This window comes from Oryx dammah, unplaced genomic scaffold (assembly GCF_014754425.2).
Source record: "Oryx dammah isolate SB20612 unplaced genomic scaffold, SCBI_Odam_1.1 HiC_scaffold_2, whole genome shotgun sequence".
Lineage (NCBI taxonomy): Eukaryota > Metazoa > Chordata > Mammalia > Artiodactyla > Bovidae > Oryx > Oryx dammah.
The window spans coordinates 190,520,443-190,650,640 of NW_024070186.1; the positions used below are offsets into that span (position 1 = coordinate 190,520,443).

At 46.3% G+C, this 130,198-nt stretch overlaps 4 protein-coding genes, 1 long non-coding RNA gene and 1 pseudogene across 6 annotated transcripts in view; 2 read left to right on the forward strand and 4 right to left on the reverse strand.

Moving 5' to 3' along the window:
- Positions 1-679: 679 nt before the first annotated feature.
- BCL7B (BAF chromatin remodeling complex subunit BCL7B) lies at positions 680-18,882 on the forward strand. 2 transcript variants are annotated; one of them, XM_040261142.1, is made up of 6 exons: positions 680-927; positions 4,038-4,113; positions 14,295-14,391; positions 16,550-16,720; positions 17,493-17,572; positions 17,819-18,882. In XM_040261142.1, the coding sequence occupies exons 1-6, from the start codon at positions 836-838 to the stop codon at positions 17,909-17,911; spliced, it is 609 nt and encodes a 202-aa protein (XP_040117076.1). In that variant the 5' UTR covers positions 680-835; the 3' UTR covers positions 17,912-18,882. The 2 variants fall into 2 exon arrangements, 1 of the variants encoding a protein (XP_040117076.1); XR_005724569.1 differs by lacking the exon at positions 680-927 and adding an exon at positions 1,190-1,373.
- A 251-nt stretch (positions 18,883-19,133) lies between these two features.
- On the reverse strand, positions 19,134-22,855 carry LOC120878540. Its single transcript, XR_005724571.1, has 3 exons — positions 22,739-22,855; positions 21,407-21,471; positions 19,134-20,572 (listed from the first exon to the last, which is right to left on the reverse strand). It is a non-coding gene; the product is annotated as an uncharacterized LOC120878540 (long non-coding RNA).
- A 132-nt stretch (positions 22,856-22,987) lies between these two features.
- On the forward strand, positions 22,988-76,630 carry BAZ1B (bromodomain adjacent to zinc finger domain 1B). The gene is made up of 19 exons (XM_040261164.1): positions 22,988-23,480; positions 32,627-32,743; positions 35,093-35,237; positions 38,427-38,628; positions 41,874-41,995; positions 43,988-44,185; positions 51,311-53,012; positions 54,874-55,012; positions 55,788-55,921; positions 57,506-57,611; positions 58,312-58,410; positions 59,374-59,551; positions 61,426-61,608; positions 67,392-67,539; positions 68,569-68,716; positions 70,514-70,626; positions 72,868-73,013; positions 74,137-74,240; positions 74,495-76,630. The coding sequence occupies exons 1-19, from the start codon at positions 23,374-23,376 to the stop codon at positions 74,850-74,852; spliced, it is 4,449 nt and encodes a 1,482-aa protein (XP_040117098.1). The 5' UTR covers positions 22,988-23,373; the 3' UTR covers positions 74,853-76,630.
- On the reverse strand, positions 47,102-47,462 carry LOC120859293 (annotated as a pseudogene).
- Positions 76,631-79,984: 3,354 nt separating the features above from the next.
- FZD9 (frizzled class receptor 9) lies at positions 79,985-82,271 on the reverse strand. The gene has a single exon (XM_040261175.1). It carries the CDS (start codon positions 82,092-82,094, stop codon positions 80,325-80,327), a length of 1,770 nt encoding a protein of 589 aa, XP_040117109.1. The 5' UTR covers positions 82,095-82,271; the 3' UTR covers positions 79,985-80,324.
- A 42,461-nt stretch (positions 82,272-124,732) lies between these two features.
- The window catches only part of FKBP6 (FKBP prolyl isomerase family member 6 (inactive)), a 23,083-nt gene continuing 17,617 nt past the window's right edge, over positions 124,733-130,198 (reverse strand). The window contains exon 9 of the mRNA XM_040261185.1: positions 124,733-125,144. The gene's annotated coding sequence lies outside the window, so the exon portion shown is untranslated. The remainder of the gene's footprint in view (positions 125,145-130,198) is intronic.

Consider the following 130,198-nt stretch of genomic DNA (forward strand, 5'->3'; position numbering starts at 1 on the left):
ATAAAATGGCATTTGAAATGCTTGTTTTCTGGTCTGCTCAACTGGAAGCTCTTTGAAAGCAAAACCCAATTTTGTCCTCAGCACTTCGCATGCCAACTTGCACAGTGCAGGCATCATTTAATCTATGATTGCTGAATTAAATGAGACATTGATGTAGAGTGTCAAGTATGGACAAAGTGGCACCTCAGGATCTCAGGGTGGAAGTCTTCTTGGAATTCTTAACTGAATGTTGGAAGAGTAAGTGGTTATCAAGAAGAGATAAGAGAATTCCAGGTTAAGAACAGAGGTGTGCAAACGTTGGAAGGCATACTGAAGGTGTGAAATTCTCCATAGTTGGAGCACATTGGTGTATCTGGGGAGCGAGGGGCCCAAACAGGAGAGATAGCAGTACAGGATAATGTAGAATCTCAGTAACACTGGTGTCAAGTCCATAAAATATAGATTATGGTTGCAGCCTGGCCAGAGAATTAAGATATTGCTCTGGGAAAGAGTCAGAGACCCCACTGGCAGCGCCTCGCACCTCACCCCGCAAACACGTGCTGCCAGCTGGCCCGCAGACCCTGGCCCGCTGGGGAGCCCAGTGGACTCTGAGATCCCCAGGGTGGGGCCTGTTGGGTGGGACGCCCTGGGTGGGGCACCTGGGGCGGAGCGCGCAGGCGCGCTGATGCCTCGGGCCCCAAGGGGAGGGCGGGTGCGCGCACTTCTCGCGCACGCGCGCACGGAGGGGGCGACGGCTGCGGTGACGCTGCTGCGCCGGGCGGCGGCGGCGCGTGAGGCGCGCGATTCTCGGTGTCTTGGGATCACTGCCCCGGCCCTCGCCGTTCCCGCCGCCGCCATGTCGGGTCGGTCGGTCCGGGCCGAGACCCGCAGCCGGGCCAAGGATGACATCAAGAAGGTGATGGCGGCCATCGAGAAAGTGCGGAAATGGTGAGGGGCCAGGCCCAAGGGTGCTGGTGGGGCAGGCCGCCGGCCCAGGTCCAGAGCAGCGGCGAACTGGCGGGCAGGGTGGGAGCCGACCGGCAGGCGCTTGGGGGGAGGGGGGAGCGGAGAAGGCGGGAGGAGGGAGCCGCTCGCGTCGGCGTGAGGTCAGAGGGCGCGCCGGCCGCGACCAATCAAAGGGTTTCCCGGCCCGCGGGCACGCCCACTTGCTCCCCCTGCCCCCGGCGGCGCGGCGCGGGCGGGGAGCTGTCGGCTTCCGGCGACTCCGGGTCTGAGGGGTTTGTTTAGCTGCGGCTCCGCGCGGGCGTAGTCTCCGCGCCGGCCTGCCTGAGGAACCTTTTGCGTTCTGAACTGTCTCGTATACTAACTAACAATCTCTAAGGGGTTCCCGTTGGCCAGACTGAGCACTTTGTATATTAAGGCGTCTGGGTTAGGTGAGAACTTTAAGGCAAGCCACCTGCCTCGGGGCCAGGGAGTTATTAGAATAAAAATTCCTGTCTTTCTCCTAATAGGGCGCACGCGCGCGAGCTGGATAACCATTTTCTCTTGGTGACCTGGGAGCTATTGGTAGAAGAGTCAGGATCTCCTCCTTGTTTGGAAACGGCTTCTGTCATGTTCATTGCAGGCGCTGGTTGACCGCCTGTTTTGTACCAGGAGTTCCAGTGCGTTATCACCCTAAGTTTTTACAGCCAGGTGTTTGCACCAACTTCTTGAGTACTTTTCTCTAGCTGATTGCTACCGATGACTTTTACTTTACTAATAACTTTAAAGCCGGGTAGGTGTTAGCTCCCTCCAGGAAGCTTCTCCAAGACTGCCTGCCCTTCACCCTCCACTCCCTATAGGGTCATTGTTACTGTTTAGTCGCTAAGTAATGTCCTACTCTTTGCGACCCCAAGTAGCCCGCCAGCCTCCTCTGTCCATGGGTTTTTCCAGGCAAGAATATTGGAGTGGGTTGCCATTTCCTTATCCAGGGTATCTTCCCAACCCAGGGATCGAACCCGCGTCTCCTGCTTTGGCAGGTGGGTTCTTTACCACTGCGCCACCTGGAAAACTGAGGGTCATCATTACCTTGGACTTTATTTGCATGTTTATTTGTCCATTTTGCTACAGGACCAAGTTCCTCATCTCTAAGGACTTACAAATACTAGTTCAATAGTTAATGATTTTCCTTCTCCGAATGTAATGCTTTAGGTTTTGTGAAACCTAGGACTGGGCATCCCTTCCTCTTCTGTCCATCTCTCTCCTCACCTGCAGCCAAGGGCAGTTGAGCATCTTCTGTCACCTGGAACTCTACCCGGCTCCCTGTGATCTGTCTGCCTGCTTCAGGACTGGCTCAGTTCCCTGGTCCTTTCATTACTTTGTATTTTTCTCAAGTGTGAATTTTTTAGCACTCTTTTGCTTAGGAAATAATGCTTCATTGATCTCTTCTTGTCCTTAAGATAAAGACCAAAAATGATCCTTCATACCTCACTAGACTGGCTCAAACTGCCCTCTTTCGCAAGATGCTGGCCATCTTTCAGTTGGAGCCACACTACCTTTCCTTCTGCCTGGCAACTCTCCTCTACCCACTCCTTCCACTTGCCTAGTTACTGCCTGGCTCTGCTCTGCAGTTGCTTCCTCACTGAAACCTTTCAAGAGCCCCAGTCTAAATCGGGTCCTCTCCTATTTGGAACTTTCCACAGTGGCATTAGGTTGAACCATAAGACGTCTATATTTGCCTTTTTTATCTGCAGAAATGGCAGTTTGATGTGGTTGAATCTAATGATCAGGTTTCTAACTGAAATGAGTTGTGTGGTGTCTGTTTACAGTTGGACTTCAGGATCGGGAGAGTCAGGACTGTGCATCTTCTTCCCTGTGTGCCCAGGACCTAGCAGAGGGTCGTAGATTAAATACTTGTTGAATAAATGAGTGGCTTGTCCAGGAATTAATTCCAGTTTCTAAGTCTTTAGTTCATTCTTCTTTCTGTTACATCACAGTCTCTATATTTTTGTGATGTCATTTGCTGAATCAAATCAATAACAGCAGTTACTTTTTTTGCTTTTTTGTGCTCATATTGGGACTCGAAACTTTCAGAAGTCACACTTCAGGCTCCCCAACTCTGGCCATCTGTAATCTGCACCCTTATTCAAGAATGTTACTTGCCTTTCCCTCCCCAGGTATGTGTGGGGAGGGGAGAACAGCTACTCGTTTTTTTTTAAGGCCTATCTCAAAAGTACCCTCTTCTGTAAAACGAAATCTTAAAGTCATCTTTCCATGGTGCTTGGCCTTCACCTCTTCCAAAAGCCAGTGTGAGGCTCAGTTCTGTTAGCTGAAAGCATCATGTCCTGCTCCTTGGTTATTGGAATTGTGTTTCAACCCAGAGTTTCCCTGGTGGCTCAGATGATAAAGAGTCTGCCTGCAATGCGGGAGACACGGGTTTGATCCCTGGGTCGGGAAGATTCCCCTGGAGAAGGAAATGGCAACCCATTCCAGTATTCTTGCCTGGAGAATCCCATGGGGGGAGGAACCTGGTGGGCTACAGTCCATGGGGGTCACAAAGAGTCGGACACAACTGAGCGACTAAGGCACCCAGAGTTTCACAGGAGTTTTGCCTTCCATCCTGATCTTTCAGTCTTTTTTCTTGCTGCCTTCACATATTACAATGATTTCTTTACTTATCTTTCATTGCTATGAGTTCCCAAGATAGGGACGCTATCTTACATATCCTTTATCACCTGTAAGGCTTTGTATAATAGGACTTTATAAAATATCAGTGGGATTAAATTAATTTTGGGGAGATGAAGAAGTTATGCAAGATGGATACCTGAGTTTGCAAATGTGCTCATACTCCATACTACTGTAGTCTGTGAGGAAAAAAAATGGTTTTGGTACACCATGTGAGCAGAGGTGACAGGCGGAAGGTTCGGGGCTAAAGGAATTCGATAGTGAAGTATTTCTGGAAAGGGTGATTTTGCCTTGAAAAGTTAAAGTATGATTTGACAGAAAGTTTATGAAGCATTTAAGGTTGACAACATGATCTGGTGAGAAGTAGAAAAACACAAGTTCTGATCAGAAAATCTGTTTTATTTTATCGGTTCTGAGAAGTGTCTTTGTTTTAGGGAGAAGAAGTGGGTGACTGTGGGTGACACGTCCCTTAGGATATTTAAGTGGGTTCCTGTGACAGACAGCAAGGAGGTAAGTGTGGAAGAAAATCAAAACGACAAAAAGGTAACGTCTTCTTTCTTTCTTGCTTTGATTGCCTCTTAGCTGTTACGGGATTTATTTCCCCAGAATTGAGTTGAAAATACTTCAGGGACTCACCTGTCATTGGTCCATGCAAAGCCTCTCATTTTATCAGATTCCCCCTTCTCCCCGTTATTCCCTTTTCTTAACCCATTCCTCTTTTCCAAGGCTTGGCCAACTGCAGCCCAGGCCTGCTCCCTGTGATTCCATATAGTTTCATTTGAACACACCTGTGCCCTCTGGTTTCCTCATTTGTAGTGGCTTTTGAGTTGTAATGGTAGAGTTGAGTAGGCCATAACATCTAATGTCCTGCAAAGCCCAAGATATTTATTATTGACCTCATAAGAAAGAGTTTGTGGACTCCTGCTGCCCACTGTAGCATATTAGATGTATTTTGTATGTATATATGCCTTTCTGATTCCCCTTCCATGATTTTATTTGTACATCTGTATATTCTTGAAAAATACATAGCTTTGTTTCATATTTGTATTTTCAAAACTTTGTATCTATATATAACATTGTGCTGTAAACCTCTTTTCTCTTTTTGTTTGAAAACTCAAACATGTTTCTATAATTGTAAATAAAATTATCTTTACTCTTGCATTATATTCTCTTATGTACAGTAACCACATTTATCTATACATTCCCTGAGTGATAAACTCCCAGATTTCTCCCCCTCTTTTTATTCTAATTGTTTTTTAAAAGATCTGAACTCTAAAATGCATACAAAAGTATCTAAAACATAATGTACTATACAGGGAAAAATGAAGCTAATACCCTTGTAAAAACCACCTATGTCAAAAGATAGACGTTGCTAACTCCCCCCAGCAGCCTCTGAAACTTCCCATCATCCCTCTTTCTCCCCTCCAGGGGAGATCAGTCTCCTTCTTTTGCTTTTCTTACTACTTCTTTAGTCATGTGTAAACATTTCTTTATATGAACAGCATCACAAAGTATCTATTTTTGTGGGTCTGACGTTTGTAGAGTCATCCATGTTGTCTTTGGAGCTGTTTGTTCCTTTTCCTTGATGTATGGAGTTCTGTTACAGGACTGTACCATAACTTATTAATATCTTATCCGTTTTCCTGTAGATGGATATTTGGATTGTCTCCAGTTTGGGATAATAGGAACAAAGCTCCTGTGAACGTTATTTTGTATACAGGTCAACAAGTGTGTGAGTTTTCCTAGAATATATTCCTAGGAGTAGAATTGCCAAGTCTTAGGATATGTGTATCTTGACCTGTACCAGGAATGCCAAAGTGATTGTGCCATTGTATCTTCCCACCAGACATACCAGAGTTCTCACGGCTCCAAACCCTCATCAACAGTTGGTGTTGTTGGAACTCATGTATTAAGATACCTCGTTTTGGTTTTGATATGGTGATTAAGGGTGTTATTACTAATGAGATGGAGAACTTTTTCAGCATCCTTTGGGATTTCCTCTTTTAGGCAGTGCCAGTTTAAGTTTGTTTGGCTATGGTCTTTTTCTTGCAGCTTGTAGGGATTCTTTGTGTTGTGGACACATATTCTTTATTGACTGAATACTGTCTGTACCTCATTCCATTCCATGGCTGGTCTTCACCCTCTGTTTTATGCAGGCTTGAGTAGCAGAAGTTTTGTAATTTTAATGTAGATAAAATAAAATCCTTTTCTTTATAGTGCTTTTAAATGTCTTAAATCTTCCTTTTTTGAGGTTACAAAGATATTTTTCCATATAATCTACAAGCTTGTTATTCTGTTCCCATTTATAATACACTTGGAATTGATTTTTGTGTATTTTGAAGTAGGGGCCCAATTTCATATTTTTCCATGTGGATATGCATTTGTGCCACCACTTGAAGAGACTGTTCTTTTCTTCTTGCTCTGTAGAACCACCTTTGCCGTGTTCAAGTATAGATATGGGTCTGTTTGCGTGTTTTGCTGCCAGCTTTTTTGAGTAGCCTGGTTGACTGTGGTGAACATCCTTCATCCATTCTCCTTGAGAACTTGTGAGAGGCTTTCTCTGATTAGATGCCCAGGAGTGAGATTGCTCTGTTGTTGGCTGTCCATATATGATAGATTTTTAAAAATATTTAGTTAGTTAGTTAGTTATTTGGTTATGCTGGGTCTTAGTTGCAGCAGGCAGGATCGAGTTCCTGGATCATGGATTGAAACCAGGGCCCCCTGCATTAGGAGTGTGGATTCTAAGCCACAGGACCACCAGGGAAGTCCCATACATGATTGTTTTTACTCGATGTGGCCAGATCTCTCTCCTGAATGGCTGCCCTAGATAGTTACCTCCAGTTTCCCACATCCTCACCAACATTTGGTATCATCTAACACCTAATTTTTTGGGTTCCAAAATCATTGCAGCCATGAAATTAAAAGACTCTTACTCCTTGGAAGGAAAGTTATGACCAACCTAGACAGCATATTCAAAAGCAGAGACATTACTTTGTCGACTAAGGTCCATCTAGTCAAGGCTATGGTTTTTCCAGTGGTCATGTATGGATGTGAGAGTTGGATTGTGAAGAAAGCTGAGCGCCGAAGAATTGATGCTTTTGAACTGTGGTGTTGGAGAAGACTCTTGAGAGTCCCTTGGACTGCAAGGAGATCCAACCAGTCCATTCTGAAGGAGATCAGCCCTGGGATTTCTTTGGAAGGAATGATGCTAAAGCTGAAACTCCAGTACTTTGGCCACCTCATGCGAAGAGTTGACTCATTGGAAAAGACTGTGATGCTGGGAGGGATTGGGGGCAGGAGGAGAAGGGAACGACCGAGGATGAGATGGCTGGATGGCATCACCGACTCTATGGACATGAGTTTGGGTGAACTCCGGGAGTTGGTGATGGACAGGGAGGCCTGGCATGCTGCAATTCATGGGGTCGCAAAGAGTTGGACACGACTGAGCGACTGAACTGAACACCTAATTCCTAAATCCTGTTAGTCTGGTAGATGTAAAGTGGTGTCTCTTTGTTTATTCTACATTTCTGTGAACACTAAGGGGGGTTGATAATTTTATCTCTTCAGATTTCCTTTTTATACATTTAGATTTCCTCTTCTCTGATGTCTTCTTTCTTTCTTTTTTTTTTTTGGCTGTGTGGCTTTGCGGGATCTTAGTTCCCCAACCAGGGATTAAACTCAGGTCCTCAGCAGTGAAAGCGTGGAGTCCTACTAACCACTGGACCACCAGGGAATTCCCCTCTGATTTCTTAAATTTTCTTTATTCTTATATTGGACTTCCTGTCTTTACTTTTGTGATTTGCATTGATTCTTTTATGTTATAGATACAGAAAACTCGAATTAGTTTTGTACATGGCAGCTGTCTTTATCTAACAAGTCACATATGGTAACTTTGTCAGTGAAAGAAAGTGAAAGTGAAAGTGAAGTTGCTCAGTCTTTGCGACCCCATGGACTGTAGCCCACCAGGCTCCTCAGTCCATGGAATTTTCCAGGCGAGATTACTGGAGTGAGTTGCCATTTCCTTCTCCAGCAGATTTAATTTTTTTCTGTCAAGTTACCTTTTTCCTTCTGATTTTTACTTCCAGGGTGATGTTTCAAAATTATTCTCCATTTCCTGGTTATAGAGGACTTATGTATCTTCTGCTAGCTTTTTAATTTTAACTTTCATTTTTAGACCTTTAATCCATGTAGGTTTTTTAGTTTTTTTTTTAAATGGTGAAGATAAGAATCTAATTTTAATTTCCTTCATATCATGAGCCACTACCCCTAATACTGGTCACTCCATAATCTGTCCTTCACTGGTATGTGATGTCATCCCTTTTGTAGACTGTATTCACATGGTTTTGTTTTTGAGCTTTCCATTTTTTTGTTGTTATTTTATCTGTTTCTGTGCTAGATTTATTTACTATGTTTTTAGAGTGTTTTCATGTTAAGTAGGGTGAGTTTTCTCTCTTGTAGGTTTTTGAAAGATAGTCTACCAGAATGAAAAATTCCCTTCTCTTTTTACTTTTTTAAGGCTTATTAAAAATTATGAATAGATAATTTGGACTTGATCCAGCTGCTTTTTCTGCGTTTACTTAAATGTTCATGGGACATTCATCCTTTAATCTATTAAAATAATGAATTTCTGATGTTTGAACCATTGCATTCTTAAGACAAATTCTACTTGGACATGCCTTTCTTCTTTTTTTTCTCATAATGTTACATTCAGTTCACAGATAATTGAGGTATTTGCATCTGGTTTGTAAATTGGTCTGTAATTTTCTTTTCTTATGCTATCTTTACCTTGTTTACACCAGTATCCTAAAACAAATTGGGCAGTTTCCCCTCTTTTGATTTCTAGAACAACTTGCATAAAATGAAGGCCCTACCTTTAGTACTTTCTGGGTCTTTCTGGGTCTTTGGTGGCAGGAGAGGTGTTGATTATCATTACAGTGGCTCTCATGGTGATAGACGTATTTAGGTTTTCCTTTTTTCTGTACTTACTTTGCTGTTTTGTGTCTTTTCCAAAAAACGTTTCCATTTCAAGTAGGGGATTATTTCTCTAATGGGGGACAGTGCTGAGTCTTCACTCTTACCCACTTCCCCAAGAGTGTTTAGAAATGAGGCAAGGCACTGTTTGGTTGGCCAGCCATGCTAAGCTTTTGGCAACACATGAGTCAGTCCTGTGCAGTGAAGAATTAATCAGCCTGTCCAGAAGGCCAGCAGTACCCCTGCTGACGAACACTGATCAGTTTTCATGTATACTGCTGTGTAGTCATTTATACTATCCTTTTGTACTTTAAAGTCTCTGTTGGTAATTATTTTGTCTTTTTCACATTTGTTATTTTTTCTCCATGTAACATAGTCCTAAAATCTTTATTAAAAGAATCACCGTGTAATTTTTGTTCATTTTTCTTTCATTTTTCTTTTTCTCTATTTGATTAATTTTTGCCCTGGTTATTTTCCTTTTTTTGTTTTATTCTGTTTTTTTCCACTTCTTGTGTTGAACACTTCGCACTTTTTTTCTAGTTTTTCTTTGCTTTTTTTTTTTTTTTTTTTGCAGTCCATTTCACTTCTGTAGTTATCTCCCACAGATTTGCACATACATGAGTGTCACGATATCATGATGGTGTCATTTAGCTGTAAGATTTTCATTGGTTTCTCTTTGGTTTCCCCTTTAACCCAAAGGTTATTTAATAGAATATTTAGTTTTTAGATATGTGAGGTTTTTGAAGGCTGTCCTTTTAAAATTGGTGCTCTGATTCTATGGAATTGGTAGGGTATTTGTTCTTTGGGATTACTGGGACTTTTTTTGTGATCTGATCTGTAATTGAATTGTGGACAGTTCACTTATAATTAAAACAGATATATACTCTCGATATGAAATTAAACAATTGAAGGATTTTTATGTTATCCAAATCTTCTGTATCTTTGCTCATCTTTGTATAGTTTGCTCTATATGTTTCTGAAAAGAGTGTGTGAAATTGTTGGTTTGTTTGCTTCTTCATGGTCTCAGTTCAGTTCAGTCGCTCAGTCATGTCCGACTCTTTGTGACCTCATGAACCACTGCACGCCAGGCCTCCCTGTCCATCACCAACCCCCGGAGTCCACCCAAACCCATGTCCATCGAGTCATTGATGCCATCCAACCATCTCATCCTCTGTCGTCCCCTTCTCCTGCCCTCAATCTTTCCCAGCATCAGGGTCTTTTCAAATGAGTCAGCTCTTTGTATCCTTCATGGTCTATGAGTCACTTATCCTTTGTACTTTGAAGCTCTATTTTTGATCCATGAATGTTTATGATTCTTAGCTCATCTTGACCTGTTCCTCCTTTTACCAGTAGGTAATGTCCTTCTTTGTCCCTTTCTCACCTCAAATTCTGTTTTATCTGATACTACACTTTATATCCCATGTTCTTTTGATTTATATTTGCGTGGTATGTCTTGTAATACTGTTTTTCCCCATTTTACATTTTTCTGCTTATTGGGCATATTAGGATTAGGTTTAGCTGTGGGTGACAGAAAACTCAAAATAGCAGTGGTTTAAAGCAGTTATTTTGTTCTTAGAGAAACAGAAGTATGCAGTCCAGGACTGGTGTGGTAATTTTGTTCTAAGAGTCCCCAGGGACCCAGGTTTCTGGCAGCCTCTCTATGCGTTTCGTTTTTAAATTTGCTTTTAAGGGAGTAATGGTTTCATTCATTTCACGTTGTTTCTGTTGTGGGAATATACACATATCATGAAGTTTACCGTCTTAACCTCTTGAGCGTGTACAGTTCAGTAGTGTTGAGTGCATTCACCTTGTATAACCCGTCTCTGAAACTCTTCGTCTTGCAGAGGTAGAAATCTCTGTACCCATTAAATAATGCCCCATTCCTCTGTTCGTGTTTGACCTTATATTCCTCCAAGTTCGAGCTCCAGTCATCATTCAGCATATTCAAGTTCAAGGAAGTTAAGAGAGTGGAAGGGTTGAAAATAGTGTTTTCATGAATTTAAGGAGTTTCCCAGAAGTCTCCTTAAGATGTATATACTAAGTGTTCATAATAGCTGTGGCATGTCTAGGCGCCAGAAAGGCTGGGAAAGTGTGACCACCTAAAAATTCTATTTTTATGGACAAGGATTTCAGTCATAATACACTTTCCTTTTATTTTTTTCCTCTTCACCTCATGGTGACTAGACAGATTTTCTTCTGCTGATCTGGAAGTTCTACATTCTATTTTTAATCTTCTTATTGGCAACTTCCAACCTAATAAGACTTACACTAATTTTCCATATCAATGTATAAAGCTTACCAAATTCTGTATTTTTCCTCTGAGCCTCTGGTCTCCATCGCCTCCCTCCCCCAACCCTTTCATCCCTACCCTGTCCTTTGTTTTGAATAGAATTTCATCTTTTTTTGGCCACACTGTGTGGCTTGTGGGATCTTAGTTCCCTGGCCAGGGACTGAACCCTGGTCAAAGCACTGGGCGCCTGGAATACTAACCACTGGGCCACCAGGGAAATCCCTAAATGGAACATCCTGTAATGTTGACATCTAGCTTCATTTCTTAACTTTTAGTTTGTTTCATCTCTTTATCCTTTCTTTGTATATTCTGACTTTTTCATCTAGTTTTTGCCCATTAATCTTTTCTTCAGCTCTTATTTATTTCTGCTAATAAACTCATTCACCTAATTTTTACTTGAACAATTTCATTGCTCATACCAAATGTCCTTGGCGGTGGTTCAGAGTGACTTTCCCGTGTCGTCCTTGTCTTTCTAGGAGACTTGCCGTATTTTACTTATCTTCTGTCCTGTCAGTGCACTTTTCCTGGGACAGCTTGCTCTATTAATTGTCTTTCATGGGGCCTGTTTTCCTCCAGTGTTTGGTTAGTTTTCCCTGTGCACTCATCTTTTCCTTTCGACTTTGAGCTGTGTTGGCTAGAAAGAAACGTAACCGAAGGGAGAACGTGAGCCTAAGCTCCATGCTTTCTCCTCTAAATAGCTGAGGGGATGAGATTAGCCTCGGGCTTCAGCCTTTCATTTTCCCCCCTTCTCATCTTCTGCTGTCTCCCAGGGAGCTCTCTAGTACCAGTCTCCACATGCTGCCTTTATCTTCGAGCAGCCATTCTCGCCGAGTCTGTGGAGCCGGTGGGTGAAAGTTAGAGGGGCTCTGGGGCCACCCTTTGTTTTTCATCTACCCTTGGCTCTAGTGATGCCAATACCATACAGGCCACAGGTCAGGCTGCTCAATCTCGTGTTGGGAGGACACTGCCGACGCCCCCTTCCCCATTGCTCACACGGAAGCCCCAGCCCTTTCCTATTTCTTTTTTTTTCCGCTTGTGCCATGCAGCATATGGGATCTCACTTCCTCAACCAGGGATCAGATTTGCTCCTCCTGCATAGGAAGTGCAGAATCTTAACCACTGGACCTGGGGGACATCCCCCTTTGCTATTTCAGGTTCTGCTTGTCCAGGACTCAGCTCCCTTTGTCTCTCCGAAGGACTTCTCACAGTGTTCGTATTGGTTTCTGGGCTGGACCCTGAGGTCCATTGGTTTATCTACCTTCCAGTGGTTTGTGGTAGTGTGCCAGCTTCAAAGGTACTAGCATAGACCTGTTAGGTTAGGAAAAATCGAAAATGATCAAATTGGTAAAGAATACGTGAAGGATGTAAGGGAGTGGGACACTGCTGATGGGAGAATAAACTGGGACAAACTTTCTACAGGTTGATCATATATGTATACTTAAAAGCTTAATTAGCCAGATGTTGGGAATCCTTTCACAGTATATACACATATCAAATTACCCCAGGATATACTTTAAATATTGTACAGTTTTATTTGTCAGTTATACCTCAGTAAAGCTGAGAGTGTATGTGTGGGGGAGCCTTCAAAATATTTATGCCTTTGATCTAGAAGTTTTACCTCTAGACATTTATCCTCCGGATGTAATCGTGATGTGTACAAGGTACATCTGCACTGTTGAGTATTCTAGTATTGTTCGTGGTTTTTAAAAATTGCAAGCAAAATGAAGATCTTAGCTGTAAAGAATTAAGTTATTGTGCACCTGTATATTGTACAGCTTTTTTACCCCTGTAAAAGATGGTCTAAAAAACTACTTAATGGCATAGAAAAACGTTTTTAATGTGATGAGTTGGGGTGGGGCGCAAGTTATACTGAATCACGGTCCATTTTGTACAGTTACGTGTTTCGGGTATCTCTGGTTGTGCAGGTGATTTTCATCTCTTTTCCTGTATTTTTAGAATTTCTTATAGTGAATGCATGTTTTACGTGAGCACAGAATCATTGAACTAAGGAGAGATCAGGGAAAAATAACAGTAACACCAAAAGTTGGCATGGGTGCTGTGACGCTCATACTCCAAATGTATTGCCAGCCTTCTGGTAGAGAGTAGGGAGGTACAGGGTATTTTAAGAGAAATATGTTTATACTTTCTGATCTAGAAGATTTTTTTTTTGGTGTGAATTTAGCCAGATAATCCAGGAAAAATAAAAGGTAAGCGTTGTAGATTTATTTCTACTAGTACTAAACAAACACAGTCCTAAATAAGCTAAATGTCTACTAGTTGAGTAGTGATTGAGTGAGTATGATACCTGGAATATTATGCAGCCAGTAAATCATGTTTAGGTAGCCTCTGTAGTTAAGTGGTAAAGTGTAATTGCACTAAAATTATGTCTGCATATAAAACACGAAGGGAAGGACTACATACATATATATGTACAGGTGGCTCAGACGGTAAGGCGTCTGCCTGCAGTGCGGGAGACCCAGGTTCGATCTCTGGGTTGGGAGGATCCCCTGGAGAAGGCAATGGCAACCCACTCCAGTACTCTTGCCTGGAAAATTCCATGGACTGAGGAGCCTGGTAGGCTACAGTCCATAGGGTCGCAAAGAGTCGGACACGACTGAGAGACTTCACTTCAAACTTATTGCTGAGTTACAATTGAGAGTATTCACACAAACTAAGCTGTGTTACCAGTACAGTGCGTTACGATAAAGTGACAAGTATGTGAAGTATGGATTAGTAAGTTTGGGATTGTCCAGATTTGAAATTCCAGCTGTGAGGATGCTCTCATTTGCAAATGCTTGGGCTGGTGATTGCCTTTCCTGTGGGCTGGTGTGTTGCAAGCTAGTGCTTACCTTCCACTGTGGTTCCCCACCCATGTGACTTGCATCCCGCCTGAAGGCAGAGGTGGACATGGGAAGTCACTGTGAGTGGAGGGGGTGGATTGGTCAGGAGGAGAGCTTGTAGGGGCTCCTTGTCCTGTCCCTGCTCACATTACATATAAAGTGACTCCTTCCTTTGTCTAGTCAAAGGGCCTTTCTTCTTTCACTTTTTACCCCTAGCTGTGCTCCTGAACAGGATCTTTCTCAAATGAGTATTTTGTAATTCTCACCCATCCATGTAGGGAAGGATCAAGCAGAGCATTCTGATCAGGGCAGAAAGCAGGAGGGTCCCACAGAGAACTCCAGTGGAAGCAGATGTATATAGCTGCCTCTCTCTTGTGAGTCATGAGATTAGCACTGGAAAGGTCCATTTTACTGAAAGAGCCACTGAGGCGCGGGGACACCTTGTCCAGGATCCTGTTATTCCTCGGGTCTTAAAACCACCGTTGTTCCTCATGTTCCTAATCCAGACCTCTGTGGTGTCTCAGCATCTTCTCTCTCTTGGTGAGTCTTCTGCTTGGCTCTGTCATATTCCTCTTTTTTTCCTTTTCTAGAAAGAAAAGTCAAAATCGAACAGTTCCGCAGCCCGGGAACCTAATGGCTTTCCCTCTGATGCCTCAGCCAATTCCTCTCTCCTTCTTGAATTCCAGGGTGAGTTGCATCCTCATGTCTTCCTTGCAGGAAAATGTACATTTAGATGACCCATCAATAATCCAAAGACTAGTCTGTGTGTCATTTCAATGCCCACAGTTTTGCTGGTATCTTGCTGGGCACCTGACAGAAGTCTTTGCATTTCAACTTCACAGTAACCCTGCGGGACAGATGAGTCTCCTCACTTTCCAGTTAAGGAAACTGAGGCTCAGGGAGGCGAGGTTCCATGTCTGAAGTTAGTCACTCGTAAGTGAGGACCCGTGGTAGGTCCTGGTTTTCTGGATCAGAAGCTCTGTTCTTTAGACTGTGCATTTGATGAGAGCACTTCAGAGGAGCGCCTCCCCGACTCCACCCCCAGGCTGGGGCGTCTGTCTGTCTACACTTAGGCCAAGCTCTGCCTCCTAAACCAGTCTTCGGTAGACGTCCGGCCTGAGTCAGCACTGCACTGAGAACTCTACCTATTACACCTTGTGGCAGTTACTGCTTATGAAGCACTATCACTTCAGTGTCTCCTTTTTACACTTGCATCAGCCTGGGATATAAACCAGGCAGTTACCATCATCCCGATTTAAGGAAACTGATATTTGGAGAAGAAAAGTATCTACCTAAGCTGAAGAGTGACAGAACTTTATTATTTTGTATAATAGAATGCTACTTCTGTTTTAGTGTAGAAGATAGTGGTCATTGCAAGATGAAGACTAGAAAAGGCTTACGATTTTCTCTTTGGAGCTAGACTGGGAACAACCAGGTATCCCCTCCTTCCCTCTCCCCTAACCGCCCCCACCCCAAGGTTCGAGTGGTACAGAAGAGACTACAGGGGGACAGTTCTCCAGCTGCGCGTGAGCTGTCCCCACAGCATAAAGCTCCGGGAGACACGGGAGGCTCACTTCTTCAGCCTGGCCACCTTCTCAGCCTTTTCACGCAGTGAACGTGTAATGCGCTCCTGCCGGGTGCCGGGTCCTGTGTACTGTGCTGGAGACTCAAGGACCCGTGAGCCACAGAGCCTGCCTGCACCGGGGGTAACGGAGGGAGACCAGTGTGTAACACAGTAAATGCAGGTGTGCACAGGAAGAGCATGAGAGGGGGCAGTCGTGCCCACCCAAGGGCGCTTGGGACCCAGGGCTCTGCAGAGGAGAGGAGGCCTGAGCTGCCGGTTGGCAGACGTCGGGGCTTTGCAGGAAGATGGGAAGGAGCACGTCATACCAGGCACGGTGCTGGTAGCTGCTCTTAGGTTTGGGTCCGACCTGGCTGCAGCCAAGGGTACGCGGGAAGAACGGCAGGCAGTGAGCCTGGAGATTCGAGAGCAGTGTGTAGGATGTGATAGGGCCCTCTAATGGGCAGCAGGGAACCACAGAAGGGTTTAGAAAGTTCACTCTGGCAGTGGTGTGAGGTCCGAGGCGGGGAGGCTGAGACCCAGGGAAGGGCAGCTGGATGGCTGTTGCCAGAGCCCAGGCCTGAGCTGAGGCAGTGGAGGAGGGAGGAGTGGACACACCTGGCATCAGAGCAGTAGGACGGGTCCGATTTGGTGACTGGCTGCCCAGCTGGGGGAGGGGAAGGAATTGTTGACTTAGGTGGTGACTTTAAGCCTTCAACAGCGCTTCCCAGGTGGGATCCAGTGGTCCATGAGGCAGTGAGGCAGAGCCTGGCCAGGTGCAAGGCCTGAGCTGACCACCTCCAGACCCTGTCGCCCTCCTTCAGATAGTTGAGAATGCCAGACAGATTGTCATTTTCTATACCTCTCGTGAGAAAGGTTGAGAGGCAGAGCCATGTCCCTCCATTCACTGGATTGTGAGAAAATACCAGATTCCAGCTATAATTAGTGGATACTAAAGAAGGGACTCATATGCTTATATTAACCTTCCTGACATATAAATGTTGCATAAACTTAAAGATTCTGGCTGCATCTGGTGGTGCTTAGAATATATGTCATAAAATAACATGTGCTTAAATTCGTCAATTTAGATTCTGTTGGTAATTTGCGGTGTGCAGAAGCCCTGGGAATGTCTGCGCTTGGTTCAGGGGCTGTTTGCAGCTGTGATTGGTATGTGCCCAGCTGTGTCCACGCTGTCTGCAGAGACCCCAGGCCCTTGGCTCTGTACTGGGTCCCCCTTGAGTGTGACCGGCCTCAGCCATTGCCTTTGTTGTGTTTGATTTTCAGATGAAAACAGCAACCAGAGTTCCGTGTCTGATGTCTATCAGCTCAAGGTGGACAGCAGCACCAACTCGAGCCCCAGCCCCCAGCAGAGTGAGTCCCTGAGCCCTGCACACACCTCCGACTTCCGCACAGATGACTCCCAGCCCCCCACGCTGGGCCAAGAGATCCTTGAGGGTGAGTCTTCCTTGGCCCAGGACGTGTGTCTTGGAGGGGCCGTGCTCTTGCTTTTGATCTTTTGAAGAGTCACAGGTTAGAGACAGTGCCTCAGAGCTGGCAGCTTCAAGCCGTTTGTCCGTTGTTTGAGGCTCTTTTGGGGAATGGTTGTATTTTCCCCTTTCACAGAATGATGGAAAGAAACAGCAACACAATTGAGTGCTAGGCTCTCCGCAAGGAAGGCACTTTTCATATTTGAGGCCTGGTATGAGTCTTGGGTTTCCCTGGTGGCTCAGCAGTAAAGAATCTGCCTGCAGTGCAAGAGATGCAGGTTTGATCCCTAGGTTGGGAAGATCCCCTAAAGAAGAAAATGGCAACCCACTCCAGTATTCTTGCTGGGAAATCCCACGGAGGAGCCTGGCAGGCGGCAGTCCATGGGGCCATAAAAGAGTTGGACACAACTTAGTGACTAAAACAGCAAACAGGATTCTCCTTCAAAGCCTGTGGAATAGTGACTGTTGCCTCCATGTTATCGATGAGGAAGCTGTCTTAAAAAGTTCAGTTACTTGGCCACGATCCCACAGCTGGTAGAACTGCCTGATTTGTTTCATTCCTTCTAACTTCGGAGTCAGTGCCCTTTGTACTGGATTCTGCAAATTTCTTCTTAGAACGTATGTTGATTCTATAACCAGTGGATACCCCTTCACCAAGGCGCCTCTCAGGAACACTCCCCCAGCCTGGGGGGTCTCCCGTCCCAGCAGGCCCTGCAGTTACACTGACCTTGCTTTTTTAGAGCCCTCCCTGCCTGCCTCGGAAGTTGCTGATGAACCTCCAACCCTCACAAAGGAAGAACCAGTTCCTCTAGAGACACAGGTAAGGGAGGTGCTTTGGGTTTCCTAGTTTCTAAGGAAAATGTCAGGGCTCTATTGATGTGCACTGGTTCTCTAGTATGGGAGGGATGTAGTGGGGGTGGGGAGGCAGCAAGGGATGCTGGTTAGAAGGTTAGGAGGTAGGGAAGAGGTCCTGTGATTTGTGAGACAGTTGGGGTTGTGATTAGGGTGGAAGGGGAGGTCTGCTTCAGAGGGATGCCCTGTCATTCCATGCTCTGGCTGCGTCTAGATTGCTGAGGAAGAGGAAGACTCAAGTGCCCCTCCCTTGAAACGCTTCTGTATGGACCAGCCTGCAGTGCCACAGACAGCTTCGGAAAGCTAGCACCACCCTGGCGCCCTTCACCTCCAGGCCCCATGCCTCTATTTATTGCATTCTGGTTCTGGCTGTGCTGTGTTGCTGGGGTAAGGGCGAGCACCGCGGTCCAGAGCCTGCACCTCAGAGCCTTCTGGGCTGGAATGCGGACGCGGGACCTGGGGTCGTAGCATCATCTTCCCGTCCCTGGCACCTGTGTCTGCCTGATCCTGAGAAGAGGAGCACTCCTGTCCTCTTTGCACTCCAAGGAGGCTGGCGCCTCAGCCGCTCCAGGATCATCTGTCACCTCCAGTAGCAGTCTCTGCTCCACAGCCTCTGGACTGAGCTGCTGGTGCTTCTGCAAGAGGAAAGAGAGGGGGAAGGCACCCTCCAGAGAAGAGCGTGCCGAGAGCTAACTTGAACTTGAGTGGAGACTGTAGATTCATGGACTTGCCCATAGGGCTAAGGACCCTGTAGGCTGCTGTTGGAGAATGCCTGAGTAGACTCTGGAGGGAAGGGAAGGGCTTAACTCCACACAACGGCAGAAAAGTCCCACCTAGACTTCATGCTGTCCTGGCACTTGTACCCATTCCTGAGGCCATCCTGCCTCTCGTGGGCTCTCTGGCTGCTGACAGTCCTTTGTCCCCCACTGTAACCACCCCCTTCCCCCAACACACATACACGCACATACTCGCAGCTGTTTCCACCTGGACATTTCATTCCAGTATCCTCCTGCCTCCTGCCATGGTCCCCAGCTCTCCTGCCGCAGACTCTGCCCCAGTGAGAATTTGAGGTTCTGACAGTACTCATCCCCACAGTATTCCTTCAGCCCAGACTTTCTAGAAAGTTCCCTTTTCTTTGAAATCTGCATGTTTCATCGAACCTTGTGATTTTATTTTTTGTTTCAAAAAAGTTTAAGAAAATGGAAACGGACAACGGTGAGTGAAGACATATTTTAGCACTGAATAGAATATTTTTAAAATTAAACTATTTGAAATATGTCTGGTTGGCAGCTGAGTGCGTCATTCTTGAGGGTTGTGGGGGCAGGGGCTGGTGGTGATGGTGGCTGAGTGCTTGTGAAGTCACTGCGGGCTGGGCCCTGCCAGTTGTCTTGACTCCCACAGAGTGACTTCAATGAAAATGATTTGGAGACTGTTTGAGGTTGTCATGTCCTTTGAGTTATACTTCTGCCCCTGTGTGCCTGGGACGTGTTTCCCACAGCTCCAGATCCTTAGGTGGCTGACTCTTTAAGTTTTTCCTTTAACTTTTTATTGTGGTAAAAGACACCACCATAGAATTTGCCATTTTAACCATTTTAAAGGACACAGTTCAGTGGCACCAAGTGCATTCACAGCAACGCACAGTCATTACCACTCTACAGCTCCAGATATTTTCACTGCCTCAAGCAGAAACCTGCACCCTTTAAACCCTCACTTCCCACTTGCCCCTCCCCCAAGGCGATGGAGGGAAGGGAAATAATAAAAGACAGTGGATTTGGGATGTTCTGAGGTTGAGGAACCAACAGGACAGGCTGAAAAAGACCAGCCAGAAGCTGAAACTGTAGGGACTTCCCTTGCCATCCAGTTGTTAGGATTCCAGACTTCTGCTTCAGGGGACATAGGTTTGATCCCAGGTCAGGGAACTATATCCACAAGGAAAAAAAGTGACAGAGGTTCAAACTGCCTAATCAAGGGTTTAGGTCTGTATCAGTGAAAGATGAGTGTTAAACTGGAGCCATAGAAATGGAGGACAACTGCCAAGCAACAGTCACATTAAAGCTTGTTATTTTTTCTATTTTAAAATGAAAATATCACTATAGAAAAACATACTGGAAAAATACATGAAAATATAATGAAAGAAAAAAAAAAAACAACCACCCATAACTCCTGTCTCTCCAAGGTAAGCACTGTTTTTTTATTTGGAGAGCCACTTCTCAGCTCCTTTTTGTGGAGCTACAGCTGATATTCTCTATTCATAAAGCCCCACCTCTAGTTTCTACTTCCGGCAGGATTTCCAGCTGTTCTTGATGGTTCTCCAGGGTACCTCCAGTTCTTAGGGCTGAGCCCGACGAGCCCATCCCTGAGTCTCCCATTTTAGATCTCTGCTTTACCAACACCAGGGCTGGGTTCCGGTCCACAGCGGCCACAAGCACTGGAATGACTGGTGCCCATCCTGATATGCAACTGGGTGCATTTTTGGAAATACCAAAAATGGGCCCCCATTTTCCCCCCCCGATGCTTTTGGAGTTTTCACTCTGCGTGTAGTCTGCCATTAGGTGTCTAGTCCTGCAAGCATCCATGCCCTTAGTCATCTTGTCTGTGCCTCTCAAGTCCAGCCACTTGTCTTCACCGAACTTGCTGACCATTTGCCCCATCACTGCTCCTGCCATTCCCTTCCACGTGGTCAGTCCCATTCAACCCTCATATGCTGTGGCAGAATGAGAACTTTCCTTTGCCATTCTCCTCTCTTGATAATTTCTGCCTGGCGATCCCTATGTTTAGGCCCTGAATTTATCATGTCTGCTCTGCTGCTCCTCCTGCCTAGGATGTCCAACCCATCTTTTCTGCCTAGCGAGTTGCAACTTCATCTCTTCACAATCAGCTCAAATGCCACGGCCTCTGAGGTTTCTCCTAATCCTCTTAGAAGAAATGGCTACTGAAGGGAGATAAGCTCTCTTCACTGCTAGATGGCCTGAAAGAAAGAAAGAAAGTGAAGTCGCTCAGTCGCTTTGTGACCCCACGGACTGTAGCCTACCATGCTCCTCAGTCCATGGAATTTTCCAGGCAAGAGTACTGGAGTGGGTTGCCATTTCCTTCTCCAGGGGATCTTCCCAAACCAGGGATCGAACCCAGGTCTCCCGCACTGCAGGCAGACGCTTTACCGTCTGAGCCACCAGAATTGCCTCGATGGCCTGAAGGGGCTTCAAAGAGCTGATGTCTGACCTAGATCAAGGAGGGGTGGTGGAAATGCTGCCTGCCACATCAGTAAACAAAGATGTTGCAGGCATCAAGCCATCACCTTACAGCGGCCAAAGGAAGGAATTTAGGATAGAAACAGGATGCCTTCCATCTAGGTCCACCCTCCCCACCCCTCCCCAGGAAACTCAGGATGAAAAAGCAGAGGATACTGGCCCCAGATAGCTGAGGTGCATATCAAAGGAAAGATTTCAGTGAGCCGGAACTTTTGCATCTTCCCATCCATAGGAAAGCACTAAATTCCTCAACTTGAGATACTTGGTTTTCTTTTAATTAACAGTAATCTCTCTTGACTTCCCTGGTGGTCCAATGGCTAAGACTCTTTGCTCCCAAAGCAGGGGGCCTGGGTTTGATCCCTGATCAGGGAACTAGATTCCACGTTTCAACTAAGAATTTGCAGGCAACAACTAAAGAGCATGCATGTGGCATCTAAGACCTAGCACATCCAAATAAATATTTAAAAAAACAAACAAAAATCCCAGTAATCTTTCCGTGTTCTGTACCTGGCTTTGGTTACAAAAACTCCTATGTATCCTGGCTCCTCCCTTACCTCTTCTGAGCAGTCTCTCAGACTGTCTGAGATGCTGTTGCCCGGGCTTAAGTCCTTGGTTTTGTCTGCCAAATAAAACATAATTTACAACTTTTAGGTTGTGCATTTTTCAGTGGAAAAGTGAGAATTTACCTTTTACTGGCAATGATCCTTCTCACTTTAAGGTGAGAAGAAAAGAGAAAAAGGTCTGGCATTGGCATGTTGCCATTCAGGGACACCTAGCAGTCTAGACTTGTCTAGGCTGGAAAGATATGTTCTTGGGCCACTGCAGATTTTTGAACCAAGGTAGTAAACAAGAAGATTCGAGTCCCTTGGACTGCAAGATCAAACCAGATTTCAATCCTGAATATTCATTGGGAGGACTAATGCTGAAGCGCCAATACTTTGGCCCTCTGATGGGAAGAGCTAATTCATTGGAAAAGACCCTAATGCTGGGAAAGATTAAGGGCAGGAGGAGAAGGGGGTGACAGAGGATGAGATGATTAGGTAGCATCACTGATTCAATAGACATGAATCTGAGCAAACTCTGGAAGATAGTGAAGGACAGGGGAACCTGGTGTGCTGCAGTCCAGGGGGTCACAAAGAGTCTGATACAACTTAGCGACTGAACAACAACAAACAAAAAACAATTTAATAGGGATGAATGATTAATAAGTGTGTTTCTGACTGTACTGGATGGGCAAACAGATTTTGAGTGACTGTAGTCTACTTAGAGAAGTAGCTCAAACGTTCTCACTCTCCAGGCACGGTTAGTTTTTCTACAGCACCCTATGTATAGCGTTCATCACATAGAACGGTGATTATCTCTTATTTTTTTCAGAGCAGTAGGCTCTGTCTTATTTTCTTCCCCTGTTGCACCCCCCGTAGGGCCCTGAACATTTTAGGTGCTAAAAAAGACCATGAGTGAATGAATTTATCTTTAATAGACATGCCCTTTAATGTATTTTTCCAACGAAGCTTCTGTATTACCCTTTCCAGCAAACTCCTAGAAGCAAGCATTATACTAATACCCCACTCTCGTCTAGAAGTTAACTTTAGGGGGACCCAACCTGAACGTCAAGTTACCTCAACAGAACCTATGCCGATAAAGTCTCCGGGTTACTTCCCGCCAACCCCTCCTTCCGTGAGCCCCACCCGCGCATCTCCGGGCGTGGCCGAGCGCGGTGCCTTTAAGAAGGAGGCGGAGCCCGAGTGGAAAGACAAAGCCCCTGGCCGCGCGCTCCCCCTCCCCCCTCCGGCGCACCACACGGACAGTGGTGCCCGGATGTCGGTGTCGCCTTCAGTGACAGATGGCGCAGATCAGTACATGTTAGAGGGCTTTTCTGGCCTGACCTCTCTGAATTCCTGGCCTTTCGGTCCCTCATTTTTCCCCATTTTAAACTCCGCTGCCGGAGGCCCGCGCGTCTGTCACTGGCGCTTACATAACGTGACCTTTCACCTCTTCATACTGCCCTCTAGTGAGCTGCAACCCAACTAGGCGGCCCGGGAAGGGGGCGGGACCCAGCCGCAGAGCGGCAGCTCCTCTGAGCCAATAGATTCTGGGTGCTGACCAGTTCTCCGCCTATTGGAGAATTCGCCACCGGCGCCACAGGGGAGCAAGTTAGTGTGCGCGCTGGCCGGGCGGGGGGGTGGAGGGGAATCTCCCGCCATTTTTCAATAATTTCCTCCGGTGCAGCTGAGGAGGAGTCGTGACTGCCGAACGCGGGGACCCGTAGCGAAGGTTGGCCGGAGGCTTCGGGACGGCGCGGAAGTGTGTGAGGGAGTTCTGTGCCCGTGGGTCCCGTTCCATGGCTCTAGCGCGGCGGCGCCAGCAGTGAGGGAGCCGAGTTCGCGCCGCCCTCTCACCCCTCCCCTCCCCCACCCCACCCCCGGGAGCCAGGCGCTCGCTCCGGGCCGCGGGGCCTAGTGTTGCGCCGCGGGTCCACCGAGGAGCCTCCGCCTTCCCCGCTGCCGCCGCCGCCGCCGCGATGGCGCCGCTCCTGGGCCGCAAGCCCTTCCCCCTGGTGAAGCCGCTTCCCGGCGAAGAGCCGCTCTTCACGATCGCGCACACTCAGGAGGCCTTCCGCACCCGGGAGTATCCTTTTCCAGCAGCGCCGGCCAGGCCGCCCGCGGGGTGGGGTGGGGCGAGGTGGGCCGCGCAGCCCCGCGCCGGTGGCAGCTGTCAGCCAGCCCGGCGCCGGCGGGCCTGCACCCGGAGCCCGAGCCCCGGGCCCGCCGATCCGGGAGTGGGGGGTGGGGGGGGGGGGTGCGCGGTCTGGCCGGCCAGCCTGCCGGGCTCAGGCCACCTCCGAGCCTTGAGCCCTCCATCCTTCCCCTGGCTCCGCACTTTGTCCCCGGGCCTCGTTATGGAGGAGCGACCCTCCATCCCACTCCCAGCGGGGGTTGGCGTTAGGCCCTAAGTACCGGGGATGAATGGGGTTTCCTTTGCTGCTGCTTTTTTCTTTTAAAATTAAACCTTCCACTTAAGTTTTGGAAATCGTACTTGCGCGGCCTCGTGATCCGGGTTGTACAAGGCGCGATTGCGTTCCCCGGCCCCCCCTCCCCCCCCCCCCCACCCCCCCCGATCTCTTCGGGAGCATTTGTGTTTTGCTCCTTCCGAGTGCACTGGAGGCTGATGAACTGACGGGATCAAAATCAAGAATGAATTTCCAGACTTAGAGGAAAGACAGTAAAAAAGTTACCTTGGAGGAGCCGATGCCTTATATCCCTGGACTTGCACAGATTTGGAATTCTGACGGTGTACAATATCGGTATTTATCTTTAAACAGCGTTTTTCAAAGACACGCTTACAGTTTTAATGTTGTATTGTAGGAACACGAGGCTGATGTTTTAAATGAGAGGCATCCTAATCATTGCTTAAGGTTTCTTGCTGTCAAGCTTACTGTCAACTCTCTTAGCTAAACTTGTACCACTCTTACTTTTTTTATGGATGCCAGATGCATCTTTTTTGAATCTTAACCGTAAAAAAGGTTTTTTGAATCTAGCATTCTTTAGTGTACAGAAAGCTTCAAGAGTGAAGGCTACTGTGTTAGCTTTATCACCGCTTTCCCTTTGAAAGGACTTGATTTCTCAGCAGTGTCTCTTTGCTCCCGTGTAGAAGGAAGTGAGCCATATCATTTGATTATATTTCTCTTTGATCCTCCCTTTAATGTAGTGCTTTATGGGATTGTTTCAGTGCAGTTTGAGGATATTAGGTGTTCACGCAGGAAGGGACTTGGAAAATGAGTCCATGCTGTAGGAAGACTATGGAAGAAATGCAACCAGAGTATCTCAGAGCGGAACTAGATCCTGGAGATGGTGGGGTTCCCCTGCCTGGGTATGCCTGGTAGGCCCAGACAGTTGAGATCACAGGCTTGTAAATGGTAAGAGTCAGGAGAATCCAGTGCTCTTGGTACCTCATGCCTGAAAGTAGATCACAAAAGGAACATGGAATGCAATTCCTTCGCTTTTAATAATGTGAATCCACTGTTTGTTCCAGCTGGTAGCACAAGATGTTTATGTGTGTGCACTCAGTGGCTCAGTCATGTCTGACTCTTTGCGACCCCATGGGCTGTAGCCTCCCTGGCTCCTCTGTCCGTGGGATTTCCCGAGCCAGAATACTGGAGTGGGTTGCCATTTCCTTCGTCAGGGGATCTTCCCCACCCAGGGTCCGAACTCCCTTCTCTTGGTGTCTTCTGTATTGGTGCGTGTGCTCTTTACCACTGAGCCACCTGGGAAGCCTTTGGTGTAAGTTGCGGTATGCTTAAGGGAGAGGTTGGAGGGGTAATCTGGTTCTTGTGCTATTAGGGCTTTGGGAGGATTGTTTTGGAGAAATGCTCCAGCTCTCCCAAACACAGCGTTATTCTAAAAGTGCCCTGTTTTTTTTTAAAATAACATTCCAATACATCAGTGAAGTAAAAAATTACTTGTGGAAATATACTGTATCCTTTTCACATGTCTTTTGAGCAGTTGATGGTTATTCACACGAATATTACTGGATGTTGATTTTCACGTCTGGTTCTAGTGAAGTATAAGAAACTGCAATAGGGAGGAGACACATTCTGAGTCTCTAACAGGAACTGAGCTCTGTTTTTAAAAAAATGGCTGTAGATAGCTAACTTAGAACTGGCAGCCTGGGTTTTTTTGTATCATTTACTGAAATTGTTGAAATATAATGGTATATATGAAGCGTTTCTTTTAATGATGACAGTTGAACACTGATACGTGTAACTTTTAAAGTGTTGTGTATTTAATAAAAATTCTTCATCTTTAAAATCTCCCCTACCAGTTTTTAGAACTCTTAACAAAGGAGTTCTTAAATTGTGTTAACCTTTTGGGGAGAAATTGCTCCCTTGGGAATTTCTACAAGTGGAAGCACTTTGAGGATGGTTTTTAAACTGTTGTACTGTGTGGTTGGCAGGTTGGCATATTTTTTTATTAGGCTATTAGTATAGAGGAGAACGAGTATGTGGTTGGGTAACTGCTGCATTTGAAGTGTTGGTTTTTTCACTTTTAAGTTCACAGTTACAATTATGTTTTTAATAGGATTTCATACTTTAATTTTCTCCTGATTCCTCCCTTTGGATTGCATGTATATTCTGTAGCAAATTTGTGTGGTATTTTATTGTCTTAAAGCTATGAGCATTGTGTTATTGAAGGCATTGTTGTATGTCTTCATTAAACTTACAGTGATAGTCGTGAATGATGCACACACATTTAATGACTGGGTTGTATATCCATGATTATTGTACTGTACCTTTAAATCCATGGCACATTGCTTCCCAGGATAGTACTGCTACAGGCAAGGGCCTGGATCTTACCTGGAAAAGTTAACTTTATCAGAATGGCTTCTTGATCTGATTGTTTGACAGCAGAAGTCTGCACTGACTGTGTTTAAGTCAAGATGGATTTTAGGAAGGAACTGAACCTGAAGGCAGCCTGTGTACTGCTTTGACTACCCTAGTTTCTAAAGCCTAGAAATGAATTCGTAACCTTAGTAGCATCAGTATGAGAAGTTTTAGATGGTATAATAAGGAGAAGCTGTTAGAATATACAGTTATTCTGGCTCTAGGTAAGAATAACTTTATTTGCCAAGAAAAACATGACAAGCATTCTAAGAGCTGGGGTTAAATAGTAGTTTCAAGACAGGATTTTATTGGACAGTTGGAATACTGAGCTCGTATGCTGATTTTCATAATTTAATTTCTTTAAAGTAACAAGTCATTACCAGATTAGAGTTATTTTTAACTTAATGACAGGCTGGTCCAAAGAGAGAAAACAGGCTAAAAAGCAAACCTTGCGTTGCTGCTCTGTCTTCTCACTTAGAACTCCCAGGGTTATAGTTACACTTACTTAACCTCCATACTTTTCCGGGCCGCTTCCTTTCAGGCTATCAAGTACTTTATTGAAAGAAACCATACTTAAAAGGCTAAAGAGAACATAGAAGCAGCATATGGTGGTAAGGAGGTACCTCTTAAACTCTTGAAAAGGGAGATACATGAGTTAGTCTAGGATTTGAAAATATCTTATCATTTATAGCGTACACAACCTTTGGAGAATTGCTTTGACATTTTGTCTGCAATTATAAGTACAGCAGTCGCTGGAACATAAAAACTTCAATTGGCATTTGCCCTGAGGGGTTATTTGAGAGTGAGTGACTTATTTTGGTAACCTAAAATCTGAAATAGGATTCAGAGGCAGCTGACTCAATATCCTTCTGATAGGCTTCCCCCCCCCTTTTTTTTTTAAACATCAAGTCAAATGAATAACCAGAAAAGAGTTATATAAACTTAAAAGTACCTCATGATAGGGGTTGTTGTAGAAATTTCAGTTTTAAACTTTTAAAATTAATCTAATTTGAATAACTAGTCAATTAAAAATCGTGTTGTCAGAGGACCTTCATTCCTAGATGTAAGCGTTAGGATTGTACTGCTGTCCAGTGGGGAGAAGGCAATGGCAACCCACTCCAGTACTCTTGCCTGGAAAATCCCATGGATGGAGGAGCCTGGTAGGCTGCAGTCCATGGGGTCATGAAGAGTCAGACATGACTGAGTGACTTCACTTTTACTTTTCACTTTCATGTATTGGAGAAGGAAATGGCAACCCACTCCAGTGTTCTTGCCTGGAGAATCCCAGGGACAGGGGAGCCTGGTGGGCTGCCGTCTATGGTGTCACACAGAGTTGGACACGACTGAAGTGACTTGGCAGCTCTCCAGTGTGATGTGGTGGTGGTGGTAGTTTGGTTGCTAAGTTGTGTCCAACTCTTGTGACCCCATGGACTGTAGCCCGCCAGACTCCTCTGCCCACAGGATTCTCCAGGCAAGAATACTGGTGTGGGTCTTCCAGACCCGGGAATTGAACCTGGGTCTCCTGCATTGTAGGCAGGTTCTTTACCAACTGACCTACAAGGAAAGCCCCAATGTGATGTGAGCCACATGTAATTAAATTTTTTCTAGTGGCCACATTTGAAAAAAAGGGAAATGGGTGAAAAAAAGGAAAGACACATTTTTCTTATTTTCCAAGATTCAGGTTAAAGGAGTGGTCCCTTATCTGCAGCATCTTTTTCTGGTGGCAGAGAGAACAACAGGAAACTGTGATGGCTTTTTAAGCTTCTTCCTAGAGGTGGCCTCTGTTCCATCTATTTGTCAAAGCAAGTCATGTGGTCAGACCCAAGGTGGTGATGAGGGGGTGATGCACTTTCCTCTTCCCAGGAGGCGTTTCAAGCCACATGGTAGTGGGTGGAGATGTATTGATAGAATCCTCTTACGGATTGGAGTGGATATTTGGAAAGAATAGTACTGTCTGCCACATTTTAGGGTTAAGGAAATGTTTCCTGGGGAAAATTTAAGTTGAGATCTAAAGGATGGTTAGAAGTTAGATGGGGACTTCCCTGGAGATCCAGTGGTTGAGATTCTGCACTTCCACTTAAGGGGACATGGGTTCAATCCCTGCTCAGGGAACTAAGATCCTACACAGGCCAGGTGGCGCAGCAAAAAAAAAACGTTTAGTTAGATGAAGAAGAGGTCTACATCTTTTGAAGAGCTTGTGAGTTTGATGGTTCTTGATTTTGAAAAAAAAAGTTATTAAAAAAATGTTAAAACCTTTTATTTATTTTTTTGTGCCGTTGCACTTGTGGAACCCGGGCAAATGGCACTAAACTCACTGAGTCCTGACCACGGGACACCAGATAATTCCCGCTTTTGAGAAATTGAAATCAGTTTCATATGGCTGGAGTGAGAAAGTAGGAATGGAGATGCAGTGATGAGGTACACGAATGGGGCTGCATTACCAGTCGCTGTGAGATAGACTGAGGAATTTGGACTTTGCCTTAAATTTAGTGGAGGCTGTTAAAAGAATTTGAAAAGCAAAGAAGCAAGCTTATAGGTTAGGAAGATTACTGTGGGTGCAGCTTTAAGAATAGTTAAGAGTGGCTCTGTAGCCTCGAGACCAGTGGCAGCTAGACCTAGACTGGTGATTAAGTCATCTCAGCACTAGATAGACAACAGCAGTCTGAATAAATTCACTAGCCCTTGAAGTGGAGAGAAGTACAGTTTGTGAATTTCTGAAATAAGTAGATTTGGCAGGATTTGGTGATTGATTGAGAAGGAGTCAGGTTATGTTTTGGTTATCATTTGGTTAGTGGTGTCCTGTGACATCAGTTCAGTTTAATCACTCACTTGTGTCTATCTCTTTGCGAACCTGTGGACTGCAGCACACCAGGCTTCCCTGTCCATCTCCTGGAGGTTGCTCAAACTCATGTCCATCGAGTCGGTGATGCCATCCACTATCTCATCCTCTCTCGTCCCCTTCTCCTCCTCCCTTCAATCTTGCCTAGCATCAGGGTCTTTTCCACTGAGTCAGTTCTTCGCATCTGGTGGCCAAAGTATTGGAGTTTTGCTTCAGCATCAGTCCTTCCAATGAATATTCAGGACTGATTTCCTTTAGAGTGGACTGGTTTGCTCTCCTTGCAGTCCAAGACTCTGAAGAGTCTTCTCCAACACTACAGTTCAAAAACATCAATTCTTTGGCACTCAGCTTTCTTTATAGTCCAACTGTCACATCCATATATGACTACTGGAATAACCCTAGCTTTGACTGTGACATAGAGGACCCTGTGAGACTGGAAGGAAGAGGGTGGGCCCCACCCCACCCTTAAAAGAAAGACATATCCCCTGAGGACATAAAGTGGTTAGAACCAAATAGGCTCAAGGTGGCAGAAGCCTGGACTTCCAGTAACCTTGAATCTCACTATAAATATTCTTTGTAATACTTTAACATATGGTAAATGACTCCCACAGGCACCAAGACCTTTTGGAGGCTGAGCCATAAAAGGCCAGAAAGTGGGTGGTGGCCCAATTCTTGGAAATGCCTGCCCCTTCCCCAAAATAGTTGGAATAATCCTTCTGCTATTGCCTATGAATTTACCCAACCCATTAAAAACTGACCATCCCATATTTCAGGGCCTCTCACCTTCTAAGATGGCCCTCACTCTGGAGTGTGTGTCTCCCTAAATAAACCTTTCCCATTTAGGTCTTAGGGCAGAGCCTGACTGCTTGCTTGCATCCTTCACAAGTGTTCTGTGTTAATAAATCTACTTCTTCCCTATAGCTTTGCTTCTTGCTGAATTCCTTCTGTGCTGATACTAAAGAACCTGAGCTTCATTAAGTCCTGAGACCAGGTGTGTGACTTCAGCAGGGAGACTGGGTTCAAGTCCCATCTGCAATGTAATTGGGTTTGAGTCCCAATCTGAGATGTGGGGTTTCACCTAGAAGAGGATCAGTTCATTTTGTTTTGACTGTGGAGTCATGAAGTGTTTAGTTTGGACATTCTTATGATGAATTGCTGAGGCTATCCAAATGGAGATGTATGTGTTGCTAGTATATATGGGCCTGGAGTTCAGATAGAGGGGACTGAGCTATTGATAGAAGTTATTAGCATTTGTAGATAGTAATTGAAGTTAATAGGAGTGGATGAGGCCACCCAGAACGAGAATGCTGTACTGATAAAGATTTTCAAAGGTGGGTGGGAAAGACTTGTATCAGGGTAGAAGGGACTTTCATTACTGTATTTGAAAAACCATAATCAATCAATATTTGCTATTTAAATATATATTGTTTGAAACTGGTTTCCTTTTCTTTTCCTTCTGAAAATAAAAATCTTAGAAAATAAAACCCAATAAATTTTGATAAGTGGTTTTCAGTTCTGTGAGGGGTCAGAGTATTTTTCCCGTTGCAACATGTTTGCATTTCAAGGGGCCTGAGAGCAAGTGAGATTTTTAAATCAGAAGAAATGGATTTAAAAGCAAACAAGACTGGGAAAAAAGGATGTGAGTGTGAGAAGCACAAAGGACCTGAGAAGAAGATGATTACCAGTGAGGACAGTTAAATGTTTTAAAATGTTATGACTGCTTGAGAAATGAGGATCAGAAGCTGGATTTGGAGAATGGCTCTGTTATGGAAGAGAAAGCACTGAACTGAAAAGTATGTAAGTGGTTACAGTTAGGGGGCTCAAGAGGTTAGGATGAGTCCCTGAGTTCTGACTTGGACCATTCCGTGAGATTGGGAGTCTCTGTTAAAGAGCAGGTTTGAGCAGGAGCGGAGGGGCAGTGAGAGTTTAGAAAAAGTTGGATTTGAGGAATCACTGAGGCATCTGGGTGGGGCAGTCCTGTGTATCATTGGCCGCACGGGTCTCAGTCTGAGGAGAATGGATTTGGCACGATATTCCAACTTTTCAAAGTAACAGTAATAAAAATGTAATGCTTTCTCTTTAGGATATATTTGTTAACCTCACATCCTCTCTGATGATGCAGTGAATTTCTTCAGTGTAGCCGAATGATGTATTAGAATGTTATTAAGCTTTTTGAATGTTTAAATAAATCCACTTACTGATTGTTTTTATTTTACCTCCCCTCCCCAGGTGCAAATAGAGAAACAGAAAACAAACCCATTTTGTTGGTTAGTTAGTTAAAGTCCCTGTGGAAGCCATGCTAGTTCGTTTTCACCATAGGATTTTATAAATTTTCAGTGATTGGATTTGCATAGGGCTCTATGGAAGTCTGACTCCTGGTTTTCACTGGTACTCTATTTTAATAGTTTAATCATTTAAATATTATCATCACCCCACTGAGGAAAAAGAGACGTATTGTTTTGTTTTTGGCAGATCCAGAGAATGATACAGTGAGAGAAGGTACTTATTTATTGACTAAAACTACAGTTTTGGATTATTTATGGATTTATCCCTGTCATTTTTCTTTTAACTCATAATAGCCCTAGAAGACCAAGAATCTTCTTTATATTAAAAATGAATTATTTGTTTAGTTGTTCAGTAATATTACGAGAGGAGCTGTTTAAATACTTTTTATTTCAACCATTCTGGAAGCTGTCACCTGGAAAGTACAGAGATGGGCAGTTAATTCTCTAGTTGTGGTGTCAGTTTTCCTGCGTAGCATCTTCTGCCTGTCACTTGAATTTGAACGTGGCTGGCTGATAGTGAATTCCAGTTGGGGTGGTGTGGAAAGTTCCCATGAATACAGCACTAGTTGCATGATCTCTTCCTCCCTCTCTCCCTCACAGACGGACTAATTACTGGTAAATGACTTGTGAACGTGGTGTTACTGCAGATAACATAAACTTAGCAGTAGCTGCTGCTGCTAAGTCGCTTCAGTCGTGTCTGACTCTGTGCGACCCCGTAGACGGCAGCCCACCAGGCTCCTCTGTCCATGGGATTCTCCAGGCAAGAGTACTGGAGTGGGGTGCTACTATGCCAGAATTATTTTTAGGATTTTATGGTATTTATTTTTTAAACCCGAGAGAATCAAGAACTGTTCCCAAGGTAGACTGGAAGGTTATTAGCAAATGGATCATGAGCGTGTGTACAGGGTTATTATTCCAAACTGCCTGGGAAACTGGTGTAGCCATTTTATCTTACTGTGGCACTGACTCTTAAACTTGCTGACCATTTGAATTGTGAATTTCACATACCTTAGATTCTTACTCCTTAGCTCTTGTGTTTTATTTTGCCTTAATTTTTTTTCTTATAATTCTTAGTTCTGTGGGAGTCTTGTGATATGAAATTTGGGTGAGTAGCGTTAATCATCTTGCTTGGATTTGCCAGCTGAAAACTGATTTCAGTTTATGCTGTGCATTACAGAAAGGATACTGTGGTTTTTTCCATATATAAGTAGTTTGTGGATTAGTCTGTCTCTGTTGCTTGAGTATTGTTTTCCTGAGCCACTGCTCACAGAGAGTATGAAGCCCGCTTGGAAAGATACAGTGAGCGCATCTGGACGTGTAAAAGTACCGGGAGCAGTCAGCTCACACACAAGGAGGCCTGGGAGGAGGAACAGGAAGTTGCTGAACTGTAAGTAGGAGAAGCACTGCCCTTCTAACGCTGTCTTCACATGATTAGGAAAAGGGGACTATTAACTGCAAAACAGTATTTGTATTTAAGTTTATGGGCTTGAATTGGAATGCATTGTATTGATGTACTGGTGTCTTACCTCTTTGTCATATGTCATTTTGTGAGTAACACAGTATGTGGGATACACAGTTGTGCGTACACTTAACTTAGGTATGTACCAGGCTTTTGAATGTTCTTGCTGTGTGCTTTTCCCTTATAAATACTCTGGGAATGTGGTTCTAAGCAAAGGAAGCTGATATAATCTAGAAGTAATACAGAGGCAGCGAATTAGCAGAGGATTTTCTTTATTTTGTGGTCATTTGAAATTTAAGACAGTATTTATAGCAGCTATTGAAAAGAAATACACAGTTTGAAGATAGTTTACCTGAGTGGGATGGTTAAATGAGGTATCTTAAAAATTCTGTGTGTGTTCAAAGGGTACATTTGTCTGGGTATTTTTTCAAAGAAAATACTCAAAATTTAGACAACAGATGCTTGCAAAGATAAGTAGGAACTAGGGATGATAAAACAGTACTTTTTGGAAAATGAAATATAGTTGATATGCAGTATTATATGTTTCAGGTGTACAGTATGGTGATTCATAATTTTTTAAAAAAAATTTTATTATTTGGCTGCTCTGGGTCTTAGTTGTAGCATGTGGGATCTAGCTCCCTGACCAGGGATGGAACCTGGGCCCCCTGCACTGGGAGCTGAGTCTTAGCCACGGGACCACCAGGGAAGTAAGTCCCTGATTAATAATTTTTAAAGGCATATGCTCTGCATAGGGAAAGTGCAAAGTAGTCAAGGTGGTAGTAGTCAGGCTCTCGCGCTCTCACCCCACGGTCTGTAAATACATGGTTATGTAACGGCTGAGAGCACGGACAGCACTGCGCGTGCGCATCACAGTGGGTACCTGCTTGGGCACAGGCCACTTGGTTCTGTAAAGGTATCTAAGCTCCACGTGAAAAGCCCTTGCAGCTTCGTTATGGCCACGTCCACTAGGTCAGAACGGCTGCCTCACGGCTGCTGTGCCAGCCCGGAGAAAATAAACATGTCTGCGGTTCCTGTGGCTCCGTGAGTTTTCTTCCAGCTTCCCTGATCACACCTTGCCTACCACGGGTTCAGCGAACAGTGAGATACAGTGAGACAACTATTTATAGTTATTATAGAAAAACAATGTCCTTTTGGAAATTCAGAGTAAAAACGTTTTCTGTGGACTTCTCATTGACTTCTCTTAATAGTATATAAACAGAGAGCATACAGTTTAGTGATTAATACCATTCTGCTCTTTTGCCTGTGTAACAGAGCACTGTCTTCATTTGAGACCTGGGCTCAGCAATGGCTCCATCATTGATTAATAATTAGTCAAGTCTGTTAACCTGGTGCCTGTTTCTTTGTGTAGGTCACTGACGTTGTTCCGTTTTGAATTAGCGTTATTTATGTTTATACCTTGATAGTATACTAGACTCCGGGTTGGCCTACCTCTTCTGTAAAGTGCCAGTTAATATATTTTAGGGTTTGTGGGCCATATGGTCTCTGTCTCAACTATTCAGCTTTCATGTTGTACAGTGAAAACAGCTATTGATAATACCATAACTGAATGGGACTGACTAGGTCCCAATAAAATTTTATTTACCAAAAAAAATACTGGTAGCAGGGTGGAGTCGGCTCATAGGCTGCTGCTTACACCTGTAGTAGCCTGTAAACTAGAGGGCAGGTGACATGTTTGATTTATGCTAAAATTCGTCACAGTGCCTAGGCACAACCGTTTGTACTGTAAAAGCACGTACAATTTGCTCTTTACAAAATAGAGATAATGTTACCTTCTAGGTGTGTTTTTGGGTGTGTAAAAGTTCTCTTTGAATGAAAGATGGTAACCATTAGCCTATAGCAAATAAAAAAAATAAAGAGTAGTAAGGAGGAGATCAGTTATTGTTGCTTGTAATATGGTGATGTACCTGGATAACCCAAAGACAATCAGGTGGACAGCTGTTAGGAACAGATCAGAGAATTGATGAAAACAGATTGCTCTCCTTCACACAAAGAAATAAAGTACAGTGGGAATTCAGAGGTTAGCAAGACTAACTTAGAGTTGCTGGGGAGAACTCCACGAGATTTAATGAAGTAGGTGACACTTGAAGGATAGTTTGTGCCCAGCTCCAGAGGACAGGGTGAGGTGTTTATATTTACTTCTATGAATAATCTTTGTACCTTGCCTGTATGTGCTAAAGGACTTTTTCAGTTGACCCGAATAATTCTCTGGATAGTCTTTTCCGCATTTTCTTGGAAACTGATGACTTGTTTGTTTAGTTTGAAGGAGGAGTTCCCCGCCTGGTATGAGAAACTTGTCCTGGAAATGGTTCACCATAACACAGCCTCCTTAGAGAAGCTAGTGGATACTGCTTGGTTGGAGATCATGACCAAATACGCAGTGGGAGAAGAGTGTGACTTTGAGGTGAGTGCCTGTTTTTACTTTTTTAAATGTGATTTGATTCACTAACCATATGACAAGATTATTTCTATGTGAGTAATATTGAAGTCCCCTTTACGTAATAGTATTAAATATGTTTTTAAACATTTAATATTAAGTATTTTAATCACTAAATTTTAGAACTATGTAAAAGACTTTCAGCTATTTTTAGTCCAAATCTGTGGAATCTAAGGCAAAAGATTTCCATTTCCCTATAACAGTGATTGAGTTGACTTCTTTCTATATAAGTTTGTTTAATTTTCCAGCCCATTACTAGAGGATAACTGTCACTGAAGTAAATAGGTAGGATGACTATTACTATTATTAAAGGATTTACTAAAATACATAGGTTAACTATTTACATAATACTAAAGCAATCCCTATATAGTCCTTTGCAAGTTTAAAATAAGATTCGTTTGTTGAAGTTCTGTATGTACTGGATACTGGGCCGGTTGCTTTATATAATATCTTACAGAATCTGCACAGAAAGGCTGAGGTGGTAAACAGGCTTAGATGTTTAAATAGCCTGTTCAGGTTGATACAGTGTACTAGTATGTAATGAAATAGCTGACTGACAGTGGTCAGGACTTCTCAAAGTTTAGCCTAAATAAAATTACTTTGAGGATTTCTGAATATGCATTCTTGGGCCCTATCCCCTGAGACTTTACATGGAAGATCTAGGGTAGGACCTGAAAGTTTACAGTTGTAACACGCTTCAGGAACACCCGGGGGACAACCGTTTTGGGTAGCATCAGCTTAACCAGTGAACACAGTTGATTATCTCACATAATAAGTCTTAGAAGCAGGCAATTCCAAGTTTGGTGTAGAGGCTGTCCTGCCTTTCTGTTCTGTTCTTGGTGTTTGGTTTTGTCCTTAGTTTTGTTGCCTTTTGGTTGTAAAATTGTGACTGTATTCAGAGCAAGCCAATGCTTGTCTAAGGATAGTAAGAAAATCTTTATCAGAAGCATATTCTTCCCCATTCCCTTTTATCTTTACATATTATTGACTACCCCATGGATTACATAACCATCTTCAGCTACAAGGGGGCTAAGAAAGTGAATACTCCCTTTTTTTTCACTCCCTTTTTTTTGAAGCCTCAAAAGAAGGAGGGAGAAGAGGAGGGGGATGGCTTAGGTTAACCCAGCAGTAGCCAGTAAGTTGTCTGGTTCCAAAGTTCTTGATCTTTCCTCAGTTTACTTTGACTCCCTGTATCTCCCAGCTACTTTTTATATTTGTAATGTCTGTGGAATCATCATTGGGTTTTAATCACACACATTGGGTTTTATATCATTCGGTGTGCTGGCAGGAAACAGATGGTATTATTCAAATGGTGTAATTGAATTGAGTTTGAAAAAGAAACTTCAGATCACAGTCTGATCTAGGTCAAGGAAAACCAACAAGGAAAGGTTAAGTACCTCATGGCAATCAGTAGTGGAGAGGCTTTACTGCTTCTAAACTCCAAGTAAATGAGGGGAAAGAAAGGTTACTGGAACTAGGAGAGAATAATGTAATTGTAGAAAAGTACTTTGGTATAGTGAGAAGCAACCAGCCTGCTAAGGCTGGCAGTCAGGAGGATGCCGGTGTCACCCCACTGTCAGCTTTCTTTCACCCTGTGATTTTCTGCTTATGCTCCCCATGGATTGAACTCAAAACCTAGGGAGAAAGGAGCCCTTTGGTGTAGTTCATTAAGGCCAGCCTGTTTAAGCACAGAGCAATGTAGAGAAGACTGAGATGGACTTGGAGTGGCAAAAGGAAAATACTGCAAGGTGGAGGAGGAGAAGTTCCAGAAGAAGGGGAGAGGTGTGTCTGTGAACGTATGAAAAGATGTTTATATTCTTCAGGAATCCAGAAAGTCAAGTGGAAACCACAGTGAGATCATTTTATACACATCTGATTAGTGAATAAAGAAAAGTTAAAATAATGCCAAGTTTTGACAAGACTGTGGAGCTGCTCATCCATTGCTAACTATTTCGGTAACTGCTTTGGTCTTATTGAATACAATATGCCCTTTAACTAGGGTTTTTATTCTTAAGTATTCTCTCTTTTAATAACTGATAATGTTGAGCACCTTTTCTGCTTGTTGCTACCTTTTATTTGTGTTTCCTTTGGTGAAATGTCTGTTCAAATCTTCCTCCATTTTAAAATTTAAATTTAATTGAAATTGGATTATTTTCTTGTTTTTAAGTTGTGAGACTTATTTATATTTTCTGGATACAAATCCTTTGTTTTATATATATGCTTTTTTTGGTTCTAGTCTAGGACTTGTATTTTTATTCTCTTAACAGTGTCTTTAGAAGAGCAGACGTTTTTAGTTTTGTTGAAACCAAATAGAAAATATCTAACCATATCTATAATTATGTGTAATGTTCTAAGGTGAAAGTTGCTCAGTTGTGTCCAACTCTTCGCAACCCAGTGGGCTGTAGACCACCAGGCTCCTCCATCCATGGGATTTTCCAGGCAGGAATACTGGAGTGGGTTGCCATTTCCTTCTCCAGAGATAAATGTTTTAAAGCTTCAATTAAAAGGTAGAGATTGTCAGATTGGATAAAAAAATTTCAGCGTGATTGTAATGCAAAGAATCTAGCCAGAACAACTTTGAAAAAGTACAGCAAAAGTAGAATCCTAATCCTCTCTGGTTTTGAACCTTATTTTAAAATATTAAGATGGTATAATTTGGTATAAACATAGGCAGATACATCAGTGGAACAGAATAACATCCAGAAATAGACACGTGTGCACACGCATGCGTGCACGCACATACACACACATAGTCTGCTGAGTTTTGATAGAGGTGGAAAGGTAATTAAAGTGAAGAAAAGATAGTCTTCAATAAATGGTTCTGGAATAATTGGATATCTGTATGTAATTGATTTTTTTAGAAAATGGAAATTCTTGAACTTTATTTACACATATCAGGTTTGTATAGTAGTTAGTTAGGCCTTAATACGTTGGTACATGAATTATGAACTAGATGGTGATCGTTTTATTTTTTAAGATGTCCTATTTCAAACTAGAGGTCTGGGAAATAAAGTTGGAAAAAAAATCACTGTACCTGGCTCCTTTAGAGTTTTCGTGTACATTTTTGGTCAGGTGATATGGAATGCGTATCACCGTTACCTTTGGGTTTCTAGTTCTTAATTATTATCTTTGACTCTCTCCTATTTTTTCTTATAGGTTGGGAAGGAAAAAATGCTCAAAGTGAGGATTGTTAAGATTCATCCTTTGGAGAAAGTAGATGAAGAGGCCACTGAGAAGAAATCTGATGGCTCTTGTGACTCTCCCTCAAGCGACAAAGAGAATTCTAGCCAAATCGCTCAGGACCATCAGAAGAAGGAGGCAATTGGGAAAGAAGAGGAAGGAAGGAGGGAGAGTATTAGTATGTATGATACTGTCTCTCCTTACTGAGCTGTGCAACTCTGTTTATTTTATTATGCACAAATCTTTTTTTGAGTTCTCTAGCAACTCAGTTTATAATTGAATTTTGTTGTTAGATAGACGTGCTTTTGTTTGTTTATGCTTTGGAAAACATACCTATACTGTCACTCAGGATTTAAATCTCCTTTCACAATTAAGGGATTGGGAAGTCATTTCCTCTAGTTGCTTAGAAATCTGTGTGCACGTACCAAGCTACTCAAGATGGGGAAGAAGGTTTGCCTTCTTTTTCTCTTTAAGTTGGAATTATCTGTATATGCATGGAAGTGGGGTGATCTGAGTAGGAGGGATAAATTCTAATCCCTGTTTCTCTTCACATTGCAAGCCAGTGTAATGGTTTTGAAGTACTTCCTTTTGTCTGTTATCTGTAACTCGCATTCCTTCTCAGATGGGAACTGCCAGAATTCCGAAGCACTATGGTATCTAAAAGTAATTTTTAGGGACCTGGAGACCTAACATAATGTTTTGAAAAGTTGACGAACTGAGACATTACACATTGGGAAATTTATTTATCCTCTGAGGCTTCCTTCCCCCCTCCTCCCTTTTAAAGAAATCTGTGTCAATTAGGAATTTAACTGGGATAGATTTCTTCTATCTCTGAAGATATGAGTACTGACAGCATTTGAATATACTGAGCTTCTTCCTCTTGACTATCAGAGGATCAGATTTTACCTCATTATGTAACTGTTACAAAGTTTGAATTAGAACATTTTATTAGAGTGCTGTGCTGTATGTCTTCCCTTCTGTTTTGTGTCTCCTTATGTTTTGGGCGTGTGCAGGTGGTTTTAAAGGGATGTCCTTTTCTTGTCCCAAGGAAACTTCTGAGACTGTTGTAATGCATCCACCTCAGTTGTTGATGCTTCCGTTTTTTCACTCTGTATTGTTAATGCTGATATCAGTGTTTTTCAGTTTCTCTTTTCCTTCTTCTTGATACTGAAGGTTTACTTACATACCCAAGACTTGAGGTTGATAAGTGTTTTGGTTAAGTGTTGACCGATGATATGTCTTCTAACACTACTAGAATCAGATCATTGGAAGGGACTTCCCTAATGGTTCAATGGTTAGGACTCTGCGCTTCCACCACAGGCGGCACTGGTTTGATCCCTGATCCAGGGAACCGAGATCCCTCCAAGCTAGGCCAAAAATAAAAGATCATAGAATCAGATCATCGGAATACCAGTAATGTGTTACAGCTGTTAGTTTTATTCCTTAAGCATTGTGTACTTAGGAACCCCTAGTTTTAGACTTTGGCTTCTTTTTTAGGATGTTATATGCTTTAGTTTAGGTTTCAGTTTTGGGATATAATGTTATTGCTAGTCTGTGGAGGGAATGGTAGGCGGGCTCAGTTCCGTTCAGTCGCTTGGTCATGTCTGACTCTTTGCGACCCCATGGACTGCAGCATGCCAGGCCTCCCTGTCCATCGCCAACTCCCGGAGTTTACTCAGACTCATGTCCATTGAGTCGGTGGTGTCATCCAACCATCTCATCCTCTGTCATCCCCTTTTCCTGCTTTCAATCTTTCCCAGCATCAGGGTCTTTTCAGATGAGTCAGTTCTTCACATCAGGTGGCTAAAGTAGGCGGGCCAAAGAATGTTACAGTGTACTCTGAATGTTTTGCATTTCCATAGAAATATGATAGACAAATTCCAGTATTCAAAATGTTTTCTTACAAGGTAGCCTTCCTTCTGCTTTATGGGGGGAAATGTATTCGGCAGGAACTTTTCAGCTTTGTATTCTTAACCTCACTGTTATGAATTTCTGTGTTCCTCTATCAGAAAAGAACTGTCCTTCGTCTTGGTCACAGTACCTGCTCTGAATTCCATTCCTTCCTGCTTTCTCGGGATTGGGTTAACTTTATTATTCTGCACTGCAGTGCTTTTGAATGGTTATTGTCAACTTATAAATGACGTCCCATTTTCCAAAAGCAAAACATACTTTTCCTTGATCCTGTTGTTCTCTTTCTGACTTACTCATTCAAGCCAAAATTCTTGAGAATGTTGTCTCCACTTTTTGACCATCAGTTTATTCCTTATGCTGTTAACTTGTGCTTCTTTACTCCTGAAACTGTTCCTAGTAAGGTTTTAGGTGACCCCTAATTGCCAAATCCACTGCTTTCTTCTTAGTGTGCTTTATTTACTATTATATTTTACACTGCTGGTCACTCTCATTTTTAGTTTATTTAATATCAGGGTATCCTTTTTCTCCCACTACTTTTCTTTTTTTGCTTCCTCTCCCCACTGCTGTTCTTTAGATTTTGTGTGTTTTCATATGATTTTTGTTCTGCCTCCTTTTCATTTTTCAACACATCTGCTTGGTTTCTAAGGCAGAACACTGGGAAGCCTTTAGCTTCTCTCACATCTAGTTGGTTTCCAGGTCTGTCGTCTCAGCTGTTCACTTCACCATTCCTGATAAATAAATTCAGATGTTTACGATTATATTTTCGGATTTCCTTTCTTCAGTCTCACCTTCACATTTTATTGATTTTCTGACTGCTGAAAGTGTTTTTTTCTTTTCCTAATTTTTCACATTCATTCTTTTCTCCAAAACATACATCTGGTTAGTTTGATCAAAATTCCTTTATTTCCCTATGCCCGTAAGACAAATTCTAATCTATTTGAGTGTTGTGCAAGGTTCATTATAATTTATAAACCTCTACTTACCTCTTTAGTCTAATTTCTTTTTTTTGGCCATACTAGGCGGCATGTGGGATCTTAGCTTCCTGACCAGGGATTGAACCTGTGCCCCCTGCAGTGTGCCCCCTGGAATCTTAACCACTGGACCACCAGGGAAGTCCTATAATTGATTTGTTTAAAAAGATCACACTGTAGATCACATTCACTTGTGTCTCATTATTTGTAGTCTCTGAACAGGCCGTGTTCCTGCCAGGTCTTCTCTGCCTATCTTCCAGGCTAAGTTCATACTTCTCTCTTTCTGGGTGTTTTTCTCCCTGTAGTAATTTTCCATACCAACCTCTATTATAGTATTTTCCTCCTTGTATTGTAACTATTATTGACTTCTCCCATAGACTTTAGCTCCTTGAGGTAAAGGCTTTACAATTTATCTTTGCGTCCCATCAGTCAGTGCCTGGTTGCAGAGTACGTGTTCAGTAAAGTTATTGTTAAGGAATGAATGGGCAGAATTAAAAGAATAACTTTTTTTTTCACTGATTTTTCTGTTTATTTGACTAAGACGACAGAGCACGCAGATCTCCACGAAAACTTCCTACTTCATTAAAAAAAGGAGAGAGGAAATGGGCTCCTCCAAAATTTCTGCCTCACAAATACGATGTGAAGCTACAGAATGAAGATAAGGTTAGTTGGCACTTTATATTGAGCCTCTTACACATAGTAAATATTGTTTAAGAAAGGATCGAAGAGCTAGTTTTCTCATAGAAGATGTGCTGTGTGAATGAATTTGTTTCTACAGCAAATTCTGAGTGGTTTTCTGGTCTTCATAATTATGACTTTAAGTTAAATTGAATTTTCATTACTAGGAGAGCACATGCTTTTTCCTTTCTAATAGGAATTATTAGAGTGTAAGAGTAATTTGCATTTGAGCTTCAAAGTTAGTTGTCTGAAAAAAATAATAATCTGTTTCCAGTGGTTATGGACTTCCTGAGGAAACAGCTCTTCCCAGTTAAAAGTAGAGCTATTTGTAATAAAATAAGCTCAGAAACTGAGTTAACTCTAACCAGTGCTTTTACAAGGAATCTGTGGAGCTAATCATCTAAAATGGTAAATATCGTTTAAGTAACTTAGTACTATGTATTACTGTTGCTGAGATGTTCAATTTCCATATTTTTACATGCCCAGAATCAGGATGTATCTTTTTTTTTTTTTTTAATGGAAGTATATTTGATTTACAGTGTTGTGTTAGTTTCTGATGTACAGCAGAGTGATTCAGTTATACATATATATGTATATTCTTTTTCATTGTAGTTTATTAAAAGATACTTAATATAATTTTCTCTGCTATACATTAGGACTTTATCTATTTTATATATAGCCATTTGTATCTTTTGGAATCAGGATGTATCTTATTATCAGTTGGCAAGAATTTTTTTCTTTGTGGTGCATAAAGTAATGTGTCTTTCATTAATAACATCTTAGATTTCATGAAACATGGCATGTTGCTTTCAGGTACTTGTATTTCTATATGTATAAAATCTTATCATTAGAAAGTTGTGGGGCAGCTAGGGGTGGAAGGCAGCTGTATACTGGTTTTTTTAATAGAAGAAGGAGCTAAGGCCTTAGAAAGCCTCTTTTAGAGTGTTGTTTCTTTTCCCCACGTCAAAATGTTGACAAGTCTTATTTCATTTTGAATCATTTGTTTTATAGTTAGTGATCTGAAGACTTAATTGCATTATCAGGGTTTCTTTATATTTTAAAATTGAGTGTTAAATACAGTTTATTTTACTAAATGTTTTATGTCCCATTCAGCAAAGTGGGTTGTTAAAACATTGCTAGCAAGTCTCAATCACTTCCCTAATTAACGTTTGTTTTCTTACTGATGATTGTAACTTGTTTGGTTCACATGTAGTAAGTATGGTTTACTGTGATATATGGTTTTATAGAAAAATAGAAAATACAAATAAGAAAAAAGGTATCTCTGATTCCATACTTAAAAATGACAATTGGTGAACATAGATGTGGTTAGCTTTTAAATGACTCTCAAAAGTGGGACTATTCTGTATATAATATTTTGTAACTTGCTTTTTTCATTTACTGTATGAGTATCATTAAATTTTCTTCCAAAACAGTATTCTCAGGTTGTTAAGCATGTATGATAGTCACCAAAGGAGTTTATTAAAAATGCAGATTTCCAGACTTCACCACCACAGATTCTTCTGATTCAGTAGCTTTGGGATGAGGCCCAAGCATCTGCATTGTAAGCACACCCTAGATGATTCTGATAACTGTCCTGGTTGAGAAACTCTTTGCCCACTTGTCTGCATAGTGTCTATGTGGATATTTTAATTTGAAACATGAGTCCTTTATGGATATACCTTTATGTATTTTCCCTTCCTCCTCCCCACCCCCTTTGGTAAGCAGTTGATGATGACTCTCCATTTATTTCTAAATTCTTAATAAGAGGAACTGTGGGCAATGGATATACGCATTTTTCAGACTTTGATATATGTTGACAAATTGACTAGAGATATATTAACATTCTGTCTCTGAAAAAGGTGATAACCCTATTTTATAGGTGGAATTAGGAGTTCTCTAGAGAAAGTATAGATCTTTGTTCTCATTGGTTAATTGCTTTTGACCCCAGTATTGAGTTATTTTTCTTTGTTAATCTAGATCATCAGTAATGTGCCAGCAGACAGCTTGATTCGTACAGAACGCCCACCAAATAAGGAGATACTTCGATACTTTATACGGCACAATGCGTTACGGGCTGGTACTGGTGAAAATGCACCTTGGGTGGTGGAAGATGAATTAGTGAAGAAATATTCCCTGCCTAGCAAGTTCAGTGACTTTCTGCTTGATCCATACAAGGTAAGGCACCTTAATTTTGGACAGAAGGATAGGACACTATTAAATGAATTTATTTTCTCTGATGGCTCCAATAGGATTAGATTTACAGTAGATTTTAAACTCTAAATAATTAATTCAAAATTTTTTCACATGTATCTGTTTCATATAGGTTGATAATGGGGTTGGTAGGAGAGAGGTTGCATTGAATATCTCCTCTTCTAATATGACTTATTTTTACTGTGGTTGCATAATTAAAACAGAAACATTTACATGCATGTGCTTTTTGGTCTCAGATCTTTCTTGGAATGAGGTATCGTGTTGAAAATATTTTGAAAATTGATTGCTGAAAATGAAAGCTGATACTTGTATTGTCAGATAAGGTCAGATATACTGACATCTTTGAAAAGAATTAGTAGAAAATCTAACATTCCCCTTTGTTTTTTTTCCCTTTAATTATCTCACTGGGTTTTCACAATATTCTGATGAAGTTATATGGTATATCTGTATTAATCTTACTTTCCAGATAGGGAAACTGAGACTAGTCTAATTAGAACCAGCAGAAAGTAAATGACAGAAGCTAAGATATTGGCCTTGGATTTCTTATTGCCTTTTCCGTCTCAGGGTTTCTTCAGTAATATTTTTAAATGTGGGTTTTGAAGGGTATTTATTTCCTTTTGTTGATAAAAATTACTTATTTACATACTGATATTTCATCTTGATCTCTGGGCCAGAATGTGATCAGGAGAGGGCTACTGGTGCATTAAAACTAAGTCAGAATTCAGGATTTCTCTTTTTATCTCTTTCTTGTAATTATGAAAAACTAAGGATATCTTACAAGTGAGTCATGAACTAAATTATGTCAATTATCTTATGTTGATATCGCTAGCAAAACTATATTGATAAATATATATATTTTTTCAAACCTTGGAAAAGACCTCCAATCATGGTTTAGCATTACCATGTTATGTTATTCTAGGCCAGCATGATCAAGCAAAAATAAAGAATTCTATATAAAATCCTCTCTAAGTGAGTTTTAAGACTCTTGAATCTTTTAAGTCCTTAAATATTTTCCTCTTTTAAAATTTTACAGTTGTCTTTTATGTATTTTAGCTTAGTGATTCAAATAATATGAATAACATGAAATATCAAACAAATAATACAAATAACATAAAAGGTCTCTGGGTTTTATTAGGACAAAAAAACTGATCCACACTTATTGTAGGAGCCAGAGACTTAGAATTCCAGGAATTTATCTGTTGGAAAGCAGCTTCTGAAGAAATTGGCTATTGTGAAATTTTGTAATGAGGGCTTAAAATATTAACTTAATGAAATTTGGCTATAATTCAGATGGAGACTAGGGAGTACAAGCTTGTTTAGACTAAACTGCCGTAAGAAGACAGTGATTCTACTTAGAGAAATGGGGAGTCATGTAAGATAACCAGTCTACAAATTAAGAGCATATACTTACCTTATTATGTATTTTGTGTTCCTAAAGAGTAATTTCTTATTCCCCAGTACTATTTGATATTTCACTGATCTTTCTTTTTTGAGTTTATATGTTTCTTTTTCCTTTTTATAAAATCAGCTGTCTTAAAAAACTTTTTGGCATCCCAGCCAAGACAGAATATACTTAAGGCACAGATAAGTAGACCATGCAAGAGTGCTTTGGATCCTTCCCTGATATAAAGGAAATTTAAAATAATTCATGGAGAATTAAAGTTGATCACTTGTGATCTGCCTGTCCCAGAGGCAATGGGTTTGTGCTTGCTTCAGTAACACCTACATTAAAATCAGAACCAAAAGCAATAGGTTCAAAATTTTTTTGTCTTTGGTTTAGTAGAATTTAGTGTTTTGGGAGGCTGCTGAATACAACTACTGTAGAGAGAGATGAGGTCTAGAGAGAGGAAGCAAGTTGTGAGTAATAGTGTTAGGAAAGGACTGATGGGGAGAGCTTAAGTGGGAGAGAGAAAAATTATTTAGAAAAGTAGAATTTTTGAGTGTTATCTGAGCAGAGCCTGATACGGTGGTAGGCGTGTGTTTGTGGTCTTGTAAACCTTAGAACATAAATTACTTGAGATTAAGAACTGTTTTACTCATCTAATATCCTGTGATGTTTAGCGCAGGTATAATATGTACGTGGCTAGTGAATTCATTTCTTTAAGAAGTTCTGTTTGTTGAGAAAAATGCAGCTGACAATTGAGTTTAGGGAAAACATTTTGTAGGCCTAATGACTTGGAGGAATGATTTATAAGGCACTTGGATATAAAATAACATTCATCTAAGACGAAATCAGCCATCTCAGCTCATTTCCCTCTTGTAATACATTGCTGCTGTAGTGTTTTTTTAGTCTGTCCATATTTTTTTTTTTTTTTGCCTCACAGCATGCAGGATGCATGATCTTAGTTCCATGATCAGGGATCGAACCCATGCCCCCTGAAGTGGCAACACAGAGTCCTAACCAGCGGACTGCTAGGGAATTCCCTGTCCGTAATGTTTTGAACTGGTATATTCTAGTTGGGAAGCATTCAGATAGAGACAACAATAAGAAAATAATACTTTTTAAGACATTTGAAGTCCTAAAGTAATTTGGATTGGTTTAATATGATTCTTAATATATTTATAAAGTATTTTATTTTGAAATAATATCATGCAGAAAAACTGACATATACACAAAAAATTTCTGTGTATTCAAGTAGATTCCTTGAATGTTATATTTACCACAATTTTTTTTTCTCTTCACACACACATTTTTTCCTGAGCCGTTGGTAGTAGGTTATAAGATAGGATGCCATTTTGCAAAATACTTGAATATGTGTTTCCTTAAAGACAAGGATATTTTCTATTAATAACTATAGTATAATTACCAAAATCAAGAAATTAGCATCAAAGTAATACTGTTACCTGATCTAGAGTTTTTTCTTTTAAGTGGCCATAATCTCAAGATTTTATTATCTTCATAATAAAACAAAATAGGAAGCTTAGAACTGAATCACTTTGGATCTTTCTCTTCTTACGTCCTCCCAGCTCAATATGCATATATCTTAATAGCCAGCATTCTCTTAGATCTGCAGTTGGGCTCAGTGCATTCAAGCCTCTGCAAAATCTTCTTTGTGGTTTTAGCCTTTCTCTGGAAAACCAGCTTAGTCTGTCCACCATAGCCACTCTGCTTCCTGTCATAACTCTTCTTTCCGAGGAGAATAGAGAGACTCCTTGCGCTTCGTGGACTGTGTCTCTTTGTGGGCTGGTGCTTGTGGCACTGACTACAGAAAGTCCAGCAGGTTTTAGGAGTGGTCACCATACCTGTGAGAGTGCTGTCAGTGTGGGAAGAAGGGAGCCACAGCTTTAACTCCGATTTTGCTAATTGTCCCAATAACATCCTTTTAGCCAAACAGATTTTGTCTTGGCCCAAGTAGGATTTAATGTAGTATCATGTAATACCTTTACCTGTTACGTCTCTGTAGTCTTCTCTAATGTCAGTTTTCCTTTGTCTTTTAAAAACCTTGACATTTAAAAAAATACAAGTCAGTTATTTTGCATAATGCTCCTCAGTTTGAGTTTATATCCTCATGCTTAGAAATACCACAGAATTGTTGTATTCTTCTCAGTGAATCATATCAGAAGGCATGTGGTGTAATTTTGTCTCATTACTAGTGAAACTTATTGTATGTTTTAAAAGATACTTCTTATTTCTCCTAATAACTGAAATTTCAAGTCAGTGTTTATAGTCCTAAATTTTTTCTTTGAATAAATTTTGGTTTGTGAAGTTTGGTTATGAATTAGAGACGAGAGCTGAAGTACTTTTAAAAATAAAGTGATTTTCAGAGCACTTAAAACTATTTTATAGTAACACATTTCACACATTTGCTGATAAAAGCATCTGGAAATCAAGAGGAACCCACTCTGTGAATGTTATCTTGAAAATAAGAATCAGAATGTAGATACCCAAACTTTTCTAATTCAAGGTTCTTAACTGCTAACTATTAAGTTAAATTTAGCATCTGAATGAGCTGCTATAAATATGTTTGTTCATTTTTATCTTATTAGATTTCCTTATTTGTGGTGGTGGTTTGTTCCAGGTAACAGGGAACAAGTGTGGAATTGTAGACAATTATGGAATTGTATAGCCTCTTAGGTTCCTGAGACATAAATAATTTTTTCCTGTTTATCAGATAAGAAGGGCCTTTGCCAGAAAAGCTGTAATACTGCTAATCCAGGTGCCCATTCTTTTCTCCCTCTCTGTGCACTGTTCTAGTAGATTACTTTTGCTGAATGCGGGCCAGGGTAGACCCTTAGCACATACGTGGTTTTATACTTTTTCAGATTCCCCCTGAGCCCAGCCATGCCGGCTCCCACTGGCTGTGGCTGCCCAGCATGCCCTATGCTGAGATGATCCAGTTACTGAAGGACTGCTCACGCGGGGAGCCGGCCTTTTGGGAGGGGGTTGGGTGAGTTAATTTCTTTCGTTTCTAAGAAAAAAAAAAAATATATATATATATATGGTGTGGCTTGGCAAAGAAACACACCTTATAAATAAAAATGGGCTGCTGGACCATCTCATGGCTAGGCCATCCTCCCAGCTCTTTCTTGCGTAATCATTTCTGCGTAATACAGTGCTTCGAAGTAGAAGAAATTTATGCTAAATTTATGCTTGAGTGGCTTTTTGAATAAACATGTAATCAGTAAATTTAAAAGTGGCCCAGTTATAATAGATCCTATTACAAGATATCTATTAAAAATGGTAAAAATGAAGTCTCATACTCCTCTCCTTTTTAGTGATAAATTTTTGGAATGACTTTAGAAATAATCTGTTATCCTGCACATTAGAAAAAGCATCAGTTTGTTATGTCTATACTCTGAAGATTTTCCAAGTCTACCTGAAGTGGATGATTAACTTTTGGAAAGTACTTATTTATCTTTAATTCCTGCCAGGGTAATTTTGGGCGTTAGTCTGTGATTTGTAGGGTGGTCTCTGAAATACTGTTTTCTTTGAAGTTTTGTTGCTATTCTGCCCACAAGAAGGATGGACTCTTACATAAGTTACCTTTGCTTATTCTTTTTAACATTTTGAAATAGAGTTATGGGGAACTAGAACTGGGAAATTCTTGCCTCTGGGGAAAATGTGCCCTGAGTCACAGATAATGTATATATTCTATAAACTATGAAATCTTTTTATCAGCCCATACTGAGGATAATTGGGGAACAGAATGTCCAGTTTTGGTCAAGGAATGAAAACAGCTTGCTAGGGGAATGGTAACCTACAATTGCTTATAGTTCTTAAAGGGCAGATTGGCCTTTAAAATTAGAGAACTTAGCCAGAAGGATTGCTTTTTTGTAGCCCACTCATTCATTACAGACCATATTTCTACCTCTTCTGCGACTTAGGTTCTATGAGTTTGTTTCTCTGATGATCATATCCCCTTGATATTCAAACCCTATTTGGCATTATAGTACAGCTTATTAAATTTTACTGTACCTGTTTTGTTTACTTCTAACAAGAGCATAAGTGTTCTGTATGATCACTGAGACTTGCTTCATCATAGCTGTTTCCCTGTTGGCTTTTCAAGGGTCCTGATTTCATATTTGATGGTCTCCAGTGGTTTCCTTTTCTGTAGCCTCATCTCCCCCAAGTCTGTCTTCTCCACTGCCTCCAGCCTGCTTCTTTACAAGTTAGTCCTTTAAAGGCAGAAACTTGAAGTTACACTCTTCTGTGTCTTAGTGCCTTCTGTGTGCTTAACTGCTTTTGGTAATAGAAGTCAAGTATTCTAGGAGTTATCTAGTCTTTCTCCTAATCACTTAAAACAGTAAAATTTTTTTGAATTGATGGTACTTTTTCATTGCTTGGTTATTATTTCATGTAGTTTATTTTAACTGCCAGGCTCTCTGTAGTTATATCCTTTCAAAGCATTGAAATCAACAGTGTTTTTGTTTTAATAAACACTGAAGTAGAACAGTGGTATCATGCCAGGTTGACTGGGTTCTAACCTATTAAGTAATTCTGTATGATTGGGATAAGGTGGAGATCTAAAGTAAGTCCGCACACTGTCCTTGTGTCTTTTATTCTAGTCATGTTTAAGCTGAACATATGCAGGCTAGGACTAACTAGATACAATACAGCAAGGGAACTGTAGATTCATGCAAGGTTGATTGGAATGACTGACTGGAATTTAATCTGGGTAAAGGATGAAGAAGTGAGATTGGTAAAAATGTGATAGAATTAATGGATTAATGAATTAATGTTTCTGCTGGGATTGAAGGATTGCGGAGTTGGGGTGCTAAAGTGAGTGAATTTGAAAGATGTGAGAGGATAATCAAGGAGAGAATTGTATGAGGTTGAAAACTTATCAGACATGTAGTTAATAATGTATTCATGGGAATGGGTTCTTGAGGTGTGTGGAGCCCGAAGGCCAGGGATCAGGAGAGCTTCCTATTTATGAGCAGTGTCTTGTTGTTAATATACTTACTGATACTCTTAATAAGGAAATATGCTTCTGAATTTAAACAAAAATACTTAGATGGTATACTTTCTCTCATCCTAAGCACAGAATACCACCAGTTGTAACAGAAGTTTAAAAGATAAAAATCCAAATCTGTCTCGAGCAGTAAATATTAAAATTTCTCAGATGTTGCTATCATCCAGATCAAATGTCCTTAATCTAGGTCCCATGGACTCTGAAATTGTGTACATGATTTTTGTATGTTTCCAGGGAAAGAGTTCACAGATTTCTTTAAGGTATTTAAAGGCTCAAAATCTCTATGTAAGAAAGTAGTCTCATAACAGAAATGCCTAATATTATAGGGTTGGTTTTTTTTGGCCATGCGGCATGGCATGTGGGATCTCAGTTCCCTAACCAGGGATCCAACCTGTGTCCCTGCAGTGGAAGCATGGAGTCTTAATCACTGGACCTCCAGGGACATCCTGGAGTATAGATTTTTAAGTCTTGATGTCAGGAGAATTTTGTGTTGATAAGACTAAATAAAATATTAGCTAACATTCATGGCTTTGTTTTCCCAGGGACAGAGTGTCCATTAAGAGAATGAATATGTAGCTTTACCTGAGTGGATGGGAAGAGGGCCTTTAGGATGCTTAAATAGTATTTCTTTAAATTAGGTTTTAAAATTAATTTTGCTTCTGTTCTTAAATTCTAGTATATGACTCTCAACCCATCTACTAAGAGGAAGAATACTGGATCTCCAGACAGGAAGCCCTCAAAAAAATCCAAAACAGACAACTCTTCTCTCAGTTCACCACTAAATCCTAAGTTATGGTGTCACGTACACCTGAAGAAATCCTTGAACGGCTCACCACTCAAAGTGAAGAACTCAAAGAATTCCAAATCTCCAGAGGAGCATCTGGAGGAAATGATGAAGATGATGTCGCCCAACAAGCTACATGCCAACTTTCACATTCCTAAGAAAGGCCCACCTGGCAAGAAGTCGGGGAAGCACAGTGACAAACCTTTGAAAGCCAAGGGCAGAGGCAAAGGCATCTTGAACGGACAGAAATCCACAGGGAATTCGAAATCTCCCAAGAAGGGCCTGAAGACCCCTAAAACCAAAATGAAGCAGATGACTTTGTTGGACATGGCCAAAGGCACTCAGAAGATGACGCGAGCCCCGCGGAATTCCGGGGGCACCCCCAGGTCCTCTAGCAAGCCTCATAAACACCTGCCTCCCGCTGCCCTGCACCTCATCGCCTACTACAAAGAAAACAAAGACAGGGAGGACAAGAAGAGCGCTCTGTCCTGCGTGATCTCCAAGACAGCTCGTCTCCTCTCCAGTGAAGACAGAGCGCGTCTCCCGGAAGAACTGCGGAGTATTGTTCAAAAACGCTTTGAGCTTCTAGAGCACAAAAAGAGGTGGGCTTCTATGTCCGAAGAGCAGCGCAAAGAATATCTGAAAAAGAAACGAGAGGAGCTGAAAGAGAAGTTGAAGGAGAAAGCCAAGGAGCGGAGGGAGAAAGAAATGCTCGAGAGACTAGAGAAACAGAAGCGGTACGAGGACCAAGAGTTAACTGGCAAAACCCTTCCAACATTTAAATTGGTAGATACCCCCGAGGGGCTGCCCAACACACTCTTTGGGGATGTGGCCATGGTGGTGGAGTTCTTGAGCTGTTACTCTGGGTTACTCCTACCAGATGCCCAGTATCCCATCACTGCCGTGTCCCTCATGGAAGCCTTGAGCGCAGAGAAGGGTGGCTTTTTATACTTGAATAGAGTGTTGGTCATCCTCCTGCAGACCTTGTTACAAGACGAAATAGCAGAAGACTATGGTGAGCTGGGAATGAAGCTGTCGGAAATCCCTCTGACCCTGCATTCTGTGTCAGAGCTGGTTCGGCTCTGCTTGCGCAAATCTGACGTTCAGGAAGATAGCGAGGGCTCAGATGCGGATGACAATAAAGACTCTGCGTCATTCGAGGACAATGAGGTCCAAGATGAGTTCCTAGAAAAGCTGGAGACCTCTGAATTTTTTGAACTCACATCAGAAGAGAAACTGCAGATCTTGACAGCCCTCTGCCACCGGATTCTCATGACGTATTCCGTGCAGGATCACATGGAGACCAGGCAGCAGATGTCTGCAGAGCTATGGAAGGAGCGGCTTGCTGTGCTGAAGGAAGAGAATGATAAGAAGAGAGCAGAGAAGCAGAAGCGGAAAGAAATGGAAGCCCGGAACAAAGAAAATGGAAAAGAGGAGAATGGGCTGGGCAAGGCTGACAGGAAAAAAGAAGTCGTGAAGTTTGAGCCCCAAGTAGATACGGAAGCTGAAGACATGATCAGTGCTGTGAAGAGCAGACGACTTCTTGCCATTCAGGCTAAGAAGGAGCGAGAGATTCAGGAGAGAGAAATGAAAGGTAAAATCTTGTGGAAACACAGAAGTCACTCAGGTGTCACGGTAGTGTCTCCGTGTGTCACAACTGTTCAGTCATTTTGTGTGTGATAACCCAGATCCTCCTCCGTAAGAGTCTAGCAGGAGTGTTCAACCAGGCATTCTGGTTGACAGGCATAGTTTGACTTGGATTAGTGTGATGGTCGCATCTTTCCTGGCTCTAGTGAAGGACCAAATCCACAAGGAGACGTGCTGGAAGCAACATACGACTTGGGAATGGGCCAACCTGAGTTTAAACCCCACCTCTGACTTAGCTATAGTTCTTTGAGCAAGTTGCATATCCTCACATGCTCAAGATTGCTGTAACAATTGAATGACAAGGTATTCGAAGCCCTCAGCTTGGTCACCACCTCAGATATTAATCTTTCCTTTATTAAGATGTAAGGAAATAAAAAGCAGGGGCTTTCTAGCACCGTTAAGTCTAAACTTAAAAAAAAAAAAACAGCTTCATTAAGAAATAATTCACACACTATACATCTCATCCATGTTTATTGTACAGTTCATTGTTTTAATATATTCACAGATATTTGTAGTCTTTATCACAATCAATTTTAGAACACTTTCATCACCTCAGAAAAATACCTCATGCCCTTTAGTTACCATGATCCCGTCCGGCCCAGTCCTAAGCATCAGCCTCCATGGCCGTGCCTCTGTATCTGCCTGTTCTGTTACATCATATCAGTGGAGTTGTATATGTGGTCTCTTGTGACTGGCTTCTTTCACTTAACTGTGGTTTCAAGGTTCAGGCTGTAGCATGTTCCAACACTGAATTCCTTTTTACAGTTAAATAGTTCCACTATTCGAATATGCCACGTTTTGTTTCTTCGTTTATCAGTTGATGGACATTTGTTTTGTTTTACTCTTCTGGCTACAGGCATTGCTGTACAGGTTTTTGTGGGAACATATGTTTTCATTTTTCATGGGTGTATATACCTAGGGCCCATGGCAGTGAAAGTGCCAAGTCTGAACTGCTGCACCTCCTAGAAACTTCCCTGTATTGGTTTTAAATAGATGAAATTTGTCTTAATTTTTTAAAGTAACATCTCTAGACTGATGCATTTTCCAGTTTCTTGCTACATTGTAGGTGTTACAATCAGTAGAGCAGTAACATTTCTGGCATTGTAAATAGCAGTACCCTTTATGTACAGTATCAGAATTTGTGACAGTTGTGGAAAAACTTAAAAGGCAAAATTCCTGGGCTGCTTTCTTTGTTGAGGGAGATTTCTATCTAGATAGAATAAACTTAGGAATGACCACAAATAAATGGATTAAAAAATTTTTTCATCGACAGTGTGAACTTGCTGAATAACTTGATAAATTGTATTAAGTAGGCAGTAATTGCTATTATCTGCCAATGCTTCCCTGCTCTGGCTTTCTCAGTTCTTTTTTTCTAAATTCCTCAGCACTGATATATGTTCTGTTTTGAAATAACTATTGTGGTCTTATTCATCCTGATCATTTTGAGGACCCTGTGGCTAGTCCTGTCAGAAAATGTTTCAATTAATTCCACCTGGGGACTATTTTAAGGTTACATTTAAAGTTAATTGTCAATAAAATAAAATTAATTTATTATAAAATAAATAAGACATTAAGTTTGGGAGAAAACAGATTTTACACTGAGTTGATGGCTGAGATGTCACTGAAATTCAAAGACCATAGAAGGACCAGATAGAAATTGGTGCCTTATATGTTATTTCTTAACAACAGGTCAGAATAAAGAGAAGGAAATGAAGGTTTGATGAATATCTACTTTATACGAGGCACTTTTCACTCCTTATTTAAATTCGTAAGATTCACTAATTATTGCTGCTTTTTACCTTCAACAGTGAAACTAGAACGCGAAGCTGAAGAAGAACGAATACGAAAACACAAAGCAGCTGCTGAGAAGGCTTTCCAGGAAGGAATTGCCAAGGCAAAACTAGTCATGCGGAGGACTCCAATTGGTACAGATCGAAACCATAACAGGTAAGTTATTAAATTCAATTTTTATCATCTCTTAGGGTTGTTATTGGAGAAAGCAATGGCACCCCACTCCAGTACTCTTGGCTGGAAAATCCCATGGATGGAGGAGCCTGGTGGGTTGCAGTCCATGGGGTCACTGAGAGTCGGACACGACTGAGCGACTTCACTTTCACTTTTCACTTTCATGCATTGGAGAAGGAAATGGCAACCCACTCCAGTGCTCTTGCCTGGAGAATCCCATGGACGGCGGAGCCTGGTGGGCTGCTCTCTATGGGGTCACACAGAGTTGGACGCGACTGAAGCAACTTAGCATCAGGGCTGTTACAGTGTCGCTAGTTAGTATTAAGATTAGACAGGCTTCCCTGTTTGTGGATATTGGACACAGAATTGCTCATCACACATTTATTTGTATATTACTGTGCCAACTGCTAGGGTTATGAATTTAGATAAGACATGACCTTGTCCTTGAAGACTCAACAGATAGAAAGCTTAAATTGTGGTAGGAGAAATGTAATCCTAATAGAAATCTTTAAAAATAGTAAGATATTTTAACTGCATACATCGTGTGGAACCTAAAGCAGAGAAATATTAGTAGTCATAAAAATTATAGATAGGAAGTGAATGTCAAATTCCTCAAATTTTAGTATGCTGTGCTTTACTTTAGAATTTGTATCTGCTCAATGTTCAGTGACATTCTGTAATCATCTTGCTCAACGAGGAAGTTACCCTGTGCTCACGGTGTTTTATTATTATATTAACATGTGGTTGTGATTTGTAGATACTGGCTCTTCTCAGATGAAGTTCCAGGTTTGTTCATTGAGAAAGGCTGGGTCCATGACAGCATTGACTACCGATTCAGCCATCACCGGAAAGACCACGCAGACTCTCCTGATGAGGACTATTGTCCCCGGAGTATGTATATCTATTAGTTATTTATCCTGCTCAAGACTCTCTTTCCTCTGTCACTTTTTTTCACTTGGTAAATTTCTTTTATCATCTTCTTAGGTAGAATTATTTGAGTGAGGTGGGAAGATGTGAAATAACTAGAGAAAGGAAGAAAACTTAACATTTGATTACCAGCTTTGTAAAACTTGAGTATTAGGATATTTGGGTATTATATTTATACAGGTAGTTTTCAAACTTTGTTCCTTGGGAGTCTCTTTGTGGGTACTTCAAAGGCTGGAATTAAGGTAACTCTTTTTTTTTTTCCTAAGAAAGAAATTTAAAAAATTTTAAAATTTAAAAATACCAGCTGGTTAGATCAAATTTTCTCAGTGTCACTGTTGTTGACGTTTGGGGCCAGATAATTCTTCGTGGCAGGAGGTTGTCCTATGCGTTGCAGGTTGTGTAGCAGCATCCCTGACTTCTGCCCAGTGCCGTTAGTGACAACCACATGCCGCCAGATATTGCCAGATGTCCCCTAAGAGGCAGCCTGGCTTTCTGTTGAGAACCATTGCATTAGATGACCCATAAGCTTCTTTCCAGCTGTACTTTATAATAACCTAATGAAAATTGCTCCTTAAGAAGTGTTTTCTTTCATTTTAGAGAAACTCATAGTCCAGATTTTAAACTCACAAAATTGTTAAATAATGAAATTAATGTATATCCCTAAACTTCGAATTTAAGGCGTTTTTCATGTTGAATTATGTTGTGTGTCCAAATGTGGCTGTTAGTAGAAAAATCTAGTTTGGGCAGACTTTGTAAATATCTGGGTGAGAGCAGCAGGTGTGAAGTGAGGATCTTCAGACTTGAGAATAATTCCAGTGGGATGACGGACTGTGGTTTTATTATATGTCTCAGAAAATTAATATCTATTTTTAGAAATCCAGTCCCACGGTTACAGTTTCTCCTGAGAGGAGGTTGTCATCCGTATTTCTTCACTTCTAGAGCATCCTGGTGGATGTTAGTCTAGTTCCAGCATGGAAGGGTTTCTTCAGAACTCCCTGATGGAAAAGACACAAGGTTACATGTTAAATTTGCAGGGAAGATGTGCAGGTTAAAGCGGGAGAATGGGAACAGTGGGGAGAACCAATTGTAGGATTAGGTAAAGCCTCAAATACTGGCTTTAGGTCAATCTAGTAATGTCATATATTTGGGTACAGGAGCTGGTTTACAAAAAGGTTCATCCTGTTTGACATTTGCAGCCACTTCCAGGGCTAAACTTGTAGTAGTTCATATATTTCAGTTGTGTCTACATCACCACAGTTACCTTTGTGCCAAACATCGTCATGTACCAGGAGCAGATTATTTATGTGCTCTGAGATATTTAGTCGTCCCTCTCCATTGTAACTGGTGATACTCTTAAACTTTGACCCGTACAACTGTTCAGCTGTCTAGAGAGCAACTATCTCAGATACCTTGCTGTCTGTAAGATGTTTAGGAGAAATTAGCATCTGTTGTACATGTGGATATATTCAATAGGCAGTGTCTCTGTACTGCTTAGACTAGGAGTGGAGTTACTCGCTGTGTTCAGCCTAACATATACATTTTTCTTAGGTAAGAAAGCAAACCTAGGCAAAAATGTAAGCATGAACACGCAGCACGGCCCAGCAACAGAAATCGCTGTCGAGACCACTATACCCAAACAAGGCCAGAATCTATGGTAATGTGAGCATTCATCTGGTTGCTCTTTCTTTTTCGTTTTCAGTGTTAAGAAAATATTTGATACAGTGACACCAGTGAGTTAGTTATTCACTACTGAGAGCATTTTGTGTGACTCTGATTTCTTGGATATGTAAGTTCATTGGTTTAAAAGCAGACCTGATTTTTTTTATAAGAATATATTTGTTTGCTTTAAGGTTTAGGATTTATTTTTCTGTTGTAATGTAACTATATTATAGGATAAATCTTATAGCATTGAAAATGCCTTTCAGTCTGCTTGGGAATAGAGCAAGATTTTCATCTCTATTAAAGAGTAAATAATTATAAATACAGCCATTAATCTTCCTGTGTGCCTATTCTGCTTTAAGCTGGGAACTAGGTTTTGGAGAGGGTCCCTTCTACTTTGTGATCGCATCAGCTTTGGTTGTGCTCACCTTTGGTTTTTGATATAAGTTTACTCTTTAAAGGGGTAGGGACAAGAGTGAACTTCGTGAATTTGTACACTTGCCTCATCACATTTTAGCAGAAACATTGGCTCCAGTGTCCTGGGATAAAGTCAGTGTTAGGTCTTATGGCAACAGTAAACTGTTCTGCTTCTGAGCAAGGTTGGAATTCTGCTTTCCCACTCTCAGCACCACGGTGTTTGATTCCCCCGCCACACACACAGAGTTAACAAGTTTTTTTTTTTTTGGCTCCTGCAGGTTTTTATGTGATAGTCAGAAGGAACTGGATGAGTTGCTAAATTGCCTTCACCCTCAGGGAATAAGAGAAAGTCAGCTTAAAGAGAGACTAGAGAAGAGGTAAGGGTTGTCATCTTGCTCTTCACATCTTTTCTGTGTTAGATATTACATATACCTTGGGGGGCGTGGTTGTTTAGCCATAAAAGCTTAAGTAAAATTTTAAAAGCCTGTAACCCTCTTGTGTTCTTGTTGTTTGGTATTTTCTTGACACTTCATAATTATTTGGAAAATTATGCTATTAAAGCATGTGGATACAGGGTAGCAGGGTTTTTCACTAACATGCCACATACCAGGGCCGAGAGCTTCACTGGAGTTAGGCAGGCTTGTAAACACCGTTCCGCATCGGTTGGTATTCAAAAGTATTCTGCCAGTATCCAAAATAGCCAGAAAATGAAAACAGCCTCAATTTTATCAACTGATGGATGAATAAACAAAATGTGGTGTATGCATAAACTCAACCATTAGAAGGAGCAAAGTGCTGAAATATGCTGCCACATGGATGGACAGCATGCTCAGTCAAAGAGGCCAGACATAAAAGGCCACGCAGTGTGTGGTTTCACTTCTATGAGATATCCACAGTAGGCGAATTTATAGTCAGAAAATAGATTAGTAGTTGCCAGGGGATGAGGGATGGGGGGAATTGAGTGTACAAATGAACATTGTCTCTGGAGGAGCACAGCTTCAAACCAGGCCTCAAAGAATTTCCACAGATACAATTCTAAGAAACTCATGGTAAAAAAAAAAAAGTTAAAAAAAACCCACACAGATAAGGTATGATGAATGAGAGCTAGGTAAAGAAACACACAAGATACTGGAATTACCATATGCAGAATACAATCAGTGTGTTTTTAAAAAGAGTCAAGAAAAAGAAATTTGAGATTTGTGTAAGAAACAGATTATTAAAAAGCAGAGTTAAGAAGATCTAAATCAGTCTTATAGAAATAATAAACCATGTCATTCAAGTCACTGAGATCATTCTTTAAGTTCCTTTATTCCTCCTCCCCTTTCCCTCAACTTTTCTAGGTACCAGGACATTATTCATTCTATTCATCTGGCCCGGAAGCCAAATTTAGGTCTAAAATCCTGTGATGGCAACCAGGAGCTCTTAAACTTTCTTCGGAGTGATCTCATTGAAGTTGCAACAAGATTACAGAAGGGAGGACTTGGTTATGTGGAAGAAACCTCAGAATTTGAAGCTCGGGTAAGACCATCAGGAAAGTACCCTTGAAGTCTGTTAATTTGGAATTGTTCTCGGATACTTTTCTTGGCTTCCCTAGATGACCCTGGGGATCATATGTTTATTTTGAAAGACACATGTGGAATCCTAAGTTTTCTGTGTACATATAATATTTTTCCCTTTTCATCATCTGCTGGCTTCCAGAAAAATCTTACAGTTGGCTCAGAACCTTTGTTAAAAAAGAGCTTTTCTGTTAAGCTGAAAGAAAGCTAGTCCTGAAGTCATAGTCAACATTATCTAACCTGCCCATTCCCGTGTGATGCCTGTGCTTTAAGGTAGGAAGCGTTTGTGTGTCCTGCTTTTATCCATTCTCTAACCGGATCAACTCAGTGGAATAAATCTTGTGTTGGGCAACACTCATGCTGTTAAATAGGTAATATCAGTGAAGGTACATTTATTGTTCTGTCACTGCTCAGAAGGACCCTAAAGTGTTACAGGTGACCCAGTTCAAGAGATACCGTGTCTCACATTAGATAAGTTTAGGTATCGAAGCTGGAGAAAAGATTGGAAAACACTGTCCATCAGTTATTGCTATGGGGCTTCCCTGGTGGCTCAGATGGTAAAGAATCTGCCTGCAATGCAGGAGACCCAGGTTCTATCCCTGGGTTGGGAAGATCTCTTGGAGAAGGGCATTGCTACCCACTCCAGTATTCTTGCCTGGAGAATTTCATGGACACAGGAGCCTGACAGGCTAATTTTTGTGTTAATTTTAAATAAGGAAGTCTACATAATTCCAAACATCAGTATTGGTGAGACTTTTCAAATTGTTCATATGCATTATATGTGTTAACAGTTATATGATTTTTATGAGCAGTTGGGGATCCCCCTGTCCCCCCCCCCCCCGTTTTTTCTCTTTTATAGGAACTTTCCATTTCTTTTAGTCTTTGTATCACTTTGGTGTACATAATAAGCTGTGGAGTTGATATGGTAAATATTTTATTGTCAGGCTTCTGTTTTTTTCTTTGCTATTTGAATCAGCAAATCATACATCATCTTATATATGTAACTTTTTTTTTTCCATTAGTTCTGTTATGAGTTCTTGGTACATTCCCTGGGGAAAAGGATTGAAACATATTTATTGTTCAAATTTGTTTTTGTTTTTAATAGGAATTATTCAACCAAAAGGACTCTGCCAGTTTCAAATATTGTAATTGCTTTTTTATTTAGCAAGTATTTATCAGTTGCCTACTTTGTGCCGAACCCAGACCCATACCTTGTTAACATTGGATTATCATCATTCTTCTCTCTTCATACTGTTCATGGGGTTCTCAAGGCAAGAAGACTGAAGTGGTTTGCCAGTCCCTTCTCCAATGGACCATATTTTGATTCTCTTTGTAGTTATAAGAGGGTACTTTTAAATTAGCATATATTGTGGGACTGAGAAGGTAGAACATAATTTGGATCAAAGTGATCTAGGTTGTATTTCTCTATTCATAAAATCAATGTGAGGCTTCAGTGAGATCATAATCTAAAATGTATTAGTGGCTTATAGTTTGCAAGCTAGTAGGTTGGTAAATTTTTACTTTGCTTCTGTTTTTCTTTGCCTTGAGACTGTCATTTGTACTTAGTAGGCACTAGGTTGCTGAGTGAATGAATGAGCTCAGTAACTTCCTTAAGTAGAGCAAGTTCCAGCATCTCATGGGTCCCTTCATCAGGGATGTCCAAGTAGTCTGGCTGCTTTCAAATGTATAAGCCTTCCGTTTAACTGAGGCACCCAGTTAAATTAATGTTAAGTGACCAATTTCGGTTTAGGTTGATTTGAATTTAATTGAGGATAGACTGCTTTCATCTTTCTCTTGGCCTTTTACTCAGTCTAGTTTTGAAATCGTTTTTTGTAGGTGATCTCACTAGAGAAACTGAAGGATTTTGGTGAATGTGTGATTGCCCTTCAAGCCAGTGTCATAAAGAAGTTTCTCCAAGGCTTCATGGCTCCCAAGCAGAAGAGAAGAAAACTCCAAAGCGAAGATTCAGCCAAGACTGAAGAGGTGGATGAAGAGAAAAAAATGGCAGAGGAAGCAAAGGTATTTTAGCTAATGATGATGTCGTTTCATGACTGTAGAAGTATGTAATCTGCTGTTAAAATAATCTAACCCTGTGCTTTATAGCTGCATAAGCACTGTTCCCTGAACCAGTGTCTGATCTTTATCCCTTTCTCCAAATGTTGTTTTCAAACTGGTCTGTGGAGCACAGCCCTGCCTACAGTGCTGGATACGGTGTTAGACCCTCCCCCCAACCCCCCGACACACACACCTTTTACCTTTACCAAAGCAAATTCCCTTTTTAAAAAGGTGTTTGTGTGTGTGCGCTCAGTCGTGTGTGACTCTTTGCGACCTCATGGACTGCAGCCTTCTAGGCTCCTCTGTCCATGGGATTTCCCAAGCAATTTCCTCCTCCAGGGGACCTTCCTGACCCAGAGATAAAACTCATATCTTCCGTGTGTCCTGCATTGGCAAATGGACTCTTTACCACTGAGCCATTTGGGAAGCCCTTTTTTGAAGGGTGGTGGTTTTTAATGTTTTTTAAATTGTAAAATATACACAATGAACAGCTTTGCCGTTTTCACATGTAATCTGTGTCATTAAGTACATTCACATTGTTCTGCAATATTACCACCATCTGTCCCCAGACTTTTTCTTATCTTCCCAAACTGAAACTGCCCATTGAACACTAAGCTACCCACTTCATCCTTCCCCCAAGTCCCTGGCAGCTGTCATTTTCTTTCTGTGTCTGTGAATTTGAGTACTCTAGGTATCTCATATAAGTGGAAGCATACAATATTTGTCCTTTTGTGACTGGTTTATTTAACTTCTTCAAAGTTATCTGAGTTGTAGCATGTGCCAGAATTTCCTTCTTTTTATAAGACTAAGTAATATTTCATTGTGTGTATAGACCGCATTGTGCTTATTGGTCCATCAATGGATGCTTGAGTCACTTCCACCTTTTGACTATTGTGAATAATGCTGCTGTGGGCCTTTAGAGCTTGTTTGGAGGTTCTGTTCAGGGAACACAACTACTTGTGCATATTGGGCAAAGAAAGCTCCTCCTCTATCAAGGAAGATTGTCTTCTTTGACCAAGCTTGAAGCAAGTGGCAGGGAGAGAGGAGGGGAGGGAGAAAAGTGAAAACAAGGGAAAGTATTCCACTGGATAATGGCTGGGACTGGCTTGCTTCTGCCGGTCACACTGTACAGTGTGAGGGTTTTGGTGATACGCAGAAGCCAGAAGTCCTTGCCCTCAAGAACTGTGTGAGAGATGCTTAGAGCAGTGTGACAGATGTGGAGGAAGGCCAGTCCATGGCTCGCCTGTGAGGGATCCAGGGGCCACTTAACACTTGTTAGCTGGATTTTAAAGAACAAATAGAAATTAATTAGGCTGTGGAGAGGGGTGGGCGCAGTGTTAGTCTGAGCTGGAGTTGCCTCTCATCACTGACACTGGTCCTTGTTTCGTCCTCTGAGTTGACCTGGAATGCGTTTGCTCTCTGAAGCTCTTCTGGGAGTTGTACACAGTTGTCATGCTCCCCCCAAGTTTCTTCGTAAGACTGAGGGCAATGTATGATACAAGAAACATTTTAGGTGAGAGGTGAGCAGAGAACTAAGATTAGATAAAGTGAACTAAGTTAGATAAACTTTTAACTATTAATTCATGACATAGACGCAGCTTTCACACACATGTCATTGTCTTACAGGAATACAGCATCCAGGTAACCTCTAGGTGAAATAAGACATCAGACAGTTCATACTCTCCTTTGCTAAATCTCTTCTCATTAGGTGTACATTCAGCGTTGCTGAATGCTTCATGGGTTTTGTTTTTAACCCAGTTCTATTCAGAACAGTCTCTCCTTGATGTGATCTTTCCTTGCCATTCCTTTACTCATGTTATTTTCTTCTCATTGGGAACTAGTAGCTATATAGCGTTCTCATTAAGTTCCTTTTTAGTATTCAACCCCATAGTGAAGTAACCTCTTTTCAGTTTGTCATATGAGACGATTCTTAGCTTGTTTGGGGAGGAAAATATGAGCACTTTTTTTAACCTTGGGGCCCAGACACATAGCACACAAATGGAAAACATGGAGGAGTTTCTTGGAAAATCAATTAGGTTGCCGACTAAGTAGTTCAACAATGTTCTCCATTAAAATGGCATTATGCCCTGCAGTTCCCCACCGAAGGTCAGCCTTGCCACAGCTCTGAAATTTTCCACTGTCCTTTGCTTTGAAGGTTTCCACTTAGCACGGGCCAGGGTTTTTCAGCTGGCACTAGGCTGTTGCATTGAGCTAATGTCAGTTTCTAATCTGTGCTTCAGTTTTCCTATTTGTGAAAGTAGATTATCTCTTAAATCCCTTCATGTTGTAGTCAATTATTTCAATTATTTAATGTTTATTTCATTTTCTTGCGTTTAGTGGGAAAGATGTTTTATAGTTGGGCGAAATCCTGGGTTCTGTTAGGCTCTCTGTTTACTTTGGATACATTTGTCTTGACAAGTCGGTTATCTGTTTTTCCATTATAAACATTCTTTTTTGGAGGAATATGGTCTGATGCCTCTTCTTGTCAAAATATGATGTCTTTTTAGTGTTAGGTAAAGGGAATTAATGGTGGCTTGCCCATAAGCTGGCTTCCCCTTAATTTTGTTGTATACACTTCTGCTCTTTCTAACTAGGGCCCAGCTTGATTTAAATATGTTAGCGAATTTGACTTTTTCATCAGAATAGTGTGTCTGGCTTCCTGGCAGTACTGCAAGACAGGATTTACTTGATGGTACTGTGTTGACTATAAAAACTTTATCTGGCTGCTGTTGATCTGTTTTTAAGTCTTGGATAATGTGGTTTTTTCTTTTTTTTAATGTTCTAGACTGTTTGGAATTTTGTGCAATGGGAGGAGACTAAGATGTTCTTTAAAATGTTGAGTGCCAGTTGTTTTTGTTCTTGAAATTAGAGGCTGGTTGGAGACAAGGCCTTTGATGCCAACAAAGGTCCGTCTAGTCAAGGCTATGGTTTTTCTAGTAGTCATGTATGGATGTGGGAGTTGGACTGTAAAGAAAACTGAGCACCAAATAATTGATGCTTTTGAACTGTGATGTTGAAGACTCTTGAGAGTCCCTTGGACTGTAAGGAGATCCAACCAGTCAATCCTAAAGGAAATCAGTCCTGAATGTTCATTGGAAGGACTGAGGCTGAAGCTGAAACTCTAATACTTTGGCCACCTGATGCAAATCACTGAGTCATTGGAAAAGACCCTGATGCTGGGAAAGATTGAAGGCAGGAGGCAAAGGGGATGACAGAGGATAAGATGGTTGGATGGCATCACTGACTCGTTGGACATGAGTTTGAGCAAGCTCCAGGAGTTGGTGATGGACACGGAAGCCTGGCATGCTGCAGTCCCTGGGGTCGCAAAGAGTCAGATATGACTGAGCGGCTGAACTGAACTAAACTTGAGACAAGGCTGGTCTGGATGAATAACACAGTGGGCAAAACAAGAGCGCCGGATTGGGGATCAGGAGACCTGGCCCAGATTGCTGAGATCTTGAACGAACTTTCTTTTCACGAAAAATAAAAAATGAACATTTATACAAATGTACACAAACATTCATAGCAGTCTTACTCAGAATTATCAGAAAGTGGAAGCAATCCAAGTGTTTGCCATCTGATGAATGGATAAACAACATGGATGTATTACTCCGCAATTTAAGTGGAATGAAGTACTGTTACATGCTGGGATGTGGATGAAGCTAGAAAACATGCTCAATTAAAGAAGCCAGTCACAAAAGGCCACATGTTGTGTGAAACATCAGAATAGTTAAATCTATAAAGCAGAGGAAGATTGTGGTTGCCTCGGGCTGAGGAAGTGGTGGGATAGGGTAGGGAATTGTGGGTTAGGGTTGGGATAGGAAATGGGCAAGTCTTTCTTGGGTGATAAAAATGTTCTAAAATTAAGACTATGTTGATAGTTGTAAACCTCTGCAAATATGTGAAAAGCCACTGACTATACATTTAATAGGGGAACTTATTAATATGTATCTCAAATCTGATTTTAAAATGAGGTTTAAATAAGCTTATTCTCAAGGTCTCTTCCAGTGTTTTGGTTTGTTTGTTTTAATGAGGCCACATGTGCTAGGGGCTCAGATTTTGTAATTTATAGGAAATGTTTTTTAAATGTTGATAACTTGTGTCCATCTGACCACTAGAGGACACCAAAGCCCATTTTAGCTGTTCCCTGGCTGTTCTCAGTAACACTCTTTTAGGAACTGAACCTAAGATTCTTAAATTTATATTCCATTGAATGAAGAAGATTTAAGTTTTATTACAGTAGGAGACTCTCTGGTACCGCACGTCAGCTCTCATTACATTAGGGTTGAAGACCAGCGAGGCAGCCATGATTGTATATCTTACATCCTCCTGAGGCACTCTGAAAAGGGAAGGAAGGAAATTGTATTTCTGAGGCAGATGTTGAAATATCTGCATTGCAAGTTGGAGTAAGGAATGAGTCAGTTTCCACTAGAACTTGAGCAGCCTCTTAAATAGATATTTTTGGTGTGTTTGTGTTACTTACCCTTGTTGTTCATAAACTTACACACACAAGGCTCTTGGTTTCTGTAAGAAAAAGACAGCCTTTGTTCCCCCTCCGTCCTCCTCCACACCAGGGTTGCAGAAGTAGCTCAACTGTCTTTTTCCCTCGGCAGCTCTGTTTTAAGCCTATGGCCTTCCGTGAAAAGGCCATATGGGCTTTTTTACAGGAGGGAGACTATTCCTTGAAATAGGCCTTTTTGCTTAGGACAGGGCAGTAAAACCCAGCAGGGGTGGTGTCGGTCAGCTGGAGCTAGCCAGGCTGTAAAAGTAGCCGGCAGGTCTGCCTTTGGTTCAGTCATGACTGATAGCGGGATGACTTCCGCGAGGCTCTCGGCTCCTGGTGGACTGCCAAAGCATCACCTTGTCCAGCTCCTGTGTTGTCTGACTGTTGAGGATGATGCCCTCTATCATGCCATTTAATTGTTTAAGCTTTATAAGTGCCTTGAAAGTGTCCGCAAACAAATCACCTTTCAATTAATAAAACAGCAATACAAATACATGAGTTATTCTAAAATGGTGTTTTTGTTCTGCCTCAGAATGTGTGTATTATTGAGATGGTTGAAAATTTTTAATTGTATTTTTCTCCTTCACAACCCTTTTGCTAATTCTAAATTAATTTCCTTTTCTGATGATGGCGGGAGACAGTGTAACTGCCCAGAATGAAACCAGGCCAACCTCCAGCATGTCACAGTTGTCACTTCAGTTAGAAGCGGGTGAGCAAGTCAAGGGAAATGCCACATGCCTGCGCCTCACACTTTTTAAGGGCTGTAGAACAATTCGTAATACGCTAGTATTTCTAGGCCCTGTTATCTGGGATTGGGGCACATACTGGTGCAGAAACTGATACTCTTGTTGACCACAGTTTTGTTAGCTCCATGACATTGCTGCATACTAGCATTATTTACACAGTATAGTGTTTCTGCTTTTAAATGACACTGAGTCTTTAAGTGGATTTCACTGGAAGAGACTTGTCTCTAGTCACCCGCCTCCCCCCGGCCCCCGCCACCAAATTCTTTGTGTGCCCTTTGGCAGCTTTTTTGCACCCTTTAAGGCCTTGGTTTCTTCTGTAAGATGAATGGGTTAGACCAGAGGGGCTCTAGAAGGTGAGTATACTCAGGATTCTCTCATATCTTTACCTGGTACTATTCCTCTCTCAGTGTATACTCTGTCAATATGATGTGAAAGGTCCACATTCTGTGTCTTTGCGGTCATTATAGTAATGCTGGCCTGCTTTGGTCTCTGTTTAGGTCGCATCTGCTCTGGAAAAATGGAAGACAGCTATCCGCGAGGCTCAGACTTTTTCCAGAATGCATGTTCTACTTGGGATGCTTGATGCCTGTATCAAATGGGATATGTCAGCTGAAAATGCTCGATGCAAAGTTTGTCGAAAAAAAGGTATATTTAAGTCAGAAAGAAAGGTATATTTAAGTCAGAGTGGCTTATCTGAGTGTATTAGGCACGTGGACTTCCAAGTTCTTTTCTCCCCTAGAGAGTTCTGTCCACACAGCTTTTAGATGTGGGGGACAGATTTCACCTTATGAGAGTCCATAAAATGCTGGTCTTTAAAGTCGCATGCCCACAAATCAGAGCAGGCCCTTTGTGCCTCAGTTTTGAGTATAAAATAAGAACAGTTGATCTTGCCAAGCTTTAAGTTTTCTCCAGGGAGCAAAATTAGTTTAACCCAAATTTAAACTCTGAATTTTACTCTGCTGTGGTGCTGCCAGTAGAGGGCAGTATTTGGATGCTATGGAGAAGGAAGTTTGGACTTTTCTGTTTTGGAATCCTACAGAAGGAAGCATGTGGGACTGTTTAGTGCTGGGGCTTTTAGGAGCCCCATTATGTTCTAAAAGCCCCTCAGAGATTGACTTCTCAGTGTCTTAAGCTGTTGTGTGACAGGTTAGGATATACTTTCCAAGGATGAAAAGACCTCTCTAAAGTCATTTAGTTGCTCTAAAAACTGAAGGTTGGAGAGGGGAAACGATCATTTAAATTGGTTTGGTGTATTTTCAAATGTAAGGAAACCAAACCATAATAGATATGAATTGGGACGCATTTGTCTGGTCGGGACAGAGGAAGGAGGGCAGAAAGGTATACTTTGTTGGGGGTTCATTTCTTAGTGGGAGAGGGGCAGGGAAATCTCCTGCCGGAGCTTGAGTTTCTGCTGCCTCCTAGTGCATGTTAACCGTCTCGTCTGGCCCTGAGTCAATTTGGGGATGTAAGTTAGAAGCCCCAAACCCTAAATTACTTGTAGTCTAGTTAATACTGCATTTGTTTTCAGAAGATGACTGCGCTCTTTAAAATGGGGCCACACTGCACTGGGAAGTTTTTTCTTCTGTGGGGTTGATTGAGGCTGGCAGCTCCTTCTTACAAGTCACTGACTGTGGCCATGCTCCCACCATGCTGTACATGTTTATCTCCTTGCAGGTGAGGATGACAAGCTGATCTTATGTGACGAGTGTAATAAAGCCTTCCACCTGTTCTGTCTGAGGCCGGCCCTCTATGAAGTACCAGATGGTGAGTGGCAGTGCCCAGCTTGCCAGCCTGCTACTGCCAGGCGCAACTCCCGTGGCAGGTGAGAATTTCTTCTTCTTTTAAAAACAAATAAATTGATAAGTAGCTGTTGTACTTGAGCTTCAGTTATTCAAACTGAATGATGCTGGGGAGCTTTAAGTTCATCTTTTGTGTGCCGAGCCCCCTTATTTAAGGTACTGCAGTGGGCGGGGGAGTGGTGCTCAGAGGGCTCCGATTTAATTTAATTTTATCTTATTGTTGACATTTCTAGTTTTCATTACCAGCCATGTTTTATATTTTCTTGGTCATCCCTTCATTTCAAATAACATATCTCCCTCTGTGTTTTACTTCCACTTTGCCCACTTCTTAATTTCTGATGACTTCTGCAGCCACCTGCTGCTAAAAATCATGAAACTCATTACTTTCCTTATCTGTGCCTACTCTTTTCCTTCCTTAGCGTGGTTAGAATTTTGGTGTCAGCTTGGTCATCTTCCTCTCCCTTGTCTCTGCATTGCCAAATGTTAGCAGTTCAGTGTCTAGATGTCTGCAAGTCAGCTTCCTGCTGTCATACAGCCCTCCTGCATCACTCCTCTGGCCTCCTCCAGGGGCTTCTCAACTCGACCTCATATTTTCCTCCCTCTTCTCCTTCCAGCTTTGTGGTGATACCAGAATGGTTTACAAGACAAGAGGTTTGCTTATGTCACTATCCTCTTGAAACACTGTGGTCTCCCCACTGCCTCTAGAATGAAGTCCCTGGACTAACTTTTGAGACTCTTCTTACACAGCACTAGCTTATGATTTTATGAACCCTTGTTCCCGTCTTATGTGCTTGTTACAGACTGTGTATCGGGCATCCTTGCCTCTGGTGTTTTCTTCCCAGTGGGCATATTCCCTGGCCCCAGAACTCCTACCTGGCTAAACTGCCTGCCGTCTACCTAAAGTTGCACTGCTTTCTGGAAGCATCCTCAGGATTATTCCTTCTCTGTGCTCCAGCTCGGCTTCTGATGTCTGTAAAGTGGAATACGATTGCATCTCACCTTTTTGTTCAGTTTCTCCCCAGCTCGCTGTCTTCCCTGGGGTCGTTCCTGCCCTGAGAGTAGAGGTGGAGCTTTGCCCTTCACCCTCACCCATGAGGCCGGCCACAGGGCCTTGTAGAGCAGACGCCTGGCACTTGCCAAAGTTAATACCGTTGTTTTCCACGTTGAAATTTGAAGTTGTAAAAGAGCAACATGTAGGCACTCTGGCTTGGTGTCTCTTTGAAAGGACAGAGCTGTTTGATCCCAGCCCTGCCTAACAGCATTACTCGGTTATTTCTCACTCCATTCCAGCTACACTTAGAGAGGGGAGGCTGCCGCTTGGAATCGGTGGGGCTTTGGACCAGCTGTTCTGAGCTGGGATTACCAGTGCTTTGATGTTACGGTCATCTGCAAGCTGTTTCAGCTCCTGGAAGGGGGCATCCAGGTGGAGTAACACCTGTCTGGGCTGTTTATCCTTTCAGTCCGCCCCAGCATTTGGGACAGCTTTTATACCTGAAATGTTACATTATCTGGCTGTTTTTGTGAGACAAAAGGAATGGTTTTGTGTGTTCAGGGGTGGGGTTGCATTTGGGTCTTGGTTTTCTGTTGCCATTCGTGTTTCAGCCACCGTGTTTGGGGCCTGGCAGAGGAGACATGCGGTTAAAGCTTAGGTTTTCATTGTGCTTCCTGTGTCCTGGCCTTGATTCAGTTTCCCTCCCCTTATCGTGAAATCTGTCTAGTCCGTGAAGAGGGAAAGGTTGCCATAATTGATGTGGGACTTTACCTGTCTTTGGACCACTTTGGCCTGGATCCATGGTCTCTACAAGTATTTTCTCCCACAGGAATTACACTGAAGAGTCTGCCTCTGAGGATAGCGAAGATGACGAGAGCAATGAAGAGGAAGAAGAGGAGGAGGAGGAAGAGGAAGAGGATTATGAGGTGGCTGGTTTGCGATGTGAGTCTTCGGTTTGCTTTCGTAGTTAACCTCACTGTCTTTTCAGCTGACCTGGCAAGACTGGGTTGGCAAGAGATGCCCAACACCAGCGTGCCATTTTCCATGTTGTGGCAGTGGGCTGACTCTGCTGCCGTAGTTTAAATTGGTTTTCAAGATGCCAGTTAACTACCTGCCTAGTAGGAGGTTGGGTGGCTTGGTATCAGAACATCAAATTGTGGCCAGGCCACTTGGTCCACGATCTCGTGGAATTCCAGGCCCCAGGTGTGTTTGTGATAGGTCTGCTGGTTCTGAGCCCCTCCGTGTAGGGCTGCGGTAACGAGGGCCCAGGCCCACTGCTGTCCCTTGCATTTTTCTGGCCTCTGGTGCAGTGTTCCTTTGAGAGAAGTTATTTTTTCTCTGGTTACAGTGATTTTTCTCTTCCCAGTAGTGTGTAGGGCTACAGGTTTGCTAGTCTAAAGAGGAGATGTTCCCCCATGGATTGGGCATAGTTGTTAGGAAGTTCAGATCTGTTTCTCACTAGATGTCAGCAGGGAGAAGGTCTCATCGCTCACCCTCACCTTGTCAACTCATTCTCTCACGTTCATTTTTCATGAGGCTTTGAGTGTTGGTTGTTTTTATTCATTAAACCATTAAGTCCTACAGTCTAACCTTTTAACAGGCAGCCTTTCCTGCAAAATATACCTTTCTTTGTAGGTTAATACAGCTACAAGATTCTGATGAGGTTTTGAAGAGAGGAACAGTTCCCATGATCACACTTGGCGCTGGGAGAGAGGGCTTGCGTGCTGGACCCAGTCCTTACTGTATCAGTGCTGCCGAAACCTGAGGGCTCTGGGCTTGTGCCCCTGATCTCCGTCTCCCCAACACTGCAGGGGGTGGGTCTGGGACACCTGCGTTCCTCTCGTTCCTCTAGGGCTCCTCTTGTTTGTTCACAAGGCATGACTTTTCAGGTATCTGAGGGAAGGAAACTGGGAGTCTGTGAGCTTGTGTTACACACAGATTGCCGAGGACTGCCCAGGTCATGATCTGGATACTTCATTGTCTGTGAATGGATTCTGGATGTAACCATGTACTGATTTTGTTTAGTTTCCAAGTAATGGTTTCCTTCCACTTTGAAGTTATTGCTCTTTCCAAGGACTTGTTCACTCTCCAGGTTTCTAGGACCTCGTCTACTGAAAGGATCCAGGAAGTTTTTGGTGCTTCAGAGCCTCTTGCCTGCTCTGCCTTTTAGGGCACAAAGATGTGGTTCCCTAGTGCAGTTCAAAGCCCTGGGCTGCTGGCTGTTCCATGTATCCTGTGTTTCATCCTTGGCATTAGCTTCTTCCTCTGTTCCTGGCCCAGTCTCAGAACTTAGAAAACCTAAGATGATTGATGAAGTGTCCTCTTGGTCTAGAAGGAGAATATCAAACATAGATCATTGATTCTCTGCATCACCGCCTCTGTGTGCCCCTAACTCTGGTCCAGGGCCCCTCCCCATTTTCCAGGAAGTGTTTGCTTAGATGAGCAGCCTTGAGCTAACCTTGACGGGGCTTTGTTTCTCGGGGAAATGTTGAGAGATGCTGGCCACTCTGACATTGAGCGCCTGTTGTAAACTGAGAAACAGGCCGTCTTGTGCCTTTGTGTTGCTCTTCTCTCTTGGGGGCTCCTGGGCAGGGCTCTGGTGGAAGTGGCCTGGCCTACTATTGTCTGTGCTTTTTAGAAATCAAAGCCTTAAGTTGGATTCAGTGAGGAAGACTTCACATAGGTATCAGCTTTTCGCTGAGCAGACTGTGGTGGTGAGTATAGGATAACTCTGGGAATTAGGAGACAGGATCTGTTCCACACTCAGATTCCCTCTCTCATGTAAATACATGCGTTCTCAGGCTGAGCTTGGGCTGAAGGACAGGCAGACCCATCAGCAAATGGCCTTGTCTCCCGAGTGAATCAGTTTACAGTTGACTCCTGCCAGCCCTCGTTCCCTGTGGTTGGGGTGGGGACAGAGGGTGCGTGTACCAAAGGAACTGGCTTTCTAAAGAGACTCTTCAGAGGTCTTGGGCAGTTGATGAAAGATATCCACCCATTCATCATGTGCTGCCACTGCCCTTGATATTCCCTGTGAGGTCAGAGAGCAGGAAACGGACGGCACGAGCCCCACCCCCGCCAACCTGAGGGGTTCACCGCTCTGCTCATCCAGAGCATCACCCCTTCCGTGGGCATGCTCCCTTCATCCTCAGTTCTTCTCTGAATGCATGTGTTTAATTTCAGTGAGACCGCGCAAGACTGTCCGGGGCAAGCAGGGCGTCCTCCCCGCTACAGCACGACCCGGCCGACGGCCAGGCAAGAAGCCGCATCCCGCCAGGAGGGCTCGGCCGAAGGCTCCACCTGCAGATGACACGGAGGTGGACGAGCTGGTAAGAATCATTCTTCCTCCGCGCTCTAGTGTCTCGGGCTCGTACCCCCGCACTCCAGCATCAGGAATTCACCAGGCAACAGGTGGAGCCGCCCCTCTGCTCCCTCCCCTGCCCCCCACTTTGGAGACTGATAAGGCAGATGGATGGGCCTGTAGGCAGACGGGGCAGCAGGCCCCCGGGAGCAGCTATGCCCGGCATTCCACTGCTGCAGCCTGCAAACATCTCCTCTAGTTAACAGGCAGCCTGTGACTCGTTAAGGACTTTAAAATAGTATCCATGTGTCTCCCCGGGCTCAGCGGGGCTGGGTCTCTGTGGTGGGAATGTCAGCAATGTCGGAGCCTCGCTCACTCGGGGCTTTTGCCGACAGTTGTCATGGAAGGGACGCACCCTCCCCTCCGCTCCTCAGCCAGTGTGATCTTAGCAGTCTTGCTTTGGATTTCACTTGAGTTTTAAAGAACAAAAAGCTTGACAGATCAAATTGGAGTCAGATGTGGGCTGGGGGCGTTAAAGCAAGCCATCAGGACGCTCAGCGGGCACCCTGAGTGCCCTTCCTGTAAGCCTGGCCCTGAGCCCTTCAACTCTGCTCCTGGCTGCAAGTCACACCTATTCCCACCACCTTTCTCTTTAGCCTCTTAGCGGCTTCTCAGGGGAGAGCCCAGGACAATAACTGTACCTCTTACTTTTCTTCCCTCAGACACTCCCACCCCCATAAAATTGACTTCAGGTGGTCCCCATAACCCGCCTGGCATTCTGCAGTTGCTTGTTTAAACTCATCCACAGCGTGACTGTAAATCCCAGGTCCACCTGCTCTCAGAGGGCTAGCTTCCTGGGGACAGTGGCCCTCTCTAGCTGGCCCCGGCAGGACTGCTGGGACCCGGCCACTGCTGCCTGTTCTCTGCTTTGATCACTGTCCACCAGGGAGGAGGTGGGTAGGCTGATGCCCGCCACTCAGGGACCTCCCTGGATGGAGTCAGATGATCTTGACCATCTTCTCTGTTCCAAGAAGACAGCTAAACTTTGCTCTCTGCTTTAAGCAGATATAAAAACACTTTTTAAAGTGTCTTCTGTCCTGTCTACCCTGCCCTCAGACCTGCAGTAAAGTGTCTTCTTTCTTTGGCTCCAGGTACTTCAGACCAAACGGAGCTCCCGGAGGCAAAGCCTGGAACTGCAGAAGTGTGAAGAGATCCTCCACAAGATCGTGAAATACCGCTTCAGTTGGCCCTTCAGGTGAGCTTGGGCTCAGAGGAGAGGGCCAGCCTTGCAGCTGAGCCCCTGGGACATATCTCAGTGGCAGGCGGGGAAGTGAGCTTCCAGACTGGCGGAGTCCACTCTGAGCACAAGTGAACACCCCCGCTCTGCCTGCCTGCTGGTGGGCTGGGCTGGGCATTCTGGTGAGATGTGTGATGACATCCGTGGTTTGATAACCAGGTTTCTGTCTGGTTCAAGGCTGCGCTGACCTCTCCATTTGGTTCTTCTCCCAGGGAGCCCGTGACCAGAGATGAGGCTGAGGACTACTATGACATCATCACCCACCCCATGGACTTCCAGACAATGCAGAGCAAATGTTCCTGTGGGGGCTACCGCTCTGTGCAGGAGTTTCTTGCTGACGTGAAGCAAGTGTTTACCAACGCTGAGCTTTACAACTGCCGGGGCAGCCATGTGCTGAGCTGTATGGTGAAGACGGAACAGTGTCTGGTGGCTCTGTTGCATAAACACCTTCCTGGCCACCCGTATGTCCGTAGGAAACGCAAGAAGTTTCCCGACCGGCTTGCTGAAGATGAGGGGGACAGTGAGCCAGAGCCCGTTGGACAGTCCAGGGGACGAAGACAGAAGAAGTAGAGAGGCAGGGCCCTGGTAAGGGAGCTGAGGTCGGGGGGACTTGAGGGAGAGAGCGAGGGAGGGGGGAGGGAGGCGAGAGAGGAAGCTGGAGAAAACATGGATGGGAGGAGGTCAGGGGGAGCCCGCGAGTGCCTGTCACCTGAGCTCACACGCTCTCCAGAACTCTCCGTGGGCCTTAATCAAGCAGCGCACTTTGGAGAGCCTCTTGCTGGGTCGGTGGTCTTCATCCAGAAATGCTGTGGGGAGAGGTGGCTTAATCCCTCTTCATGAGGGTTTCCAGGAGGAGTCCAAGGCTTTTCTCGTGAACCCAATTCCTTTTCTTTCTTTGCTAAGGTACCTCCCACTTTGGCCACCACAGCAGTGCCAAGCCCTCTGGTCTCCGGGGGGGGGTTACTACATTATGTAGAAGGATGAAGGGTAATCAGGCCAGCTGGGGAGGTAGTGTCGGTTTTTTAAGTCTATATTTATACACAGTCCTGTTTCTTTAAGCCCGCCTGCCCTGCCTCTCAGGTGGCGGTATCAGTGAGTGCCACAGAGTTCTGGATTCACCAGCATCGGGAGACAGTTGTGGTCTGTTGAGTTGATCTTGGCAGAGTAAAGGGACATGTCCTACAGCCATTCCTGAGTACCCCTCCCCTTCTTTGTGACAGCTCTCTCCCCGCCCCTGGCCCCCTCAAACAAAACCTAAGGCACTTCACTCAGAGCCTGGAGCCCTGCTTGTAACCATGCGTATAACCTTTCCTTTGATGGGTCTGGCAGAGGGGTGTTGGAGCCCAGCCCACCCACACACCAGACAAGCTCTTAGGGGAGCAGAAGAAAAGCAGGAAGAATTTAAAATGTTTAATTTTTTTAAAATTGACTTTTCTAGTTATTAAAGGTTGCTTGTTTCAGCAGTGATATTGTATAAAGAACATCTTGTAAAAAGGTCTCTGTCATCTCGCTTTGGCACATGTACAGTACGATTTCTATGATAACGTGTTTGCTTTCCTTTGCCCAGCTGCTTCCCTCAGCCCGTCCTCTCTCCTCTAGAGCAGGTGGGCTGGGGCTCGGCGGGGCTGGCGGTGGGGACCACTGCTTGTGGACGGTCCCTCTGCTGCCCTGGTGGCTGCTTCCGCCGCCTCCGTGTGCAGTGCCCCTGCCGCGCTTCTCTGGCCTCAGACTCGGACCCCAAGAACCCAAGTCTCAGCGCTCAGTGTCGGGGGGCGGAGGTGGGGAGGGCTCTGTGGCCCTTCCCGCAGTGAGTCTAGCACTAGTCGTCACGTTTAGGCCAAGCTTTGTAGTCTTCTTTCCCTTTTATGGCATATTTTGATAAAAAATGCAGAACAGGGTTTAATTTTCTTTTCTGTCAACTTTGAATTTGGAAAACGTGAGCACCTAAGCGCTTCCGGACCGATTCAAATGAAGGGAAAAGAAGTCCACCAAGGGGACTGCAGCTTGCAGAACTAAAGCCTGTTAAAGTGAAACGTCAAGGTGTGGTCCCTATGCCCCGGTCGCCTCGGGGTTTGCCCCTGGGGCTGCCGGCTGGGCTCCCCTGGGCTTGGAGCTAGCACTGACATCACAGCATCACAGCCCCGTGCCAACACCGTCCCTGCCTCTTGCCCTGGAGCCAGTCTGTTTCTGTTAACAGTGAGAATTCTGTGTTCCCACTTCAGTGACACCTCAGTTACTTGTTGTTTTTTAAACTGTCTTTAAGGAGGAAGGGCCCCATTAAAAGGGTAAACTTGTAATAAATTGGACTTTCAAATAAACATTATGTACTTGTGTTTATAAAGAAGTGACAACTCTGGTGAATTTTTCTTTGTGCTCTTGGAGGTCTTAGTGGACAGTAGTATGTCCCGAGCGCATTTTCCCATGGACTCTTGGAGGCCGTTCTTCAGGAGAGGACCTCTGGCTTACGGTCTTTTTAACCATAGGTCAGATCCATCTACTGGATTTCTTTGCTTCCAGGACGGCGTTCTGGTGCCTTGGGTAATCGAAGCCGTGGCCTTCAAGCCTCTCCTGGCTTTGTCTCCATCTCAAACCCGCACCCCACCCCACCCAATTCTGTTGGAAACTCCTAGGAATTAGAAGAAACTAATTTTTTAAGGCTTCACTGTGGGAATTTGTGGTCCTTCAGGACTTAATTTTGGGGAAGCTTTGGATATTTTACAATAGTTTTCAAGGAAAACTTGAACCATGCACAGTGGAACTACGACAAATTCCCACCTACTCAGCTTCAGCAGTTCTGTGTGGCCAGTCTTGTTTTACTCATGCCTTTTATATTTTACGCTGGGAGTCTGTCTTTGGTCAGACTGGCTGATCCGAGTAGGTCACTGCTGGTTGGCAGCCTGCCCGTGGAATCCCAGGGTTTTGTAGGGCCACTGCGTGATCCCAGTGACAGAGCAGCAAGACCACCAGTTCCTGACCAGCTGCACTGGGGATGGCAGAAGGTAAAAACAGGGCGAAATCTGAGGAGAAACCTAAGCGCTGGGTGTGGGTTCTGCCATTCACTGCCTCTGTGCCTTGGTGAGCATGAGCGTGGGCAGTGAGCCAGGCCTGAGCACTGGGGGAGTCTCAGTTCCACCGGGAGGAAGTGGTTTGCCCCCAGGTCAAGCTGGATTTGAGCAGCCCTCAGGCTCTGGAGGAGCTGTGCTACCTCTGAGTGGTCGCTGCAGCCCCAGCTCACCCACATCTGTGAAGTCCTGTTGTTCCTGGGGTGCTTTCTTAGGCCACATGAGGACAGCGGCTCTGGGGCCCCGTCACCTCTGTGTCCTGATCCTAGTCCACCAGCCCAGCCCAGCCGTGCCTAGCAGGCTGTGACCTTGGGGGAGACGCCTGATTTGGCTTGACTACTGCAAATGGAGACAACTTTTTTCCTGAAGACGGGTCTGACCATTACTCTGGTGATCAAGGGAGACCTCTCCCTTGTCCTGCCTGCTTGTCTCTCTCCTCACACCCTGTCCCCGGGGCAGGGGCAGTCAGGTGGCAGCAAGCTGGTGACAGGATTCCAACGCAGCTGCTCCGGGCAGCGCCTCCCTAGGGAACCAGGCCCCCACTTCCCTGAGAGCCAGGGTCCCCTCAGCAGGGTCCTGAGGCAGACGCTCAAACCTGGCAGGAGGTCACTCCATTGCTCTCGGAGCATCCTCCTCGCGGGGGACTGAGCAGGGAGTGAGGGCAGGTGCTGACCCCCAGGACTGCTCAGTCTGACCTCAGTCAAGATTCCCCCTGCTGACACCAGGGAACTTGGCCTTGTTTTCCTGGAACTTCTGCTGACTGCGATCTGGGCTCACACGTTCCATTAAGAACAAGCTCAGGCTCGGCTGGTGTGTACACACGCACAGATGTGCTGCTCTGAGGGGCCCTGTGTGGGGCTGCCAGGCCCCTGAGGGAAGTGGCAGGGACACGCAGTGCACAGGTTGGAGGGTGACGGCTTCTGAGGCACTTCTCTTGGGCTCTAGAGTCTCCTTTTGGGGATGGGGAGAGGTCCCACCATGGGGCAGTTTCCTCTGGATGAATTTGCCTTAGGTTGTAACGCCCACCGTGTCCATCTCACCCCACGGCCTGGTGGAATCCGTGGTGTGAAGTCACAACAGCTCTGGAGACCAGTCTCCCTGGCTGTGTGCTCCTGAGCCAGCCGAGGCCTTCAGGCACTGCCCTTGTCTGCAAATGGACAGGGGAGGATGAGATGGAGGGCTTCTGTAAAAGGTCGAATCAAATGTTTCCTTCATCTCTGTCCTTCAGGATCTGGGACTTCATTAGTGTCATCCCAAGCTCCCAGGCTGAGAAGCCCTAGCTGCCAAGGCCTGACCTCCTCTCCCTCCTTCCTGGGTCCTGGCCTCTGTGAATCATCTTAGCCTCAAAGCAAAGCTCCCTTGGGGTCCGTCCTGGTTACACTGCCTCCCCTTCCTGTCCCAGTTGTCCTGGAAGTCAGTCTTGTTTCCACTGAGCAGGACACAGCCAAGTGCCCTCCACCCCCCTTGTCCCCTGACTGCCAAGGGATTGGGTGATCCGGCGCCACTCCTGATGCTCACCCTGCCCTCCACCCTTGGCCCATACACATCGTTTGCCTTTCTCCTGTTTCAGAATCCTCCTGTGGCTTCTGCCCCCGCCCGAGTGCAGGCCTGTGAGCCCAGCCCAGTGCAGCCACGACCCCTCTCACTCCCAGCTTGGGCCCCCTCACCTGCAATAAGCTCATTCTGTTTCTCAGTCATGGGCCCCAGGGCCTCCTGTCAGTGCTGCTGAACCAGGGACAGGAACCACGGCTCTCCCCCGGCACAGCGGCCACAGCCCAGCCTAAGACAGTGCCAGGGTTTCTGGGATGGCCGCACTCAGAGGAGGCCCAGGTCCCGGCAGCCCCAGGGCCGCCCCGGCACGTAGGTCAGCGCAGCACCTCTTCCTCTCCCGGTTCACGATTGTGGGAGCTGCTTGTGGAGGGAGCCATGCGCACGCACCTGCCCCGTTTGTCACTGCTGTGCTCAGCATCTCCAGTCTCCACAGCCCTTTAGGAGCTGAGGACCGAATCCCCACCCTCCTCGAGGGCTGTCTGTGCCTGTGTCTGCTCCCAAGATGCCCGTGTAACACTCCAGCCCCATCTTCCACCCAGATGGATGGGGGTGGGGGGGGGGTGCCCTGACTGGGGCCCCAAGGAGTGAGCGGCCACATCAACAGCAGTGAGGACTGTCTTGGGCCCCAACCTTCAGGCGCAAGGAAAGAACAGGAGGGGCCGGCCAGCCAGTGGGAGCAGACACTGAGCCTCCGAGGGAACCTTCAAGAAAGGCTGATGCCCTCATTTTTTTACGCAAATTGAGGAAGGCAGTCTTACCCACAGCTCCCAAACAGGCCAGACTCACTGGGGCCAGAGTGGGGCGTGTCATCCCAGGGGATTCCCTGACTTCTCCTAGCAGACATCCCCGTCTCACTCTGGGAAGCTAGAACCCAGGGCTCAGACAGGCAAGCAGGCCACTGAAAGGAGCCGAGAGAACACACCCACCCGCAGAATCTAGGGCTCCTACAAAACACAGCTGTTTCCCCGGCAGGATGTTCTTCTGATTGATGGAAAGCCAGAAGACCCACTCCCAGCGCCGCTCGCAGGGGAAGGCTCCCCCAGGGCCCTCACCGTCCTACCGTCCCCCTTTCCACAGAAGACGCAGCGCTGCCACACGGGGGTTTATTCCAGTCACAGCTTCCAGAGAAACTCAACAATAAATTACATCATTAAATAAACTCTGCTGGACCACACCCCCTTCTGCCCCTCCTCCTCTCCACGTGCTCCCCCAGGTCCCAGTGGGGACTCAGCCAGGCCCACCCCTTTGCACTATGCAACAGGGGAGTAGCCTCAGTGGGTCCCAACGAGTGAGGGTTGAAGGAGGCTCCCCGCCCTGCCCCTCGCACTCACTTGCCTGACCTTGACAGCTGGGCAGCTGCTAGTCAGCTGTCTCCTCCGGAGGGAGTGGCGAGGAGGGGGCCACAGCCGCCCCACGCAGGCCTGTGTCCCTAGAGGTGTGTAGGGTTCTCCAGAGAAGGATCTGTCTTAGTCATGTGCAAGACCACAGTGGGGGCCTTATAGTGGCCGTGGCTGCCCCGGCCATAGCCCCCGGGGGCCCGGCAGGCCTTTGCCCGGGCCCGGCCAGCTGCCATCTTGCGGTGGCACAGGCTCTGCCAGGTCTGGAAAGTCTTGGAGCTCCACACCCAGACGCCACTGGTGATGCCCACCACCAGCGACATGAAGATTTTGAGCATAAAGACAGCCACGGTGGGCACCGAGCCCCCTTGCAGCGAGCAGTCCCTCCGGCCGCCAGGCGTGGTGGCCGCCGAGCAGGCCTGTTCCGTGGCCCGCAGGCGCCAGAAGTCCATGTTGAGGCGTTCATAGACGTAGCACACAATGACGCAGGTGGCAGGCACGGTATAAAGGATGGAGAAGACCCCAATCTTGACCATGAGCTTCTCCAGCTTCTCCGTGTTGGTGCCCCCAGTCTTCATGATCTTGCGGATGTGGAAGAGGGCCACGAAGCCGGTCAGGAGGAAGCTCGTGCCCAGCACCAGGTAGCAGGAGAGGGGTACCAGCACGAAACCGGTGAGTGCCGCCGCGTCCATATTGGCCACGTAACAGAGCCCGGTCAGCTCATCCCCTGCCACCTTGCGTAGGGTCAGGATAACAATGGTCTTGAGGGCTGGCAGGCCCCAGGCCGCCATGTGGAAGTAGCTGCCGTGGGCCTCGATGGCCTCGTGGCCCCATTTCTTGCCTGCGGCCAGGAACCAGGTGAGGGTCAGCACCACCCACCAGAGCGAGCTGGCCATGCCGAAGTAGTAGAGCAGCAGGAAGACAAGGGTGCAGCCCGTGTTCTCCAGGCCCTCCTGGATCACGTAGAGCGCACCTGCCTCCTGGTCGCAGGCCACACTCTGGGCCCCGGCCACGGCCCGGATGAGGAAGGCCAGCGAGTAGACGTTGTAGCACATGGAGAGGAAGATGATGGGGCGCTCAGGGTACTGGAAGCGGTGAGGCTCCAGTAGGAAGGTGAGCACGGTGAAGGCGGTGGAGAAGAAGCACAGCGCTGACCACACGGCCATCCAGACGAGCGCGAAGTCCTTGTCGCGCCGCGACCAGAACACCTCGACGCCTGGCCCGCAGCGCGGCGCGCACGAGCGGCTCTTCTCCACGTACTGGAACTTCTCCGGGTTCTCGCAGGTGCCGCCGGCTCCCGGGAGGGCGTCCTCGGGGGGCCGCGCGGGCCGCGGAGCCACGGGCAGCATGCCCAGGCCCTTGTGGGGCTCGGTGGGGCCAGCCGTGGCGTTCTCGGGCGCCTCCATGCAGAGCGCGTGCGGGTCGTTGCGTGTGGGCAGCCGGGCGCAGTCTAGAGAGTCCGGCCAGCCGAAGTTGAACTGCTCCATGATGGGCGCGCAGCGCAGGCGCGCCTGCTCGCACATGGGCCGGCAGGCGGGGATGGGCGTCGAGACCTGGTCGGTGCACATGGGCGCGTAGAGCGAACACAGGAAGAAGCGCAGGTGGCTGTGACAGCCGTACTGCACGAGCGGCGCGAACTCGGCCAGCTCGGCGGCCGCCTCGCCCTGCGACGTGTGGCCCAGCAGGTTGGGCATGCGGGTCAGGTTGTAGCCGATGCCGCGGCACATGGGGATCTCCACCACCTGGCACGGGGCCGGCCCGCGCCCGCGCTCCGGGTCGAAGCGGCCGATCTCCAGCGCCGCGCCGCCCGCAGCCAGCAGCTGCCACAGCAGCAGCGCCCGGTGGAGCGGCGGCACGGCCATCCCGGGCGGTCCCTGCCGAGGGCGGGGAGAGCGGCCCCGCCTCACTCGGGCCGCGCCGTCCGGCGCCCCCGTGCCCGCCCGCCACGTCGCGGGGTGCGGGCCATAGTGGAGCCGACCGCGTGTGTCCCTGCGCGGCCGGGCGCCCTGGGCAGCGCGCGGGGAAGCCGCCCGAGGGAAAGGAGGCGCCGAGCCACTGCCGCCGCCGCCGCCGCCTCTACTCGAACGGCCGCGAAGCCGGAGCAGGCGCCGCCTCCCGGGGCCGCGGGTACAAGCCTCGGGGCGGGGCGCCTGGCGGACACGCCCAAGGGCGGGGCCTCCGCGCGCCCGACACGCCCCCCGGCCGGGCTTTAAAGGCGCCGCGCCTCACAGCTGCGCTGCACAGCAGGACCAACCCGGGCGCGGTCTGGCAGGGCAGGGTGTAGTAGTGACCTTGTCTGCCCGCTCACAATCGGTTCTCCCCTTTCTGAGGGGTTGCTGCCCAACTTCTCTCCGGGACAGGACAGTCAGCCGGAGGATTTCCCTGTCCACCCCTTACCGCGTCACCTACATTTTTCCCCAGGCGGGACCGTTTTTAAGGCTTCTACGCCTGGGACGCCTCGACCTTGGACTCTGGGACAGTTCGAGCGCAGCCTCTCCGCCTCTTCACTAGTTGCATGTGGCTCTGGGCTCTTCGCTCTGAGCCTGTTTTCGTTTCTGTAAAACAGGCAGATAATCCCGTCAAAATGAATTCACCTGTGGCTCGCGCGGACTGCTTACCCGTCACACTGCGCACTTGAACTCATGGTCTCTTCGCAATCCACTTGCCCCCTTGACATCTCGGGACCGCCTGAAAACCCAGTCTCCTTCTGCCCCCTCCCCTCCTCTGCACTCCCTTGGTACAGGGTCTCCCCTAAGAACTCCTCTCTGCCCAGAAGCCTTCGGCTTTCCACCGTCCCCCTCCCCCGAGGCCCCTGCTCCCTCCTGCGCCTGCAGAGTAGGGAGACGGGTACAGTGACAGCCATGGGACGTTTCAGTTCAGCTCACACCCCCCTCACCTAAACCTGACAGCTGTCAGGATGCCACCAGACTATTGCTCAGCCTGCTTCCATGGTGGCACCTGAACAGGGGGAGGAGAGAGGCCTGTTCCTCCCTTTGCACAGATGGAACCATCAAGGCAGTCCGAGGCTCAGCCTGCTGGTAACAGGTGACAGTGAGTGAGTGGGGTCTGAGACTGTGACCCCTGAGCTCCCACATAACACCCCTCATCCCCACTCAGGTCGGGAAGGTGTTTCTGAGAGGTTGGGATTGCCGGGGGGCTTCCTGGGCCCCCAAAGGCCCTCTGCCCTCCCACCTCTGCCCAGCCAGGGTTCCACCACGGTTCCCAGGTAGCTTTGTGGGTGAAACCCAAGTGCCATCCAGGAGGCTACACAAGGGGCCCTGTTGTGGTCTGGAGTTCCCTTAGAAAGTGCTTCCCTCCTCCCCAGCCCACCCCGTCTGCCCTCACCCGCTTGGCCTAGATGTACCTGGAAGACTCAGATTCCACATGAGCTCTTGGCATTGGTCCAGCCCTAGCAGCTGCTCAGGGATGCTCAGTGGATGAAGGGCTGAGGGAGAGACCTGTACCGCAGGGGGCCTAGGAAACAGGTGGAAGACCTAAAGTGAGCCAGGTGGGCCCCGGGCCAGGTGTTTTACACAGTGAACTTTTAAACTTTCACAACAGCCATGCAAGGAATTCTGTGCCCATTTTACAGATGAGAAATTGAGGTTCAGAAAACTCAAGACATTTGCCTGGGAATACACAGTTCACAAGGGTCAGGGTTGGCATTCAGGCTCTTCCACTGCATAAGGCTGCCTGTCGCCACCAGCGTGAGGGCCCCTGCCTGACTGACCCTGCTTGGCCCTGCTGGATAGCCTGGCACATGGCGGGGGCGGTGTGCAGCACAGAGCCGGGGCAGCGGCTGTAATTGGTGCTCACCTCCCCTGGAGCAGCGCTGGAGCAGGGAAGGGAGGAGGAGGACCCGAGAGGTTGGGACTCCGTGGAGAGGCAGCCAGCCCTGTTCTCAGCATGAGACACGTCCTCGGCCCACCTGGGCTGTGACAGCTGAAGTGGCAAGCTCCTGATCATCCCAGAGAGGCAGCACAGAAATAGGGTAACTTTGAAACAAGGACCTGACTTTGATGCCCTGGTCAAGGAGGTTCCCAAAATGCCAGCGAGAGCTTCCCATGGCCCAGGGTGAAGGCCATGCCCCTGGGGATGGCAGCAACAGCCCTTCCAGGTATAGCCCCCACCAACCTCTTCTTTTCCTGCCATGCCTAACTCCTTGGAACCCATGCCATGCCATGCCTTCAGTCTCCCTGGCCCAAAGGCCCTTTTCTGCTCTGTTGAGCACATCAGCCTCCTAGGGGCAGACCCCAGCTCTCGAGTACAGGGCTGGAGGCTCTGCTCTGTGGGCCCAGAGTCCTGGCCCACTCACCACTGCCACTTGTACACTCACATGCTGTTAGCCTTCTGTTCATCCCCACTCTGCCCCAATGCCAGTAGCTGCTCAAGGACCTTGGGGACATTTTATTTCTCTCTGTGTCTTGCCCCAAGGAGGCACAGATGCACGGATGAGAGTGGTGCGTGGGCTAAGCCCACACCTCACAGGGTCTGTAGGAAGCAGGGGCTTCAGAGCTGCCCTGCTGTGGGCAGCCGGGTTGAGAGGCGGAGAAAGCTGGAGGCTTCCCCCTGCTATGACTGGTCTGGGATCCAGGGTTTTTTGTGTGCCTCTGCCCCCAACCAGAGTGAAGAAGAGGCCAGGGCCCTTCCTCTGGCAGCCATAGTGGGGAGGACGCCCCAGGAGCCATGGGATGCCAGGCTTGTCACCATGACAACAGCTGCTCCTGCGAAGCCAGAGGTGGGGGGCTGTGGAAAAGCCCCTCCCCCCATGCAGATGCTGCCTTGGAGAGAAGAGGCCTCTTGGGCTGCCTGCCCACCCACTCTGCTTTGTCACCCGATCCCCCTCTTCACAAAGGCGAACAATACACCAAGCACTCACTGAAAAGGAGACTATGAGGAGGACTGGAGGGGACTAGGAGGAGGGTGATTGCTGTCAGTGCCCACCCCCGCTCCCTGGGCAGAGGGGCCAGAGTTAGTGAGGTGGGAACAGACCCCCTCCTCACTCCCTTCCTGGGGGCCCTTGGCTATGCACCAATGAGCTGCCCTGCCCAAGTGGGAGGGGACACCCTCCTGACCTGTGTCCCCCACCCCCTAGTCTTCCCACGCTCCCGGAGGCCCTTGCCGGAAGGGCCCTTGCCCTTCCCTGATCATAGCCAGCACTCACCCCCACTGGGCACACCCTGGCCATTCCCCGGCTTGACTCTGATATGCCTCCTCCCGCCCTACGGCCCTGGTGCCTGCCGCCACCATAACCATGCCTATCTCCCCACAAACCTGGGAGTTTCCAGAGGTCAGGGGGCTGGGCCCTGCTCCTGGGTGTCTTGGTGCCTAGCCTAGAGGAGGCAGGCGCCTGTAAATGTTTGTTGAATGAAAAGGATGTCATGAGGAGGAGGTGGCCGGAGATCCTTCTGGAAGAGGCTACGTGCAAGTAGGGCCTGAAGTTGGGGAAGGATAGGACCTTGGGGGACAGAGCTGTCTGTGTGAGGAAGCAGGAACCAGGAGGGCCATCCCACACCTCCTCCAGTGCCCAGGACACCCCTAGAGGGGCTGCTGACGGTGATGAGGGGCCCAGCGGGTACAATGCTGACAGGCCTGCTTGCAGGGGGTGGGTGGGGGACACCGCAGCCCTGGCAGACAGCAGTGGGCGCCAGCATGTGTGTGTGCAGGGTATGTGGGTCTGGGGGCAAGTTAACTGCGTGTACACGCACTCACCCAGGCCCAGGGCAAGCTCCAGCCCTGGATCTGACTCAGGATCCCTTTATTGGGAGGTCAAGGGCAGGACTAGACTGTTCCATTCTCACTAAAAAAGCATTTTAAAAATTTCCGTAACTAATTCCCCTGAACCCTTGCCTTCAGGTAATCAGTATCAAGGGTTGAAGTACCTCTTGCTGAATTTCCAAAAGAAACAAGGGCTTCCCTGGTAGCTGAGTGGTAAAGAATCCACCTGTCAGTGCAGGAGACACAAGTTTGATGACTGGTCCAGGAAGATTCCACGTGCTGCAGAGCGACTAAGCCTGTGCACCACAACTATTGAGAGTGTGCTCTAGAGCCAGGGAACAGCAACTGCTGAAGCCATATGCTGCAGCTACTAAGCCCAAATGCCCTAGGGCCCGTGCTCCGCAGCAAGAGAGGCCACCGCAGTGAGAAGCCCGTGTACCTCAACTAGAGAATAGCCCCCTCTCTCTGTGACTAGACAAAAGCCCGCACAGCAACAAAGTACAGCCAGAAATAAATATGTAAAATTATTTTAAAAAGCAACAGACCAACCAAAAAATGGGCAGAAGACCTAAATAAACGTTCCTCCAAAGAAGACATACAGATGGCAAACAGGCATATGAAAAGATGCTCAACATCCTGAATTACGAGAGAAACACAAATCAAAACTGCAAGGAGGTATCACCTTGTACTAGTCAGAATGGCCATCCAGGACTTCCCTGGTGGTCCACTGGTTCAGAATCTGCCTCCTAATGCAGGGGACATGGGTTGGATCTCTAGTCTGAGAAGATTCCATATGCAGCCCGTGCAACACAACTACCGGGCCCTCGCCCTAGAGCCTGTGCTCAGCAACAAGAGAAGCTGCCACAAGAAGCCTGTACGCTGCAACTAAAGAAAACCCGTGCACAGCAACAAAGACCCAGTGCAGCCAAAAATAAATAAATAAATAAATAAATTCTTAAAAATGACCATCATCAAAAAGTCCATAAATAATAAACGCTAGAGAGAGTGTAGAGAAAAGAAAACCCTACTGCAGTGTTGGGACTGTAAACTGGTGCAGCCACTATGGAGAACAGTGTGGAGGTTCCTTAAAAAACTAACAACAGAATTACCATATGGTCCAGTAATCCCACTTCTGAGCACTAATTTGAAAAGATACACGCACCCCAACGTTCATAGTAGCACTACCTATAATATAGCAAGACATGGAGTGAAGTGAAGTGAAGTTGCTCAGTCGTGTCCGACTCTTTGCAACCCATGGACTGTAGCCTATCAGGCTCCTCCATCCATGGGATTTTCCAGGCAAGAGTGCTGGAGTGGATTGCCATTTCCTTCTCCAGGGGATCTTCCCGACCCAGGAATTGAACCCGGGTCTCCTGCGTTGCAGGCAGACGCTTTACCGTCTGAGCCACCAGAGATGTCCCAGCAAGACAAATGAAGGCAAATTAAATGTCCATCCACAGAGGATGGATATACATATATATATATATATTCTTTATATACACAATGAAAATATTATATTTATGATGGAATATTATATACACAATGGAATATTACTCAGTCATAAAAAGGATGAAATATTGCCATTTGCCACAATATGGATGGACCTAGAGATTATCATACTAGGTGAAGTAACTCAGAGAGAGAAAGACAAATATCTGACATCACTTATATGTGGAATGGAGGGAAAATGATATAAATGAACTTATTTACAAAACAGAAATAGACTCACAGACATAGAAAACAAACTTATGATTACCAAAGGGAACAAGAGAGAGGGTGGGATAAATTAGGTCTGGGTATTAACAAAGACATATTACTATGTATAAAATAGATAAATAACAAGGACCTACTATTTGCACAGGGAACTATATTCAATATTTTATAAAAACCTATAATAGAAAAGAATCTGAAAAAGAATATCTATATCTATATAGTTCAGTTCAGTTCAGTCGCCCAGGCGTGTCCTACTCTTGGCGACCCCATGGACTGCAGCACGCCAGGCCTCCCTGTCCATCACCAACTCCCGGAGTTTACTCAAACTCATGTCCATTGAGTCGGTGATGCCATGCAAACATATCATTCTCTCTCATCCCCTTCTCCTGCCTTCAATCTTTCCCAACATCAGGGTCTTTTCAAATGAGTCAGTGCTTCGCATCAGGTGGCCAGAGTATTGGAGTTTCAGCTTCAACACCAGTCCTTCCAATGAATATTCAGGACTGATTTCCTTTAGGATGGACTGGTTGGATCTCCTTGCAGTCCAAGGGACTCCCAAGAGTCTTCTCCAACACCACAGCTCAAAAGCATCAATTTTTCGGCGCTCAGCTTTCTTTATAGTCTAACTCTCACATCCGTACATGACTACTGGAAAAACCATAGCCTTGACTAGACGGACCTTTGTTGGCAATGTCTCTGCTTTTTAATATGCTGTCTAGGTTGGTCATAACTTTCCTTCCAAAGAGTAAGTGTCTTTTAATTTCATGGCTGCAATCACTATCTGCAGTGATTTGGGAGCCCCCCAAAATAAAGTCTGTCACTGTTTCCACTGTTTCCCCATCAATTTGCCATGAAGTGATGGGATCGGATGCCATGATCTTAGTTTTCTGAATGTTGAGCTTTAAGCCAAATTTTTCACTCTCCTCTTTCACTTTCATCAACAGGCTCTTTAGTTCTTCTTCACTTTCTGCCATAAGGGCGGTGTCATCTGCATATCTGAGGTTATTGATATTTCTCCCGGCAATCTTGATTCCAGCTTGTGCTTCATCCAGCCCAGCGTTTCCCATGATGTACTCTGCATATAAGTTAAATAAGCAGGGTGACAATATACAGCCTTGACGTACTCCTTTTCCTATTTGGAACCAGTCTGTTGTTCCATGTCCAGTTCTAACTGTTGCTTCCTGACCTGTATACAGGTTTCTCAAGAGGCAGGTCAGGAGGTCTGGTATCCCCATCTCTAAGAATTTTCCACAGTTTATTGTGATCTACACAGTCAAAGTCTTTGGCATAGTCAATAAAGCAGAAATAGATGTTTTTCTGGAACTCTCTTGCATTTTCAATGATCCAGTGAGTGTTGGCAATTTGATCTCTGGTTCCTCTGCCTTTTCTAAAATCAGCTTGAACATCTGAAAGTTCACGGTTCATTTATTGTTGAAACCTGGGTTGGAGAATTTTGAGCATTACTCTACTAGCATGTGAGATCAGTGCAATTGTGGAGTAGTTTGAGCCTTCTTTGGCATTGCCTTTCTTGGGATTGGAATGAAAACTGACCTTTTCCAGTCCTGTGGCCACTGCTGAGTTTTCCAAATTTGCTGGCATATTGAGTGCGGCACTTTCATAGCATCATCTTTTAGGATTTGAAATAGCTCAAGTGGAATTCCATCACCTCCACTAGCTATAATTATATCTATATAACTAGCTATAACTATAGATATATAGTTATCTATATAATGGAATCACTATGTTTCACACCTGAAACTAACACAACATTGTAAATCAACTATACTTCAATTTTAAAAAAGTTCAGGCATCTCTTCTGATAGTTTTTTCTAGACTTTACAAACACAAATATTCACAGTGCAGTCTTTTTCTGATCTTTTCTTTCGGTGAGAATGAATTAATATTGTACATTTTACATCTTATTTTTCTCACCTAACAATCTATCATGGAGAAATGGGAGAGATGATGAAAGGCAAGTGTTGTAAAATAATGGTGGAATCTCATGGTGGGCATTCAGGTGCTCATTATGAACTTTGTTTAAATTTTCTGTATATTTTTACATTTTGGGGAATAAAATATTTGAAAAATAATTTCTCATGAATGTCTTTCCAGGTCAACACACAAGATCCCCCCATCGTTTTTAATAGTTATTCTGATTTCCACAGTGGGGGTTTATTATGAAAATTCAGCTGGTCCCCCGTGAATAGATAATTAGGTTGTTGCTGTTATGATCTTGATGTGGGTAGATGTATCTAAAGTCAGGATCTGCAAACTGTGGCCCATAGTCTAAATCTGGCCTGCTGTCTGTTTTTATAAATAAAGTTTTATTGGAATATAGCCATGCTCATTGGTCTATGTAGACTCTATAGTTGATTTCCAGTTATACCCGCAGAACTGAGGAGTTATGATAAGAGGCCAAATGACCCCAAAGCCCAAAACATTTATTATCTGGCCTTTCACAGAAAACAAACCCCTGACCTGAGTGTACCTGAACTCTTATTTGCATAGCACAGAGTCTGAGAACTCGATGGGCCAATGGGTCTTTGAACTGTTTTACAACATTACTGAGGTGCACTTTTCCTGGTGGCTCAGATGGTAAAGAATCTGCCTGCAATGCAGGAGACCCGGGTTCAGTCCTGGATCGGGAAGATCCCTGGAGAAGGAAATGGTAACCCACTTCAGTATATTTGCTTGGAGAATTCCATGGACAGGTGGGCTACATACAGTCCATGGGGTCGTAGAGAGTGGACACGACTGAGCGACTAACACTTTTTATTAGCTTGCACATATTTAACGTGTGCAATTAGCTTGCGTATATTTAAAGTGTACAACTGGATGAGGTGGTTTTTTTTTCCCCCAATTTGATGAGTTTTGACATAAGGATATCCTTGGGAAATCATCACAATTGATCCGGACAATCAATATCTTCTAGTTAAAATGCAACTCTCCTACTGTGAAGTAGTACACTATTAATAAAACGTTGCGTGTGTGTGTGTTAGCCGCTAACACCGCTCAGTCATGTCCGTCTCTTTGCCACCCCCTCGACTGTAGCCCACCAGGCTCCTCTATCCATGGGACTCTCCAGGCAAGAATAGTGGAGTGGGTTGCTATTTCCTTCTCCAGAGGATCTTCCCGACCAGGGATTAAACCCAGGTCTCTTGCATTGCAGGTAGATTCTTTACCATCTGAGCTACAGGGAAGTCCCTAATAAAATGTTAATAACTGGTATATGTATTAATATATGGCCAGTATAGTATGACATGAGCTTAAGAAAACTACCATTTATTAAGTTTTCATTTACATCTCGATTTAATCCTTTTAACACCTCATGAAGTGGTTACTATCCTAAATGTCAGATGAGGAAACAGGCTTAGAAAGAGTGGAAGAAACTCGCTTCAGGCAAGTGACAGCATTGGATTAAAAAAAAAAAAATCACATTCTTCCCCTCTGAGAGTTTTGTCCCCTCCCTCACCTCTCCAGGTGGCCACAAACTGCTGTCACTACAGATTAGTCTGTATTGAGTTTCTGTAAGTGGAAGGCTAGTGTGACGCCATGGGAATCTGGAACAGGAAACATTAATTGGGCACCTCCTTTGTGCCCTCACGGCTCAGACTGGGCTGGGCTCTGGGCACCCGAGGTGAACCTGCCCTCTGTGTGCTCACGGTCAGGTGACGAGCGGTCATCACTCTGGGGTCAGCTGGTGTCTGTGACTGCAGAGAAGCCAAGGGGAGGCTGGCAAGAGACGGGGGTGTTCCAGACAGGGAACAGCCTTTGCAAAAGCTTCGGAGAGAAAACAGATGCAGCCTCCTGGGGCCCACAGCCGAGGGGCCGGAAAGCCGGGATTGACCCTCTGGCCACCAGAGGAAGGTTTTAAGGGAGGGAGGGCTTTACACGGCCTGCGCAGCGTGCTGTCAGGGGCAAAGGACATGCATGGGCTCTGCTGGGGGCGGGCTGGGACAGAAGAAGGGACAAGAGTGTGGGTCCTGGAGACGAGGCAGGCGTTTGAGGCCGGGGCTCCCGGGGAGCTTCTAGAAAGGAGTGTGGTGCCTGCGAGCCCAGGGGTTCACCCCCACCTCCGGGGAGCCCCGTCCTGCATGCCCCCCGGCCCTGCAGGGGCGCTGTGGCCACCCTGCGGCTGGGACGGGCCTGCCACTTCTGAAAGCTGCTTTTGTGCGGCCGCTCGGGCTCCTGTTTCGTTGACCTTGGATCCTGCTTCTTATTTATCCAACTCGAAGAGAAATTCAGCAGCAGCCGAGGGGAAAAAAATAACCTCAGCTGCCGAGCTGGGAGGAAAGAGGCCCAGCCTGGCTTCTGCCGGCCCCACCCGTGCACCCTGCACCCCTCACCCCTGCACCCGGCCCAGCCTGGGGCCCTGGACGAGCCCAGGCTCTCCCAGGAACTGGGGGCCTCACTCTGCTCCCAGAGGTGTGTGTGTGTGGGGGGGGTGTTCCCGGAGGGTCTGGGACCCCCACCCTGTCTGAGGCTGCTGGCTGGGTGGGAGCCCCCGTGGTTCCTCTCAGGGAAGGTCACCTGCCTCCAGGACACCTGGGCCCTGACCGTGACCTCAGCTTATCACCCTGCCCGGACACTGCTGGGGGAGGCTCCAGGGGAGCTGTCCCTAGCGTGTTCTGGAACGCTTCCCTTCCCTTCCTCTCCCCAGAAACCTACGGCCAACGCAGGCACTGGCTCCAGGCCACTCAAGGGGCAAGGGCAGAGCCCAGTGAGACCCGTCAGATGCGGAGGGTGACCTTCAACCCTCCCCAGACCCTGTCATCCCTAAGCAGGGTGGATGTGGGGAGGGAAGCGTCCTATGTGGCCGTTGCCCTCGGGCCCCTCAGGCAGCCCAGCTCTCCACGGCACAGTCCACCTCCCCTTCCTTTCGTTGCACAGCCCCTGTGCCTGGTGAGGGAGGCCCTTTCAACCCCATGACCTTGTTTGCTCCCATTTTACAGAGGAGGAGACTGAGCCCTGGGAGGCTGCCAGGTGGAGCTGGTTTCCTGGCCTCCTGACCCTGGGCCTGCGGCCCGCCTCACTTCTCTCTGAGGTCAGCCCGCCAGATGGGTCCACTGCTCCCTGGCCCAGGCAGTGTGTCTAAGACCTCGCTGGTCTTTCCGCTGAGGGCTGCAGAAGGAGCTCACATGGGCAGGGATGGGTCTTTAACCATCTCGGCTTCTCCTGGCCCTTGCCCCAGTCCAGGCTTTCCCTAGGTGTGCAGTGGGGAGAGGCAAGGGGGAGAATTTTTCCAGTGAAGGACAGAAGCCCCCCTCTGCCAGCGCCCTGCCCACAGGTCTCTTTCTGTTGCTGCTATTACCATTTTCTCAGGCGCCCACACAGGGAACACCTCGGGTGTATCCTGGAGGTGTGCAGGCCATGGGAGGCGATGACACGGTTTCTGGGTGCGGCGGCCTAGCAGCTGTCGCCTTAGCTACTCTGCCCTACCTCTCTGGGCTGCACTTTTCCCGGCAGTTGAGGGAACACTCTGGCCGTGCCCACATCCCAGGACTGCCGGGAGGGTTGGGTAAATTGCCCAGCGCTGCCCCGGGCTCTGCAGGCGAGCGGTGCCGCAGTCACAGCCAGCCCACACCCCGGCGTGCTCTCACCCCCTCCCCCGCACACACGCATCCTCCACTCTGCTCTCCAGGACCCGGGATGAACTACCGACTCAGGCGGCCGCTTGAAGCCGGGCTGTCGTCGGGCCCGCACTGTGATTTTCACGGTCTTCAGGCACTTGTGTTTTCCCGGGCCCCTTCCTCCAATAAAAGTAAACTTTTAAAAATTGTATTTTATGACCACGCTAGTACAAAGTTGAATATATTATTTATAAAAACACTTTCTGACCTAAAATTAATTTACCTTTTTCTCAATTTTAAGAAAGAGCCTTTTGGTGGGCCCCCAGAAATGCTGCAGGCCCTGCGTGGTGCCCACGGAGCCCAATGCACAGGCCTCTGAGGTGGACGCTGGATCTCCTGGGTTCATCTCAAATCATCTTTTCCGTCTAACGTCTACCCCTTGATCTTTTTAGTGGATTCCTCAGAAGTTTCGTCATCTTTATCTTTCTAGCTTGTGTTACTATTTATTTCTCCTCCTTTTTACTTTTAACTATCATATTTCTAATTTGCAACAGCCCTTTCTTGTTCTCTACTTTTTTCTCTTACATCATCCTGTTCTTGTTTCATTATAAATTTTCTTTACAGTACATCAAGAAAGAATCTACAGAGCAACGAAATGCAGCAATGGGCGCCAACACAGCAAGCCTTTCAATCATATTCCTGAGTGAAGGATGCCGAGCCAAATAGAAAGCATGATTTGTTTATACAAAGTTGGGAAATGGGCAAAATTAAACAAGATTGATATTTATGGTTAGGTGTTAAGAAAATGCAAAGAGGCGACCATCATAAGCATTGGGCAGGGTACGGAGGTGGGGTCGGGGCAGGGGTGGGCAGGTTTGGGAAGGGCAGGTGGCAGCTTCTAGGGGCTGGCAGCGTTCTAGTTCTTGAGTGGGTAGGGTCACCCAGGTGTTCATTTGATGACAAGTTTTAATGTGAACACTGACATCTGGCGTACTTTTCTGTGTCGTATTTTACTATTTAAGAAGGAAAAAGGCCATGAAATGTATGAGGCAAAGAGGGAAAGTCCCACCTGCAGGGAACGAGCAATTGGCCAGGTGGCGGGGGTCAGGCTCTCTCGCCCCACTCCTCGCACGTCCTACAGCTGAGAGCGTTTGTGGCATTGCGCACGCCCACTGTGGTGTGCTTACTTGACTGTCCTATGTAAGCACCACCTGAAAAAAAGCCCTAGCGTCGTCTTCCTTGCTGCTGCGTCAGCCCCTAGAGAGTAAAGCATATCTGCCTTGCTGTTGCGAATAAAGAATGTCTGTAGTTTCTACGGCTCCTCACATCTTCTTCCAGCTTCTTCCTAGCTCATGCCTTGCCTCCCCTGGTTCAGTGAACAGCGAGACACCATCCTTCTCCCCTTTGCGGAGGTTAACGACGTGGGTCTCATCTCCTTTCCTTCCAGACACTTTTCTGTGCTCGTACATCCCTAATCACATGTGTACATGGGTTAGGAGTTTTCCTGTGCTTTCTTTAAAAGATGCAGGTGTCATTCTGTACCTTTTTTTCACTTGATGGGTCTTGCTCCCATTGGAAGCTCAGTGGGCCATCTTCTCTATAGCATTAATATATAGTCGCAGGTCTCCCTAGCGGTACAGTGATCAAGAATCTGCCGGCAAATGCAGTGGACACAGGTTTCATCCCTGGTTTGGGAAGATCCCACATGCCACAGAGCAAACAAGCCTGGGTGCCACAACCACTGAGCCTGAGCTCTAGGGCCCAAGAGCTGCAGCTCCTGAGTCCATGAGCCTAGAACCTGTGCTCCACAACAGAAGCCAAGGCAACGAGAAGCCCCAGTGCCACAACAGACAGTAGGCGCCGCTTGCCAGAACTAGCGAAAGCCCACACACAGCGACGAAGACCCAGCACAGCCAGAAAAACACCAACATATGTATATGGCTTCCCAGGCGGCACAGTGGTAAAGAATCTGCCTGCCAGATTGATGCAAGGAGACGCAAGAGCAGTGGGTTTGATCCCTGGGTCAGGAAGATCCCCTGGAGTAGGAAATGGCAACCCACTCCAGCATTCTTTCCTGGAAAATTCCATGGACAGAGGAGCCTGGTGGGTTACAGTCCATGGGGTTGCAGAGAGTCAGACATGACTAAGCATGCATGCACTTCGATTTTATATATATATATATATATCACTTCTATTATATATATATATATATACACATAGAATCGCTGGACTGAATTAGTAAGACTACTTACGACAGGGGGCTGATATGAGGATTAAATGAGATACTGGAGGCAAAGTGCTTAGAACAGGGCCTGGGGCAGACCAGGCTGGCCTAGAGCCAGTTTCCTTAGCTGAACCCTGTGACTAATTCGAGGGTCAAAGGGGTCAAGGAGGAAAAGCAGCTCCTGACAGTGTCTGGCATGGGTAAGGGCAGCACAGCATCAGCTGTGAGAGCAGGAAGTAAACGTGCAGGGGCCACTCGACTGCACTGTTGTAAATCTACTAGGAGGGCAGGTTCCCTGTCTCCGTTCTTATTTTGATGGTTGTCTGGGCTCCCCTTCCCCATTTTCTCTTCTAGATGAACTCTGTCATTCAGTCCCAGAAAAAATCCTACTGGATTTAGAGATTAACTTACTGAAGTTTACAGATGGCTTTGGGGGGAAGTGATACCTTTACAACGTCGAGCATGCCCACCTGCAGATGAAGACACACACGAGTGGCATTGGCCATGAGTGCAGCAGGGCTGAGGGGCAGTGAGGCCCTCGGTGGGGTGGGGGGTGGCAATTCAGCTGGAAGGGGTGGTTCTGGAAGGACGTGGAGGCGCTGGCCAAGTGACCGCTGAGAGCGTTTCTGGTCTCAGGTCTTCATCCCTGTTCTGAGGTCCCTTGGACTCCCTTCCGGCTGGAAGGACAGGCCCACCCAGAGGCCCTCTCCCCCAGTGCCGGGCGGGAGAGGTCCATCTCGCTTCTGGCCCCCTCACTTCTCCCTTCCTCCCACCAGCCTGGTCACTGGTGGTCACAGGCCTGAGGGGGCAGGTGAGGCTGAGCTCAAAGGGCCTGTGAACTTCTTTATCCAGGAAGGAGCAGGAAGTCTCTGAAGACCTTTAGAGGCGGGAGTGACCTAATCAGATCTGCATTTCTCACCAGCATGCTGGGATGGGGCGTGGGGGGGGATGGGGGGTGGTGCTTAGAGGAGGCTGTCTCCGCAAATTAGGGCGACAGGAGGAGAGCGGAAGGGAGCATGTATTGAACGAATGGAAGGTCGGCCTGTAGGGAAGGTCCCCTACTTGCTGATGGGGAAGAGCCCAGGGACGGGGAGGGGTCAGCCCCGCCCGCCTTCCCCCATGACGACATCAAGCCACCTGCCAGCCTGGGTCTCATCAGCCCCAGCCGGGCTCTGACCACAGGACTCTCCAGCCTCTGGCTCCCGCCTGGCAGGGAGACCTGAGTTTGGGCCAGCTGCCTGGCAGGAGCTGGGCAGGGGAGGGGGAGGCCAAGGGCAGGCCATCCTCTCACCGAGGAGTGACGTCTGCCCGTGAGAAGCTGGGGGCACCAGGGCCAGGCAGCTCCCGGGTCTCTTCCCTCCGCCCGGGGCTGGCAGGTCGGGGCCTGGTGGGCTCTAGGCGGTGCTGAGGGGCCATCCCTCCAGCAGCATCCCTGCCTCATCCTCTCACTGGCGGGGTGGGGACCCGGGGCCCCTGTCCCACCCCTGCACAGAAGCCCTTTCATGGGCGGGCTGGCTCAGAACGCTGGCAGCCCCTCGGCCCCACGCCTCCTTCCTGCCGGGCCCCCACGCTGGTCCCCCTCTCCGGGCTCCTCACAGGCCCAGGGTGGGGAGCGGCCAGGCATGGAGCACAATGTGGCTCCTTGTTCCCCAGCCCGGCCCAGCCTCCTGGAATTGGCCCGTTTCCTGCCTGGGCCGCGGGGCTCTTTCCAAGGTAAATAAACAAATACGGAGAAGTTGAGGCCTGGGGTGGAAAGCGGGGTGTTGGGGGTTTTGCCCCCCTCACCCCAACCCCACACCCACAGTTGGTCTGTGGCCACAGGCCTGGGATGGGGAGGCCCGGTCTGCACCCCCTAAGCATTGCTGACCCCTGGGGGAGCAGGACTCAGGAGAGGGTTTGGGCCACTCTGCGTCCCCAAGTCCCTACTCTCAGCCAGGGGCTGCCCCAGAGAGGAAGCCCAGGAGCCAGGGACCCCCGGCAGGGATTCCCGGGCAGGGGGGACGGCAGCTGATGGCGGAAAGGGCTTTGGGGGGGGCGGCAGTTCCCTGGGCTCCCGTCCCAGCTGCGCCACCTCAGAGGGCTGTGACCAGGGAGAAGGAAGTGTACTGCCAGCTGCAGCCAGGGCTGGGGGTGGGAGGGGCTCCTGCCTGGAGGGGCCTCAGCCCCAGGGGCAAGGGGACGGGCGCACGTGTCAAACGAGAGAGAGGAGGCTCTCAGACGTATTCTGGGGGAGGATGATGATGCCAGCGCAATTACTCTGCAGGGTGGCGTGAAGGTGGCTGGGGTGCAGTGGGCGGGCATCGCATGTATTAGAACAAAGCCCGCCTCTCTGAGAACTGCACTTTGCACACGTCTCTTCTGTCAGAGGGTGACCTGGATGCAGGAAGCGACGGGCGATGAAGGGTCCAGCCTCCTGCTTGCCCAGGGCTGGTGCTGGCGCCTGCCCGTGTCTGAGAGCTGTCCCCGAGGATGACCCTCTGGCTCTTACCCCAGGGCTCCTCCTGCAGGACCCAGGGAAGGACCCGGAGAACTCTGCATCCAGGGCGTCCCCAGCCTGACCAGGCTGGCCACCCGTGTCTGCTCCGACATGGCCGAGTTCCCATGGGGGCCCCTTTCCACTCATCCCTCACAGCTGCCCCTCCAGGCAGAAGCCAGGGTGGGGGACTCCAAACCGGGACACCCAATCCAGCCACTTCCTCTCCCATGATTCCCAGGAAGACCCTGCCCCTTCTTCTTGATGGGATCCTTTTCCTTATAATAATCTCTATGGAAAACTATTCGCCAAGCCTGGACCCTGGTCACTTACAGCAGGAGATACTGGTGTTAAGTTCACTCTGTTTTCAAGAGGGCAGAATTGTCCGTTTGAATGTCAGAGGTGCCCCCGTGTCCCCTTTTTCTTTGCCTCCATAATAAATCCTGGTCTCCCCCAGGCTGACCAACAGATGTTGACTCAGAAACGCACAAGGGTGAAGCCCGTGAATAAGCGTCTCCCCCGCCACTCTGCCCACCTGCAAGAATCCTCACAGCTCTGGGTGGAGCCGAGTTGGGAGGTGTCGCACTCAGTCAGTGCCTTCTCTCTCTCCCTGTCCCAAATTACATCCACAAAAACCCCAGATCACCATGCAGCGCAGAGGGAAGTCAGTTCCCTAGATTATCAGTCAGCAATAGTCACTCCCTCCCCTTCAACTCCCCTCCCTGGGAGATGGCGGTGCACCCTCACCCCATCAAGGTTAGGCTTGGCCATGGGACTTGATTTGGCCAATGGGATGTAAGCAGACATGAGCGGAGGTTTGGAAAGTGCTTGCCCCACTGGGCTTCCTGTCTTAGCCATAGGAAGCACAGGCCCTGGCCAGCCCACTGGTCCTAGGAGGTTGAGAGATCCATGGAGAATCTGGGACCCAGCTAGGCTTAGAGCCAAGCCCAGTTGTCCGGCAGAAGCACAAGCAAGAAATAAACACTTGAGTGGTTTGTTACACGGCGTGACTGGGGCAGTGTCTGACTGGTACTATCAGATGAACTCTGAGCCCCTGATAGCTCTCAGCCTCTGCTAGGTGGCCAGTCCTGGCCAAGTTTGATCTGGACTGGACGCTGCCCTGAATGAGTCCTGCTGCTCAAGAGCGAAGGAACTGAGGCCCAGAGGCTGGTGGAGAAGCAGCCCTATCTCTGCCCCGCTTCCCCTGGGCAGAATGGGTGGGGTGGGGTGGGCTTTCTTCCATCACTTGATTCCTTTGTGCCCCTGCAGATGAGGGACCGGGGCTCTTGAGAGGAAGGGCATGACGCCAGAAGCGGGCCGCCTGCCTGAATATTCGCTCCCTTGTCAGCCCAGGCTGGCCTGAATTTCACACACACCAATCCACCAGGCAGGCATCTTCGTGTCCATTTTCAGAAGGAAAACTTGAAGGTCAGAGAAGTTAAGGGACTTGCCCAAGACCAAGTAGCTAGTAAGTGGACCATGTCAGGGCACTGTCTGTCTATCTCCAGCAGAAGGAAGGAGGTGGGCAGGGACCAGTCCTGGGCCAGAGAGGCCCTGCTCCATCTGGCCTGCTGCCTTCCAGAAGGGGACTCTGGGCAAATGGTTGCACAATGGGAGAGAGGCAGAGTCCTTCTTGAGCCTAGCTCCCTCCTGCCTGTGCCCCTTGCCCCTGCCTGTTACCCAGACCCAGACCTTTCAGCGTGAACCCCCAGTTTGAAGCCTCTCTCCTTCTCTTCCCCTCATCAAAGGAGCTTGCAGATAACTGTCACTCCTGAAAGCATCTGAAAAACCCACTTACATGGAGGCCCTGGTGCCCAAGGCGAGCTGGGCCACTACAGGGGACAGCTGCATGGAGAAGGACGTCCCCAGGAAGGCCACGTGTGGACAGGGCCCAGGGAGGCGGGGAGGGAGGCCGGAGAGAGGACAGGGGCTGAGTGTCCCCTCCAATGGAACGAGAGCACAGGGCCAGGTGTATTTATAACACAGCCCTGAAGGGGGCCAGGCCTCCCATAAATCACACTGTTTCCTTGACAGGCATAAAAATAGCCCCGTGGCATCCTGCACATGCTTGTGCATGGAACAGTGCCGGCCCGGCCAAGCCCTCCGCCCCCCGGCCCCAGCCTCTGGTCACTGGGACGAAGTTTCCACTCCTCCTCCCCACTGGGCTCCGGGCTCACTGCCTGCCCTCGTCTCCACGGAGGGGATGCCCCAGGTGGAGGTTTGCTCGGTGGGCCCCCCGAAGCCCTGCCCACCAGACCAAGGCTGCTGATTCTCGGGCTGGCTCAGGCCAGCCATGGAGGGGACGGCCCATGTCCTCAGCCAGGTCAAGATGGGGACAGAGTCAGAGCCTGGCAGTGGGTGAGGAATAAGGGTCGGGGGCAGGGGACTTAGGCTGAAGACCCCTAATCAGCACCTGAGATCACCACAAGGGCTTCCACTACCTGCCTCCTGATGAAACAGAACAGAAAGGAGGGACTCGACCCTGAACCAGGCCTGCAGCTGTGGGGAGCCCCACCAGCCAGTGCACCCCAAAGGGCAATCTGGAATCTGCATCAGAGCACCTGGGGGTGCTCCTTACAATGGAGATTCCTGGGCATGGACTCTCGGCTGGGGAGGGGGGCTGCCTTTTAAACCAGACCCCGCAGCTCGGAGGCCCACTGCCCCTGCCCTAAGCCCAGGCCTCCCTGCTCTGATGCACCCCACCACTTTAGACTGGAGCCCCGGGGGTGAGAGGCAGGACTCGGGGGAGGGCCTCCCTCCACCACTCCTGCACTGGCAGGCCAGCTCTCCAGCTGCCTCTGGGTCAGCAGAGGTGACCCATCGGTAGATGATCACACCTGACCAGCATCCCAACCTCTCTCTGGGAAATCCACTCCACTGGGCTGGGGCTAGCAAGAGGCCACCTGCTCAAGGATGAGACTGGGCTCGGGTCTGGGAGGAGCCCCGCGGGGGAAGAACCTGCCTGCGAAGAGCTGCCTGTGCCCACAGTTCATCAGTCCGCACAGCCAACTTTCCCCGCAGGTGACCGTCACCGGGGTCTGAACTGGGCCCTCTCTTACCACAACCTGGGGTCCAGGTCACAGCAGGAAACCCCAGATTCTTTCCTGTGTCCAAGCTCAGCACTGTCACAGAGCTGCCTTCAGCATCTCTCTCTTGTGATGTCCAAGACATGGGTGACTGGCCTGGTCCAGACCAGGGGCGTGGCTGGGCGCCCTCCCCTCCTCCTCACTGGGCTCTGCCTCCTGGGAGCCCTGCCCATCTTCCTGGGCAGCGGACTCTGCCTGGTGGGACCTGGCCATGCCCTGGGTGCCGAGGCACCCTGGCAGAGACTGCAGGCACTTAGTTCACCTCATTAGCCCAGGGCCGTGGTTCCAGCCGCACCACGCCCGGAGAGACCTCAGAGGAATTCCTCCTCTCTGAGCCTCCTTTGTGCAGCAGACACTTGATGAGCACATGTCCACTAAACAGCCTCCACTAACCAGCTCCAAACTGGGGGCTCTTTCATTCTACAAGTGTTGATGGAGTACCGCTTACGGGTAAGGCGCCCTTCCAGACATGGGGGACAGCGGGGGCATGACAGGCCAAGATCCTGTCCACACGGCACTTATGTCCCAGGGAATGTCACAGTGCCACAGCGATAGGGGTAAGGGCGGAAACTCTAGAACCATCTGGGTTCAGATTCTGCTTCTGACCCTCACCTAGCTGTGTGACCTCGGACAAAATACTAACCACGCTGGGCCGCAGCTCCCTCATCTATGAAGTGAGGGTAGTGATGGTACCTGCTCTGCTGTGGGGAGGATTCAGTGAGCTAACGGCGCGTGGCTTCGAGGGCTGGCTGCAGTCCCTGTCGGTGCCTGACCCAAGGTCCTCCCAGGGAACACTGGGAGGATGACAACAAGACATTAGGCATCAAAGTGGGAAGTATCATCATTAGTCCTGCGGCAGCCCCAGCACGTTCCCTCTCATGAGTTCAACGGGACTTGCCCTTGCCTTTTCCTCTTGGGTCACAGCCTCCTAGACAACGGATACCCTCCGGATTCCTTATGCAGCTGGAAAAGGGCTTGGAAGAAGCAGCAGAAACACGCACCCCGCCTCCTTCCTGTCTTGGTTTAGCTTGGTGTCTTGTCCTGGGTGCTACTGGCCTACCCTAGTCCAGCCCTGTGGGAACACAGGGGCCCTGTGGCCACAAAGCTGAGCACCTTTGCTCCCGGAGAGGACCAGAGCGGCCTTCGGATCGGCAGGGGCCGGCGCACCGATCTGGAAAAGCAGACAAGGTAGTGGGGCCTAGTTAACAGCCCTGTCTGGGTGACTTCGTCTTTCCTCAGCAATTGGCCTGAGCTATAAGTGGACCAGGAAGCAATAAAAAGAGACAGCTGAAAATGCTAGGAAATCTAGTCATCTGGGTTATTCCAGTGAAAGGCCAAACGGTATTAAAATTTTAACACCTGAGAATATCCTTATATTGAGAAAAACCTTGGGACATATTAATCATAAGACTAAGGCTGTTTGGAAGCCAGACACTATTCTCAATGCTTCACAGATGTTAATGCAATGATCCTGACAATTCTGCAATGGGGTAAATACTACCGTATTGTGCTACTATTTATCCCTGTTCATCAGGAAGGATAGCTGGAACAGCAGCTCTTAAAGTATGGTGCCTGGATCGGCAGCCTCACCGTTACCTGGGAACTTACTAGACATGTGAATTCTCTGGCACCAACCCAGATATGCTGAATCAGAAACTCGGGGCATGAGGCCCAGCACTCTGTATTTTAACAAGCCCTCTTGGGGGAGTCTAATGCAGGCCCAAACTTGAGGACTATTAAGCTAGGTCTGCTGCAGTAACAAAAACTCCCTATGCTCAGAGGATTCAGAGAGTAAAGGAATACGTCTCCCTAATGCTACCTGTCCACTGCTGGTGGGAGGAGGCCTTTGCTTATCACAACACTCAGGCACCCTTTGGAAATGGCCCTAAAGGCCTATAACAAATGAATAAACATTTATTCAAGAAACTCTACTAAAACTTGCTAAGAACAGAGTCTGTGGTGTTTGAATAAGCTCTCCCCCAACCCCCCCACCCCCCCCAGCTCAGCAGGATGGAAATTCTACTCCAGTCTGATGCAACATAGCACACAGAGGTCCCTTCCCTTCGGCTCCAAGTCAGAGGTCATCTTCCCAGAAGAGGCTGAAAACTCAGCATTTCTCAGCCTGTCCCCAGTTACTTGTTGTTGAGGCATTGTTCTGGGCAAATGTCGCGGAGAAATGGGAGCTCCCTTCTTCTTTCCACCCCCTACTCTACCATGGGCATAGCACCACTGAGAATACTGGGCCCCAATCCCCTTGCCCTGGCTAGGCAGAGGTTCCAACCTGGGAAAGGCAAGCCAAGAAAGCCTGAGGTTATTGCCTTCCCTCCTCCACGGAGCACTCAGCCCCTAAAGCATGGGTGTCATTCAAAGAGGAGCACACCCTTGTCCCTAGTCCCAGCTTCAGAGTTTATGGCAAAGAGATTCTGCCCAGGGTAAGATGCAGGCTACAGAATGGAGAGCTCCCAATCTCTTCCCAAAGGAACTGACCTCATTTACAACAAAGTGTGGAGAAGTTTGAGCCTAGAGGTGCCTTTCAACAATAGTGGAGTTGGTTCAGTTCAGTCACTCAGTCGTGTCCAACTCTTTGCGACCCCATGGACTGCAGCACGCCAGGCCTCCCTGTCCATCACCAACCCCTGGAGTTTACTCAAACTCATGTCCTTTGAGTCAGTGATGCCACCCAACCATCTCATCCTCTCTTATCCCCTTCTCCTCCTGCCTTCAATCTTTCCCAGCATCAGGGTCTTTTCAAATGAGTCAGTTCTTTGTATCAGGTGGCCAAAGTATTGAATTTCAGCTTCAACACCAGTCCTTCCAGTGAACATTGAGGACTGATTTCCTTTAGGATGGACTGGTTGGATCTCCTTGCTGTCAAGGGACTCTCAAGAGTTTTCTCCAGCACCACAGTTCAAAAGCACCAATTGCTCAGTGCTCAGCTTTCTTTATAGTCCAACTCTCACATACTGGAAAGACTATAGCTTGGACTAGACAGACCTTTGTCGGCAAAGTAATGTCTCTGCTTTTTAATATGCTGTCTAGGTTGGTCATAACTTTTCTTCCAAGGAGCAAGCATCTTTTAATTTCATGGCTGCAGTCACCATCTGCAGTGATTTTGGAGCCCCCCAAAATAAAGTCTGTCACTGTTTCCATTGTTTTCCCATCGATTTGCCATGAAATGATAGGACCAGATGCCATCATCTTAGTTTTCTGAATGTTGAGCTTTAAGCCAACTTTTTCACTCTCCTCTTTCACTTTCATCAAGAGGCTCTTTAGTTCTTCTTCACCTTCTGCCATAAGGGTGGTGTCATCTGCATATCAGATTATTGATATTTCTCCTGGCAATCTTGATTCCAGCTTGTGCTTCCTCCAGCCAAGCGTTTCTCATGATGCACTCTGCATATAAGTTAAACAAGCAGGGTGACAATATACAGCCTTGACGTACTCCTTTTCTTATTTGGAACCAGTCTGTTGTTGTTCCATGTCCAGTTCCTGACATGCAGAGGTGGTGGTGGAAAGCAACTGGGAGGGTATTGGTAGATTCATTGGAGATGTAGGCTAGTTAGTTTGTCAGAGAGAACCAGAGAGAGAGAGAACTATAAGGAGCCTTTCTGGGTTAAAAGCAAAATCTCAAACCCTGACCTCAGGAAGGATCCTTTCAAAGAAGTCCACATTTGATTGGATTAGTCTGGGACCAGTTTATGCCACAGGGCACTGTTGAAAACAATGGTGCAATTAAGTGGCAATTAGTGGTGCTCAACAGATGGGCTTGGTCAGGGAAAGAGAGAGTTAAGGAGAGCCCTGCCCAAACCACTGTCATTCCAGGGTGACTGTGGGCACGCCCAAGGCTGCACTCCCTGAGGAACAATATCAGCAGCTCCACATTAATGGCAGAGAGTAGAATGGACTTTACTAAATAATCCATCCAGTGGCTAAAGAAATAAATAAGCAAATAACAGGAATGAAACCCAGGGGAGGGGAATCATAGCTGCTACAATATATCAATATTGTCTAAAATGCCCAGTTTCCAACAAAAAAAATGAGACATACAAAGAAATGGGAAAGTATGATTCATACACCAGGAAACAGACAAGTAACAGAAACTGCCTATGAGAACGACCAGATGTTGAATTTGACAGACAAAACTTCAAAGTGGCCATTATAAATATGTTCAAAGAGCTAAAAGAAACCACAATAAAAGAAGTAAAGCAGCTATGATGAGCCATCAAATAAAGAATATCAATGAAGAGACAGAAATTGTAAAAAGAACCAACTGGAAATTCTGGAGCTGAAAAGTACAGAAACTAGGAGGAAAAAGTTCAGAAGAGAGGCACAGCAGTAGATTTGTGCTGTAAGAAGAATTAGTAAATGTGGATGATAGAGATTCCACAGTCTGAAGGACAGAGGTAAAAGAGAATGAAGAGAAGTGAACAGAACCTCAGAGAAATGTAGGGCATCATTAAATACACCAACACATGTGCCTAACAGGAATATCAGAAGGAAAAGAGAGAGAAAAAGGAGCAGAGAATTTTTTTTCAAAGAAATAATGGCTGAAATGATTACAAATGTATTGAAAAACATTAATCTACAGTTTCAGGAAATCTCAACAAACTCCAAGTAGGATAAACATAAGTAGATTCACAAGCAGACACATGATAGTATAAATGCTGGAAGCCAAATACACGAGGGAAATCTCGAGAACGGCAAGACAGAAACAGCTCTTCACTTAACAAGGGACCCTCGACGAGATGAACAGCTGACTCTCATCAGAAACGATGAGGGTCAGAAGGTGCTGGAACAACATTCAAAACGCTCAAAAAAACCCTGTCAATTGAGTTTATGTTCAGCAGAACTTTCTTTCAAACTTCAGGGCAAAATAAAGACATTTCATAATAAATAAAAATTGAGATAATTTGTTGCTAGCAGACTGCCTTATGAGCAGTACTAAAGAAGTTCTTAAGGCTGAAAGCAACCGACACCAACACAAGTAACAATAACTCACATGAAAAAGAACACGAGTAAAGGTGATTATAAAACCAGAGAAGTATAAGGGGACATGCCTTCTCTGAGCTGACTTAAAAAGCAATAATATGAAATAATACCTACATAATACATTGTTGGGGCTATATAGAAACACAACATTTTTGCCAAGAACAGCATATTGGGCTGAGGAAATGACTCAGAATAGCAACTCACATCCACAGAGCAAATGAAGATATTCAGAATGACAGTGTTAAGTCATAGATTGGAAGACAATATCGTTAAAGTACTGTAAAAATTCAGTGCAACCCTTATAAAAATTTCAACTGCCTTTTTAGAAATGAACAAGCTGATCCTAAATTATATGGAAATACAAGGGACTCATAATAGCCAAAATAATCTTCAAAAAGAACAAAGTTGGGGAACTTCCTTGTTGATTATGAAAATTGCTACAAAGCAAACTAATCAAGAACAGTTATATAGGTTAGTAGAACATAATTGAGAGTCTGGAAACAAACCCATGTATCTATGGTCAACTGTTAACAAGAACGCCAAGACAATACAACAGGGAAAGAATGGACTTTGAACAACTTGTGTTGGGACAACTGGAGAGCCCCGTGCAAAATATTGAAGGGGGAGCCTTACCTCACATCATATACAAAAATTAATTCAAAATAGGTCAAATATATGAGAGCTAAAGGATAAACCTCTTCAGTTCAGTTCAGTTCAGTTCAGTAGCTCAGTTGTGTCTGACTCTTTGCAACCCCATTAACTGCCACACACCAGGCCTCCCTGTCCATCACCAGCTCCCGGAGTTCACCCAAACTCATGTCCATCGAGTCGGTGCTGCCATCCAGCCATCTCATCCTCTGTCGTCCCCTTCTCCTCCTGCCCCCAATCCCTCCCAGCATCACAGTCTTTTCCAATGAGTCAAGTCTTCACATGAGGTGGCCAAAGTACTGGAGTTTCAGCTTTAGCATCAGTCCTTCCAAAGAACACCCCGGACTGATCTCCTTTAGAAGGGACTGGTTGGATCTCCTTGCAATCCAAGGGACTCCCAAGAGTCTTCTCCAACACCACAGTTCAAAAGCATCAATTCTTCAGCACTCAGCTTTCCTCACAGTCCAACTCTCACATCCATCCATGACCACTGGAAAAACCATAGCCTTGACTAGACGGACCTTTGTTGGCAAAGTAATGTCTCTCCTTTTCAGTATGCTATCTAGGCTGGTCATAACTTTTCTTCCAAGGAGTAAGCGTCTTTTAATTTCATGGCTGCAATCACCATCTGCAGTGATTTTGGAGGCCCCCAAAATAAAGTCTGACACTGTTTCCACTGTTTCCCCATCTATTTCCCATGAAGTGATGGGACCAGACACCATGATCTTAGTTTTCTAAATGTTGAACTTGAAGCCAACTTTTTCACTTTCCTCTTTGACTTTTATCAAGAGGCTTTTTAGTTCCTCTTCACTTTCTGCCATAAAGGTGGTGTCATCTGCATATCTGAGATTATTGATATTTCTCCCGGCAATCTTGATTCCACCTTGTGCTTTTTCCAGCCCAGCATTTCTCATGATGTACTCTACGTATAAGTTAAATAAGCAGGGGGACAATATACAGCCTTGACGTACTCCTTCTCCTATTTGGAACCAGTCTGTTGTTCCATGTCCAGTTCTAACTGTTGCTTCCTGACCTGCATACAGGTTTCTCAAGAGGCAGGTCAGGTGGTCTGGTATTCCCATCTCTTTCAGAATTGAAGAAGACATAGGGATACACCCTTATGACTTTGATTAGGCAACAGTTTCTTAGATATAACAATTAAAGCATGAACAACAACAAAGAAAATTGTTCTTTATCAAAATTTTTAAAAATCTGTGCTTCACTAGCAAATAAATGACAGAGTGGGAGAAAGTTTCTGCAAAGCACATATCTGAAAAGGGAGTTGTATGTACAATTATAAAGAACTCTTACAAGTCAACAATAAAAAGACAAATAGCCCAATCTTAAAATGGGCAAAGAATCTGATATGACATTTCTCAAAAGATATACAAATGGCAAGAAGCACATGAAAAGACGGTCAACATCATTAGTCATCAGGGAGATGCAAATCCAAAACACAACAAGATACCACTTCACATCACCAGGATGGCTATAACCAAAAAAAATCAGAGAAGTCTGAATGAGGCTGTACAGGAATCAGAACCCTCATGTACTGTTGGAGGGAATACAAAATGGTACAGTCACTTTGGAAAGCAACCTGGTAGTTCTTCAAACAGTTAAAACATTCAGGTACCACATGATCCAGCAATTCCATTTCTAGGTAGGGAGCCAAGAGAAATGAAAAAATACGTCCACAGAAATATCTGTATATGAATGTTTATAGCAGCCTTATTCATAATAAGCAAAAGATGGAAACAAATCAAATGATGAATGGATAAACAAAATTTGAGCGATTCATACATAAGCATGCTACTGTTCAGCTATAAAACGGCTTCCCTGATGGCTCAGCTGGTAAAGAACCCACCTGCTGATGCAGAAGACACGGGACACATGAGTTCAGTCCCTGGATCAGGAAGATCCCCTGGAGAAGGAAATGCAATCCACTCTAGTAGAGGAGCCTGGCGGGTTGCAGTCCATGGGGTCGCAAAGAATCGGCCACGACCGAGTGCTTGCACACACACAAAAAGGAAAGAAGTACTGATACATGCTGCAACACGGATGAATCTTGAAAACATGCTCAGTGAAAGAAGCCAGTTACAAAAAAGACACATGGGGTGTGATATCATTATATAAAATGTGTAGTACAGACAAATGTATAGAAAACACAAAGTAGATTAATTTTTGCTTAAGTTTGGGAGAGATGTGGGTTAACGGAGAGATAGCTAAAGGTTAAAAGGTTGTTTTGGTTTTTTGTGTGGTGTTGAAAATGTTTTAAAGTTGACTGCGATAACTGTACGTATTTGACATACACAAACACAATGAATATACTAAAAATTACCAAGTTGAATACTCTAAATTGTATATTTTGTCGATTATATCTTAGCTATTTTATGATATACTCCCTAGTAAGATTTCTTTTTTTGCATGGCTTGCCAGATACTAGTTCCCCCACCAAGGACTAAACCTGGGCCCCACCAGTGAAAAGTGCCACGTCCTAAAAACTGGACCACCAGGGAACTCCCCTTAGTAAGATTTTTTTAAAGTTTGTGTGAGCTTCTCAATACGCAGAACAGATGGAAGTGGTACTTTATTAGTATACTTTTTATAGTGTCAAATTTATTTAATTACAATAACAATCATTTATTGACTTAACCTTTAGGAATAAGTTTTGCTTTGTGCAAACATTAGTAATAAAGTACATCTGAGTATTCCTGTTGCTCTTTGTAAATAGCCAAAAATTTTTTTTTTAACAAATGTGTCAGGCATTCAGAAAAGGATTCAGAAAAAAATTATATAACCAACAGTTAATACAATCCAGCTTTGTTAAATCTGCACATTTTGTATTATTTGCTTCAGAAATAAAATAAAACAAAACCAGTTGAAGTTCTCTGTATAAATCTCTCCATGTCATTTTCCCTCTTCTCCTCCTGAATTTTGTGTTTATTACTCCCATGAATTTCTTTTTAACTATATAAATATGTATCACTATAAAGTATGGTTTTGCATGCTTTTAAACTGTGTAAATACTATAATTTTGAATATATCATTTTCCAACTTGCTTTCTTTTCACACTTTTTTGCAAATATATGCAAAAGAACCCCCATGAAAATAGAAAAAACCCCATGGACACAAATACTGGCTTCCACATGATCAGTTATGGCTACACGTACTTCATAAAAACCCCTATCACTTTCTGTTACTCCCCTCAACTATTTTAAAGCAAACTAGAAATCATGCAATTTCTTCTGTAAAAACTGCAATATGCATCTTTAAAAGATAAAGACACTTTTTAAAAAACCAATAGTGTATTTTACATTTATGCATGTTGGCACATGTAGCTCTACTCTGTCATTTTAACCGTAATGTAAAATTTTGTCACATGGGAAAGTACTCGAATTCCTTTAATCACTGACTTATTTATGGATGCTTAGGTTGAATCCACATTTTCACCAAAAACAGGGATTCAGATTAAGGAAATGCTCTTGTGTTTGTGGTTTATTGAGAGGGTTCTTTTTGTTTTTGTTTCTTAAACATAAGCGGCTATTACTTTATCAGTTGCTTTCTCTGCATTTATCACATTCATATGGTTTTTCTCCTATAATCTGGTTACATGGTGAATTATATTCATAGATCTTTCTAATGCTGAACAATCTTTGTATATCTGGTATAATTTCCAACTTGGTCATAATGTCTTTTTTTACTTGGATTTAATTTGCTAAAGTTGCTCAGGATTTTTGCATCTATGTTATTAAGACAGGCTGATTTATAATTTCCTTTTTTTCTACAGTTTTTGTTTGATGTTGGGTTCAATACTATAACAGCCTTGTAAAAAGAGTCAGTTGAGCATCCCATCTTTTTCTCTTCTCCAGAATATTTTGTTCATGACTTGTATTTTATGTTCCTTGAATACCTGTAAGAAATCACCCAAAAAGTCACCTAAACCTAGCGTTTTATTTTTGAAGATGTGAAACTACCAGTTCAATTTATTTCATGACTCTAGGTCTATTGAGCCTTTCTATTTTTTCAGGCATCAGTTTTGCCTCTGATTTTTGGCCATTATGAGTACTGTTGCTACGAATATTTGGGTATGTACTTTTGTGTGAACATGTTTTCGGTTCTCTTGGTAACACACTTAGAAGTGGGATTTCTAGATCCCAGGCAACAGGTCACTGGTACCACAGAAGCTGCCCCGTTTTACATTCCCTCCCAGTCATGTATGAGGGTCCAGTTTCTCCATATCCTTTTACTGTTTTTTTCTTTTTTAAAAAAACCATAGCCATTCTAGTGGCTGTGAAGTGGTTTCTGTGGTTTTGGTTTGCATTTCCCTAGCAGAAGGCAATGGCACCCCACTCCAGTACTCTTGCCTGGAAAATCCCATGGACGGAGGAGCCTGGAAGGCTGCAGTCCATGGGGTCGCTGAGGGTCAGACATGACTGAGCAACTTCCCTTTCACTTTTCACTTTCAAGCATTGGAGAAGGAAATGGCAACCCACTCCAGTGTTCTTGCCTGGCGAATTCCAGGGACGGGGGAGCCTTGGGGGGCTGGTGTCTATGGGGTCGCACAGAGTCGGACATGACTGAAGTGACTCAGCAGCAACAGCAGCGACTAATGATGTTGAGCATCTTTTCACGTGCTTACTGGCCATCTGTATGTCTGCTCTGGAGAAATATCGATTTAGATCCTTTGCCTGTTTTAAACTGGGTTGTTGATTTATTCATCGTTGAGTTTTTTTGTTTTTTTTTTTGGCTGCACCACATGGCTCGTGGGCTCTTAGTTCCCCAGCGAGGGATTGAACCTGGGCCCATGGCAGTGAAAATGCAGCGTCTTAATCACTGCACCAGCAGGGTATTCCTTAGAGGTCTTCATATATTCTGCATATGAATCCTTTATCAGAGGTATGATTTGTAAATGCTTTCTCTATGCTGTTGGTTATCTTTTCACTTTCTTGATGGTATCCTTTGCAGCACAAGGTTTTAATTTTGATAAAGTCCAATTCATCTATTTTTTTTCTTTTGTTGCTCATGCTTTTGGTGTCATTCTTAGAAACCATTGTCAAAAACATTATCCCTGTTTTCTTATAAGAGTTTCATCAGTTTAGTTCTTTTATACATTTGAGTTATTTTGACCGATTTTTGTTTGTTGAACCCCTCTTGTATTTCTAGGATAAATCCCACTTAGTCATGGTGTATAATCTTTTTTATACAATGCTACATTGTTTGCTTGTATTTTACTGAGAATTTTTTTCATTTACATTCATAAAGGGTATTAATTTTCAGTTTTCTTTTTTGTATGCCTTTGTTTGACTCTGATATCAGGGTAATACTGGCCTCACAGAATGAATTGGGCATTTCAGGCCCATAAATTTATTCCAGGTGGTTTATTTCCAAGTGTTTGAATATTTAGTCACCTAAATAGTGTTTAATACTTCAATCACATCTTTTCATACCCTCAAATTGGTTACTGTTATCAATAAACTTACTCACACTAAGTTTTGTGTTTTTGTTTATCATTGATTCTTTCTTATCACCATTTCATCCTGGGTTATAATATATACCATATACAGGAGATATGTATATGCTACAAAGGATATATAGGACAGATTTTCATATAGGTATATAGTCAGTCCGTTAAAAGTTTGTTAATAGTAAACTCTTTTGGTCTCTGTAAAAAAAAAAAAATCTTATTTTTATCCTTGGTCTTCAATAATGATTTAGCTAGAGAATTTCTAGATACACTCTTATTTTCTCTCGGTAACTTGAAGATACTCTTTGAAACAGTCTTCAGACTTCTAATGCCGCCATTAACACATCTCCCGGCAGTGTCCCTGTCATTCCTTTGAAGGGGATCTGTCTTTCTCTCTGATTGTCTTTAAGATCTTTTTATGGTGTGTGGCAGTTTCATAGTGATGTATACGGGTCTGAATCTATTCATCTTACTGGGACCAGTGCTTTCTGAAACTGAGGATTTATATTTTTAGAAAAACTGGAATTGTGTAGACATTATCTCTTTGAATATATCCTCTCCAACATCTGCCTATTCTCCTCCCCCGTGGAACTCCTCTTCGATGTGGGACAGGACTTCTCATTCTATTCACGTCTCTTACACTCTCGGTATCAGTAAGTTTCTGTTGTATAAATAACAAATCACCCCCAAATATATGAGTTTAAAATGACAACCATTTATTTGGCTCATGATTCTGTGTGTCACCAGTCTGGGCCATGCCCAGTTGGGTGGCTCTTCTGGTCTTGGGCGGGCTCACTCACGCATATGTGGTCAGCTAGGAGCTGGCTGGTCTCGGATGGCTTCAGTTAGGAAGGCACTTCTTTGCTTCACATTGCCCCTCATCCTCCAGCAGACTACTCTGGGCTTATTCACAAAGGTTTTCAGTAGAGTGAATGGAAGTGCCCGAGGCCTCTTGGGACCAAAGCTCAGAACCAACATCACTTTGCCACATTTTATTGGTCAAATGAAGTTGCAAAGGAAGCCTAGATTAAAGGGGTGGAGGAAAAGACTCTACTTGTTGATGATGGGAGATGCAATGGCAAGATCATGTGGAGGAAAATGGAATTTTATAAAAGTAAGAAAATGATAAAGAAGGCTGGGCACCGAAGAATTGATGCTTTCGAATTGTGGTGCTGGAGGACTCTTGAGAGTCCCTTGGACTGCAAGGAGAGCAAACCAGTCAATCCTAATGGAAATCAGTCCTGAATATTCACTGTAAGGACTGAAGCTCCAAAACTTGGGCCACCTGATGTGAAGAGCCAACTCACCAGAAAAGACCCCGATGCTGGGAAAGATTGAGGGCAGGAGGAGAAGGGTATGACAGAGGATGAGATGGCTGGATAGCATTACTGACTCAGTGGACACGAGTCTGAGCAAACTCTGGGAAATACTGAAAGACAGGGAAGCCTGGTGTGCTACAGTCCATGGAGTTGCAAAGAGTCGGATACAACTGAGCAACTAAACAAGAAGTAAGTAATATTATATTTCTGTGTTTGATAATTTTTGCTCACGTTTTTTACTCCTTTATCATTTTAAACATGTTTATTTTGTACTTCCCTGGAGCTCTAGTGGTTAAGACTCCATGCGTCCACTGCAGAAGGCACCAGTTTGATCCCTGGTCAGGGAACTAAGATCCCACATGCCACATGGCATGGTCAAACAAACAAACAAACAAAAATATACTTCAAGTGTCTATCAGATTGGTTTGGGGTGTTTAATCTTGCTGTCTTTGTATCTCCAGACTTTTAACTAGGGTTGCGATTCCTTCTATGCATACCCACTCATCTTCATCCGGGCTTTACCTGTGAGAGCCCCATGGGCCTCATCTGAGGACCTGCTCTTTTAGAGCAGGTTTTGCATTTGTTTCTGTTAAGTACCCCGCAGATGTTACTAAGCCTGGGACCAATGTTTATGTCATTCTTTTAGTTTTAGCCTAACAGGCAGAATCACTCCAAATCTAAAGCTTGTGAGAGCACTGGCTTATGGTGACAAACTCTCTGGAGGCTGATTTTAAAATATTCTACCAGCCACAATGACACAGACCAACTTCCTTTTGTCCTTTTGTGCCTAAAGGTCTTGTTTTCCCTTTCCTTTTTGGTCGAGCACCTTGTTTCACTGCGGGCATAGCCCCAGGCAGGCCCAGCTTGAGCTGAGGTCTCTGTCTCAAAGCCCACTTTGGGAAGACCCCGCACCGCCTTCTCTGAGCAACAGCCTGCCGGCCTGCTGCCTGCTCCATCCTGCCCCCGTGCCCCCCATTAGGGCGGCTCTGCTCAATTTGCCTTTGTCACCGTCTTCATTTCTAGCTCTTGGAGATTTCCTTTTGGTTCTTAATTTCTTGGACTTAAAGGGATACTGTTGGTGGGTTGTTTTTTTTTTTTTTTTTGCTCTTTTTGTTTAAGTTGAGATTTCCTGGATGTTTAAGGCAGGCTAGTTTTCAGGTTATATAATCTGCTATACTGCTCAAATCACAAGTCCAAATATAAGCACAAATTAATTTTTTTTAAGAATTGGAATCAAAATTTCCTGGCCCTCAAAACACTGACACAGAAGGGCGAACCCAGGATTCTTGCCACCTGCTCCCACAGTTCTGGCCGTTTGCATGCTCACGCTCTGGGCCTTGGGGTAAGTCACCTGGCTTCTCTGAGCCTTCTATCTCTCTTCTGTATGGATGACCATCCCTAATGCCCAGAATCTGGGCACATGCATCAAAAGCCCTCGCCCTGTGCTGCTTCAAGTGGGAGCCTCTCCAAATGGCAGTCCTTGGTGAAGTCTAGAATGTTCCCCATCTGCCCAGCCAGGTGAATGGGAGGGCTGGCTGGAGACAGCTTTCCAGTCATTGTTCAGTTTGCCCACAGACCTCAGTATAGAGTAAAGTCTGCCCAACCAGAACCCCGAACCCAGGGGCCCTGTCTCCTTTGTACCGGTTTCTGGGAGGATAGTCCGTGCTGGCTACACCCGACCACGGTGCTTTCCAGCCAGCTCTGGGCAGGGACCCCTGGAGAAGCACCCCACCCCCCGCCCACTGTCCTTCACCTCCAAACAGCCCATTTTCTTTCGGGCTGGGGTGTGGACAGTCGTGGGAGAAGGAACACAATCCTCTCGCTCCAGACCCCAGGGCCGGGATGGGGGACACCCCAGCGGAGGCGGCGATCCCCGGAGAGGCCCCTGCTCGGGAAGAAAGGCATTTCTGTGTCTCGCTCTGAATCTGCCTCGGGTTTCGCACTTCCCTTCCCCGGGACAATCCCAACCTTCACCGTGAAGGAACTTCACACACACACACACACACACGCACGCACATGCACACGCACATGTATTTTTGGAAGAAGGGGAAGAATTCCAAGAGAACCTCTGCTCGGTTAAAAATGAAGTGAAGATTATATTAAGAATGAAAGGCGAGCGGGGCCGCTGGGGCGCAGACAGAGGGCCCTTTCATCGGCCCGGCCGCGCGCCGCGGGCAGCTGCCAACACAAACGCGGGCGGAACAGAACCTGCGGGGCCGCCGGCCGCTGCCAGGCCGCGTCCCCGCCGCCCCGGGCTGGCGCCGCTCCCCGTTTCCGCTCTGCTGACGCGCCCAAATCGCCCGGCGGCGGCGGGGATCCCGGGGCCGCGGGCGGGGAGAGCGCCGGAGGAGGCCGGGCCGGGCCGGCGGCGCGCTTGCTGGCCGGAGCTTCACCTGCGCGCCCGGAGACCCCAGGTGGGGCCCGGGGATTCCCATCCGAGCGCTCCGATCCACACCACGGCCCGCCGCCCCTCGCTGGGCCCGCCCCTCTGGCTCACGGGCTGCGTGTCTTCATCCCAGCCCCCAGCGCATCCTGGGTGCTCAGTGGACTCCAGGCAGCCGCCTCCGTGAAGCCCGCCTGGATCATCCCTGAGCCAGACTCCCACGACTGGTACCTGGTCCTTCCTCGAGGCCCCTCTTGGGCCCGAGCAGACTCTGCGTTCCTCCTGCAGCCCCTCACCCAGTGTGGGCCTCTCCCATCCCCTCTCTTCCTGGCTGGGGAGAGAGGGTCCATGCCTGCTACCGGCCCCAGGCGCTGCTGCTGTTACAGACCTCTCCCTGGAGGACAGCCTAATGGTTTGCCAGGCCAGGACCCTTACTCCCGTGGATGCTGGGAAAGCTGCTCACCCTGACCTCGGGCACAGCCACGTCAGCCCTCCCTACTTCTCAGGACTCCTGTGAGCTTGAAGACAGAGGCTCTGTGGAGAGGCAAGAACAGCTTGGGAACTGCCGGGTGCCTGGGCCTTCCTCTATGAGACAGGCCCTCTTGGCCACTGCCCAGGTCTGCCCTCCTCATCCCTCCCGGCCCTTCACAGGAGGATTAATCAACTCTATTCAGAAGCCCCAAGACTCCCTGCAGGGGGAGAGGTTATGTTGGCCCACAGCCTGGCCCCTGGGAACCTTCCCTCCCAAACCCACCCCACCACTTGGCTTCCACCCCAACACAGGAGGAGGGCAGGCTCCTGTTGGCCAATCAAAGAACACCACCCACCTGCCTGATTGGTTCTGGGATGGGCAGTGACCCACCTGACTGAAGTCAAAGCTTTGCTGTAAAGGCCAGCAGGAAGGCTCTGGGTCTTGGGGCCCCAAGAGGAGTGAGGCTGAGGTGGCCACAGGCTCCCCAATGCCAAGAGGGAAGTGGAGGTGAGAGATGCAGCGGGAGGGGGGTGGGGAGAGAGAAAGAGGAAAGCCCAGAGAGACGCAGGCACCCTCCTGGGTCCCCACAGGGCCCAGCTCTGCTGCACACAGAGCCTCCCGTGACAGCAGCTCATCTCTTCCCTTTTGGTTTCTGTCTGCGGGAATTGAGAGTTCCCACCTAATATCCTCACCACACCTGGACAGTAAAGTCTGAGTCCTTCCACTTGGTCCTTGCGACCTTCACCTGCTTCCCTTTCTGGCCTTGGGCTGCCTTACGCCTGTCCGGCCTCCTTACCATTTATGAAGGATTTGCACAAGCGTGATCGGGGGTGATCCTCACCACACCCCAGGTGTTGGGTAAGGAAGCTGAGGCTTTGGTGCTGAGTGCGGCACCCAGAGTCACAGGGGCATAATAAGGATGAATTACAGCCTCGCTGTGTCTGACCACAGCCAGCCTCCCAGCCACACCGGCCAGCCTCCCTCTGCCCTCCTGTGCCCTCCCTCCCACCTCACCTAGGACTGACTTGCTCCTGAACCTCACGCTTGGGCGTGGTCTTCCATCCTCCTCTGCTGACCTCTGTCCTTCACAGCTCAGTGCACACCCGCCTCCCTTCCCCCTCCTCTGAGCCTGCAGCCTGCATCCGCCATGTGGCATTTGTGCTTCCGATGCTGTGGGCTAGATGGCTGCATTCCCACTCTGCTCCCCCAGGCACGGAGTCAATGCTGAAGGCAGGAGTCTGCTCTATGCGGCTCTAGTTGTGCGTTTAGAATACTGAGGGGGCAGAAACCATAGGATGTGATGATGGGTGAGATTTGGGAATTGAGGGCAAGAGGGGACAGTCAAACACGGTGACCCCGAGGTTTGTTTCTGGCTTGGATGTGATCGCTAACTAAACTCAGAAACATGAGAGGAGGCCGGGTTGCCCAGAAGAGACCGGGGAGGGGAGGTCTCAAGGCCCCTGGGTCCAGAGAGGGCAGGGCTGGAGGAAGAGGTTTAGGAGGCTCCAAGGTAAAAGCAGGACTGAGCCCTTGGGGGGTCAATGCGTTCACCTGAGAGGAACACGTTCTTGCGGAAGAGATGATGGTCAAGGACAGAACCCCAATATCTACGGGGCTGGTGGAGGAAGGGGTAGAGAAGGGGTGAGAGAAGAGTCAGTGAGGGGGACAGAACAAGGAGAGGGCATTGTGAAAGCTATGTGAGAAGGTGTTTTAATAAAGGATTGCTCCAAAGTGGCAAGTGATCTCAGAGGTCCATGGGAAGAAGACTTCTTTCCAGAAGGAAGGTGCTCTTCTGGACATTCAGCTCTGGGGTCACTGAGGACCCGGATCAGAGTTGTGTCCACAGGGTGGTGGTGCAGACATCTGAGAGCAGTGGGCCAATGGGCAAGCGATGGAGGGGACGCTGAGAAAGCAAGTGCAGACAACTCAGCCTAAAGCCAGGCGGGTGCAGGCTTAACAGAGAGGAGGAAGATACACTAAAAACCACGAGATGTCACTGAAAGACATTAGAGACCTAAATAAACAGAATGATATCCATGTTCGTGGATTAGAAGACTGCACGTTATAAAATTAGCAGTATTCCTCAAATGAATCTACAGATTCAATGCAATCCCTACTGAAATCCTACTCAAAAGCTGCTTTTTTTTTTTTAGAAATTCACAAGCTGACCCAAAAATTCACATGGAAAAATGCAAGGAATCTAGAATAGCTAAAACAAAATGGAAAAAGACCAAGGTTGGAGGAGTCACACTTCCTAATTATAAAATTTAGTACAAGGCTACAGTCATCAAGCCTGGTGGGCAGTGGGCACCAAAACAGAAGCCACAGTCTAGGAGCAAACCCGCACATTTATGACCAGTTGTTTTTGACAAGGACACCAAGACCATTCAGTAGGTCTGGTCTTGAATATTCTCTACATACAATACAAATGGTTCTAGGAAACTGGATAGCCATGTGCAAAAGAATAAAGCTGTACCCTCACTTCGTGTCATATACAAATACTAACTCAAACTGAATCAACCTAAATTTAAGAGCTAAAGCTATGAAACTCTTAAAACACAGAGGTAAATCTTCAGAACCTTGGATTTGGCAGTGGTTTCTTTGATATGACACCAGTAGCATAAGCAACAAAAGAGAAGACAGGCAAATAAGACTTCATCAAAATTGTGCCTCAAAGGACACCATCAAGAAAGTGAAAAAACAATCTATAAATCAGGAGGAAATTTTTATAAACCATAAGTTTGATATGGGACTACTTCCAGAGTATATAAAGAACTCATTTCAATTCAACAACAAAAAGACAAATGATCCAATTTAAAACATGGTCAAAGGATCTAAACAGACATTTCTCCAAAGAAGATACATGAAGGAAAAGCACACGAAGCATGCTTGACTTCAGTTGTCCTCGGGGAAATACAAATCAAAACCACTATGAGATACTTGTTCACACCCACTAGAATAGTTATAACACCACTGCTATGATGACCACCCAAAAGTAACAGGTGTTGGCAAGGACAAGAAGAAATCAGAGCCCTCATACATGGCTGGTAGAATGTAAAATGGTGCAGTTGCTGTGGAAAACAGTCTGACTATTCCTCAAGAAATGACATATGGAATTACCATATGATCCAGCAACTCCACTCCCAGATGTATAACCACAAGAACTGAAACAAACAAAAATATACACAAATGTTCATAGCAGCATTATCCATTATAACCAGGAAGTGGAAACAAATGTCTATCAACTAATCAATGGATTAAAAAAAAGGTGCTGTACATACAATTGAACATTACTTAGCCATAAAAAGGAATAAAGTACTGAAACGGGGTACTACATAGGTGAACCTTGAAACCACTATGCTAAAGTGAAAAAAGCCAGAGACGAAAGGCCACATATTATATGATTCCATTTCTATGAAACACCCAGGGGAGGTAAAGTCATAGAGGTGGAAAGGAGATTGATGGCAGTCAGGGCCTCAGAGGAGGGAGTGGGTTGTGACGGCCAATGGGTATAGCATTTCTTTCTGGGGTGATCAAAATACTCTCGAATTAGACAGGGTGATGGTTGTACAACTTGTGAACATGCTTTAAAAAAAAAAAACACCACTTAATTATATAACTTAAAAGAGTGAGATTCATGCTATGTGAATTACGTCTCATTCGTTTAAAGGAGGAAGAATTATATGAAGATATTCTCATGTAAAAGTTAACTCTCCTGGAAGAATAACAAGGACATTGCCAACAGTAAAGGGATCAGGAGTGGGGAAGAGGGCAAGGATGGGAGGGACCGTGTTTGTACATCAAATGTCATAGGAATGCACCCCATTTTTCAATAATTAAATAAATAGAATAAAATAAAAGGGGTCTGGCTATGGGTAAAAGGAGGAGGCAGGACTGAAGAAGTCTTTTATTAGGAAGGAGAGGCTGGGCCATGTCTGGAGGCAGAAAGAGAGAAGCCTGTGTTTCACAGACAGAGGATGGTTGATGAACAACTGGGGGCAGGATCAATGGCACAGAGAGGGGGCAAGAGGCGGGCACTTCACCCAACCCCCGCTCCCGCCCTGAAGACCCTGGGGAGGAGGTGAGGTGGGCAGAGATACAGAAGGAGGGGTAAGGGGAAAGGGGCGCCTTATTTCATGCCCAGTGGCGTCTATTGGCTCTGTGGAGGAAGAGGCCGGGTGACTGGGCCTGGAGAGCGGAGAAGGGGGTGCATGGGAGGGAAGAGAGGGCCCGAGAATCAAGGGCAAGGTTAGGACAGGCCCCCTCACGGAATCCAAAAAGGAACCAGTGACGCAGGAAAGGGCTGCTGAGTAATTCTGAGGTTGGAACTGCACCTCGGTGATTTTCACAGCCACTCCACAGAGCCTGAGTAAGGCTCTTTGTGTGCCGGGGACACTGTGCTATTGATGGCGGGCAGCTATCGGCTGTGGCCAGGCAGGGGTCAGCCCACCTGGGAGTCTGCCTTACACTCCAAGTGTGGCCGAGCAGGGTGGGGCAAGTGGGCCCGGCCGGGGTTCGGGAGAAGCTGAGAGGGGGGCGTGCCTGCCCTAGCAAGGGGCGCAGGGTCCAGGGTGCCCTGGGGGTGACCCTTGGGCTGGGGAGTCACTCCATCTCTGGGGTGGGGATGACTGAACCGGGTCAGGCCAGGAGAAGAGGGGCTGACAGTGTCACGGCCTCTAGTTCTCCCTGTCAACCACACATTTTCCAACAACTATTCACAACCGAGTGGGAAACCCTCACCGCATTTCCAGCCAACTAGCTGCTGTGTGCTGTCGGCGCCTAGGGCTTTTCTGACATGGAAGATGCCATCGTTATTTGGCTTTCGCAGCCACCTCGGAGGAATGCAGGCCTGTTGTGAAGGCGTCTGTGTGCCCTCGGCCCTTCTCTGGGTGGGTAACCATCTCTAAACCTGCAGCCTGCAGATCTGCCAGGAGTTCCACGGTCCCGCGGCCCTCACCTGTGCTTGCCCTGCCCTCTTTAGCAGTCACCATCCCCCATGGCTCATACGAGTCCAGTCTTTTGTCTGACCTGGGTTTATTTTTTTCCCATCAAGGGTCCTTGAACTAGACTCCTCAATACAGCCAGCCCAGGCAGACCTATCCTGCATTAACTTTCTGACTTGTCCATAAGGATTTCATGAGGTATGTGAACATAGGTTCTAAGTGAGCTCCATTTATTCCTTCTACAAAGTGAGGATCTTATTTCGCTGGGGAATGGAGGACCACAGTCAGGTAACCTCCCGTCCCTGCCCTGGAAGCTCAGAACCTTGGGGAAGTCAGGTCAGACCATTTGGTTACTGTGGGGTGTTGGGAACCAAGGGTTTGGGTACCTTGGAGGCACTATGTCCATGTAGGTGGTCAGGGAAGGCTGCCTGGAGGAGGTAGCCTTTTTTTTCTCTCGCTCCATGTTTATGCATATAACTATCTTGTGTTTCTTGTATAAAAAAATTAAAATGATTTTTTAAAATATGAGAAGATTTTAATACCAAGAAAAGAGGAAAGTTTGTGATTTTTATTTAACAGACGAGGGGCAGAGAAGTTTACCCTTATGCTGAATGGCTCATTTCCCATGATTGTTGGGCCGACCATCGGTTTGCTGGGGCACGCGCCCTGCCTCTTTGTGAGCCTTGGCGGCTTCCACTCAGGATGCTGTCTTAAGCTTTGGAAGAGGAGTCGAAATGCGGTCTGATCTGACAGCAATACACAGCAGGGCACAATGTGAGTCGCTGTGAACACTGAGGAACCGCAGGTGGCAGCCTGGCCGGAAGGCAGGGTGCCTGGCAGGGAGTGGCTGGAGGCAGGCCAGGCCTCCTGTGCTAAATTAGGGAGTTTGAACTTTATCTCAAAGGGTACTGGGAGCTACTGAAGCATTTAAGCTGGAGCAGGACACGGTGAGCAGGTGGAGGAGGTCTGGAGGCTGGGGGAAGGGTGTCCAGTGAGCAAGGTGAGAAGCCATGACCTCTGACCCAGGCAGGGCAGAGACACGGAGCACAAGCGGCTGACACAAGGGACACTCAGGAGGCACACCCCTCAGCCAGGGGATAAGGCTGAGCAGGAGGAGGGTGGGCAGCAGCCCCGAGGGTCTGGCTCAGGCCCGGGGTAGGGAGAGCAGCCTGAGGGACACAACTTTCGCATCCTTGTGCCAAGGATCTCGGGAGTCCCACAGGAGTCCCTCCAGCACAAGCCCCGGCAGCGGGAGTGGGAGTCAGGCAAGCCTCCTCCAGGTGACTATGACTCTGGCGTGTCTCCACCCACTTATCCATCTCACAGCCCTCCTCCGGAGGTTCTCAGAAACCAGCTCAGGTCCTGCGCTGGGAACTTGGATTCCAATTGCTCGGGCTTCCCGAGAGCACCCAGCTCGGTCACTGCACAGACACTGCGTCACCAAGCAGGAGTAAGTGCGGGGTTCTCTCTGGGGCCTGTGACCTTTGTCTGGAATCCACCTTTTCCAAACTGGCCATCTGTCTGGAACCTGTCTCCTGGTACTGTTCTTGTTTCCTGACATTTCTCAAAGAGCAGCCTTGAAGCCCTCCCATTCCCACCCAAGTCAATTCCCCTTTTGGTTGGTGGATTTTCTGGGTCCGACTGTTCTCCCTAGAAGGGTGTTCCTCCCTCTTCTGAGCATCAATGAGGGTGAGCTGGTGGGAGGGGGCTGGTATAGGGGGCGGAAGGGGGACATGGAGATCTGACTCAGGTCCTTCCCCACAGGCAGCTGCACTTTTAGTCTGAAGGGTTGTGAAGAAAACCACATTTGCAAGAAAGAAAAAACATTTTTGGCTTAGTACACTATATCATATTACATTATTATCTATCTGCACACACACACACACACACACGTTTCTGCTTAACTGATGCTCTGGATTAAGTATGACTACTCATCATTATTAGGTCATTCATCATGACTGGGTTGACCAAAGCGATCAGAGAGATCAAGGTAAGCTTAACAAGGTCAAGAGAGCAGCAGCCAAGAGCCCAGCCTGGCTCCTGAGATCCAGAGAGAACAGGCGTCTTTGGGGTGCTGGTCATCTGGGGAGGGGCCTGCCAGGCTCCCCAAGGCCTACAGGAGGGTCTGACTTCTCAGCCAACACACACACACTCTGCTGGACCCATGCCATCTGTCTGTCCACATGACATAAATGCAAAGACGTCTTTTCTCAGACGGGCACGCGGGTCCCCTCTGGGCTGTGGCCCCTGCTGCGCTCCCAGCTGGCTGGAGCGGGTCCCTTAGGCTCCCTTGTCACAACTCACTGGCCTGCAGAACCTCTCCCTCTAGGCTGAGAACTAACCACACTTTTCCTCTTGAAAGAAAGGCAGGGGCCCAGGAGCTAAGGCAACGCCCAGCACAGACCAGTCTCTGAACAGCTGGGCTGGGTGAAGCAGCTCGAGCAAGAGAGAGAGGCAGAGAGCCGTCCCAAAGGTCACCACCCCCACCCAGGCTGGGGCACCTGCAGCAGCCCAGGCAGGCGGGCCGTGGTTTCTGTGGGCCGCAGGGCTCGCCGGGAAGCATAGCGCGGGTTATGTCGCCACCTATCGCCCAGTTTGCTCAGCAAAAGTCAGCCAGGGCTCCGGGCCTTGTCTCTAGCGGAAAAGCCCTCAGACCCTGTTCAGAAGACAGCAACCAGCCTGCGGGCATGGGGAGCGGGGAGAGGTCTCTGAGCATGTCGCAGGACAGGCCGCCCTCTCAGTTAAGAGCACTCCAGCTCGGCCCTCACCGCGTGACCCAGGCCCAGACCTTCCTCCCTGGGCTCGGGCCATGGCTCTGAACGAGACGGTGACGGTTGGGTGGGGAGAGCAAGGCTCACAGAGGAGGACTGAGCACCAGGGCTGGGTGGGGATGGCCAAGCCCTTTGGGAGCCAGAGGCCTGTCCAAACCAGCCCTGCTGTCCCACGATGGGGAGAGGCGGCCCTGACTCAGAAGAGCCCTGGGGCAGTGTCAAAGTCCCTCGAGGCCAGTTTGTTCCTTCCCGGTTAGGGCAGGGCCACTGCTCACCTCCCAGACTTGTACCAAGAATGAGCAGCAGCAATGCGGTGAGGGCCCCGGGCGGACCCTCAGGTGGCAGCTGTCACCACCCACACTGTCCAAGACACCACGGGGAGGCTGGCTTTGTAACACCTCAACACACACACATTTTTGCAAGACTCACCATCCACAACAGTGCAGGAGGACTGGCTGGCTCCCAGGTTTCCAATTAACTCTCTTGAAACAGCTCTCCATAGAAGGGAGCAGATTTCAAGGGAACCCCAATGCAAAGGCACACGCATTTACCCTCAGGTCACAAAGAACTGCTGTGGCTCCAGAAAACAAACCCAACCCGCACTGTCACTGGCCCAACTGGTCTCAGTGAATAGCTGTCCCTCTACTCAACACAAGTTACAACTGGATCTTGCAAAGACAAGGAAGTGTTTTATTTACTTACAACAAAAAAACATCTGTAACATAATTCTCCCTTTTCAAAACTAAGAGCCCTACAACATACACAAAGCAATCCCTATTTGTATTCACCCAGGGACGAGAGCAGCAGGAAGGGGGCTGGGACTGGGGAAAAGCCAAAGACTAATTCTATTTGGAAAAACAAGCAATTGCCTTAAAAATAGCTTTCTCCTACTCATCAGCAGCTGCCCTTTCACCTCCTCTGTGTGAAGACGTGAAACAGAAAGCAGCAGCTGTGAAAACACTCCAGCAGCGTCAGTCAAGACGGGCCATGGCCTTGGACTGCAGAAACTCAGCCCCTCTTCCAAGCAGGTCGTGCACACAGTCTGCCCTGAGGAGATCCTTCCGGAAAGCGCTCTGCCCACCTCCCATAACGATAGAGAACTCCGGGCAGCTTCTCTCGCTTGTCATTAGCTGCGAAATCTAGGAATCAAACACAGCAGTTAGAAACACAGTGGGACTCAGCTGTCCCAGAGGGCACGAGAGCCAGTTCCGGGTCTGAGTCCAGACAGGAACCAAGGACAAACAGATGCCCCTAGGGGGCAAGGGCCCTAAGGGGTGGGTCCTGGGAAATGGTGACCTGTTAATAAGGTGGCTTTGAAACTTCAAGAACATCACCTCAGAAAATCAGAACATAAGGGCCCCTGAGACCATCCAGTTCAATTTTACTGTTCAGATGAAGCCCCCAAATAGATGACTAACTCCTGAGTATGAGCAGAGCTCTCCTCATTGGTCCATCTCGATTGTTCCACAAGGGCTACACATCCTCAATCACTCAAGGATGTCAAAAGCACTCCCAAAGGGCCAGACGTACAAGCGGCTGCTTTCAGGGGGACACATGGGCGGCACTGACCACTAGGGATGTAACCAGACAAGACGCCTGGACAGGCTCACCTGGAAGCTCCACACGACAGCTGGCTTCGCCACGGAGGCCAGTAACTCGGGCGCTGACGGCAGGGACCCGGTGCGGCAGTCTACCCAGAGCCGGGGGGTCCAAGTGGGCTCCCGGTTCCACTATTTCCGGCTCTGTGACCCTAGGCCAGCTGTACCCCTGCTTCCTCACCTATCAAACACTCCTACAGGATATACTTCACTGAGCTGTCGCAAGACCAGTACGACCTCGACTGAAGGTGGGGACACAATGAAAGCTGGCAGGACAGCCCACTGAGGGCTCTGCGGCCACCACCTCCCCAGCTGGGCCCAGAGCCACGGGAAATGCTGGGGCACAGGGGTGGGCGCTGGCTGGCGTGCTGGCCCAGCCTGGGGCCCTGGCACCAGTGGGTGTCCAGGGCTGGGGGGCGGGGGTCACAGTCAAGAACACATCCTTCATGGCCGTCTTGCTGAACAGCAGCTTCTGAGTCAGGGAGAGACACCTGCCTGAGACAGTCCCCTCAACCCAAGCCCTGGGAAGAAGCAGGTGGGCCAGTGCAGGCAGGAGAGGAGGCCAGTGCTTTCTGAGGATGTCCACCTTGCTGCTAGTTTACATCTACCAGGAAGAGTGCTCTCCCGTGCCTCCAAGCGCTGCGGCGCTCTGCTGACAGCCTGCCTGGCTGCCCTTTATAGTGCATTCCAGAAAAACATGGCACCAGTGAAACGCAACTGACAGACCTCCTGGGACGGTCTTCAGTGGGATGAAGAGATAAACCAAAACACAGAACTACTGTGAAGAAAAATCATCAGGCTATGGGGACACAGAAGGACGTCAGTTGTTATTTAACATAAAGTAACCAGAAAGACCTCTCCAAGGAGGCGACATTTAAGTAGACTGAGCTCTGAACAGTCAGAAGGGCTTTCCCGCTTGGAGGAAGGTCTGTGCAAAGGCCCAGAGTCAAGAACACGACTGGAGAGCATGAGAGGTACCAGAAGGTCTGTGTGGGCAAAGTGGAGTGAGCACAAGGAAGAAAGCCAGCAAAGGGGCCTGTCACGCGGGCCACAGAGGCACTGAGAGGGCTTCAGGCTCACTCTCCCCAGTGGAGGTCACTGGAGCTTCTGAGCAGGGAACTGCCTTTTTAAGGATGAGTCTGGCTGCTCTGTGGAAGAGACTGTGGGGCTGAAGAAGCACAGTCGGAAGAGCAGCCCCTTCGCCTGTGCCAGCGCTCATCATGCAGCCCAAGGAAAGCCAAGGACTCCTGTTAACCTACGAAGAGCAAATGCAGTTGCTTTTTGCCTCCAATTCTCCTACTCAGCTTACAGGTCTTTCATTACAGAATGTCCCATGACTGTGCCTGCTTAGGGAAGGAATATGCTCTTTTGTGTTAAAGGCACTCAGTCCTCTCCCAAAGCAAGCAACTAAAAATGCACAATACTTCTATCCCTACTGCAAAGATTCAACATTATAAACCACAATAAGAGGTCAAAGGTTAAAAAAAAGCTTATCTTTGAGACAGGAAGGCATTTGATAACAGTCGTTCCTGACAGAAACTTGAGTATAAAAGCATTTCCTTAGCATGACAGAAAGAAGACTATCTTCACTGAAAGCCTGGATCATGCTGAGCAGTATAGCAGCAACAGGTCCACCCACCACGGTCACGCAAGACATGGTGCTGAGCTGCCCGTCACCACCATCTAACACTATTCTGGAAGTACTCAGCCCACAGGGGAAGATGGGTTCTGAATAAGAGAAGGTGGGAAACAGAGGACAAAGTTACCGTTACTTGAATGTGACGATCGTAGGCCTAGAGTATCCAGGGAAGCAACCGACATTTTACTATCAAAAAAAAAAAAAACAAAAAAATAAAACCCCCCAAACCTGAAAAACTCAGAAAGGTATTTGGTTACAGAGAAACAGGCAATTTATAGAAAGGGTACTTGAACATCTGAAAAGATGCTTGATCACAGACATGTCAATACTAATAACAAGATCTCATTTTGGATGGACCAAACTGGCAAAGATTAAGACATCTAACAATACTAACAATGGCAAAGCTAAATAATGGAATCTCAACAGCACCAAAGGGGATATAAGCTGGTACAGAAGCTTGAGATGTCACTTTAGTGACTCCTGGATCAGCTGAAGTTACACATGTATCACCCAGTGACATGACATTTAAACAAACATCATAGAAAACTCAGCTGAGGGGATAACCATGTCGTCTGTCTGCCTATCAATCACTGCTAGGAAGATGAGGATTCCCTTGTAGGATGGAATGCCGCTGAGTTGTTTTCTTAAACTGAGGCAGCTCTTTGTATGCTAACCTAGAGAACACCCAAACTGCATTATGGTATGAAATGTATACTTCTATTTGTGTGGAAGATTACACAGACACACATAATCCTGAATATTCACAGAAATGCTTTGGGAAGGACACATAAGAAATGTCAGTTGTTACCTCTAGAAAACAGGTTTGGGGACAGGGAGCTTTTATTCTCCACCTTCTGGGTTAAAACCATAAGCACAAAGCATTTTTATAATTTAAATTAAAATACTGACAAAAAGTTACAGGGCGGGAGGATGGTAGAAGAAACGAAACAGCAGAATGCTGATAACCACACTGTCATGCTATTCTTTCTCAATCTGAATAGGTTTGAAAATATCCATAATAAAAAGTTTAATAATCATCAATGAAAGCAAAAACTCAATGCAGTCTGTGTCCCGTGCACTGACTGTAGAAATAAGCCCTGTGTTCAACATTTACACAGCACAAACATGTGCGCCTGAGGATGCAGATGGGCAAGGAGAATGTCCAAGATCAGATACTGGGGTTTGTGAAATTCAGTCAACAGAATTTTCAATTCGAAACTAATAAAAAGGGACGCTTTAGCATGAACGAAAATGCATCAAAATAAAAAAGTTCACATTTCATTTTGAAAATCCAATACTCTGCATACTAAGGTGCAAACGGCAGAAAGAAAGCCGTCATGTACCCGGGGCTTAAGCAAAGATCAGCCAGGAGACCTACAAAGACAGAAGTCAGACTCGGGCAGAGAACACAGACAAAGGTCCAGGAGGGCAGACTCCAGCTGAATATATTAATACTAAACAAGCTGCTTCTGAGGAGAGTGAACCCCAGGCCTGGGGAAAAGGCACAGTCACTGTGAAATAGAAACTCCAGCAATGATATGATCAGTGTCCACAGTAGCTGCACAGAATAGTGGGCAGTAATCAGAGAAAGGTGTGAGAACCTAACGAGAAGACAGGGAAGTGGTGTAATCCTGGGACCTGGAGCCGGAGGCTGCGGAGCCTGGGGTGTCTCTGTCTGAAACCCTAGGGTAAAGGGCCAAGGGCCAGGCGGATAAAAGGAGTTCCCACGGTGTCGTGGACCAGCCCTGCCCGTCCACAGCCCTGGTCTAGAGCCTGTGAGCCACAGTGAGTGGGCAGATGTGAACAGTGTCTTGAGAAACCTCTAGAACAATGATCTTCACCTCTTGTGTGTCATACAGCCTTTGAAAAACTGGTAAAAGCTGTAGATCCCTCTTCAAGTCCCAGATAATGCACAAGAAGGTGAAGATTCCTAGACCCTCCCTGAATCCACTTAACTAGTTCTCTAACTTAAAATGCATCACTCAATCAGAATAACCTAGTCTGGGTATCTCGAACATCCAACTGAGAAAAATTTTCCCAGAAGCCCGAGCCCCTCACGTACTCCATGATGTGATGTTTGGCCACCCCACCAGTTGGTTGTGCCCTCTGGCCTCAGCGGTCCCCCTCCTGCCCCTCCTCCCGCCGCGCAAAGCCAGCCCTCACTGCCGGGCCCGCCTCATCTGCCTGTCCCCACCTTGGCCTGGCCGCTGGTGGCCAGCTCCACACGGACTCCTCCTGCTGTAGTCCCCTCGGCGTCCCTGGTCCGCACCTCCACCCAACTACTTCTCTCTACTTCTCAGCACTGGTGGGAGGCAGGCATCACGGAGTACTCCCTTCCTGCTGGGAACACGCATCGAGCTGAGTGGTCCCCTGCAGCCTAGCCTTTCTAGGTGTAAACTGAACCCAAGCATGCCCGGGCCTCTGCCCTGACCTGGGGACTCAGCACACTTCCTCCGATGACACCTGTCAGCGCTCATGGCCATCAGCTGCCATAGCATGGAGGGGAAGACAGCAAGATACATGACAGACAGGGGTCAGAAGTGCTGCTAACAGCCACCCCTGTTTCCAAACAAGGTTTGCGTTATCCACCGTGTTGTGTTTCTAATCGCCCTGCACCCGGTCCTCTCCTCTTCTCATGAGGATGTCCTGAGAAAGCCGTCTGTCTACCTTACTGGGCTCCACGGGCCAGCTGATCCACACACCTGGAAGTTCGTTACAAACAGCACGTCTGGGGCCCCAGCCAAGCTGCTGAGTCGAGTCCCTGGGGAGGGGCCCGCCAACCAGGGTTTGAGGAGGCTGGGGCAGCAGCACCGGCTTGCTCCCTGCCTTGCACTTCCTGCTCTCAGTGTGCCGGGGGGCAGGCGTGTGGTCTCGCCTGCAATCCCCCCACTCCACACTGGGATGAATGATGGGCCATTTCTCACTCTCTGTCCTTTGTGTTGGCGGGGGTGGGGGG

What these genes read in the sequence shown, in the direction of transcription:
- FZD9 (XM_040261175.1), bottom strand. Translation starts at nt 82,094, where the DNA reads ATGGCCGTGCCGCCGCTCCACCGGGCGCTGCTGCTGTGGCAGCTGCTG.
- BAZ1B (XM_040261164.1), top strand. Translation starts at nt 23,374, where the DNA reads ATGGCGCCGCTCCTGGGCCGCAAGCCCTTCCCCCTGGTGAAGCCGCTT. An exon ending in TCAGGAGAGAGAAATGAAAG is followed by an intron (nt 53,013 to 54,873) that starts GTAAAATCTTGT and finishes TACCTTCAACAG; the next exon opens with TGAAACTAGAACGCGAAGCT. An exon ending in CCTCAGAATTTGAAGCTCGG is followed by an intron (nt 59,552 to 61,425) that starts GTAAGACCATCA and finishes CGTTTTTTGTAG; the next exon opens with GTGATCTCACTAGAGAAACT.
- BCL7B (XM_040261142.1), top strand. Translation starts at nt 836, where the DNA reads ATGTCGGGTCGGTCGGTCCGGGCCGAGACCCGCAGCCGGGCCAAGGAT. An exon ending in CTGTGACAGACAGCAAGGAG is followed by an intron (nt 4,114 to 14,294) that starts GTAAGTGTGGAA and finishes TTCCTTTTCTAG; the next exon opens with AAAGAAAAGTCAAAATCGAA. An exon ending in TCTCCTTCTTGAATTCCAGG is followed by an intron (nt 14,392 to 16,549) that starts GTGAGTTGCATC and finishes TTTGATTTTCAG; the next exon opens with ATGAAAACAGCAACCAGAGT.